General features: G+C 42.6%; 6 protein-coding genes across 10 annotated transcripts in view; 3 read left to right on the top strand and 3 right to left on the bottom strand.

The window, feature by feature from the left end:
• Positions 1–28,146: 28,146 nt before the first annotated feature.
• gsg1l2b (gsg1-like 2b) lies at positions 28,147–37,573 on the top strand. The gene is made up of 5 exons (XM_076298774.1): positions 28,147–28,447; positions 28,859–28,906; positions 30,501–30,653; positions 33,640–33,751; positions 37,240–37,573. Exons 1-5 carry the CDS (start codon positions 28,147–28,149, stop codon positions 37,571–37,573), a joined length of 948 nt encoding a protein of 315 aa, XP_076154889.1.
• Positions 37,574–42,927: 5,354 nt separating this feature from the next.
• Positions 42,928–52,141, bottom strand: hs3st3l (heparan sulfate (glucosamine) 3-O-sulfotransferase 3-like). The gene is made up of 2 exons (XM_076298966.1): positions 51,690–52,141; positions 42,928–43,632 (listed from the first exon to the last, which is right to left on the bottom strand). Exons 1-2 carry the CDS (start codon positions 52,139–52,141, stop codon positions 42,996–42,998), a joined length of 1,089 nt encoding a protein of 362 aa, XP_076155081.1. The 3' UTR covers positions 42,928–42,995.
• Positions 52,142–71,734: 19,593 nt separating this feature from the next.
• dhrs7cb (dehydrogenase/reductase (SDR family) member 7Cb) lies at positions 71,735–78,240 on the bottom strand. Its single transcript, XM_076298218.1, has 7 exons — positions 77,993–78,240; positions 76,824–76,980; positions 75,660–75,772; positions 74,382–74,592; positions 73,940–74,032; positions 73,263–73,469; positions 71,735–72,515 (listed from the first exon to the last, which is right to left on the bottom strand). The coding sequence occupies exons 2-7, from the start codon at positions 76,975–76,977 to the stop codon at positions 72,304–72,306; spliced, it is 990 nt and encodes a 329-aa protein (XP_076154333.1). The 5' UTR covers positions 76,978–76,980; positions 77,993–78,240; the 3' UTR covers positions 71,735–72,303.
• Positions 78,241–78,655: 415 nt separating this feature from the next.
• On the top strand, positions 78,656–121,420 carry LOC143137885 (myosin phosphatase Rho interacting protein). Of its 4 annotated transcripts, XM_076298215.1 has the most exons (25): positions 78,656–79,581; positions 84,863–84,940; positions 85,277–85,342; positions 92,183–92,334; positions 92,890–92,974; positions 93,554–93,722; positions 95,610–96,099; positions 99,206–99,335; positions 101,508–101,594; positions 103,726–103,782; positions 104,538–104,606; positions 104,749–104,838; positions 105,315–105,424; positions 106,260–106,848; positions 107,216–107,353; positions 109,662–112,301; positions 114,855–115,002; positions 115,410–115,527; positions 116,308–116,467; positions 116,800–116,910; positions 117,025–117,111; positions 117,311–117,473; positions 117,865–117,950; positions 118,607–118,674; positions 120,352–121,420. In XM_076298215.1, exons 1-24 carry the CDS (start codon positions 79,459–79,461, stop codon positions 118,637–118,639), a joined length of 5,979 nt encoding a protein of 1,992 aa, XP_076154330.1. In that variant the 5' UTR covers positions 78,656–79,458; the 3' UTR covers positions 118,640–118,674; positions 120,352–121,420. The 4 variants fall into 4 exon arrangements, with proteins under 4 accessions (XP_076154330.1, XP_076154329.1, XP_076154331.1 ...); XM_076298214.1 differs by lacking the exon at positions 118,607–118,674 and having other exon boundaries at positions 78,657–79,581; XM_076298216.1 differs by lacking the exon at positions 118,607–118,674 and having other exon boundaries at positions 78,662–79,581; positions 109,662–109,721.
• A 3,128-nt stretch (positions 121,421–124,548) lies between these two features.
• On the top strand, positions 124,549–133,831 carry LOC143137888 (uncharacterized). 2 transcript variants are annotated; one of them, XM_076298220.1, is made up of 6 exons: positions 124,549–124,655; positions 125,864–128,533; positions 128,852–128,945; positions 129,770–129,819; positions 129,996–130,069; positions 130,665–133,831. In XM_076298220.1, exons 2-5 carry the CDS (start codon positions 125,870–125,872, stop codon positions 130,038–130,040), a joined length of 2,853 nt encoding a protein of 950 aa, XP_076154335.1. In that variant the 5' UTR covers positions 124,549–124,655; positions 125,864–125,869; the 3' UTR covers positions 130,041–130,069; positions 130,665–133,831. The 2 variants fall into 2 exon arrangements, with proteins under 2 accessions (XP_076154335.1, XP_076154334.1); XM_076298219.1 differs by lacking the exon at positions 124,549–124,655 and adding an exon at positions 124,785–125,721.
• Positions 133,832–134,559: 728 nt separating this feature from the next.
• The window catches only part of bsk146 (brain specific kinase 146), an 11,680-nt gene continuing 3,128 nt past the window's right edge, over positions 134,560–143,111 (bottom strand). Inside the window, exons 2-4 of the mRNA XM_076298221.1 lie at positions 139,605–139,855; positions 139,131–139,333; positions 134,560–138,638 (exon numbers count right to left, since the gene is read on the bottom strand). Of these exons, the coding sequence (XP_076154336.1) occupies positions 137,772–138,638; positions 139,131–139,333; positions 139,605–139,776 (1,242 nt within the window). The 5' untranslated portion in view covers positions 139,777–139,855 and the 3' untranslated portion in view covers positions 134,560–137,771. The remainder of the gene's footprint in view (positions 138,639–139,130; positions 139,334–139,604; positions 139,856–143,111) is intronic.

Raw genomic sequence — 143,111 nt, forward strand, 5'->3', positions numbered from 1 at the left:
ATAGTCATATATTTCATTTCCATTCATTACAGAGTTCCCAAAATCACATATAAGGTGTGTTAGAGCAGTGTTTTTCAACCACTGTGCCGGGGCACACTAGTGTGCCGTGAGAGATCATCAGGTGTGCCGCAGAAAATTACCCAAATGTCACTCACTGGTCCAGAAAAGCAACTGTTGCATCAAATAATTTATAACCACATGCCCTCATTGATTGTATGATTGCACTATTTGTGGTATGCAGGCATTGTACAATGGGGGCCCCCATATCCAGTATTCACAGAATCATCACATATCCAGTTCATAACAACAATTAAATTAGATATAGTCACCTACAAATGAATCAGAGGGCGCTTGTTTTATTGAGTAGGTCTTGCATAGAAGCCATAATAAGGCCATATCTATGTATTATTTGAAATGTTAGGCTATGGTATGTTTATTTTTTTCTTCACACAGGATGTTAGTGTGCCGTGGGACATTTTAAGTGTCAAAAGTGTGCCGTGGCACAAAAAATGTTGTAAAACACTGTGTTAGAGTGTCTAGTTTCGTAATTTTAAAAAAAAAGCTAAAAACGTAATATAGATAGATAGATACTTTTATTGATCCCCAGGGGAAATTCAAGAATATTACGTTTAATAAAGATAAAATAAAGATATTACGTTTTTGGCACTCAATGAGTTAATAACAGAAGCGTTATGTCATAAACGTTTATGACACGTTCATGACAGTGTCATGTCATTCTTATGTCAATACTGTCAAGTAAAGTATAACCGATATTTTTTAATTGCTTGATATTGGCTATTGAGAAAGTGGTGGTAGGCTGCTAACATAGCCTAACTGTTGAGACAAAATGAACGGGAACAAGCAAAAACTTTAAGCTTCCATTTTTATTTTCCATCACATGATTATACTTCAGGACAGGTCAGCTGCAGTCATTGCTGGACAAAGGGAGATGCCAGGAGGGCTCAATCCTTCCTCCTCGCATCTTTGCCAGTAGGGCAGTACATAGCTGTAACAGTAAAACAACTAATTTGAACGAGTTTGACATAAAATGCAAACCTTTATGGCAGAGCTCAGGTGGATTGTTGATCTCAGGACGGGTGGAGGCTGCTGGATGACTGACAACCTCCTCCTCATCCACAAAGGTCTTAGTCTGAGTCCCAGCTTCACCCTAGAGGAGAGCAGAACTGGATGTGCTTAGGACCACCATCCCATGGACTGGGCCCAAGTGGTCCTCCACAGGTTCCGGCTTCGGACCTTGTTGGGTGCTTGCAGCGATGCCTCCGGATTCCAGGGATCTATCCTGCCTCCTGAGCCTTGTAAGCCAGGAAAGCTCAGTCCTTCCTCCTCACATCTTTGCCAGTAGGGCAGTACATAGCGGTAACAACAACTAGTTTGAACAACTGCAAAAAGTTGAACACCAAATTAAGTTTGGTCATCTCCTGAAATATAATGGCCTTTCATTGAGGCGCCCGTTCTGATCCTAAATATTTGTAAGAGGAACAGATTTAAAAGACTTGTCTTACCTTCAGGAGACAGGTCAGCAATTGTCTACTGGACAATGGAGATGCCAGGAAAGCTCTACCAATGGCCACTGCATATCTGAAGGCCTCCCTATAATGTCCAGCTGCTTTACTGTATGCAACAGTTTGAACACCTGAAAGACTCAAAAGAGACAGCGTTGCACATTTCTGACATGAAATGCCTTGTACAATTGATCATCTTATGGTTGGAATATCAACTTTGGGTCAAAGACAGGTTCATATGACTGACAAAGTGGACATCCTGGCATCGGAAATCATCCCTCATCTTGAGTGGATGCTCTGACCACCTCCAGCTCTCTGTCATGAGCTGTGCACAGGTTGTCTTTGAGTAGGACCCCATGTGCCTGATTGTGCTGAGTCAGGCTGTCCAGTGAGATCTGTGGTACTGTCAGAAGTGGTCTAATTATTGGCTGCATTTGTGTAACGATTTGACACTAAATGAATATTTATTGCCTGGCATGCCTTTCCTGTTGGCTCTGACAGTACCACAGGCACCAGTTTAATGCCGTAAAAAATGAGTGAAAATGGCAGGGCTGGTATACCAGTTATCCATGTTTAGAACATACACCCTTATCCAGGAAAGGCTCAAGCAGTGTGAGAACGATGGCATGTATTTCTTTTTAGGATAGCCGCCCTTTCCACTTCATCATCGGCTCGTCAATATATACAGTTAAGAACAAAATTATTCATACCCCTGGCAAATATTGATTTAACATTGATTTTCTCTTTATCAATACATTTGTTCTAACTGAAAATGACACTCCCACATGCCAAAAGGTTGCAAGACAATGTGGAAACATGGAATCAGGAAAAAAAGTGTTCATCTTTTTAAAACCTTTTTTATGAAAAATGGTGTGTCCAAAATTATTCATACCATTTTAAAATAAAAAATCAATGGAAACATCTTTATTTGCCATCACAGCTCTTACAATGGTTCTTACAATGGTTCTTACAATACCTACCAAGCCTCTCAATGTCTTCACAATGATTCTAGACTGGATCATTTTAGCAGCAATGCAGGTTTTTAGGCAAGAACGATTATTTGCCATTATTCTGGCCTTGTGCTCACTTTTTTGACGGATTGAGGTCTGGACTCTGGCTGGGCCACTCTAAAATGTTGATCTTGTTCTCTGTTAACCATTTATTGCCTTATTTGGCTGTATGTTTTGGATCATTGTGTGGTTTAATTGTCTAATCCCACCTATTGGGGCAGGTCTTTTGGCAGGCTGCCTGATCTTTTCCTCCAAAAATCTTAATGTAGCCCATTGTTTTAGTGTTACCATTTACTTTGGGAAGGTCACCAGGTTATCTAGACGCACCATCGTGTGTAGAGCGACGGTGAATTTCCACGTGAATTTCCTGCTACTTGAAAACAAAGAAGATGGATGTTGCTGCTGGCGAACAGCGGTCTTTGAATCGCGACTAGACTTAAGCTTTTTTTAAATTAGCAAAAGTTTGATCAACTAGCCAACTGCTCCGCTGGTGGGAAAATGCATGGGACTCATGAGATGTAGCCGGTTGTAGTGCTATCCTATTGCGTGCCGAGGAAATTTGAAAGACAGTGCCTATGGTAAGTTCCCAGACCCTACATCTTGATGTGGGTCTGGCTCGTCAGGCTATCACCAGGTCCCATTGTCTGAAAAATATTGAGAGAATGTGCGCTCATTTACTAAATTAAAGTCTCATTTTGTAAATTGTGTGTTAATTTTAGTAAATTGTGCTTTTTTGTAAAACGAGTGTATGATTTAGTAAAACGAGTGTAAATCTTACAATGACACCTCCTGTGCTCCGTAGAATACCATGCTAGGTCAGAGAAAACTAGGGTTAATTCGGGTAATCTGGGACTATTTTTAAAATTTTGACTTGTGCTTTCTTCTAAAGACAAAAAATAGATATCATACATTACACACCTTTTAGTGTTCCTTGCTAGCCTGGGTATTCCCATGCTGCCTTGCACGCACGATTTAATTCACGCTGCTAGGCAGCCTGGATACCATGGAGCAAATTTTCGCCTCAGTTAGGGGACCAATCACAGAACGGAGGGAGGGCAGTAAGACGATGACGACACACCCATACAAAAATGTGATATATGGCAATATATGTAAAGTACATATACAGTATTATGTATATGTCAATGTATGTCTCACACATATAAGTCACATATATACACATACATGTCATATATTTCAAAATATAGCAAAATTGGCCGTTTTTATATATGTCACATATATTTTCCCAGATATACAAATATATTACAAATGGATGTCAGTTGCATATGTTAATATATGATAACTTATGTATTTGTACGCATACTAGGGATACCAATATATTGCAAATATATGTCTGGACATATATTTGCACTCATATTAGGTAAATATATTGCAAAATATATGTAATGTTCTGCTATGTCACAGTTATAGAAATATGTCACAATATATGTATATTTCAGAAATATAACATTGTTGATGTTCCAAAAAAAACACACAAAATATTTGTTTAACCTTTTATTAAAGTTTAGTTTTTCCACACAAACAGTGAGTAGGCTACACTCTCCAGGTAGAAACTTTTTTCCCTGTATGGAAGTGGCACACATTGATTTGGCATGCAGAATGCACTCAGTGTTCTCAGGGCAGCAGTCCTCACAAATCACCACCTGCAAACAGGGAACAGAGAAGATTAATATGCTGTAAAACACACAGAACATGAAAAGACCATCACTGAAGCACTACTACCTTCACATGCATCTTTAATAAACACACGCCTTGGCACAAGTAAGCTTAAATAAGGGCTATGAGATGAACATGTAGCCTAATGATCCATACATCAGAATACTTTGACAAGATTTGGGAAAGATTCTTGAAAGATTGGAGTCTTTTAACTCAGTGTTTCCCAAACTTTTTTTCTGGCGACCCACTTTTTAAAAATGACAGACCATCGCGACCCATTTCACTTCAAATCTACCCTGCAACCACCAAAATTGTTTTAGGCCACAGGTTCTCCAACTTTTCTATGCCTCCCCAACCATACATTGCTATAGGATCCCTGCTTTGAACACGGTTGTGTTGCATTTTGAGCACCATCAGCGTGAAAAGTTGGAAATGACTACTGAAAAGATACGTTTTAATGCGCATCCGAGAGTATGGGAAATTCTTGCATGTTGCGCAGTCGTCATTCGTCAGCATAGTAAGCTGTTCCTGTATTTCTAAAAAAAAATGTTGTAGGCTACATTGCGTTGCAGACAAATGGGTCCATAACACTGTGGACGTCAATTCCAATGTAAACAGCAAATAACTTAATTCATATTGTATTGTTGTATTATATTATATTGTATAGTCGTTATATCTGAACAAGAGGCGTTTGCGCAATAGCCGGAAGAATGCGCCTTTACTTTGGAGTTAGCGAGGTAGAAAACGAGAGGAATAGTGTTTGAAATGCCCATTTAAATTGTAGACTATAATGCACTGTTGTGCATTTTAAATCAGAAATAAGAATGTGAGGAGGTTGCTATTAACTTTAAAGATTGCATCTGCAATCGAAACTGTATGCAAATTACATGGCCTTATGTCCGGTCTATGGATGTCTGCTTTAGTTGACAGCACGGTCACTAGATTTTAATCGGTAAAGTTGAGGAGCTGGTATTAATGTTCGTGCAAATAGGCGGATTCATGTCCCTTGCAGTTTGCAAATGCGAGGTACATGGCAGGCGCCCCACAGAACGGTTTCATTTTGAGAGGTAGATATCCATGCTGGCACCCCCTCTGCGATGCGTTCGTTAATGCGCCAGTTTCATGAGCTTTTATGACAAAACCGTGACTGTGGTAGTTAACAATCTACATCCTAATAGAAAACTGTTAGCTTTCCTGGTATCAAATGACAAATGGTATCAGTTAGGCCTATAACACAACATAAATTGTGCTGGCGACCCAAATAAAATCTCCTGCGACCCACCCGTGGGTCGCGACCCAGACTTTGGGAAACACTGTTTTAACTAATGCCCCCATTCAAGCTTTACTCAAAAGACTATTGTTGTGTTCTACTGTACATTCGCCAGTAGGTGGCGAGAACGTATTACGAGTTATTGATATGTACGTGTTCTGAATGATAAGAGAGAAGAAGAATACATGGAGAATGAATGAAACGTTACTGCTGTACTGCGTACTTATTATGACCGCCGCGCAGCGAAGCGGCGGTCATATAGGTTTAGTCAGATTTTTTTTTTTTTTTTTTTTCTTTTTCGCATGCCCAAATTTCTGTCAATGATTCCCGGGACACTGAAAGACCGGGGTACACGAAACTTGGTGGGCATGTAACCCCACATGGATAGCATGGAACCATCGTTTTTCGTTTTGATCTGTAGCCCCCCCGCTGGACTGGACCCCCCGAAAGGAGGGTAGGGCAGACACAGTTTTCTGTGAATATCTCGAAAACCGTAGGGTTTAGGAGGACCATTTTTTTTTTTGTATGTTGATCTCAAGGGGCCATGTCAACCCATTCCATAACTACTCATTTCATGTATAGCGCCACCTAGTTAAACACAAAAAAGTAAAAATGAGGTGTTGTAATTGAAGGTATCTGTGACCTAACAAAGTCAAAACTGTACAAAATTGGAAGTGTAGGATCATTATGACACCCTCTGTATGCACGCCAAGTTTCGTGGAATTCCGTTCATGGGGGGCCACACAATAAATTCATTTATGTTACTATACACCAACTGGCCTGTAGGTGGCCGGAGACAGTTTTCTGTGAATATCTCGATAACCGTAGGGCCTAGGAGGTCCACCTTTTTTATGTATGTTGGTCTTAAGGGGGCATGTCAACCCATCCCATTACCACTTATTTTATGTATAGCGCCACCTAGTTAAAAATGAAAAAGCAAAAAATTAGGTGTTTTCATCACAATATCTCTGGCTGACAAGGTCAAAACTGCACGAAATTAAAAGTGTAGGATCATTATGACACCCTCCGAATGCATGCCAAGTTTTGTGTACTTTCGTTCATGGGGGGCCTTACAATAAAATAATTTATGTGTACATTTAGTGACGTACACCAACAAGGATTCCCGGGACACTGAAAGACCGGGGTACACAAAACTTGGTGGGCATGTACCCCCACATGGATAGCATGGAACCGTCATTTTTCGTTTTGATCTGTAGCCCCCCCGCTGGACTGGACCCCCCGAAAGGAGGGTAGGGCAGACACAGTTCTCTGTGAATATCTTGAGAACTGTAGGGCCTAGGATGACCATTTTTTTCTGTATGTTTGCCTCCAGGGGTCATGTTAACCCATTTCATGTGCACAGATACACACACACACACACATACATTCACAGTAATCATACGTATGACACATACTCACACAGTAGACATATGTACGCTTGCATGCACAGGCACATACGCAGGCACAAACACACACTCACACACACACACACACATAACATAAACATAACACAAACAATCAAGAATTTCTCAGAATTATAAACAGGCAAGATGGAGGTGGGGTTGTATAAAATGAATTTTACATGTGAAATCTATGAACTAATCATGTTTTGGTACTTGTTGTCTAGCAGATACCAGTGAGAATTGAGTGTGGATAATGCAATTTAGTGAGACAGTTAGAATCATATAGGCCTTTCAGCGTGATTTCTTTTTGTGGAAAAAATGTGCTGGACTGGGCGGCGGTCATATTTTGTACCGCTCTGCGGTACATCTAGTTTACTTACAAATTACTTACAGTTACTTTGCATACCTACTACCTTACAGATCTTATTACTACTTTACAACCTAACCACTATCTTTCAAGAATCTTTCCCAGATCTTGTCAAAATCTTCTGTTGTAAGGATGGCTTAACACTACCCTTCACAAACTAAAGATCCATTTAGGCCTACTAATGTTCACGTTAGCCTGCATGGTTATTAGCAGCCACTTTAAATGTAAGTTATAGCTAGGTTAGCTGCTAGCTAACTTACGTACCTGATATTTCATTCAAACTAAAACTTATATTCATAACGACATCTCAGACAGGCTTTTTGTTGGATATGATGTTAACTACCATTCTAGATATTTCACATAATGGTAAAGTTAGTTAATGGAAAAGTTAACATTAACAGCTAACATCGCTAACGTTAGCAATATTAGCTCGCTAACGTTATCGATAGCTAATTGATAACATTAACGTTAGCTAATTCTAACATGATGGTTATACTGTTAACAAACGGATTTGGTTAACATTACATTATAAAAACAATATTTTTCTAACTAATTCCTGTTTACTAAAGGCCTTCTTACCTTGGATATGATGACAGCAGAGTTTGTACAGCTTACACAGTCAGATGCATGACAGGACAGAAAAGTGACGGTTGAAGTCACCATGGGTTGGATTTCAAAAGTCAGTCAAGGGTGGGGGATGGGTATTGCTGTGTGCGCATGCGCATATCAAGATGAGATAAGCATCCGTTATATTTAAAGTAGCTGTGGCCTCACACATTTTTTGTATGCATATAGTGCAACCCAAAGTGCTCCACACAAAACATTGACACATAAGGCAAAAGATGCTGAGCAGCATAGTCGACATCATACCTGTGACGCCAAGACATAAACAAATTCACACTGTTCTCCATTTAATAAGTAATGGAATCAAGTGTATGGATATGTATGCCACCATATATGAAGACTACAAATATGTCTGCCACATATTCACACATAAAGTTCTCCATATATTTAGAAAATAAGTAGTGGAATCTAGTGTATGGATATGTAAGCCACCATATATAGAGACTACATATAAGTCTGTCACATATTCACACATAAACTTCTCCATATATTTGGAAAACAAATAATTGGATCTAGTTTATGAAGATATAGCATCTTATATGGGAAATTAAAATATTTTGTATGCATGTATGGACATATAGCTTTGAATATATGTTTGACATAAATAATTGAATCACATATATGTCCATATAAGTAAAAGTCCCTGTTATTTGACATATATGTTCATATATTGCCATATATCACATTTTTGTATGGGGTAGCCGTTATGAGCCACGTACAGACGCATTTGATAGACATTCGTAGCGCCCAATAAACGGCTCTAAGCATTCGTAAACCAAATTTCAAATACGAGAAAATGAATGCCTAGTTCCCAGACCCTGTCTCATTTGAGATGAGGGTATGACGTTAGCAAGGCTAGTTACTTGCACCAAAAAAAACAAAAATGGCAAGAATTTGATAATTTGGGACAGGTAGTTTGCTAATCTGGGACATTTAAATCCAATGGAATATATTTTGTTTATGATGCTAATTTATAATAGGAAAAGCTAGCTAGCTAGCACTAACCAGACTTTTAGTATAAAGACAGTAACAGACTGTTAGACAATGTCTGATAGCTGCAATCCATAAATTACATGCTTTAGTTTATACTACTGCAACTTCATGACGTCCCCTAATTTAAACACTTTAATTGATTGTCCCACTCCCAGATTACCCAAAACATGCTGTCCCACATTATCAAACACATTTGATAAAGTGGGACAGCCAAAAAAATTTCTTTAAACAATAAATTAAAACTGATTTTCAACACACTGGTGCATATATATTGTCTCTTGAACATATCACCAACAAACATAAATCAATAACAATAAGAACCTTGTTTTATTTTATGACAGATTTACATCCTTAACATTAATCTAGTAAAAATCGTAGGCTATGTCTTTGACCTTGCCGTACCATTCCATGGGGGAGCTTCTGAAAGACACTACCCTGCACATTTCTGTGACCTCATAAAGTCATGCCATTTCAGTCACATGACTTACAGTAAGAGTTTTGATGACTGACTACATTTTGTTAGAACAGGAATTAAACACGCCGAAGCTTAAGTGTCCCACTACATTACCCAATGTCCCTGATTACCCGAATTCACCCTATGCTAAGTGCACCCCTTTCAAGACCCGAACATTTCCAAGACACTATCTTTGCCAAACAAAACAAACAAAAGGGTTACAAAGCTAGCCAACTTACCTGCTACGTTGAATGTCTAGGGATTCTGAAATTAACCGCTAGTTAGGACCTGGATTATAATGTTAAACTTGCCCTGCGGTGTATGTGCAAAACGTGAACTTGAAAGCTAGGTCAGTGTTTATGAACTGAGGGTTGCGACTAATAAGAAGGCCAGGAGCGTTATATTTTACAGGGATAACCCAATCCTTACGGTGGTGATCCACTAGTACTACACAACATTTTGTCATGTCGCATTCCACTCTATTCCTATGGGTGACGTCAATCGACTTTAACGCACCCGCAAAGCATTCTGGAAAGGCAGCGCTGCATTGGAAAAAATGTTGCGTGTCAAAAAGCTGGCCGATACCCATCTTTATGCAAATGAATCCGTTGAACGCGACGCAACTATCCAATGAAAGCACGAGGTTGTAGGTCCTTTGTTCTACCACAACGGTGTCTGTGAAACTTTGGTTCCGCTTACAAGACAAGTTAATGTTTTAACGATCTCTTCCACGACCACCTAGAAGTCCATAAAAAAAACAAAGGATTTGGAGAAATACATTGACTGTTGGTGTTTCTGGTGAGGATTTGAGATTGCATTGAGTAGTTTAAATAAAACAAGATTTCGAAATGGCTTGCATAGTTTGTATAGGCTATTAATGTGTTGTATACTGTTAAGTACATGCCTAAATTGGTGGTCCATTGGTGGTCCAACACTTAAGTCAAGTTAAAACGAACTGACTGAGCTGCAAACTGACATTTTAAACGAAACGCCCACACACGGGGAGGTAGCGCTACACCACACGTATGTGGTGTAGTGCTAGTGGATCAGCACCGTTACGGCTTCCACACACAGTTGCGTTCCGTCAACACATGCCAGTGGATGTTCCCGACGTTAGCTATGCAAATGACTTAAGGTATAACCGTAATTTGATTGGCTGGTGCCATCTGTTGTTGTCCGTCGGAGCAGCAAAAGTTGAACTTCTCAACACGAGCGACGGGAGCAACGCGACGCAACGGACCCACAATTCAGTTCGGCAACGGATGGCGTAAGCCCATGTAAAGTGAACGGGATGCGTCTCCAGCACTGCAACGCACGCAACTGTGTGTGGGAGCCGTTACTCCAGGTGAGTGGCCAGCACAAGCTCCAGGTATTCTTCACCTCAAGTTTGTCTTACAAACTCACATGGGAAAACGTGCCTCTCTCAATCAATCACCTGTTTCCCATTTTCAAACCCTGGCGCGTCAACGCCCACTAATCAACTGACGCTTCCACAGCCTTCTCAGATCAGTGTGCAGTTTTTCCTGACTGTAATACTATGCAATTGCTTTGTAGTGGTCATGCATGCAAAATATATGGAAAGTATTAAAGATGACATATGATTAAAAACCATGCAACCGTGAATTGGAAACATGGTGGTTTCCTCCTTCAGATGCAATTGGAAAACATGGTGGTTTCCTCCTTCAAATGCAAAACTCAGACTTTGAAATGACCACTAAAAAACAAGTGAATATGAACAAAAACAGATCAATGTGTGTGAGCCGAATACAGACTGTACCCCCACCCCCACCCCACACTTTCCATTTTTAATTAATATGAACAAAAACAGATCAATGTGTGTGAGACTAATACAGACTGTACCCCCCACACACACACACACACACTTTGTGTTTGCACCACTTCAAGTTAGAAATTCAGGTAAACGTTGCTGGAACCTATTGTGAACGGTCTGGCTGCAAGTCATCCAGTCAGCGTATAGCTCACTCAATTATTCATGTGGGTGCCAGATAAGCATGAGGGGGCCATTTTATTCCCCAGCCTAATTTTAGGGTTGTAAATGGGCTTGTGAAATAGTATCTGAGCATGTTTTTGACAGACCAAAATTGTATACCTTCTATGCATTATCAGAAAACAAAGCAAAATACTCTGTTAATCGATTCTGTCATCTTTAAAAGACTGAGATGCACAGATGAGGACACCCTTGCCAATCCATGTGTGCAGTGCAATTATCCAACACTTATAAAACTTTAATTTTCATTAACTAAAGAAGTCCAAATAGTAAACAAACACCCACCTCCCATAAAACCCCTTTCATTCCCTCAACCCTAAAAAAAAACAAATGAAAAGCTGTTTTAAAAGACTACTTTTTAATGAGCCCCTAACTTAGAAAAACCATTTGCTCTGTTTATCACTTTCCATTTTTAATTAACAATGCGGGACATATTGCAGAGAAACAAAATGTGAGCAGTTCAGCGGAACGGATTCTTCCGGAATGATGAATGAGCTGTCATCTCCAATTGTTCCGGAGCCCTTCTCTTCTTGACATCTGGCTACATCTCCAGAGTGTGGTGGCACATGGTCTGAGGTCAAAGGTCATCTGGGGAGGCCCCTCTGATTCAAGTAAAATTGCTACACTACAAGAAGCACTTACATGAATAGTTGTTTTTTCTTTCAATGTCTCCTTTTTACGGGGGAAGGGGTTTGTTTGGATATTTTTCTTTTTTTACTTCAATGTTCCTCTCTCAGAGTGATAATCTGTTTACACCCGCAGGGCTTTAGTGACTTCCCGAGTTAATGTACTTAAAAAAATTCACAGCTCGGGTCAGTGTGTCGTCTCAGCCCGAGACCTGCATCAGCACAGGAGAATTCAGTGGGCTTTTATGTAGATGAGCATTTGTGGATAAATGTAAGTGTTAGCACAATACATTCTACTCCACTATGTCAGTACTGCCTGAATGAAGGAAATCACATTACACAATAATCCTGTTTTGCAGAATTTCATTGTATCTCTTTTAAGGTCAGGTGCTTACTCAACAACTGAGGAAAGGTGTATAGCATCAAAGCCCACAAACAATGTCATATTGCCACTTTATACAAGCAGTGCTGTTTGGTCGGAAACTAATTACAACACATCAAATTGATTTGTACCAAACAAACTTAATTTGGCTGCATGTATTTGCACCCCTGAATGAGGTCCACCCAATCCAATCTCCCTGTGTATATTTACAGAGCCGCCTAATTCCATTACAGATAAATTGCTTTTTTTCTGGGTAAATGATGGCACAGGCTGTGGCTGGCGAAATTCATCAGGCAAGCAGAACATGTTCACTCTCACAGAACCTGCAGAGGTTGGATATGGATCACTCTTTGCTGTTTGTTGTTGAACTCCACTGGATGGGCCTCTCACCCAAATGAACGCTTCGCAGAGGGCTTCGCGTTCCCTGTTAGGTAGAGGCGGAACAGCCACAGGGGATACGCTCAAGCACTTTGCAGGATCTCAGCGGGCAGCCATTTCTATCCCGGACTTTCGATAGATAGATAGATAGATACTTTATTAATCCCCAGGGGAAATTCAAGGTCTCAGCAGCATACAGACAACACAAACACATTCTTTAACAGCAGAAAGAGTAATTAAAGTATATGATATAAAAACACAACTGAGCAATAAGGACAGTAGAAGATAAAGAATATGCTAAATATACTAAAATAACAATTATACTAACTAACACTTCATCTAAATCAATTCAATTAAAATCAAACAGTATCCACATAGTGGTGATTAATCAATCAGAGGCGCTTGCAATGACTGAGGCAGGGACTGAGCCTGTGATTCTCTGTGCATAGTAAGGTATGGTAAGGTGCTCTGTGTGAATGAGTGTCATGGTGGTAGTGCAATGGTGATAGTGGTCATGGTGATAGTGCAAATGAGTAAGTCCAACAGTGCAACAATGCAGAAATAAAGTAAAGTCTATATCTATATATTTAACTATTTAAAGAAAATGTATAAGTGTGGCCACAGTTCGGCTGTGGCATGGAGGGGGGAGTTATGCATATGTGCTAATATAGCACGCAAACAGTGAGGCATAAAGACAGTGGTAAAAGTGGCTAGTGGACAGACAGTATCCAAACATGGAGGGGGTGAAGAGGCAGACAGACTATGCAGAGAAGTCTATCTCTCCTCTTCCCTTAAGTGAGGCATTGAACAGTTCAATGGCCCTGGGGACAAATGACTTTCTCAGTCTGTCAGTTGTGCAAGGCAGTGAGCAAAGTCTCCAGCTGATCAGGCTCTTCTGCTTAACAATAGTGCTGTGGAGTGGGTGACACTCATTGTCCAAGATGTTGATCAGTTTGTTCAGGGTCCTTTTATCAGATAGTGAAGTGACTCAGCTCCCACTACAGAGCCAGCTTTCCTTACCAGCCTGTCAATTCGCCCCGCATCCTTATTCCTTGTGCTTCCTCCCCAGCATACTACTGCATAGAAGAGGACGCTGGCAACAACAGACTGGTAGAACATCCTGAGGAGCTTACTGCACACATTGAAGGACTGCAGCCTCCTCAGGAAGTACAGCCTGCTCTGCCCTTTCTTGTAGAGTGCATCAGTGTTGGCTGACCAGTCCAGTTTATTGTCCAGGTGGAGACCCAGACACTTGTAGGTGCTAACCACCTCCACATTGACCCCATCAATGTGGACTGGTAGCAGAGTGGGCTTAGACCTGCGGAAATCCACCACCATCTCCTTGGTCTTTGAAGTGTTAAGTTGAAGATGATTGAGTTTGCACCATTGCACAAAGTCCTCCACCAGGCTCCTGTACTCCTCCTCCTGCCCGTTCCTGATACACCCCACAATTGCAGTATCATCAGAAAACTTCTGCATGTGGCATGACTCGGTGTTGTAGCAGAAGTCAGATGTGTACAGGGTGAACAGGACTGGAGAGAGCACAGTTCCCTGTGGCGCTCCGGTGCTGCAGATCACAGTGTCAGAGAGACAGTTCTTCAGTCTGACGAACTGTGGTCGCTCGGTCAGGTAATCTGTAATCCAGGTTACCAGGTGAGCATCCACACCCATCTGCAAGAGCTTGTCTCCCAATCTGAGGGGCTGGATGGTGTTAAAAGCACTTGAGAAATCAAAGAACATGATTCTCACAGCACTTTTCCCCTTGTCTAGGTGGGAATGTGTCCTTTGTATAAGATAAGTGATGGCATTGTCCATGCCCACTTTCTCCTGGTATGCAAACTGTAACGGGTCTAGTGCATGGCGTACCTGGGGTCTGAGCATACCTAAGACCATTCACCATACCTTTCAGCTGGGCAGAGAATGAAATGGACCTCCAGTCAGCCAGAAAACGGAATTGAATATCAGACGATACCACGCTGTTTTTTATGGTTAAAAGAGTTTGATAAAAACACTGCCGTGTACAGTGGGACCGTGTTAATGTAAACATACTGATGTAAACTACAGTAATCTGACAAATTTAAGCTTTTACTTCTAATTAACCAAATGTACAGCATAGAGTACAATACCTTCAAGATGAAATGTAAAGGCCTTTCCTTCACCATGATGACTGTATCCTGGGGGATTCCCTTGTATTACGGGAACAGAGGCAGGCCCCATTATGTAGTGTACAATAGGAAAAGCAATTAAACCAAGTACAGCCATGGGCATTGAACATTCTCTACCAGCACAACCCTAAAGATTCAGTTCCTGATGTATGTATGTGTGCATGCGGTGTCAAGGAGAAATGCTATGTTCATTAATAAAAATGAATAATGACGGAAACCAGATTACATGTATTATTCTCTGTGGATGGCGGTTTAAAACCCTACCCCTAGGCTATACACTATTCCTCCAGGAAATTCTCCATTCTACACAACTACAAACAAAACGCTGTGTGGGGGGCATGCATACATATGTGAGCACACTTAAAAAGTCCACATAGAGATTTCTCATTATGATGCATGACCGCATCATACAGGAAACATATGCAAACACTGATCTATAAAGAACACTTTATTCTTTATTTTTGTTCTTTATAAATCAGTGCATGCAAAGCGTTCCTATCGACGAGGTCTGCGTCCATTGAAGATGGATTGCACCAACATTCCGAGAGTTTTATAAGAAAAGGCTCCGGGGAGAAAGTCGAGGGCATCTTGGAGTGGTTTAAGAGTGGTGCTTACTTCGCCGGCAAGAAACACAGGGTGGGATGGTGCCACCCACGATGACAGGTCTCGGAAGAGGTTCATTGAAAGATGTTTTGGATTTTCAGTTTATATTTGGTTATTTGTTTATTTATTCACTGAGACCCTTAAGCCTCACAATTTGATTTGCATTGGTGTGTGTTTTGGAGATAAGGACAGATAAACCCAACAGGTCCTAAGACTCGTGATTCATCTTCACAATCCTCTCTTTGCATTCTTGAAAGCTTTCGATCCAAACCTGAATTTTCACCTTTTTTGTGCATAAATTCAAAGGGTTTAGCCTACCCCAATTCAATATTAATCACTTTCACAAGAGGAATAAGTTCTTGGGCTGTTTGAAATAGGCATGAAATGACTCCACATGCAACTATACCCAAGACATAGGTCATGGAGACAGTTGTTTGTGTCGAGGCAGAGATTTCATTAGAATGCAGATTATGTTTCCATGAAACACGTGCAATGGATTTCTATAAGACCAAATCAGACGGTTGTGACGTGTTTTGTGGAAGTTGGATTTGTTCTTTACATTGTTAATTGTCTCACGTTTGTCATCTTTTGTTTGCCATTTTTCCAGCCAACTGACACTTAAATTAAGGTTGAGATACATTATGTTCTAGCCGTTTGCTCTAAGTGCTTGAGTTTGACATCTGGTAGATTAACACAGATATGGTGCTCTTCAATATCTTTTGTCTTCAGCCCCTGACACACTACATATTCATCTCACATCTTGGCGAAGACCACTGCAAGTCAAGTTTGACCCATTTTCCTTCTGAAAGGAAGGCAGCAGCTCCCAAAGACGCGGTGAACCTATGTGTGTGTATGACTTTGTGTGTGTGTGTGTGTGACTTTGTGTGTGTGTGTGTGTAGATTAGTCTGCAGCTGCAAGCCTCTGGAAGGATTTATAATCACATAACAGGCCGGTTCTTGTGCCGACAAATTTCACCGGTCTAGTGCGGAATGATAATGAAGGCTCAAAGTCCTTCCGTTGAGAGCACTGTCTGAAGGAGAAACGGAGACATCAATGTTTTTTGCAGCTGTCCTAATCGAGACACGAAGCGCAGTGACAGGCACCTCACGTACATTGTAAGGCCCAGTATCCATCAAAAAAATATAAAGCTACCTCAGAATGGCCAAAAAAATCAAACTCTATGCTAATCTGGAGAAAATGTATTCTCTGAAACTTCCTCATGTATTTTTCAGATTTTAAATGATGAATGTACTCAGTATATACCTTGAGGTGGTCACCACCTCAGGAATATTTTCGATCACAGTTTCAGCCATCACCCCCCCCCCTCACCATTATAGATCTGTACTTTAATAAGTCTGCTAAACTCAGAAGGCGATCTTTGATCTTTAATTAGCTTTTCGCTAATCCCCTGTCCAAGTTTGACAGACATGCCATTCGTTATACCACAGGGAAAGAGAAAGAGAGGTGTGGTGAGGGGGAGGATGAGATAGCAAAGAGCGTGCGATGTTCGCTGCCAGGCTTGCGTGTGCCCCTGGCGTGAGCTCTAGCTGAAATTACACCGCCACCGGCGGTCTCCCCGGCGCCCCCTGTGGCATGGACCCCAGCCCCCGTGTGCCGATGAGCGGTAAATTAAAGGTCCCAGGCAATCACCTTGCCTCCACACATGACCGGCGCCATGGGATCCCATTCCATTCCGGTGATTGAGAGCGCGCACGGGCTGGTAGGGCCCCCTTCGCCCCTCTGCTCGCTGGTCAGGTGGCAGAATGGTGATGGACTACGTTCCGGGTGGCAGCATGATGAGAGGTGTCTGTGTGTTGGGGGGGGGTTCGGTCCCTTCTCTCCCGCCCAAGAGTTCAAGCAACTCTGTCCAATCCTCTTCAGGCGATGACACGATGACGGCTGACACTTGACCTCCACTAGGCATACTCTGATGTAAATTGCTTTCTCTCTTTTTTCTTGCTCCATTCATGTTGTGTTGATGTCCCTGGCATTATGACTCCATTTCAGTTCAATGTCTGGCCACAGTCCTCTGGCATTTGGTTTAGATCTTGACCCACATAAATCCTTGGCGTGAGACACTGCCATTTTATCTTGTTTCTTGCCAACTCATGCCAGGCTTGGCTGCATATGTGTTATAAAGGACAAAAGCGCTATCACTCACAGTATTATACAAATGTCATTCGCACACAAGGGCAGCGGTTCAGACACTAGCAGTCGAGCCAGACACGCTAAACTTTGGGCCTGCCAAGGTAATTTCTATCATTAATAAAGGCCAGCATGGCATGCATCCTACTGAGTCTGATGCCTAAAGTGTCTGAGGGAATATAATTCATCAATAAATGGACTCCCAGACTCCCATAAGTGGGCCAGCCAAGCCATTATAATTTTCCAGACATGATAGCAACTACACATGAGTGCTGCATTCACTGACGCCATGTAAACAAAATGTGTGCACGGTAGTTCTGTTTGTCATTTTTCCCACCGTGGTGGTTATGTAATAGTGTGTTCTACTAGGGATTTTGGACTTTACTGTTGAGTAAATTAATATTGGAATGTATTCTAAATTAAGTGTAAATTAAGTCAATTCTTATAATTTACTTATAGTTTTGTGAGAAAAGAGAAAGATTACTTGGGTGCTTCGAGTGTATCTATTTTTTTAAGCATTAACTAGAATTTTAAACTATAGCACTTACAAAACTCTCCACAACTTTATATCAGTATGCAGTCCACTGGCACTTGGTGTTTGCTCTCTCTTTTTTCTTTTTTGTTCCATCTTGCTGTCAGCCTCTACAGGCATCTCTTAAGCCCCACACTGACAGGTTATCTCTCCCGTCACAATTCAATCTTGACACATGCAGACAAAAATCAAATCTGTATTACCATCAGACTCCCCAGACAGACAAAACAAGAAACAAAAGTATTGGAAAGGAGAGGGGTGGGGGAAGATCAATTACACACACACCCCACTTTGCTTAAACATTTGGAGGGGTGGTGAGACAGGTGGAGGGCCTTAAACATGATTTGCTTTTGATAACTTAGCCTGTTTTATTCCACTCTCCCCTTATGCCCCACTGTTCCACACAGCTTACTCTGGTGCATGCTATGCTTATCTCGTCCCTGAGCGGTGTCAATCAATCTTCAGGTGGCTCTCACTCTCTTGTCGCTGAGCCGCTTCTATCCCCCATACCCTCTCCTCCTCTCCTCTCGGCGGGCGCACGATGCATTATTTATTCGCTTAGCCGCGGCTCTAATCCGAGGCGACTTGCATAGCATAGCTTACACGGCGCCCGTCTCAGGCAGTGGCTTTCTCCTTCAACCCCTAAGAATAGCCCAAAGTTGAGTAGAGTGACTCCCCAGTCAGCCTCTATGTGGGGATATGTTGTGTCAGCTTGAAACAAGGAGATCACTTGGGTTGGCGCTGATGTAACAAAACAGGTTGCATTTGAGCTGTAATAACCTGTGATAAATAGTGACGATGCTCTTGGAAACATTCCATTCCATTTTGCAGTCTCATTAGGTTTGAAGATGGTGGGTGTATATGGGCTCTTCTGAAATTAACTTGTCAGCTGCAACTAAATAATATGTTGTGCAGAGTTACCTGCTGTTGTTCTAGGTGCTCTAATGGTGTAATGTAGGCACTTGGTGCAACTTGCAAGTAGGCAGAAATGACAGGCACTGCTCTGGTGATACTGGGGGGACAAAAGGAATAGTAAAGATGTGAGGGAACTTCAGTTTCTTCTGCATTTCTCTTCCTATTTTTCTAGTATCACTGTTTCAGCTAATGTTTCATCTAGGCTCTCTAACTCATAATGTAGACCTATTTAAGTATGTCCTGCTACTGCATACATGGCAGTCAAAAAGACTATTCTTAGAGGCTGGTCAAGTGGCCAATACATCAGCATGATCATCATGCTTGTCATGAATCTTTAACAAACAGCATAATTACCTTAAAGTAGAGAAGAGGGTACTCAAGGTACGCTAGCCCATCAACTCCCTCCTCCTTCCCAATGTAATTATGTTAAAATTTTATGGTGGCATTGTGTTTTGCATTGATTAATCTAATGATTAGATGATTATAGAAGATGCAGGTACGTTTTTCATGTTTCATACCTGATAGAGGACGCCAAAAACGTAGGCCTAGAATCTTCAAGATACATAACACAAAAGGATGTAGCCGCAGGAGGACAACACTATGCTGGCGCAATAAAAAATTATATATTTTTAGTGTTAGTTCAGCTTAATAGCACATCAGAATAACACACTTTGACTGTATCTCTGAGATCTTTCAATTGAAATTGCATATGTTCGTTAACAACATAGTGAAAAGACTTCAAAATAAATAAAGGCCTTCTTAAGTAAGCTAAATAAACTTAATTTGCATTTTTTATCGAGCAGACATTTTCATTGAAATTCAGTCAAGAGAATGAAGGCAGACTTTGTTTAATCTCATTAAGTAAGTGAACATGTCAGGATTAATATAGCAGAACACAGACTCAATGCCTAACTGCAGAGTTCCACTTAATATTGTGGACTGTGACTAACTGCTTATTGAACCTTCAGCTCCAGCAATATTGGGCAGTTTCTCACTAACTGCACAGACAAAATGAAATTGGTTAGGTCTGTATACCCAACCAGATTAAATGCCGTTCCATTATCAATGGCCTTTGGGATGGAGGAATACTATTTATAATTTCCACAATACAAACATTACAAATGCCTTTTATCTTGATCCTCTAAGACACATCTAAGTGGACCATTTCAAGACAAACTATGATATTAGAGCATAACAAAATGTATGATTTCATGTGCAATATCTCATGTTCAGTGTTGGTCTATTGTGATAGGATGTCAGGAGCACAACCCATGCATGGAGGGGGCAACATGAGAGGATGAGTAATGTGATTGGAGACTGCTTGCTGTGAATTGGAAATGCAACCATTCAGATGTGTTTTCCATTGAAAAAGTCCAGTTTAGCTATTAGAGGGTGATAAACTGCTGACAGACTCGCTATTTAAAATGATATAGGCTAGTGTATTGTCCATACACACTAAGGGCTCTATCTTCCGTGCGGGCGCAATTGACTTTGTATACTCGCGCGTTTGTCTTTCCTATTTTGCAGTCAGCGCATATTGGAATTTTCCCTCCACAGGTACATGCCTGTAAATTAGGGAATTCGATTGCGCCCACGGGGGCGGTTCAGCGAAAAGACGGGGCGTGTTCCGGCGCAAACGTTCACTGTTGATATTTTGCAGTTTCAGAAAACAATTCCGCCACAGACCAGGAACTCCCTGGTCTAAAGTCTGTGGCGAAAATGCAGATGCTATTTTAAGGGCGCATGCATGACCACAGGCCTGCATGAATGAATGCGTTGCACACCAATCTACAGACACCTCCGTGCACAGACGGAAACATTCAAAGCCTTGATAATATTTGTCCATTTCCCGGTTTTGTTCGTGCATTGGTGACCTAAATATTTAGTAGCCTATATAGTACAACATCTAGCTACATGCAATATCTTTACAACAACGCCTAATTACGACCTATTAATCTGGACAACTTTATAGGCTACAGCCCTATAAAGGCTAAAGTTACTTTTAGTTTTATTCCAATTTACCGTTGTGTAAGGTTTTAAGCACCAAGCTTTGCTATGTTCCCTCCATCCTTTCGTTATTTTCAAAAAACGTTTTATAGCCTATCCATGATGGCCTTGAAGTCTTGAGTTAGTGAATTAGCTTAAATCAGCTTTTCATGTGCTGTTAACCAGCAACAGATAGTACAAGAAAGCAGCAAGTATGGTTACAATTTCTGTACAATTTCTGTAGTTGCTGCATCCATTCATTGTTATTCTCTCTCCTGCTCAAATAAATGTTGTGCGTGAATTAAGTTGATGATAACGTGTTTACAAACTCTGCTTTACAGAAAATATTGTAAATAGTCTACTGTCACGCAGTTAATGGGATACTGTGCAGAGTTGAAAGTTAGGTCAACTTAAACGAAGCCCGCTTGGCCGCCTGTGCTGCGCAACGCACACTTAGCTCCTCTCATCTATACAATGTAGTTCCCATTTCTGTAAACCATACATAATTTCAAAGAAAAATATTACCACTCGAGGGAAATCAGTGTGGTGTCCATGTGAAAAAATAGGCATAAATCTAGCGTACACATTTTCACGAATCACTGATGTGTTGATGACATAAATTAGGAAATGTTAGAGGACTTAAGGAGACGTGATGTTGAACTGCATGCCGATGCCATTTAACCCAAATGCCCCAGCGGCAGCACGGGAGAGAAGAGATTAACTGACAGAAGATATGCATTGTCTATAGAGAGGTAATGTTAGATTACATTGTACATTGCAAATATATCACCATGCATTCATAACCTCGTGATTCAGTGAGAATGATCCCAAAACATCGGAAAGTATGTCTTTGTGACAATTCTGTATTACATTTTGTCAAGAGGAAAAATCAATAGCTAACTGTTCCCAACTGAACAGTGATTATAGCGCTGTGAACGCTCCTGGCTGCGCCTAGCAAATACGCCACCATAATAGCAATCAGCTATGGAACAAGCGTGCCTGTTGTTAAAGGGAATGTGAGATGACGCTCTGATTGGTTTATTGCACGTTACGCCCAAACCACACCCATGATTAATGTAGCTACTTCAGACCACCCCATTTTAGATTTGCGTCGGGCGTAACAGTCAATATCCCGCTGGTAAAATAGCATCAGCGCCCAAGATCCGCCCACAAAGTCACTTGCGTTTTGCGCGAAGACACTTCCGTTTCAGACCATTAAAATAGGGCCCTAACAGTGTCTATGGGGTAAGTCGGAATAGAACTTGAATTTCCCCTGGGGATCAATAAAGTATCTATCTATCTATCTATCTATCTAGAACTCTGTTTGGCAAGATTTCAGAATTTGACTCATACAGTGATTGTATTCATGAGAGTTTTTAGCATGATGTCTATTCAGCACTAGGAAATATAAATTAAATAAGGAAAAAGTTATGCAGATGTTTATTCTGACTAGCAGTGTTTTTGTGTTTGATGTTTGTTCATGTGTTTTGTCATTTGTAGACTTTGTGTTTTTTCCCCCTGTAGTTTCCTCTCTCTTTTCAAAGTATAGATTGCATGCCAGTATAATGAGATGTGGATTTTGCTCTGCACACATTCTGAGGTGTTTCTCATCCCCATCTGTGCATCAACAGTGTGATTGGGAGGTCTGTTCAGCCACCTGCGGCCTGCTCACACCAGCCAAAAACAAAAGTTGCTTTAAACTAAGGGCTGTATTTTCGGTCACCAGCGCATGGCGTAAAGTTCGTTATTCACCGGCGCGAAGTTGAATTCGTTATTTTGCACCTTTATTTTTTAAGCATTGCGCCCAGGGGTGTGGCAATTAACAACCTAGGGAGGGACCTGGCGCATTGTCTAAAAATCGCTATCATACACCACCTAAACCTGGTCAGAAGTCAATGGCGAGTTGTTCATATGCTATTTTAAGAGCGCATGTCAACAGTCATATTGGCAGGTGCACGCACCATCCTTCTATCATTCATGAACGCACACCAGCGCACGTCCATGCAAAGCATTACAAATTGCACGATTACAATGGTAAAAATAATTAGAATAAAGATATTACGAAATACTGTACATCTCATGATGAGTAGTTATTCACCATCATTTGCAAATTGGTAATGACGGTTAAAAGTGATTAGGGGAGAGGCGAGAGACAAGTATGGAGCACAGCTGAAGACGCACTGTCACGAGATATAAGCAACTCCTCTGCAGGATAAATGTTGTTTTATTTAGTCATTTGAGCAACATTAGGGTAAGTGTTGCTTTTTCCAGCCTATGTTTTCTATGGTAACCCATTGTCAGTCAATAGTGAAAGTAACTGCATATAACTGTCTTGTCGTTGACTGACTCCTTGGTGAAGTTAGTTTCACTTTGCCAATGAGTTCAAATAATAGACGAGTGCAAATGCGTGAAGGCTATGCTAGGTTTTAGTAAAGCATGGTTTAAGAATGACTATTCCATACGGTCTTGCAAGCAGCCTCCTTCAAATGCGCCGTTGAATGCCAAAATACCGATGCATTTATTTGACATATCGCGCGTTGCGCCGTTAAAGGGAATGACAGATGTCATTCTCATTGGTTTAAAATGATGTTACGCCCCAAACACACCCATATGACTGATTAAAAGACCTAGGAACACCTTGTTACGCCATGCGCTCCACTTTTGAATAGACTTTTGACGAGTGACGATGCACTTTAGAATGTCATGATAGGGCCCTAAACCTGTGATTGGAAAACCTCACAGAGGCAATGGGGGAAAACTCTAAATTATTTACTCTATTACTATTCTACGTTAAATATAACACTCATAAAACCTGTTAATAAAAGTTGTGTTTTGAATTAAGTTCAGAATATCATTATGTTGTGAATATTATGTTGTGAATATCAAAGATGTGCTGGATTCCTGAAGTCAAAACAACCGGCAATGGTGGAAGCATGTATTATTTAAACAAACACAGCCATTGAAATCATTACCTACATGCAAATGCTTTTCTCATTATTCGCATCTTTTTTTCTGTGTGTGTGTGTGGGGGGGGGGGGGGGGTGCAATCGCAGTAAGTAACCTGCCTTGGGTGTGATGGATGGAAATGTTCACAGTAATGAGCTTCTGCAATAACAGGACCCGCAGAATGGAGTAATGAGTCCAGCTTTCCATGCCTGAGAAAAACCCTACGATTAGGCACAAAGCTAACGAGTAAATTATGTACTTTCTCCATCACGGGGCTCAGTTCATCAGACCCAAGAAAAGCCAGACACAAAGGTTGGCTAATTACACAGAGAGTGACATCAACCTGTGTGAGGCTTTGCACTCAGACAAAACAAATTCCAGCTTTCCGGAACTTTCCCTCCTCCTGGAGGTTGCTCGGTTTTGGAGTCTGATCTTACGGTATACCTCGGTGTGTGCTGTAATAGCATCTCAAGCCTGTCATAAGAGGTAAAAAGAGAACAAGCACAAATTGCCCTTGAGGTAAATTACAGGTCTCTATTGTGTGACTGCTGGTGTTAGTGTGTATCATTAGTGGAGTCAGTACTTATCTCACACAGCGGCGGTGCTGTGTGCTTCTGCTACACTGTGAGGAGGTGGCAGGGAGGAGGGGGGGGGGGGGCACTAAAACAAGCCCCAAGAGAGGAGAGGAGACAGAGCGCAGCCTTTCCCACGCAAAGGCCCGCCCACTTATTTGTCAAGTTGTTTGTTTGTTTGTGTGTGTGTGTGTGTGAGAGAGAGAGAGGAGAAAAAAATAAGTGTATGAGTACTAGATTATGTAGTGTATGCATGTGGACACATGCTGTGTCTGTTTACTGATATCAGTGTGTGTGTGTGTGTGTGTGTGTGTGTACAGATGTGTGAGGACGTGTGTGTAATAGGATGACGGGAAGGGATATGGACTCTCATAAACCTCATTAGTGAAGCCATGAACCATCTACTGATATATAAACATAGCCTCAGTCCACCAATCAGCAAAGTAACTCTGTCCCACTTATAAATATTGTTTACTACCCTGGCCATCCTCTGAGACTCTACCTGTTTCCTTCCACTGCCTTGCCTATAGTTAGCAGACAGTTTCAACTGTTAGAAGGCACTCTTTATCTTTAGAAATAAAAAATGACGTTAGTCTGCACACTGAGAACTCCGTTTTAAAAGATTTTAATCACCACATGTGACGTTTCGGGCTGAATGAAGAAGGGTATTCAGCCCGAAACGTCACATGTGGTGATTAAAATCTTTTAAAACGGAGTTCTCAGTGTGCGGACTAACGTCATTTTTTATTTCTGAAGTATTCTGGTCCAGCACCTGTTTGAATCTGGATGTGCGCGTTCTTCTTTTTTGTACTCTTTATCTTTAGCCACAACTAAAGGAGGATAATTCCTGTCAGAAAGATCAAATACATTCCTTTCCTTGAAGGGTCAGACCATGTAAGACGAGCCAAACATTAAACAGCTGAGAGCCAATACAGAATGCAGGTCAAAAGCAACAATTGCTAGAGTTGCATAGGTTCTCAAGCTCCCAAATTTTAGCCAAATACCTGTAGGGGATTTAAAATATGTACAAGTGTGCAGAGCACTTATAGTGTTGTTTAAGATTCAATCATGTTGCCTTGGTTACATTTATAACTCTCAACTTTGCCCATTGTATTGTGGATGACTTTTCTATAGCAGCCACAGATGAACTGAGAACTCAAAGAACATTGATACAATTAATCTCAGTCTGAAACACGTGTAGAGCTTGATGGTTGGTCTGATACTGTCTGGCAGGGCAAGAGGACCTTTTAGTAACGCCGGATGCTGTTGTGTGGACTAAGAGTAATTATGCAAATGCATCCAGAGAAAAAGGATCTGTCATCTCAAACATCTGCCATCCTCAAAGCATATTTCTCAAAGCCACTCAGCTTTTATCAGACACACACACACGCGCACTTGCACGCACACACACACAAATGCATGTACACACACACAGCAGAAACACACAGGAAACAGGGCAGAGAGCCTGGAGAACCTTGTCACCAAGCAACAACATTTGCATATCCTCTCTGCTTTCACAAGCACTCCCACTCTCAGATCTTCATCTGATAACATGGTCACGACTTAGGCCAGACAAATGACCTCTTCTGATTTCATGAAGTGCAAATGATATTTGGATGTAGAGTACAAATTTGTTGGGGAAAGAACAGCTGCTCTCTAAAATAGATATGATGATGATTAATGACTGTTATTCATTATTGATGTATTCGTATTCACTCTGCTGTTCATATCCAACACCCTGTTTCTCATATACCAACAATCATGTACCAACAACATGGGTTTTTCTGTTGCATTATGGGGGCTGCTGGTGGTGGTTGTGGGGGTAGTGTACAGGGAACATAATCTGGCAGAATTGTCCAGAAGATGGATTGTATGTTCATTATTACTAGTCATACAGCGCAATATACTTCCTGTCAAGCCAAACGACAAACCTAACTGTAAGCATCTGCCATGCCCCAAACCACGTCCTTGGACTGGGCTCAAGGTGATGGGTATGAGTAATTCTCCAAACTCAGCTATTATTTGCCATGATATTGAGCATGCCAGTCAAACTCTGCCGACCTTCCCAACCAACCCCTGGCCACCAGATATATTGAATTCAAGGAGAAATGCCTCTGAAAGGCTGCTTATTTCTAGAAGCTTACAGGGATATTGGTTGGAGGGCAACTCTTGCCACAGAAACCACAATATATTAGCAGCAAGGGGAGGGATTTAATCAATGAAGGGTACATACAGACAATATTTTAGCCTTAGCAATCATTGATTTTCTTCTCCCATTGTAGCCTATGTAAAAACTAGCCATATATACACAGCAGTGGATAGCCTACTTGGTTATCCGGGGGGGGGGGCCCACATGGAGCTTTTATAAACCATGACCCTGAATATCAAAGTGAGGCAGACACTGTCTTGCAATCATTAGGCCTACAGACATTAATTTTCTTAATGAAACCATTTTATGCAAGCTAGCGTATGAGTGGTCTCGTTGCCATTAGTAACACATCACTATTCTTCTAGAGCTTCATTTTCACCTTTGAGCGTTATTGTCTGAAGGTCCAGAGAAAAGGGGCTTCTGCTGCGGTAGCCTAGTGCTAACTTTAGCGTCAAGGGAATCCCTAACGCTGTGAGACAGGAGTTCGTCAGTCCCTTGTCATTGTAGGCCTATTGATTTGACCATCCGCACACATGATATAAATTCATAAATTACGGTGGGAGGGAGGTACAAGGCCGATTTGCTGATTTCTTCCTAGCGCTGTAACGGGAGGACCTCTTGCTGGGTCTTAGGCTACTGTAGGCTACATGTTGTATTGTTTCCATAAGGGTGGAAAACACAAAACAGCCATTACATTGTGAATAGTCCAGTATGCACTTTCGCACAGGGGAAGATTACAGAAGGGTTTTATATCTGACATAGCCTACACTCACAGGACAAAATCAAATGTTTCTCCAGTATCCATTATATTTTTAATCATTCGTACCAAGAATGTAATTAAAATTATCAGTCTTCGGAAGGCCCATTTAGAATAATGTCAGAGGGCCAGGATTTGCACCCTTAGGCAATGAGATTGACTTTCAATAAGAGGGTGCACTTGACAGTAGGCCCCTTACATGATTTAAATTCACAGTTCATAATATTATGCCATATCTTTATAATTACCCTGTAATGAATTGCATTCATTCGATACATGAGCACTTGCATGATTGCAATCCTTTTTCTCTCTTTCAACACATTCATCCTGTTTTAAACGTCCTTTATCCATAGACAGCTCTGGGTGATGCACATTTTGCGCGGGGGGTGGAGAGGTGAATACTACGGGGTTGTATGTGCGCTTCGGTGAATGACGGAGCTATCACCGGGAGTGAGTGCAGGCGAGTGGGGCGAGGGACAAAAAATTAGAGTAGTGTATCTGTGGAGGCAGGGAAGCAGCATATCTCCGCGCTGAGCATGAAAAACCAAGACGCACCATAACAAAACAGGATTTTAACGACGAAACGCTGGATTATGGAGGTTTAAACGAGGTTTGACAACACACAATTTGGAATCTGATATTTTGTAGTTATTGTTCAACAATATGGGGATGGACAGACGGAGACGAGCGTCTCTTGCACTCACCTTGAACTTCATTGCGCTTCTGTTCGCTGTTTCCGCACTTACTACCAGTTATTGGTGCGAAGGAACCCGGAAAGTTGTAAAGCCGTTTTGTACGGGGCCAGTTACTTCGAAACAGTCGTACTGCATTAGGTTTAACAGCTCAAACCTAAACGATACCCGCCTGGTACAGTATATTTGGGAAACTGGAGAGGATAAGTTTGTCATGAGGAAATTTCATTCCGGAATCTGGTTTTCCTGTGAGCAAAATGTCAACATGATCGGTAAGAACGTAATTTCGTGTTTGTTGTTGCCAACCTACACGTCAATACTTGCGCACCCAAAATATAGAATACGATCAACATTGCACTAACCAATGTAATCATCCACTCAGGGCATGTTTTTTATGCTTTACCTGTATTATTTGGGTAACTGGATAAACATGTTAACCTTATTTTTTTTTATCAAGGTTATTTTACTGACAGATAAAAAAAATCTCATTCACAACTAACTGTAATGCAACATCAGGTATTTGTCATTAGGATTTTTAATAATAGCCTAATTTTTAATGATAGCCTAATTTGATTTGAAAGTTAACACATTGTCACAATTTAATGCCAGAGGCTACAGTGAAGGAAATACTCATGTGCTGTATGATGCTATTGGATGATAATGAGTTTTTGTATTATTTCCAGGTGAAAAATGCAGAAGTTTTCTGAACATTGCGCCACCCCATGAAAGAGGTAGGTTTTTTATTATGTTGTTACTGTAAAAGCTTAGGTTATATTGATGCTTTAAATCTCTCCTTCCATTACTCACATAGGCATTTATCACCTCACAAAATTTTATTGTTTTGTTTTTGTAGGTTATTCACAAGGATACCATCACACCCAGGGACATTAAAGGCAGACACAGTGAATGCATAGAGGGTGTATTAAATATGGGTCATGCGGTCAGATATCCCTCTGTTGAGGATAGCTCAAAAGGATTGGCGAAGGATGATACTGTATTGCTCCCCCTACCAATACACATGATGATCCTGAAAATGAACTTGTGAAGCATAGCATCACAAATAACACAGCATACAAATATGAATATTTTGTTTGCAATGCAATTTGATTCGATTGATTTCATTGAGTGCTGTCAGTGTGAATATAATTTTGTGGCAAAACTGCCTTTGTTGTCATCTTCTACGTTGCCATGTAATGGTGCTAGAAACTGATCATTATCGGTCTCTTGTCACAGTCCACCCTCAGAATAATGAATGGTCACTGAATGAAAACTCATTCTCAATTCATAACATGTTGCCAGAGATGACTGGGGCTCATTTTAACCTGACACGGCTGCATTCAGCTGAAATGGCATTACACAGTGAGATGAACCTCATTGACCCTCTGGGGGTGCTAAAATGGCCCCATGAAGTCTGCCTTCAAGATGAGGTACAGTTTTACTACTGGGCCTCAATGCAGTAGGTTAATTAGAATTCACTTGCAGTGAGCAGAAAGATGCCCTTGTAGCTCCGAACTCAACACCTGTTCAAATGGGCTGACAGACAGTGTTCCTAATGGCCTGGCCGTTTGAATCCCTCCTTTTAATCCACTTTAAATCCACTCAAATTCCTCGCTGCGTCTCGCCTCTCCTGGTCGAGCTCTTCCCTCATCACCCCCCTGTCATTCTCTGTTCCATACACTCTTTTATTATCATAACATTTACTCTTTCAGTAATTTGGGACTGAAAAACCCTGTCTGAATTACACTGAACAACCGTTTTGGTCATGAAATCAATTGAAGCATTGTGTGCTGCCATCTATTTTAGGCTGCTCACCTGACCAGTACATTTACGATTGCCAGATGCATTACTCGGGTTGTGCATTGAGTAGATGGGGCACTATAGGTGATTGATCTGCCTTGAGCGTACATAGCACAACACTAAGAGTGGCATTATGCTTTCTATCATATATGGGAGATTGGAATGTGGGACTTGGAGAGGACCTGTCCAGAATCTCTAAGTGTGGCCACTAACCTGTGATGCATTGAACTGAATGGTCAGGAGAGCTGACGATGGCCCTTGTTTGGCCTTGTCCCGATTTGATCCATCGGTTGGTTTGTCCTCTGTCACACTCACCACACCCAGGAGGACCATTAAGGTGGCAGAGATGTGAGCAGTGTGCTAATGGACTTGAATAAGGTTATCAGACCCTTGATCAGAATGGCCATAACTTTTGAGCATCTCTTGATAAACCTCCAAGACTTCTAACACCAAAAAGAAAGAGAAAAACATGGCGGATCGATATCCATTCTCTCACCCTTTGATCTCTCCATCTCCGTCTCTCTGCAGGTGTCCTGTGGCTGTGCATCGTGGCCGAGTGCCTATACATCCTGCTGCTATCCACAGGAGGCATTCTCATGTCCATAGAGGTGTGCCATTTTGGCAGCGTCATTGATGGCCTCAAGCTGAACGCCTTCGCTGCCATATTCACCGTCCTATCAGGTAACATCATCGTTCCCGTGCTTTTTTGGTGCCATTGATAAACTTTGAAATGTTTGTGCTAGTAACTTTGACACTGTAGTGTGAGTAAAGAATATGATGTACATAAGAGCATGGACAATGTGAAACATTTACTTTGTCTGACATGAAACAGTATTTTTACCAACAATGACCCCTCTTGAGTTCTCTAGTTTATATTTTTTTGTGGATTTATATTTCATTGTGATGTACCAGAACAAAGGCACAGAGCCAGCATCAGACACACAAGTAGATCAGGTTCTGTTTGTAGAGATAGTGGTGTTTGGGGCGTCAGGGGAAAACTATCTGCAGCTATCTCAGTAGCTGCAGGCTTGACTTTGCCATTCCATTTATTCCATTTTTTTGAGCCATGGTGGCATCAATATAACATCACACGATTTAATACTCTGAGGATGATATCCCTTAAGAAACAAAAAGCAATGATCTCTGCTCCTTTTACATTATATAGGTCATCGTCATAAGTAACTGCCTGCAGGTCAAGCAGAAGAACAACAGGGAGACTTGGCTGGAACAAACACCATAGCTCTCGCACATTGCCTTTGCTCTTCATAAGTTCATACAGTAATATTTGTTATGTTTGAATTCATACAGTGCACACAGTTATTCTGTAATGTTGTAGCATTGCTGATATCACTGGATGTTAAAGGTGCTCGAAGCGATGTTGGGTAACGTCACTTCTGTTGACGTTCAAACAAAACAGAGAGCTATCTCGCCCCTCCCTCCCGTACAACTGAAACTCTCCTGAATACGCATCTCATCGGTGATTGGCTGGAACAGTTTGTTATGTTTCATGGTCCAGACTGGACCAGGCTGTTTTTGTTGCCATTTTTGGAGCCTGGTCTGTCCACAGAGACTGCGTTTTTTACAGTGTATAGGGACAGGCAGCTAGCGGATTGTGAGGAGATGTTTGCTGTATAATGTGACAAAAAATGTTTTAGCTTAGAAACCACACAACATCGCTTAGAGCCCCTTAACACAGTTGACAGTACAATATTATAACCAGTGCAAAAATGACTGTAATACCAACTAACACTAAAAGATCCTCAAGTTTGAAAACTCACTATTGTACTAGTGCACTATTGTATGTAAATACAGTATGCTAAATAATGTATAGTTTGACAATTCCAAATTTAAAGCCATTTTATTTGTCAATATCTCCACTGTTCAATTGCTGTGATTGGAATATATACAGTGCTTTTTATACAGTATTCATTTTCTAATACCATATTATAATAGCTTAGAAAAGCCAACCAATCCATCTTCTGTGAACTTTCCATCCACTGGGCAGCACGTTAGGGCAGTGGCCTCTCAGCTTTATTAGACCAATGTTCCTGCTGCCTGAGCAATGGCTTCTGTCATTTCACATCACAACACATTGATTGGAATTGGATTTGATGTTGTACGTAGATGGCCAGGCAGATGGATCTGGTTGTTCTTGAGTATGGTTTAGCGGAATTTAGTTAATTGATGTCACTTGATGTGATTGTGTCACTTGATGTGACTATATTTAGAAAACAATTGATTGTTATACATTGTCAACAACGGGGCAGACTAAGGCGGAATCCATAGTTTATTTGCTCTGTCTGGACGGTGCTCGTGCAATACAGGGATTTTGGCGGTTTATGAAGTAATCGGATTGTCATGGAGATCGCTCTCAGTCTCTCTCTCACCCTCCCTCTCTCTCTCTCTCTATCTCCCTCTCTCTCTCTCTCTCTCTCTCTCTCCCTCTGACTCATTCTCACTATCATTCATGATTTATTTTGTGATGAATCCTGCTGAAATGAGATTCCCTCTCAGCCCGGATGCAGATCAGTCTACAAAAAAAAAAACTAAAGGTAACTTTTTTTCTCCCCCGTCTCCAGCACAGCCTCTGCTTGCAGATAGTCCTCCCTCTAGGCTCCTTCCCCTCCAGCATTTGAAGGCATCCATTTACAAAATATGGGTCATATTTTTCAGCCCCGCCAATATTCCACAGCAGCTCAGGCTGTGCTGGTGTTTAATGAAGTGAGACAGCACTTTGCCGTCGTCAGACACTGTGACTCAGACACGGCGAGAAGTGTTTGACACATTGACTGGGACGGGTTGTAAATAACAGATCTTTAATCTGTCCTGAATTTCCTCAACTCCTTTCTTTCCTTCAACTTTTTTTTTTCTACTTCCTGCTTTTTTTTTTTTTTTTTTTCCTTTTTCGATCCACTGTGGTGTGACATTGCTTCTCCTCCCTCAAGGTCTCGCTGGTTGATGCAGTGTGGTGTGATGAGAATAAGTTTGCCATCTGGACGGAAGGCAGAGACACTCACTCATTCACTCTCTTATCCTCTCCCTCTCTCTCGAGTGCTCTCTTATTCTCTTATCCTCTCTCTTTCTCTCTCTTTCTCTCTCTCTGAAACACACACACACACACACACATACACACACACACACACACACACACACACACACATACACACTTACACACATAAAATCACACTGACACAGCACAGTGACCCTGACACATATACTCCCACAGTGTGTGTATACCCTGCGGTCCTGACTGATATTAATTACTTCCACTCCTGGGATCTGTGCAAGCATGAGCTAATGGGGTTCACCTTGGCTTATTTTACACTGGTTTACCGCTGTGAAGAGTCAGTGAAGTATTACATACTGCAAGCTAAACTTGTGATATTGTGGCTGTGTCTCCTTTGTTTAGTATTTCAGTATTTATAGGCAAGTCTCAGCCTCTGTGTCGCTTCCTGGTGTAGTTTGCCCCCTTGTGGTGACAACTGAGAAACACAGATTTTAGATATTTTATATTGTACACAGCCTAACATAAACAGGGAAACTCTTTTCAAACTTAATTTATTTTATTAACATATATGTAATGTATCTGTTCACAATGACCTTGTAAGGAGGATTTATAAGTGTATTTTCCCTCTATATCTTTCACTCTTGGGTGACCTTTCTCTAGGCCTCCTTGGGATGGTAGCCCACATGATGTACACAACAGCATTCCAGTTAACCGTCAGTTTGGGCCCAGAAGACTGGAAACCACAGACCTGGGACTACAGCTGGTCATACATGTAAGATTGCCATCGTTTTTCAATGTCTCATTTATATGAAGAGTGAGAGTGGGGTTTGTAAAGGATATCGCCGATCATGTCCTATCAGAAATCAATAAATTATGGGACTCTAAGTATTATATTATGTCTGTAAACTTTAAAGCCAAAGCTATTATTTTCAACGATTTTGCTGCCAGTCTGGCTACTGTTATATTCCAACCCCAAAACATTGTGTAAAATGTGACTAAAAACAGAATGTCTCTTAAACTCATATTTAGTTGCAAAAAGGACATCGACAACATATCAAATGTTGAAAATGACAAATTTGACTATTTCATGGAAATTGTATGTTAATTTTGAATGTGATACCAGCAACATGTTTCAAAAAAAGTTGGGACAGGGGTAACAAAATGCTGGAAAAGTTGTGTAATGATAAAGAAAACAAAAGGAGGAATATTTCACAACTAATTAGGGTAACTGGCAACATGATTGGGTATGAAAAAGAGCATCCCAGAGAGGCAGGGTCTCTTAGAAATAAAGATGTACTGTTGGGTTATTCATCACTCTGTGTAAACCTGTGTGCACAAATGATGAAACAATGTAATTTTAATGCTTCTCAATATGAAATTGTGAGGTATTTGGGGAGTTCACCATCTACAGGATATAATATTATTAAAACATTCAGAGAATCCAGAGAAATCTTTGCAAACAAGGGAAAGAGCTGAAAAATAAATTGGATGGCCGTGGTCTTTTGGACCTCAGATGGCACTGCATCAACACCAAACCTGTTTCCAGACCTTTCATTGTATGGGCTTAGAAAAACCTCTGATAACCATTGTCTATGTGCACAGTTTGATACTCAATTAAAAAACTGCAGCCGAAATTGTAACAGCCAAAATTTTATTGAGACATGATACAGAAAATACCACCGTCTTATCTGGGCCTAAGCTTGTTTAAAATGGACTGAGGTAACATGGAAAAAGGTCCTGTGGTTAGACCAATCAAAGTTTGCCATTCCTTTTGGAAATCATGGACTCATCTGCGCTAAAGAGGAGAGGGCCTATCCAAGTATCCAACCTATCCAACTTGTTTTAGTGCTCAGTTCAAAACCCAACATCTATGACGGTGTGGAGGAGCATTAGTGCCTAAAGCAGTGTTTCTTACTGTAACTGGTGGGTCGGGACCCAAAAGTGGGTCGCGGAACTGTTCTGGGTGGGTCGCGGAGCTTGTGGTTCAAAAAAAATAATATTTAAAATGTTACCTTATCAGATCTAATATCAGACCTTTCAGATCAGACAAAATGAGACAGAAACCCCAGAGTGTGGCATGCAGTGAATTGCTGGCATATGAGAACATGAAACCATCAAAACTAAAATGCCACATAGGGACAAAGCGTCCTTGTCAAAAACAAACCTGCTGAGTGTTTTAAGGTGAGATCAGGAGTTGAAGGCTTCACAAATGTAATGCCAAACATCACCACGGCCATGGGCGTAGCCAGAAATTATCATTAAGGTGTGCCTCGTGGCTATGCCACTGCTACAGGCATTTTGCGTGTCTTACAATGTAGCTCACCATTATCTGTTGGCTTAAATGCTAAAAAAATATATGGGTCGCGACTTCATGAACATGGGAAATAGTGGGTCCCAAAGCCAGACCAGTTAAGAACCACTGCCTAAAGCATGGGGATGGGCTTGCACATTTGGCAAAGCACAATCAATTCTGAATGATGTATACAGGTTTTGAGCAACATATACTGCCATCCAGGCAATGTCATTTCCAGGGAAGACCGTGAATATTTCAGAAAAACAATGTCAAAATGAATTATGCACATATAAAGAGTATTTCTCCATAGATTAAGAGTCCAGGTGCTAAAATGGCCTGTCTGCAGTCTAGATTTGTCAAATTAGGTGCATAATGGAATGAAAAACATGACTAAGAATACCCCATACTGTTCTTGAAATTCTATAATGGGACAATATTTCATTCTCAAAACTTTAACAACTGGTCTCCTCAGTTCCTTAAACATTTACAGAATTTTGTTAAATGAAGAGGTGAAACAGCACAGTGGTAAACATGCTGCCGTCCCAACTTTTTTTGAAACATGTTGCTTGCATCAAATTCAAAATTAACATATTTTTTATATGTTGTCTATGTCCTTTTTCCTGCTAAATATGGGTTAAGAGACTTGTATATTATCACATTCTGTTTTTATTTGCATATCTAATACATACATGTAAGAATGTTATCCTTTAGCCTGACGTAGCCAGACTCAATTCTATTCAGAATTTGAGTCTGGTAGGCTACCGCTCCATTGGGACGTGATTATGGGACTCTGCACACAATTGGATAAGCCTATCCAATCAGAGCAACGAAATATGTAAATATAGGGAAGAAAAACATCTGTCTTCTCGACAAATGCCCCAATTGCTGTTTTCTGTTTGTTTTTTAAAGTTATTGCACACTCAATATCTTGTTTATTTTATTGTATTTATCCTTTTTTTACCGGTTCCAGAGTCCCAATGAGAAATTGCATCTCTTTTTCAAGGGAGCCATTGGTTCACAAAACTAAAAAAGTACACTAAGAACAAGAACAGAAAGGTATACAACAATGACCAGACAGGACAACAGAATACAATAATGACAGGTCCAGACACAACAAACAATAGGTTAAATAACAAAAAGAGCTACATTTAACAACAGACAAATACATAATTATATACATGTAGACAAAAACAAAGGGAGAAAAAAAGAGGAGAGGGTTATTGGAAACGATGCAGTGCATCTGACTTAAGTGTCTTAAGTAAATGGAGAGTTTGGTTTATTATTGAAGGAGGTTCCAATACCAGGGGGCAGAGTAGCTAAAAGCCATCTTTCCAAGTTCTGAAGCAATGCGTGTTATGATATGGAGCAAGGTGTTATTGGTTTTTGTATTTACTGTGATTCCAGATTAACTTGTAGACTACAACAGACGTGATAGTGAAATCTAAACATGTAGCTTCTCTTGGGACAGGCTTTTTCCAACAATATCAACTCAAGCGCACTCAGGTGACATGAATGACCAGGCACCCTTGCTCATCTGTCCATCATTGTACACTGTATTGAACCGCTCTGGTGCGGGCTTAGAGGTTTCTTAAAGCTGCAGTTGGCAAGTCTGACAGATTGAGGGGACTGGACCAGACTGCACCAGACTGTGATTGACAGTCAGATCTCACACAGCCCTGCTCTGATTGGACCAGAAGAACTGGGAGCTGTGGATTTTTGCAAAACAAATAACTAGGTGGAGGTAGAAGTGCAGGTTTTTTTCTAAAACAGGCTGATTTATGTTGTTCTGTCGGAGCATAGTGTCGGTTTCAGTAAATATCATCTAAAAAATCTTGCCAACTGCAGCTTTAATAGAGTGAGGCGAGACTGAATTTCCGGACCTCAAATTTTGTGGGTGAGGCAAATTTGGGCTGACTTCCAGGCAGATATCCTTACTAATCACGCACTCTCTTGTTTCTGTTCGACAGACTAGCATGGAGCTCCTTCACTGCCTGCATGGCCTCTTCCGTGACTACCATCAACCGCTATACAAAGACTATTCTGGAATTCAAGCACAAACGCAAGAACATCGAGAAGAACCTGAAGATCAAGCAGAAGCTGCTGGACCTGGAGTCTCCAGACCAGGTGTGGGACATGTACATCAGCTCCGTCCCCAGCTCCACCGCCGAGGAGCTCCTGGACCTGTCCAGCTCGGGACGCAAGCTCTCCAACAACTCCGTCTTCCTGGACCTCAACGATCTGCCCGACCACCACCACCACCACCACCATCACCAGCAGCAGCAGGTGGAGGAGTATTGCTGAGGTTTCGCCCCTCAAACAGAAGAGGCCTGCACTGGGTGTCTAGTGCTGCCATTCCTCCCTCCCTCGTCCGCCGCACCAACCTCCACTCTCCTCATCCAACTACTGCAGCCTGCCAGCAGAGGCCTGAGTGTCCTGTTCTCTCACAGTAAACAAATCTGATCTCGATCTCTCTCTCTTTTCTCTTGAAAATGGGCTATGTTGTGACCAAAAAAGACTGTGTTGTCAGTGAGTTTCTGTCATCTCTGTCTGTTTGTTTGTTTGTTTTGATCATGCACATACATGCACAGTGTAAAGATGGGAGTAGTTGACCTTATTGGACATTTATGTATTTATTTGTTTTCCTTATCGCATCAATTCAAATGCATTGATACTGTGAAAATACAGAATATGGTGAATAATATCTTCACAATTTACTTTCCATATCAATAGATATGATCCTGTATTAAGTGTAGAGGGTCAGCTTGCTGCTCAGTCATTAGCTAACTGCTGATTCACGCTTCCCTCTAAACCAGACATTCCGACATGAAAGCCATTGTTATTCCTGTCCTATTCAAATTCAAATAATAAAGGCATGGTTTTCCATCATAAGTAATCCTACAGCGCCCTCAGCTTCAGTCTGCAAGAGTCCTGCTGTGTGTAAAATGTATTTAGTTACAGTCACCATGCTGAGTGCCTTTGCTTGTTATATTGATCTACTTTTCAGAGTCGTTTCAAACTGCATGATGAATATCATTGATAGCTTTAGTCTCTGAGCATGTTTTGTAATATGCAAATGTAACTAATTCTAATTCCTCTAAGTCCTCTTTTGAATTTGTCTAATTTTAAATCAGAGAACATTTTTTATCTCGGGTTCAACTGCCAAAAGACAAGCTAATCCTTTCTTGATACTGTGCGGTTTTGTTTTTTCTTGTGTTACCTAATTGTGTGATTTATGATGTTTGTGACAGATTGGTCAGTGCAATTGCTTTTAGAGCTAAACACACAAATGTGTACCCTAAGAGGGCATATTAAGGCGTATATTGAAATACTTGCAAATAAGGTGGTTAGAATTCACTTCATGAGCTTTCAATGTTTCATGTATGTGATTTTTTCTTTTTGTAATTTCAAGCCCTTTTGTTCTTTGTTACTATTTTTGTCACTTATTTTGGTAAAAAGTAGACCACAATAGGAATACATGTTGTTTTTCTCATTGTACAGATCACTCATTTCTTTTGAATACTAGATGTTATGAGGCTATTGATGTTGTTATGGAGAGCAGAGTTGCATGGATCTTAAGCCTTTTGAGCATGTTCATTTGATATATTTGGGGACCATTTTGCTGATAATTAGACTTAAGCTTTACCCTAATATATAATATATAACCTCTCAATAAGGCACATCATTGACAGATAAACATATGTTCATGTTACCCATAATACTTACTGATTGAGTGGGCCCTGCTTGTCCAGTGTGCAGAAACTCAGTTACAGGGGTTGGGCAAAGTAATGGAAACATGATTTGCCATTGAGATTTGCCATTTTTAGACACAGTTCATCTCGAAACGTTTATCTACTCGGCAGTTTGTTAACAAGGCCCCAGCCATCAGCGCTCCAACAATGTTTTTTGTCTTTAGAAGTCTGAAAGGTCATAGGCTACAGTTTTACATTTACTGATGCACAGATTAAAAAAGCAAACACACAGGAAGGATGTCTGCTGTACATATACCGGTACATAAGATTTATTTTCCAATTGGGACTAAAAATGTAATTTTCCAATTTCCTTTTTTTTGTCCAATCCCTGTTTATATCTGCATTTAGTCTATCTCTATCTGCATTTAGTCTATTTCTATCGGATCCCATATTCTGCTTTAGTGAGTTGTTAGGTTCTCTAGTTCCCCCTAGTGCCCACTATTGAAAATGACAACCAACAAAAACATAATTCAGGTTCTAAATTGTGCTAAAGTGCTAAATTAAGTGCTAAATTGAGGACCTTGACATACTTTACTACAAACAAGATTTTTTTGGTCTTTTTCACAGTCAAACATATATGATTAAACTAGTTTGTATTAGTGGTTAATATGATAGTGGTGTGTCCATTTATTTTATTTGGGGTTGGGGCTTATTTACGTATTGCATATCAATGCAATGCGATTGCATATCAAAAGTTTGCCTTTGGCTGAGAAGAGGTCTGGAACCGAAAAGCTATTGTGAGCTTGCAGGCCTACATTTTTTTACCACAGCTTTCTTTTTTTATTTTAAAAGCCTATCAAGATTTATCTGAAGCCTAATTTGAACAGTTGTCCGTTGCTGAATTCCAACGATTGTAGCATTGCCCAGGCTAACATTGCGTCAGGTTTATTTTTTTGTGTGTCTCCAAGTTCAACCTATCCACATGGGTGAGATATGGACCCCAGAGTGTTGGGTGGAGATTAAAGATATACATTTTGATATCTACTGTATGATTCTGTTAGAGAATCGGATCCCTTTCTTGTCAGCACTGACATGACAACATATTTCAACCTCCATAAGGCTGAATCATGGGGATGAGTACAGTTTTTCCTGAATAAATTCATAAATCATTTTATGAAGAATTACTGAGGAGTTATTTTTGCCAAACAAACTGTTTACAGGGAGTTGTCGTGCTAGATAAGGTAATATAATTTAAGATGTAGGAAATGTATAATGTTAAAAGTATGATAATGATTATTTATTTGTAAACACTGTTCTGTAAAGCAGATAATAAACCTGCTGTTGCTTCAAGTGTGTGTTTGCTTCTTGATCACTGGAAGAGTACATTCTAAAAAATGGGAGCGGATTAAATGAAATATGGTTTTCATTGTCAGTGCAAAATGTGGTCTGATGACTCAAACTCACAAGCATGTTGCATCTTCCTTCCTCAAACCCATGGAAACTTGAATATCATGCTTAGCACAGGATTTTTACTCTTTCAAACCCCTGGACATATTTTGTCTGTTTGTTGCAACATTAGGTAACGGTTCCTCATGGTGAAAATCACATATTTAAAATGTCCTCATGGTGGCACATCTGTCACATTTGGGACACTCAAACTTCCCATGTGTGATAAATTGGAGTGAGATTCCTGTCAGGGATAATCAGCTCTACAGCTAAAAATATATTTTGGGTCCATGAAACAAAAATGAGTCTTATAAGAACAGTAACAGCATGTCCTCTAGATGTCTCCAAAGTGCCATATTTACCCAAGTACTGAAACTGCCTCTACCGCTATTTCTCTCTCCTGCCACAGTGATTCGGTACAGGCTCCAGATCAAAGACTACATGGAAACATAAACACTACCAAAAGTTTGGGGTTACTTAGACATTTCCATTCCACACAATTATAGACAGAATACCAGCTGAGATCAGTTGCATTGTTTTTTTGATCAGGGCAGCAGTGTTCAGATTACATTATGTGCTTAAGTAATTGCAAAAGGGTTCTCGACTGAAGGAAATGGCTGATCTTTAATGCAATATCTACATTGCCCATTATCAGCAACCATTCATCCAATGTTCCAAAGGCACATTATGTTTACTAATCTGATCATTTTAAAAGGCTAACTGAGAAAACATTGAAGAACCCTTTTGCTATTATGTAAGCACATGTAATCTGAAAACTGCTGTCCTGATTAAAAAACAAAATGCAACCGATCTCAGCTGCTATTCTGTTTATAATAGAGTGGAATGGAAATTTCTAAATGACCCCATCTTTTGACTGGTAGTGTATTTGTATTGATGCTATTACTGTATCATCTTTCTGCTGTATTTTCTTTTCAATCTGGTTTCATTTAATATTATGTGTTTTCAGCCTTCTTTTGCCATGGTTTATTACCTCAGGTCAGGTAATGTTTTTGTCATCTTATACTTAAAGTTGTATCTTTAATCATTATCTTCATCAAAGCATGCGTTTTGTTCAATTTATTGCTGTAGCCTAATGATAAATACCAGCATCCAATGGTTTAATAGTGCGCATCCAACTCTTCTGCATGTCAACATACCAGATCTCCACTGGTTTTATTTATTTACAAATTGCATCTTTATACACTTTGTCAAGCCACCTTAGCAATTGAAAAAAAAAATGTGATTACCAGATTTTTCCAGAGGGTGGCGCACTTACACAAACTCCCCATCAGTGAGCCCACATACACACACAGCATCACACTCCCATAGCACAGGCAACACACACAAGCAGCTACAAACACAACTGATTGTTTCAAAATAATTTAATTGCTTCCTTGGAGGCTATGTCTCAAAGCTAGTGCAAATATCATGCAGGCAAATGGCTCTAGAGCTTGTCAGGTTTATTTGTAGATCTATAGATGTTAACAGTATACTGGGCTGTAATTGCACCATCCATAAAAGAGGGTTTGAATTGTTCTCCCTTGTAGCTGTACAGTATATGCAGGCCCTATTGTTTTCCATTGTCATATTTTGATTGATTTGGTTCATTGTTCTCATTCCAGACAATAAACAGGCTAAAAAAGTCAAAATAGGACAAAACCAAATTTTGAAGCGCGGGTACTGTGTGCATTTGGTGTTCTGCTTCCAGGGCTGCTGAGTGGGTGGTTGTTTTCAGAGACAAATGCATGATTTAAACACATAACCTTATGATGTCTTGGTGCATCATCGTAAGCATAGCGCATGTGCTGCTGATTGGTTTCTATTCCATGTTTATGCCACTGTACATATGTAGTCCTAAAAACATATCTTAATCTGAACCTAAAAACATATCTTAATCTGAACCTAAAAACATATCTTAATCCGAACCCACTATGGCTGATAGGGTGAAACACTAAAGACAGAGTTTGAATAAAAAAAAATGAATGTGTGAATATGAAGGTTTCACTCCCATTGCAGAACAGAAGGCTTCCGGCACATAATACTCTCAGTGGTTTTGCAAAAAACACCACAATGAAATTATGACATAGCATAGCAGATCCTGGTCATCTTTTCCATTTTCTGTTTCTTCTCTTTTTTTGTTCATATTTTTTTTCTTTTTCATTTGCAATCGTTTAGCTTGTGCCAAACGGCAGGAAGTGGAGTGAGAATGCCATCCATCAGCGAACGAAAGCACCGCTGATTAGTTTCTGTTAGTGACAGCTTTGGTGCCAGCACCGCGGGTCTCTGGTGAAAAATAAAATGATAATCTTTCAGCCAACAGCTATTTGTCACTGCTCGGAAACAATGTGCTGTCTCAGGATATTACACTTGACTCACTTTAGCCCGGCATCCAAAACATATTAAAAATCATAAAATTCAGTTTCCATCTCGAGGCCAGCACTCAAGTGGCATTGAATTATCCATTATCCTCCCGTCTAATAACAGTTTATAGTCACACAGTCGCTGCAGCCGGGAGCCACAAATGCAGCCGAGAAATTAGATGAATATTTTGGAGAAGCGGGTTCCATTCCAGGATATTAAAGAATCAGTCACTGCCAGCCAAAGTCCTGCCCCGCCATTTGGTAGAACCGCAGGTTGTGGGGCTGATAGAACTCCCGCAGCTTCTGGATGACTGTCGGGTCGATCCGGGGGTGGATCCGTCCCTTGGTCTTGCCCAAGCAGTGAGGTTTGCTGCTCCCCTCGGGTTTCTTGAGGCAAGGGAAACCCTTGGTCTTGTTGAAGTAAAAGTGCTTGTCGGTAACGATGCGCTGAAGGCCCAGGAAGTCCTGCACGCGGCCCAGCTCGCCGGCCGGGTCGCTGATGAGCCGCTCCCCGTGGACGAAGTGGATCTGCGAGAGCGGGAAGTAGGCGAGCCAACGCTCCAGGTGCTTGGCGTACAGGCCGATCCACAGCGGGCTCCACAGGGCGTCGATCTGGCCCGTTGTCCCCGCCGACGCCGACGACCCGTTCTTGAAGGTGAGCGTCTCGAAGCTGGGCACGTCCGGCGTCTTGGAGATGATCTGCGTGTAGTCAGAGATCGCCCGCGTGATGGGGTCCCGCACCACCACGATCAGCTTGATGTCGTGGGACATTGCATAGATGCGGGCCGGCGTCTCCTCGGTGACGAAGTAACGGGGAGTCTTCTCCATGACGATTTGCCCGTCCAGGGCCTTCGGCATCATACTCCTACAACAAAGAACAAAAGCCCACATGAGACACCCACATCGTTACCATGATAGAACATCTAATATGATCACCAGACTTCCAAAGTGAAGCCATAATTCATCCCATTAATGGCTAGGTCTCAAATAAAGAACCACTGGCCACAGCTACCCCCTTGAGTGAGCCCAAATCACAGCCCCACACCCTCCGGCATCCATAGTGGGGGAGGGATGATAACAGATAGTCTCAGAACTGCAAGCGATGGACAGGTCAGATGGCCTGCAGGCCAACAGCATGCCACATTTCCTGTGGCGCTATGTCACTTATTGGCCGGCCAAATGAGGCCAGGGCTTGGTCCTCCTGAGCTCACTCTAAGTGCGCATCTAAATGTGCATGCGTAATGGAGACGGCCGTGCAGATGCGTGGAGCACATCAATCACAGCAGGTGACTGACACCCACAACCAAGGCTCAAACAGATGGAAACGTACGTATCTCTCTCCTCTCTCTTTGTCTTTTGTTCTCTGTCTCTCTATCTCTCTCTTCTCTCTCTGTCTCTCTATCTCTCTCTTCTCTCTCTGTCTCTCACTCTCGTCCACTCCTACACACGCAGGACACCAGATGGGACTCATTTATCTCCGTGGTTAGTCTGCGGGGTCCAGTCTTCCTAATGGCCCACCTGCACCCCACCTGCCTGACTAGCTGGCCACACACACACACACACACACACACACACACAGCAGACACACATGTGCTGTTGTCCTCTGGCTGCCGTGAACAACGTGCTTAGAACAAAGTTGTAGGTAGGTAGGGGTACCACATGAAGTCCTGGTGCCCATCACACAAACCAGAAACAAGAAACAGCTCAATATTCACGCAGACCCAAAACTCACCCAGATAATACAGTGAGATAATAAAGTGAAGCATCAGTAATGTAGATGAGATATTGGACAGGTGATAGTGTTGTTTAGTAGAAGTAGCACTGCTATCCCCAATCACGACTCAAAATGTCTTTTAAATGTTCTTTATGTAAGGTGATAGTTGAAAACGGTCCCTGTAAAATATAACATTTCTACCTGACCATGACCAGAGAGCGGAACAACATTATGTATTTGACCAGCCCATCCTTGGGAAGCTGGAAACACAAAACAGACCATCATTGTCATTCCAGTGCTGTGGTGGTGAGAAATGCTGACTAGAGATTGTCTTATTACAGGCTGGAGTTGTAAGGTTGAACCCTGGCCAGGGTGGAGATTTTAGCTGTCGCATCCATTAAAATTCATGTTGAGTTTTAGCAAGCAAAGACATCTTTCAGGGGTGGGAGGTCCGGGTTGTAGTGCTGTTTTAATCTTTTTTAGGTTTAGAGGGGGTGATAGCATAGCCGCAAACCTCAGGATTTTCACATTAGGCTATATGAACACAAACTCCACATCCCTGCCACACCATTACACCGCCAATGGAGATGTCTCTCTACCTGTGAAATAGGTTCCTGCTTTTTGAGAAATAGTGCCTACCACAACCATTGTAGTGCAAAGGCATTACAGTGAATTGATAGCTAGTTGGGTACATCTGTTAAGACTTGCATTACGTAAATATTCCCGTCTACAGCTGATTAAATACACTGATATAAATCACTTCCCTGCAGCAACTGGTTATTGGTGAAACATTAAAAGCATTATTTTTACCACCATCTGGAGCGGCAGCCACTGCAATATAAGTAAGGAATAATATAAGATGCACAAAAAACGAATATCTTCAGAGCTGGACCCAAGTGGACCCAAGACTGACCAAACAGGTCAGGGAAACTAGTGCTGAAATGATAAGCTGAGACTTTGGGACCTCTAATAAGTCTTCTAAATGTTGCAGCATGCTCATCCTCCATCTTGACATTTTACACGTTATCATAACGATGTTGCACACCCCACTTGAAAGGTTATGAAAAGTAAAAGTTATCAGATCAGATTTAATAAGAAGACATTTAGAAGGCATGCTCAACCAATTGTTTTCAAAGTCAATTTACAGTGTGCAGCTAAACAACACGAAAAGGCAATCTAATATTGTTGATGTCCTCTATGTAGACGAATCGTTGATGTTAAGGACATCACAGTGTCAAATTTCAACTTTATTTTGAAGCATTCAATATAACTTCAGCTCTGATTCTGATTTATGCAATATTTCAAATGATTCCGTTCAGCTTGACCATTCAGTGTTAAGAAATCATCAATCAATTATTGCATAACATGACAAATCTGTAATGAATTTATAACCAACACACCTTATAGTACATTGTTACACTTAAGTTACAATTCTTTGAGACAGGTATTTCTGTAACAATCAGATAGATATGGTTCCTGTATGCCTGAAATAACCTTTTGTCTTTGTAACATAAATGTCCGCACATGCAGCAAACAGAAACTTGAAAAATAGAAAAGTATTGGATTCAGGATTTTTTTTGGTCAAAAAAAGAACACCAATGTAAGTCAAGCTAGAAGGACGAACCTTAACGATAATCATTTCTGAAATGATATACTGCCCGACCTAAGTCCAGTAAGCAGTTAGACAGAACGGACTGAAAGGTCGGGGACAACAGAGGATAGACAAGAGGCTCTTTGTGACCCCTATCTGGCAAAGATCTCCATTTCCAACACCGGCCCTGTAAACCTCACGTCGATAGTGCCGTGGAGAGGCTACGTCAATTCCCCGACCACTACTGCATTATCCATGACTTCATCTGAGAAAAGTACTTAGCCTAAAGACTTCCCAGTTTACCTATGTCCATAATGGGGCCAGCCAGTCTATTAGAAAAAAGGCCATTAATTATTCACATTCAGCCATTTCTAAAGCAGTGTAACCTGTGTGTGTGTGTGTGTGTGTGTGTGTGTGTGTGTGTGTGTGTGTGTGTGTGTGTGTGTGTGTATGTGCACATGTGTGTGTGTGTGTGTGTGTGTGTGTGTGTGTGTGTGTATGTGTGTGTATATGTTTGTGTGTGTGTGCGTGAGTGTGTGTGTGTGTGTGTGTGTGTGTGCCTGTGTGTGTGTGTGTTTGTGTGTGTTTGTGTGTGTTTGTGCGTGTGTGTGTGTGTGTGTGTGCGTGTGGGTTCTGAACAGCATCTGACCTAATGCACTGTACTGCACTAACTCTTCAGGTCACTCTCGATTTGGGTAATCTCTAAAGGCTCACATTCATCAGACCCAAATAGGTGGAAAAGATAAAAGCCTGGAATGAAAGGAGAGGAGGACAAGGCCGAGAATGGTGATCAAAAGAAAAGTCCATTAGCGATCTTCCCTCAGATTAACTCTCGAGACAGACTCGTTTAGGCCACGTCCATCAGGACACTCATCTAGCCACTAACAAATATGGCAGTGCTAACGCTAATACAACGACCCTCGGAGGCTGTAGCCATATTAGGCAGCACTCCTCCCATTCTATGATGTCCAGTTAAATCAGGTCTACAATTAAACTCTTTATGCTCAGATACTTCAGTAAGCAGTACCTCCAAAGGTCCTACATTTCAACTGATGATGTACTGTACTTTATGTTGGACAAAATCAACAAACTTTTAATGGAATAAACATTTAAGCACACAAAAGTTGAATAAGCTGGAGGACATAAACATCACCACAAAATGTGCTTATTCCACTCAAGGTTCTCCCTAAACAGTTCTTCTACTGTAGATGACATCACTCTCATTAGATGTGCAAACATTTCACTGGAGAGCATTCGTAATTTACGCCTCTGCCGGAAAAACACGCTTCCATTCGTGTCCCCGCGCAACCTCCACTGTCTGCCTGCCCCTGTTTCATGTTGGATCCACTTAGCTTCCCTTCAGAGGATGTAGCCTCGCAAGTTAGCCTCTAATTGAGCCCCCCTTTTTTTTTGGACAGGGCCCCTCTGAGGTAGCATGAGCAAACCAAATGGTGCCCAGGGTATTGATTATGATGGGGGTATGGTAATGTGGAAGCCTCAGCTGGTCTGGGTGGGGTGGAGGGGTGGGGGTGGGGTAGTGGCAGGTGGAGGTTTTAGATGGGCCGCACTGGAGTCTCATCAGTGGCTTGCTGTGCACAAACAGATGTGAGGCAATTACCCTGTCTCCTGCTTGGGCCAGCCAACACTGCAGACTGATGAGATTTTCACAGGGAAAGAGGAATATATATATATATATATATATATATATATATATATATTTAATTTATATAAAGTCTATTTCTATGTATAAATGTATGACTTTGCATTGCTATGGGAGGCAAGCCCTGAATGTTTTTTTTTTTTTTCTTGCAGGAAAATCCATATGTCTTTCTAGTGGCCTGAGTTTTAACTGAATAGATCTTTTAAATAAGGAAGAGAAACGTACAGCAAAAGGCAATCATTTTTACAAAGGTGAAATAGTAGAATTAAATGTGAAAGTAAAATTTAATAAAGAAAAATTTAATAATTTTTCCGTTGAAAATATTTGCCTGTTAAAAAATGTAATTTGAGACACATGAAGAAAAGTGAATTTGAAATGATACTTTAGAATGATGCTCTATATGGCACTCTAAAGTAATACTCTACATGATTACTCTAAAATAATGGCAAAAGATATCAATACAGCAAAGTATCTCATGTTACAAATTTAAGCAATAACATACAGTTAAACAATAGTTGATAGCCAAGCACATCACTGTGTGCACACACATGTATGTGTCCTGCATGTGTGTGTGTGTGTGTGTGAGAGAGAGAGGGGGGGGATTTAACCCAGTCATCCATTTCTGGGCATGCCTGTCATTAATGGCTTAGTCAATTGTAACTGTGCCCTGTTCACTTCCAGGACACATCCATCACAGAGCTGCCCCAAAGACACCACCCAACCCACCCCACCCTCCCCCGCCTCCCCAGGGCCTCTTAATGAGGACTGAATTACAAACAAACCGTCTAGGCCTTATGGTGATTTCATACAATACAGTGCAGACAGCGCCATCACCATTGCACCACACACCTGGTCTGCATGGGCAAAGCCATCTTTATAAACATCCTACAGCAAAATGCTGGGTGTTGTGGCCATGACCGTAAGATAAGATAAGGGAAATAAGTTGTTGGACAACTTCCACTTATGTCAGCCACTTATGTTTCACTCAGCCAGCTCAAATAATTAAAAACAAATATTTTTTAATCAAGACATATGTACTGATTTGTTTACATGTGAAGGTGTATTTCTTGACTTGAATAAGCCCATAGAGTTTGTACAAGTGTGTATTACTAAGAAAACAGAAACTTCTGTATGGTAATAGCTATGCACAATTCTTCAAAACAGTATTAGTAAACCATTCCATTAGAAATCTACACTAAAATGTTTTAATCAGTCCTAATAAAATTCTAAAAAAACTGTCTACTTGATCTGCCAGCTGTGTTCCATCACAGTAGTTTAGTGACAAAAACAATTCCCATTAGAGATACTCAACTACTGAGTTCCTCTGCATTCATCTATAGGTGAAGGGCATGCGGATTTTACAACCACATCTAATTCATTTGCATGCTAATTATAACACTGTGTTTATACATATACGCACACCATGTTAAATGTCAATCCCCTAACCCCCTCAGCCCTAGAAAGGAAGAACAGCTTCAATGAGCATGAATTTAAACACCAGCTTTTCCCTTTTTTCCAAGACGTCCTCATGAATTGCAAATGCTGTGCTTGCCGTGTTTTGACATCCGATGCAACATCGACTGACCACATTGCAGCTTCCTTCAAGTGACCTTGAAGTATTTATAGGAAAGACGGCTAGTAGCAGAAGGAGAAAAAAACACTAAGGTACACTATCACATCACAAGGCGAAGGCTCAAAAGAAACCTGAATCTCCTCTCCTTTTTCCTCTGTTAGTCTCCTCAGCACAACCGGTAGCTCTGGATCAATATATTGAAGCATTTTATTTGCCACACCAATGGTAGAAAAAACACACCTTAGGCAAGGGGACACAATTTAGTGATTATACCTCCCAGTCTGGGTGCAGGAAATAATGGTTAAAGGAAAAATGAGGTGTCCTGTTATTTCTGTCCTGTTTTTAAGTTTTTGTCCTCAGTGTTCCTATACAGCCCCCTCTACTCTCCATGTCGCCAGCATAGCTGCCACGTCCCAGTGGGATATTGATGGAAAGGCACAATATCATGCTCCACTAAGGGAGGATTTATGCCGAACGGACGCCTCTCGAGAAAGTGACAGTAGTCAGAGCAGAAACATGACCTCGAAGCCTCGACGCGGATTATGCCACGGCAGGATAAAGCCTCTTGCTAATTGTAATGTAATCTGCACTGACCTAAGATAACTGGTTTAATGCTTGCATCAACTCAAGGTCAAGCTTGGGGCCAATCAATTGAAGAAACACTATCTGGATAAAACTTTCCATTTACACACACACACACACACACACCCCTACCTAACGCACACACACACACATACCAAACACATACTTGTGCACACTCAAACACTATCAAACACATACCACCCCCAACATTGAATTTGCTGTGTAAAATCCCCTCTAAGCTTCTCTTCAAAGTTTGACACACTGAAAACAGCATGGGGAGGAACACATATTTGTCTTCAGAGGACCACAACATCACAAACACTGGCCTCAGCCTCCGCGGCTCACGAGACCACACGGTCCACGACAGGCAGGCCTGGACCTCCATGTGCTTAGCATCTGGGGCCACTCCCTGGGACGCTCCCAAAATGAAGTCCCCGCGACACATCATTATGTGGCGAGGAAGAGGAGGCCTGGGTTAAAGATCAATTGACAGGTCTCACAGTCATGTCAACAGCCCTGGCTGTCGTGCTGTGTTGTCCATCTGGCCCTGGAGTGTGGACAGTCTGCTCACACCCAACACACCGGGCTCCATTGAGTGGGACACCAGGGAGGGTTGTGCTGGCTTGACATTACAAGACTAACATACGAGGGGGGGGGGGGGGGGGGGTGCAAAGACACGCATTAAATGCAATACAGGATTCTATCAGGAGGAAAATGACATTAGTGGCTGCATGATTTGCTGTTTGGGTAGGGGAAAAAATTTACTGCACATTAAACAAGTGTGTGTGTGTGTGTGTGTGTGTGTGTGTGTGTGTGTGTGTGTGTGTGTGTGTGTGTGTGTGCTTGTGTCTGTGTGCATGCATGTGCTGTGATATTTAGGATGTCCCTCTTTCATCTGGTTGGAATATAACTAAGTGTGAATTGACCAAACAATCAATCAAGCTTAAAAGGTAAATAATTGGATTCCGCCTAGCCCCAGGACCGTTCTCTAGGCGATGATGGCAAATGAGGCATAAAATCTATTGAAATGGCTTTATTTGAACAGCTGATGTCTTTCTAGAGAGCTTTGTGATTTATCTTGCCAATGAAAATATTAAAAATCCTTAAGAGATGAGAATCATTCCTACTGACAGACAGCACACTGTGTAAACAGCTAGGGGGGTCTAAGCAGTATTGATAGTGCCATACCAATTCAGCAAATAGAGGACCTAATGAGAGATACATTGTTCAGTCAGGATGACACAATTGTTTATATTTTGCCTGCAGTTGTGGTTTGTTGCCTTCATATGATGGAAATGCATTCATCTAACTTCCAGTCTCATGTTGCCAATCCACCCCCTTCTCTTTTAAGCTTGGGGAGAGCATTGCCATACAGTGGCAATGGAGGTAAAGATACAGTGTAAAGACGAACAGTCTCTCTGTCAATAAATTACAGTCCAAGCTCAACTAGCACTGGATGTCAAGAGTGTTGGCTGTCCCCTGCAGTTGTCAAACATCTGGCAGCAGCTCCAAAGATGATTAACATTGAGAACTTATCCAGGCCTTCCACAGATTGTGGGGGCCAGATGGCTATCTCGCCTACAATGAAACGTACTTGGAGTGTGCTTAAGACTATACAGTAGCTACAGAAACGCATTTGGAATATTGATGTTTTGATTGACACACATTCACCCTAAGCCCCCTCTAATAATAATGTAGATGACACACAGTAGACTATATGTTGTATACATTTCCGTATGATGATTATCAGTTTGAATGACTTCTAGGTGACCTCGCGTGTAGTATACAACTGTGATTATTACCTGTACCAGTCTAATCCGCGCGCGTAATGTCTGTCGAAGAAATGTGGCTCCGATCCAAGAGCGCGAATGTCCGGGTGCAGCCTCAAAAATTCCAAGAGAGCCCTTGTGCCTCCCTTCTTGACTCCTATGATGAGTGCATGTGGAAGTCTCCGAGTCGCTGTCCAGTCCTTTGCAGTGCTGTTAGTTTCCAGCACCGGTGAGCCTCTGGTGTCTTCCAACGTCCCATAAGAGGAGGTTGTTACTTGAGGAAATGTTCTATTTCTCTCGTCGTACCATCCTGTCAGAAGCAGTTTGTTCACACTGTTCAAATCTGGATTTTCTACCAAGTCCGAATTACAGCAGCCGTTAAGAAAGTAGAAGAGATAGACGCACACTACAGCGAAAGAGAACATGACTACGAGTTTGTGTACAAGTCTCCGAATGTCTTGTTTGTGGTTATGAAAAGTTGCCATTCCTTCGATTGCTCGCCCGAGCTGCCCATACTCTTCAGGGCAAACATCGCAGTGTATAATGTAGCAGATGACCAACCGATTCTGAGAGGGGTCCGTGCAGCAGAGGTGATGCCAACTCTGCAGAAGTCGCCGGTGAGCGGTTTCCCCTCTCCGTGCGCATCATTACGAGTTTCTGAGGTCCGCCAGGCGCTCGGCAGTCTCATTCCATGGTCAGAAAATCAGTTTCCATCTGCGCGCTATACACCCACACACTTGCCCTCCCACATCCCACAGATACCGGGTTTTTAATATCCCTTTGCATCCGCGAAGTGATGTTTCTCTCCGCGATTACCCGCTGTCGCCATATGGGTCCCGGGAGAGTTCCTGTCCTGGAACCGCTCCTGCTCATTCATGAAAGAGCGCTCAGCATCCATGCCTTCCAAACTGCCTATGATTGGAGGGTCATGGCCGAAGGCGGGTTTAATTTCACTGTACTTATTGGGATAGGAGATGGATTTGGTTTGGTACACTGTGCACACTGCACACTCAAGCACTTTTCTGCATGACTTGGACTAAGACAGACACGACTTCAGAGTGTGTGTGTGTGTATATACAGTGTAATTAAATCAGTTTATTGAGTGCCATCCAGTATTACCAGGTTTGTGGAGAGATACATAGCCTACCCTGTCAGATGCACTAACAGATCTGGAATTTTAAAAGGGTCTTTAAACGCATAGCACTCATGGTTCGAAAGGTTATTCTATCTAAAATATGTGTTCATGGTTGACCTTGAATGTATAACTTGTTAATTCACTAATGAGTTATATTAGCAGTAATAGAACATAGTATTCAAAAGTATAGACAGAGACAGAGACAGAGTATTCAAAAGATAAAATCCAGTTATATGGTCAACAGAGCATACCTGCAATGTAAAACATTTTCTCTATCTCAGAGTAGTTACCTGGACAGCACCATGAAACTTAGTCTTCCTTGACTCCAACCAATGAGATTAAGGCAAACGCCTCCTTATCACATAATTGGTTTATAGTGATGAATTAGCCCACATACCCTACTTTTGTCTAGAAAGCAGCCATCACCACCTTGTACATCGCAGGGAGTGACTTTTACTTACCTAGGCCTAGAAACCTGATTTTTTACATATACAGTAGGACACTATATATATGGAATGCATAATTGTACCCTGTTCTCATAGCACTCAGCCATTGCATACAGGAAAATTAGCAATGGATTTCAATTTTATTCTACAAGTACATGTACATGTGCTGCAAACTGATGACAAATTGGAGAAAGTATATAAGAAAATAGAATGACGAAGGTGTTTGAACTCAACGTCAATGTGCCCATAAAAAGCAAAATAGGTAAAGTGTATACAGTTGGGTTGGAGTCTATTTTATTGATGGGGGCACTTCATGGTTTATGGGTACAGCAGAGAATCAGTTGTGATGATCTGTGCTGGCATTATGTTTTGCTAGATTTATCCCTGCTGTTCTGCTGGACCAGATGTGACCAGTGTCAAAAGGTCAGATATGCCTTCGCCTCCGTAATAAGAATGACATTAACGGTGAGCAGCAGCCCCCTCAAACATCTCGACAGCAGTTCATCAATAGAAAAGGTTGAGGGTTGTGTCTGTGGCATTTCGGTTGAAATTGAATTGAAGAAATCATATTGATATTCTGTGGGAACTCTGATCTGCCAATAGCACGTATCCCTTCCATTTTAATTGTTTCTTTTTTTTCATCCTTTTGAGATAGTTACTCAGCAGAGACCCTCTTCCACTTCTCCATTTATGACACTAGTTGAAGAAGCACAAAGTACATCTCATCCATTTTTACTTTTATCCATTATCCTCAGATTCACTGAATCTTCCCTGGGTGATTTCTCTGGTTATTTAATGGAACTGGCCTGCACATATTTAATAGAGTGATGTGACCGAATTATTACCAGCTTTTATGTAACCACATTCAGGCTCCATTTCAATAAAGTGTAATGAGTAATCAGACTGCAGTTAATACCTGAACCGCACAATCCATGACATTAGAATATTACGTATTCATCTGAAGGCGAAGAGAAGGCCCTACTATTGAGCTGATTTCAAGATGCATCCCATAATTTCTGGCCAAGCCGGGCTACTGTGATTAACAATGTTGTGCTTTGTTTCTGCATTGCTCAGGTTTATCCATTTAATGTGGGAATAAAGAGGGGGGGGGCTGTTTATTTAATCAATTGCACTTGATTCCAGGGATCAGTGGAAAGGTCAGGCGAATTGTCCCGAGTTATTGCATGCCTTTTGTGAGCAGCCTAAGAGCAGATTGTTTGATGATGAAGTAGCCGCCTATAAAAATGTGACCCAGAGGTCAGGGACGACGAGAAGCACAAATGATTTATTATCCAATGGGGGCCAAAACAATGTTTTCATGAAACCGTAATGAGACCTAAGGTAAAATTAAGTGCTCACAAGCAATCCTGCACTGTCAGACCTAGGAAATAGCTATAAACACATTTTGTTGCCAGAGTGGCTTTGTCTTAACAACTATTTATTTTAGCATGGACAACCAGTTTGTTTCTCCTCTTGTTAATGCAAATATGGTCAACAATCATTTGCATGAGTGACTGAGTAGAAATTAGCAGTATACTGAAGGTTTAGCTGTATTGAAATCTTCTGATGAATCTTGGAACATAATATTTGTGATCCATTTATAATTACAAGGCCTTCATGTCATGTCATGAAATTCATACATTAATTTTAAAAACACTATGACAGTAATAGATTGTCTATCAATCTTGAAGATCTAATCAGCAACCAGTGCAGATTAATTTCTTTGACTTCTGTTTTATACAGATATCAGAACATGCAGAGAAAAGCCTAGGATAATTGCAATCAAACCTAAAGAAATAATTACATAAATCAAAGTGGTGCAGTATCAGATTGCTCAGATCAGATTGCTCCTTGCAACAATAATCAGGTTTGCGTTAAACTCTCTCTCTCTTTCTCTCTCTCCCTTTTTGGGGAGAGAGAGAAAGAGTCACACACACACACACACACACACACACACACACACACACACACACACACACACACACACACACACAAATGCACACACAACCTCTTATGTGATGCCATAATGAGGTAGCTGAATAATGGGGGTTGCGGTTGGATCTAAATCACAGCAATCAGTCAGGCCCTGCCATCTAATCAGGAAGAATACAAAATGAGCAGGTCCAGGTATGCTAATCTATAAAAAAAGTATTATAGAGCTAATATAAAGCACAAAAATAGTTTAACATTCCTTTGCCCTGACTGAAATTTATAATATAAAGGGTTCATCATCATCAAGCATTATTGTGACTTTGAATGCCAGACAGAGAAAGAGTAGCCTTGTGAAATATCCTTTTGGGGTATGCAGTAAAGTACCAGATCAATAAAAGAGCACATTAGCGTATCCAATCTATCCCTAAGCGGGGATCAAATCCAGAGTCAGACACCTTAACAATTAATCTCAATGGTCTGGAAGCCTACCTGACTGCCAGTTTGATTTTTTAGCGGTGAAATTTACTGTGGAACTGCTCTGAAGCACTGAAAGTCTTGCTTTAACTGCAATGCCGCCGTTATCTTTATGTGGTCTCCAATAAAGTCATAATGTCCATTAGAGTTTAAATAAAGTTACGTGCAAAATTAGAGGGGGATATATTTTTCTATCTTCATACATATGCAAACTACTAATCAAAGTTTACTATGCATGGAGCAAGGTCCTGAACATCTAATCAGTAATTACAGGGGCCATTGAAAGCAACAGAAGAGGTCATTCTCCAAGTTCCAAGCCTATCATTCCTCACTCTTTGTGCTCAGATGCTCTCTCACACACATGCACAAACACATACACACACACACACACACACACACATACACACACACACACACACACACACACACAAATGCACAAACACACATATGCATAAACCTAGACACACGCACACACATAAACACAGACACAGACACACACACACACACACACACACACACACACACACACACACACACACACACACACACACACATACACACCCTGCCCCGGCACCTTGCTGGGCTGTAATTGTAATTGAGTACCCATGTGGATGGAGCTGGTTGGGGTTAGTTGTGGGCAGACGGCTCACCAGATGACCCCAGTTTGAGGCGGTGTTGGAGGTGAGAGCCTGATCAGAGCAGGCACTCAGAGGGATAAGCCCTGCTTGCTCTACATGTGGCCTGCGTGGATCTGAGTGACAACACTCACGCTGAGACCTCCGAAGAACGAGACACACCCATCCACTAACCAATGTTTACTGTAACTTTGCTGCCTCTTTTCTGTGGTTTTATTTTCTTTGGTATTATTTCTAAGGGGTTTCTTAAGCTGTGTCAGAAGTGCTTATATTCACTTCATCAGAAAATAACAGAACTGTGGTGCATGTGGAACTAGGAGAACATATGTTATTGGAGCTTCTGCGGACCATGAGCCAAGCTCCACATCCTCTCTACATTCTGCAGCATTTCTCTGCTTCTGACCTGACAAGGATTTGTTACGAAATTATTTCTCAAGCCTTTTAAAGCCCTTTGTCGCAAGAGAGAACATAAACAGAACATTTATTTGAAAAAGTTGATACTTTAAAGGGGAGTTACGCCACATGTCTTAAACCAAAGTCCTAAAGTTTGTAGAAACATTTGCTCCCAGAAAGCATGCCTCTCGAGCTCTCTTCTCCTCTCGTAAGCTTCTTTGGGTTGACATAAATACCTTGTGACATCCTAGTCTCGGCTTTTGACTCCAGCCAGGCTGGAAGACAGACTGTGCGCTAATTGCTAATGCAGACTCTGATCACCCCTAATGCTGCTGTGGCATTAAGCTAGCGTGGCATGCTAGCGGGAAGCGTAATCAACCCCGCTTATCCACGGTTCTGTGAAGTGCGATAACACCACAGGTTAAAAAGGCCAGATTCGGTGAGGGGAGGTCAATGGCTAATTAAGCCGAGTGTACGTTACATGTTAGGTGGATCCCTGCTCTCACTCTCACACCACCCTGTAAGGTCTAGTTGTCAAACAGACAGCAAGGCTGGTTAGCTGGAGCACTGCTTGGATGTTGACATGTCTTGGATGTTGGGGGCAGCCATGGCCTACTGTTTAGGGCTTCGGCTTGAAACCGAAGGGTTGCCGGTGCGATCCCCGACCAGTAGGAAAAATGTAGGCGGGGGAAGTGGTTGAGCACTTCTCTCCCATGCCCACATCCACGGCTGAAATGGCCTTGAGCAAGGCACCTAACACCTCAATGCTCCCCGAGCGCCACTGTAGCAGGCAGCTCACTTGATACAGATTAATGTGTGCTTCACCTCACTGTGTGTTCACTGTGTGCTCTGAGTGTTTCACTAATTCACAGATGCAGAAACCAAATTTCCCTCACGGGACCAAAAGAGTATCTATACTTATATACTATACATCCAGCTCCTGTCACCTACCTGTCCTCTCATCAGCCATGCGTTAACATGAGTCTGATATCAGCACCAATTTCCTCCATGCTTCACAAAACATCTCAGCCTGGATGATTGGGAGTTGTTGAAGGACTTGGAGGACTAATCCTTCATTTGGACACAGGATCTCGATTATAATTGTAACAGAAATGATTAATGATCCCCCACATCTCCCAACCAAGCAATTTGAGGGGATCAAAGTCAGACTCTAGGTGCCCTTCTCTTCATCACGGTGAACTAGCTCATTGTGGCTGTTCTTTTCGGAGCAGTTTGCCGTGCTTCCAGCATCATTGACTCAATGATGAGGACCCGTGTTGCAACCTGCCCGGTATCTGGCACCTAGTCACCTGAAAAAGCTCTAGATTTCGACCCAGACTCTATTCATGCGTGACTCCACGAGGATGGAGCCCTTTCTCAGCTTGGTTTCTCTCTCCTGGGCCCCTGACCTTTCTGAAATGCCTTCACAGTCTGCACTTTTGCACAGGAGTGAATATTTCAGCATGAATCCCCTCGGTAGTTTCTCCTTCACCGTGCTTCTTTTTGATTCTGCCTTTGGCTCGAGTTCAAGGTCTGTCTTCCACCATCACTTACATATTAGAAACTTTTCTTTCTTTGTGTTGTTTATAAACTTGTTTGGAGAAATTGGAATTCTTTTTCAGTACAATTGCTGGACCTTTTTACGATCAGTATGCCTGGATTGCATTCTGCCTACCTTGATGTGTAAGACAGGCAGCATTTGCCACAGCCTCAAATTAACTCTCCTGCAAGTACAAATATGATGCGTGACTGTCTACTGAGGAATTTCCGTTCATACAAGTTTTAAACAGTGAGTTATGTCGTGAGAGTCCAAGGCAGAGACAGATGGCTGTACTTGTCAATAATTTCGTGGCACTAAGTATAGACATGGTCGCCACCACTGTGGCGTGATGGCAAAACTGCTTTGTCCTTGATTTATTGCGTAAGGGTGGATCACGAGACGAGTGGCCGGCCTTGCATGATGGGTAACCTGAGAATCGCACAGGCTGCGCACACCGACAGCATCCCCCTCCTCCTCCTTGTCCATCTGAATAGGCTGTGTCAGCCCCTGTAATGGAAAGCCACAAAAAACAGGTTCAGGCGCTTGGCTCAGAGGGGGATTACTACCTGCTGAATGGCTGACCTGATTTCCTCTGAGCCCCAACACATCTGGTATCACGCTTTAATAAGACTGTTGTAAATAGCGAGGATTACAGATCCTCACTTTAGGAGGGGTGGGTGGACGGGTGGGTAGGTGGCTGGTTGGGATGGTGTGGGGTGGGGTGGGGCAGCGATGACAACGTATCTGTTATCCCAGGGTAAATCCCATAGTTGTTTGTCGAAAAAAAAAAAATGTTCCCTGTATGGGATTAATGATTGAGATATGGGTGCGCGCGGGGTGGTGCGGTGCGCGCGATGCGGAAACGCTCTCGGATTCACCCTCCCTGGTGTCTCAGCATTATGTGACCCCTCTTCCGCTCGTAAGCACTTCCCCTCTCCCACTGTCTGAATGAGCCCTCTGTGCTGTGGCACTTAGAGCTCTAAGTGCAGCCATGTTAGGTCTCCATCTGCAACATGTATGACGCTTTACTTATTCATCCCCTGGTGCCATTAGTCGTTTATATATATAGAGCTTTGCGGTAAAAAGTTGTTGTATACCTATGCATTCGGTTTGCCACCAATGGCTTGCTTATAGTAAGGTGATATTTTAGGACAGTGCTCCTCCCCGCAGAAAGATCGTTTAATAAGGGGCTGTACACTGAGAAAGACATGGTAGCACAGGAAAAAAGTGCTGTTATAAAATGTATTACAAGGACAGCTCTCTCTCTCGATACTGCAGTCAGTAGAAAATGCCCCAGAACAGTTAGCTAAGCCAAACCAAAATTGACAGTTGTTTTTCTGTGTTTATGAGCTTTTTCTTTTTTCAAATTATAATTGAAAAAATGAATTCTAGAGTACACTAATATGTAAATGAGAAAAGTTTATCTAATACTTTGCCATAAAAAACTGTATTTCTACCTGTGTTAGGCTATAGCTAGCTAAGGTTAGCAGAATGCTTATTATAGCAATTAGATTGAAGTTCATTTTACATTTGTGTCACTTTGATATGATGTGTTTTTGTTCTATTTTGTTAATTCAAAAGATCCAAAATTAAACCAGACAGTGAATTATTTAGCCATGTCTTTTTAGTCACAGCCAGAAAACCTTGCATTAATCATTACGGAATGACAAAATGCATTACACCATTAGATTTTAAGTCTAGCCAGGATTGTAGGGGGGTCATTAATCTGTCAATGCATTGTATGAGAGGAAAATAGGGATTAAGTCTGCAGCTTCCTCATGCATACCTCTGGATTAACACACCCCTTGCCCTTTCCCGTGGTTTAAAATGGATGTGAACTAATTTGGGGTAATATATTTTTTTATGCGTTCATCTGTTCCCTGTGCCTTTTTACTGAGGGGGGGGGGGGGGGCAGATCTACTGTGGACCGTTTTAACCCCCAGGTGCAGCCACTCAAATAGGAAGTCTGAATACTGGTTTATGGTCTCATGTCAGGTTTTAGTGTGAATAGTTATACTAGTACGAACAATTTGTTTACATATATTGTCTATGGATATGTGTCTATGTTTTGTAAGTCACTCTATTCTAAAGCCATTGTACTCACTGATCAAGAAGCTGATAATCAGTATTTAGTTGGATTACATTGTGAACGTCAGAGTAACAAAAACATTTTTTTAAGATTGGTTACACCATAATGACCTCCTCCAATCAATGATGGAAATTTAGCCTCATCATTAAAAAAATTCAAACTTCAATCTAAAGTAATAACTAATAACATTTCAACAACTTGTTTTTGTGTGTTAGTTCATTCATATAGAGTTCCATGATGACAGATAAATAACTTGATCAGCTTTTGCACCATTAGGGCAGCAGAGCACATTCTTCTTGTGCAGCTCTCCATTCTATTTTAGTGAAGAGAAACTGAGGAGGCCTACTAGTCATAATGTGAAAAGAAAACAATGCCTAGATTACGTTGCAAGTTTTAGTGAAGCCAGGGCTTGTGCCCAAGTAGGTCAGGCATAATCATTGCAATGTTTTAATTGTTGTCCCCATCATACACACAGACAGACAGACAGACACACACACACACACACACACACACACACACACACACACACACACACACACACACACACTGTAGTACACACTGTAGTACACTGACAACAGTAAGTAGCTGAAGACTGATGACCCTTTTCATTGGTGTTCTCCCAGGGGCATCCGGGTCATTGTTCTAAAGAGGATCTGATCAAAATGGGGTCACTCAGCTGCAGACACCCACGACTCACTCGCCATACACTCTTCTCAAAAATAGTGATGGTGGGAAACAAAAGTATACCACCATCACCAAATAATATGTTTTTCAAATCACTGTCCACTGCTTGGACTAATGAGACAGCATTGTTATTATACGCGATGGACATTTAACTTTAAACTCATGTGAGTGAGTATTATTCAGATATACATTATGATATTTGTTCTGTCAGTATGCTTTGAGGTGGGTTATTACAGTGCATTAACATTAACAAAGATAACATTTAATGTTTGATGTCTGACACTGATGTCTGTGAGCTGGGTTTTACTGAGACCTTATTCTAAGCTAATGTATCTTGTGTATCCATGATGTAATCAGTTACATTTTCTTTTTCCAACATTTTATAATATTTCAGGAAAAGGTGTTAAATTCCTTGTGGTAGCAGATATCCCACAGTGGCCAGTCAACAACCAACAACCACGGACATGACGTGGGATATATAACAACAATGCACAAATGTCTGATGGCAGTCACAAACACGCTACATGTTGTATCCGGAATCCATAAAAGCCCTCTGTGGTACAACCACGTTTGCATTTTTTTCACTAGCCATTAACATTTATCACTCTTTTTACCAACTGTGGGATGATTGTTTCATTCTTACTCATATCACATAACTAGACAATGAAAAGTCTGTGAAAAGATAATGCAATGCTTGATAACTGGGCTAGCTCAGCTCCTGTAAAAAAAATGTGTTGTGCCCACATGCTCAAACAAATTGACCTCAACTGCATCCAATTCTGCTGAGGAGTTTACTTCAAGTGTAGCATTTGGCACCTCATGTATACCTCCTCTCCTCCCTTGTTGAGAGTGGGCATTAAAAATGGACCAAAAGCCCCACCACGTTCATCCCCAGTGCAACCAAGCATCTCCCAATGGAGACCAGATGCAGATAGTATATCCCCTCTGAGACCATTGCACCATCTGACTGAACTAAGGCATATGCTCCCCAGCCCTAATGGCCAAAAGACTGCCGGCCATTACCCCGGTATTGATAAACCGGGGTGGTTATTTGATCCTCCCACTGTGTTTCGTGTTTTATTTCCCTTTGATAAACACTGTTTATCCACTAATCTGTTAGGTTATTCCCAGATGTGATGGATAGATCACAACAGGTCTTTGTAATCAAATGGATAGAGATGGACACAGGAATAGAGGGAGTGAGAGAAAAACAGAAAGAGAAAGGAAGATGAAATGACAGAGCAAGGAATCATCACACTAACTTTAATCACTTGTTACCAGAGCCTCAACAAGGCCCACATCTCCACATCAACTCTTCTGGTAAATAGAAGACCCAGCAGGGACTCCATAGTACAGTATAAATTTTTAGAGGATTTGGAACCTAGAAGTTTTGACCCAAACATTTGCTCCCATTTTTTAACCACATTTGAGCCCCCCACCAACCCACCACAATCCCCATTAACCCCCATATGCCTCTTTTAACCCCTCTGTATTCAGCACTGTCTAGAGCCATTCCACACAGAGCTAGTGAGAGATGACAGCTTGTGTACTCAAGCCTGTGGGGAAGCAGCACTGGCAATGGGTAGGCAGCTTTTTGTTCTCGCGCGCCATGCCCAAAATCTGGTTCTTTATGCAACCACTAACAGGTTGCGGATCAGTGATCCTGAAAAGGGCGCCGAGCAACTGCCATGTTTCTACTGTCAAACAGCGGTATTTGATATGCCGACGTGTACGCCCCTGCATATAGTAAGATTTATTCTTTTTTTTTCATCCTCGTTCGAATGAAAAGACCTTTTTTTTGCTTTGTTTTGTTTTGCTTTGCTTTTTTCTTTCTCAAAGAGGTAAATGGGAGCCATTGCCCAAAGGTAAGCTTTCAGGAGACATTCACGAGCATATGGCCTTTAGAAAAGCTCACTTTTACAAAGCAGCATGCCACGGAAGCAGATTTATGCTAACCACAGATTTGAAATCTCTCTCCATGCCCTTTGGGTGGCTGGCTGTTGTGTTTTCATTGGACATCCACCTGCCAGCTTCCGAGCAGAGAGACAAAGCAAGCCGCATGTCGTCCAACCAACATACATACAGAGAACAAATCACCTAATATCCTGTGCCACAAAAACTTCAACTGAATACAGCGTGCTGAGATACACATTCTCCTGTGGTGTGTCATTGTGTATGTGTTTGTGTATGTGTGTGTGTGTGTGTGTGTGTTTGTTCATGTTTGTGTGTTCCAGAGAGAGAGAGAGAGAGAGAGAGAGAGAGAGAGAGAGACAGAAAGAGAGAGAAGGATCTTGCTTTAAAGAAATAACCAGTTATAGGAAATTGAGTCTTCTAGCTTCTTCTCATGCAACTTTGGAATAAGCCTTATGAGGCTTAGGTTGCTAAGCTGTGGGACACCATGTATTGTTTCCATTCTATTTTACTAGTGTCCTCTTTTGTCAGATAATTTTATATACTATTGACACGAGACCTGATTATGGATTAATTGTTTTTCTATAGAATCCCAGAATGTCTTTGAGATTGTGTGCATAAATTCTATCATCCGTACCATATGTACATATCAACAACTCATGATTAAACCTCACATTGTCTTTATTGTTCTACATCATTCATTGTCATTTTAAGTTTATATAGTGTATCAAACACTATCCATGTTTGGTTGTAAAGATAATCCCATGTGCCCTAATTTTCAAATATCACAGATTAGATTAGTGCCAAATACTGTATAATTAAGAATAATGCATTCACTTGTAAGTGAACTCCTTATTCCCCCATACCGTGCCGTCTATCCATACACAGTATGTAGAAGCATAATCATAAGCAATGCTTGTGATCCATATGGCGAACTCCTAATCCCCACGTGCTGTATCTCTCTACTACTGTGCCTGTGGTCTGAGCTCCAGCCTAGGCGGCAGCTGCAGCATCAGAAGAGTTTGCTCTGGGCCATCAATAGGTTAACAGTGTTGATGAACACACGGAGCGAATGAAGACAACACTACGGCCCAGGGTGGAAGGTTCAGGGTCTCGCGGCAGGGATAGCTTATCAAACGCCCTCACAGGGGGAGCAGGGGGAGGGAGGGGAGGGGAGAGGAGAGAAGGGGGGATTGGATCAATGAGGACCGCAGAGAAAGACCAGAGGCCAGGGGTGACACGGGGTCTTCATCTGACCGGCGTTCTGCCTTCTGATACGGGAGAAAAAGCTGGGGCTTTGTGGTGCTGTGAGCAGAAGCGAGACATGGCTTTACTAAAGGCTTTTTCCTTAGGTTGTTCATTGTTGGGGAAGAGTGTGAAAATGCTTCTCTGGAAAGGCTTTCAGAAATGAATCTAGACTTTAGAGAAATAAAGTGTGCAAACGTTTCATCATAGCATCAATGAAATATAATATAATTATCACCAGAACTCATCCAAATACCTTATCACCATTGCCTCAAATCAGATTTTGTTCAGTTAGTGAAAACAGGCGTATTGTGTAAATACTATTCATTAGCAAACAGCATAACAACTTAATTATGGACTCAGTGACAGATTCTGTATGTACACTGGAGAATAGGCCTTCTCATTTATTGTTACCAAGGAGATCCTGCTTGCTTTTGTTTTTCCCTTTTTTCCACCCCAGGTTTTAATTTGCTCTGTAATTACCTACCATATGGGACAAGGGGCCCCTCTCATATCCAATGGCGGCCATTTTTTTTGTGCATTCCAGCAGGCTGGTTATGATAGCGACTGTGAACATGGCCATCTGCCCCTAGTGCTTACAGTGAGTGAAAGTCATCTTAGAGATGGGATTTTCTCTAATGTCCCCTCTAATTGAATTGGGTTTATGTGACATTAAAGCTGTCGTCAAAGTCCAGCAAAATTCAGAGGGTGCTGACTTGACATGAAACAAAAGTTGACATCTCTGCAAAAGCATTTGCATCGTCATCATTATGGAATACTTTGATCTTTACTGGAGTGACTGTCATTTATCCCGAAGGCCTGTCCATATCCAGCTATTTAATTCCATTTAATAACTTGTACTTCAATTTACCGTAGAAACTAACCACTCAAGGAAATCTTCAACACTACCAGGGCTATATTAAGGGATTCTGTCATGCATTCAATAAATAATAAAACATCTTATTTGTAGTGAATGTATATTTAAGGAATGTATCATTAGCCCTAGATCTGACTTAGAATCATTAGGCCTACTTAAACAGTTTAAGCATAGCAACATTCTATACATATCAATAATGACATAAAATGGTGACAGAAATACATATTGTTCAAACAAATAGTCAGGCCCTTATACGTCTGGTCTTAGCCTATGAGTGCTCAGTCAAAAATCCTCTTTCAAATTTCAATCTAGTTTAAAACTGAGCTCGGTCTGGGACCTCCAGAGGAGCAGAGTCTTATAGAGCTGAGAAAATATGTTCGTCCATCACCGATCATGAGAGGAGATAACAGGGTCAGCTAAGGGTCACCGAAATAATCACTCCTCGCAGAGTCAATAGCCCCCTCTCCAACCAGACAGTGCACATATTTCAGCCATCTATTGGGGAGAGACCACTCTGGGGGGAGAAGAGAGAGAGAGAGAAAGAGAGAGAGAAAGAAAACATAATTTGTGTGGCCTTTGGTTGATGAAATTCAGATCTTTTGCAACCAGTGTGATCAGATCAGGAGCTCTTTCTTGCTTACACACACACACACACACACACACACACACACACACATGCACAGCACAGAATCTCATACAGATTTAGATTTCTGAAGAGACTGACTGTGAGGGGGAAAAAGGTGAAGGTGTAGGTGTGTGTGTGTGTGTGTGTGTGTGTGTGTGTGTGTGTGTGTGTGTGTGTGTGTGTGTGTGTGTGTGTGTGTCTGTGTGTGTGTGTGTGTGTGTGTGTGTGTGTGTGTAAGGGTGTGTGTATAAGGGTGTGTGTATAAGGGGGTGTATGTGTGTGTGGGGGGGGTGGCTGTCGTGGCATCAGCAGAGAATAATTGCTGCCCAGGACCTCTGTGTCCCGGCAGCACCATCGCTCGATCCCCCTGCCTGTAGCCTGCCCCTTCTGTTTCATTAGCACAGCCTCCCATTCCACATAACCATTCCCAGTTTAATTTGAGCACCACACACAACGATCTGCCAGCAAGGCAACATTCCAGGAAAGAAAATCACAGTTTTTTTCCCCCAGCTCTGTTTTTACGACCTTAAATAGCCGCAGACTTAATAACCACCCAACCGAACCCCCCACCCCACCCCACCCTGCCCCACCTTTTCCTAGTAATTACAGAGAGTCAATATTGTTGCATTCTAATCCTTCGGCAATCACAAGATACACTGGGCCATTTTTCTCAAGGACCTGACACATGCCCGGGACCAGGGTGGCTTGTGTGCTTTGATGCACGGCTGTTAGGAGGCCCTACTAGAGGCCCTACAGAGGCCCTACAGCTTTTGTAGGGCCTCTAATGACAATTTCCTCATAAACTTCAATGTTCAACCTATAACGTGCATAACTGAGTGTTTTTTTTCCAATCTGTTTCCTCGGTCTCAGCTGATACAGCTGCTACTTTGCTGCCACCACAACTGGCGCTAGAAGGCACTTTAGACAAATAGTGTGGTTGTGGAGGCTCTCAATTTAATATTTTATCAGCCCTGCTGCCAGAGTTCTCATGTTTCTGTTGGCACCGGTACCCTCGTAGCGAGTTTTCATAACCAATAAAAAGAGCCTCCAAAAGGAAATCCACACAAAAAAGCCAAATGTGGGTTGCAAATCAATATTACGAAGAACTTTTTTGTGAAGTGAAGCTGGAAAGGCCCCACTGAATTTGTTGTGCCATTGCATTTTGGGTAACACAAACACAGTGAAGACTTCCAGACTGGCACTAGAGCCATCAGCCATTCTCTCCCAATCTGTGTGACCTTCTGGCTTGATACTGAGGAGTATCACACATCGGATGACACAGAGACCCATGCTGCCATCCAATACATTGATTGATAATGAGTAGGCTAATCAATGAGCAGAGACACAAACTTTATTACCATCCCCAATTAGACAGGGAAGATCAATACACTTCGCGACACTGACAGGCAGGATCATCCTCCTCAATGTCAGACTGTCAAACACTGGCGCGCCGTTAGCCAAAGTCTTCTAACACACATAGACACGGAACATGAAGCATGTTTATGAGCGAATAAAAGCAAACATCCTTGGCAGAAACCAAGTATTTGCCATGTCATTCTGAAAATCATTCTGGAAATGGGTGGACAATTTGGAGAGGATGCAGCATCATCAGATAAATGTGTCCTGAGTCAGTAAGATGAGAATGGGAAGTGGTCATGTTTTGCGTTCACGTGTACACATCCATACACCACCATATCTCATATGGATGGGCTCAGTGAATCTGCACACATATGTCAACTGTACTCCATGACTCGCAGGTCACAACTGCAAAATATTTTCGCTTGATCCCCCCTCCCATGTTAGCTTAACGACTGGTCGGTTGCCAGGGCAGGTTTTGATCCATGGTGGCATTCATGCCAGGCAAAGATAAACATCTAAAACACATATCCCTCCAATTTTGTTATCCTCCTCTGACCTGTCATAATAACAATCGGATATACCGCTGTACTGGATTATTGGACTGTAACACAGAGACTAATCTTCTTTTCCGTGCTCTCATCGGATTTGCAAAGGATCCCCTGAAGTAGGGGCGAATGTGCTGAAATGTAGATGTCACGATGGCAACCACCTGCTCTGTGCAGGTTACAATGTAGCTGTATGGCTAACTAAAGATTACTCCGAAAATGAAACACTATGAGCTATGCCTCACTGAATAGATTCATTGTATCCATCAAATCAAAAGAGCTGTTTATTTTGTTCCATGTGTGACTGTTTTGGGAGGGTTATGACAGTTGTGTTGACAGTGGCATCATTCTTCTGAATAATGCATTAAAGGTTGCCTAACCGTTGTCATAATTTACTTACAACTGATCAAACATAAATCATTGCCAGGCTTCATTTGAAAGGTTTGTATCTCAGTTACAAAATACATGATATACCTTCTCTCTGATGATTGCCCAAGAAGCAGGCAATCAGTAAATAGCAATGGAAGAGATGACGCATGGCATGTGGTAGCTCATGGGTATTATTTATAGTAAAAAAAAAACATTCCCTCTCAGATAAGGGTTTCATCAAAGCCATTTACAAGCATTAATCTGAACATTCTCCATTCTAACCTCTCGTCTGTATGACTGTGTGCACCGCTCTCACTGGTCTTCAATTGGCTATGATGGAATGTGAGCAGATGGCCTGAGCTCTGAGGGCCGAGCATGGAGTGGAGGTAAGGCGATCTGGCTGGGTAGCTACACAAACAAGGATGGTTTGCTCCTCCATGGCCAAGAACATAGGATAGGAAAAGCTGCTGATAGCTGTGTTGTTTTTCAGTAGCTACTGTACTGTACAGCAGGCCTTGTTGGCCCCAGTGCCAAACCCTAAATCCAAGATCCTGGAGCATCATGGCAGCAGGATTTTAATCTGAGTCCTCTGAAAGTAATGGCCTTGTTTGGATGTACCTGTGATTCCCTTGAGAGTCTTTAAAATATGACCGCCAGAAATTCCTGCAATAAAAAGAATTCCCTCTCTGTGCAGTAAGCCAAAACAAAGATTAATGGCCACAGATCGTTTTTTATACTGGGTGTGTAACCTATGTCTGGTGTGCCTAATGGAAATTTGCAGGGGGATAAAAAGAACAAGAAGTGACAGCATTTTATGTGCTGATAACTTTGAAAGAGGAAGCAGTCAGAGTTTTGCAAGCAAAGTGCTTTGACCAATCTCTCATCGCCAGTCAATTCCCATGGTATAGTGAATAGCTTTATGTTGCCCAATACTGCAGAAATCCCTAACACCTTAATATTCAGACTACAAAACGAAATGTGTACTGTAAATCATCTTGTCTGCACGGGGGGGGAAACTAGAAAATAGGAATTTGAGGGACCATATTAGGCACCAGCAATAGCAGGTTTTGATGAATGCATCAACAATCTTAGCAACATTCACTAGCTTTTTTACTTCAACAATCAGTCACTAATTCCTCAATTCCCTGCTTCTGTTTATGCATAATTGAATAGTTATTTGTTACTTGGAGAACTGAACAGGCTGCACATTTTTTCAACACTTTCATACTAACATTTAGGTTTTGGGTTGGTTGTACTTGCGTCCATGACACAGATGGCCATATTAACAAAACATGTGACATGTTAATTTAACATCAAGGTTTGACTTTAAACTGACTTAATTCAAAGACAGAGGTTCTGAAATTAAGAAATCTGTCATTAATCATGCATAAAAGATGCTGTTTAATGCACCTTTTAATTGTGCTCATTTCTTTCACATGTGCTGTTGTCATTTATGATAATTAATTCCTCTAATTAAAGGCATTATCATTAATGTTAGTCACTAATGAGTATGACAATGTAACATCTGTTCCGTAAATCACATATAGCACAGAGCACATCCACTCAGCCATGACCATATGACAAATAATGCATGGCTCTCTCATGTGAATAGCAGCTCACATGTTACAGAGCATGAAAACATACAAATCCAAGGCCCAACACATTGTGTTAGGGATTTTTAAATAGACAGTAGCACAGGGATTAGAGAGAAAAGAAGTGTCTTCTCTTTCGGGTGGTTGCAAGCACTTAACTCTTCCTTTGGAGCGAGAATGAAAAACCTTGAAAGCCCTTGTCATTCCACTGAGGATCCTTGTAAGGAGGGGTCGCTCGCAAGTAGTGAGGTTTAATCAAAGATTACTGCACTCTCAGATCTCCAGATTAAAATCTAATCTGGAAAAAGAAAAGCAATCCTTTAAAATAGGACGATGGCTACGTTTTCATATCTTGCATCACTTTGTCATGTCACGCATTGTTCATGGTAATATAAAATTTGAGGCAATGCCTAAACATTTGACTAGTTTTCCCTTTACTGTTGTATAAACACTACAATTATAAATGTGTCTACATTTGATTGACTTGTTTAAAAAAATGTATTTAAGGAAAGTATGACTGTTCTAGGCATTCTGTTAGGCATTTCTAAACAAATCACAAGTTACTTGAAGCATTGAATAACAATTGTACAGTAAAATGACAATAAAACCCCCTCATCTTTTTGAAAAGCTGGTGCTGGAAATAAAGCAGTCCTTTGGGTGAAAAGCCTGAACAAGGGTCTGCAACCCCTCCCATGAAACATGGACAAAGTGAGGCAGGTGTCAGAGCTTTTTGCAGGCTGCGCTCTATGTAGGGGCAATCATTGCCATGGCACCCACCATAACCCCCGTAAATCACAGCTCCATCAATAAGACTGCCTTTTAAATATTAATAAGAGTCGCTCACCCCCCTCACTTTCAGGCCCATTTGTGGCGGAAAATATCCCACACAGGTACTCTTTGTACTCACAGGATTTGTCATCTCGTCACTTAGCTTTCAGACAATCATATAGTCTTAGAGGGGGAAAAGGTTCTTGAACTTTGTCGATATACTGGAACCATTTGGGCTTCAGTTATGAGCCAAATGGCTCTGCAAAGAACTTCTCCATTCATCTGACAAATTGAGGCTGCTTGAACCATGCTTTTATGTAGCTCACTAGATTTGTTCTTACCTGATTGGACCTCACTCCATGAGTTCTTAGGGAGCTAGGGGTATCAAAGGATGTGAGAATGTCAAAGGATACAACAAATTAAAACCTGCAGAGATACAGCCACTATTTCTGAATCATTTTCAGAAAGCAATGGAGCGTGCAAAAGTGTGGAGTTGATTGATAGCCTATTCAACTCAAAATTCAGTGAATGTTTATGTAAGTCCTAAAAATAGTCTAATATCAAACTGAAATACTGAGGTAGGAAGAAATAAGGCAAGGAACACGCCTTCTTGAAATAGTTGAGTCAAATGTAAATTTCTGTTCCCAGATATCGGTAAATTGGCTTTATTTATGCGGCTGTCAGAATCCGAGCACATTTTCGTACAAAGGAGAAAAAAGAAAAGGGTCAAATCCCACAGGGGTAAATGACCTGCCAAATAAAGACCCTCGAAGGCCAGCTGGACTTCAACTTGAGGCTGCCGAACCATCTCAGCGCGGAATTTACATAAGAGCGCAGCAGTCTGTGTTCATTAGGATCACACTGCGCGATGAGTGACGGGCTTCAAGATGTTACACCACAGAAACGACATGAGCGGTGAGAATGAGCCACTGCTCACCACAGTCGGGCTATTTAAAATACGTGCGGTGGGTTTTCTGATACCCTAGGAATATCAATGAAGTGATTTGGGACAAGGTTTGTAAGGATCGGCAGCTTATGCGTTCTGTGGCTAGTAGGCCTATGCTTTTCTTTTCAGTGTAATTTGATCATTCTTTCAAAATAATCCAATACCACCAAAATTATACTCCAACTGTTTGTGTGGATCAAATAAGCATTTCTGTATCTACCTTTATTGTCCTGAAAGGGATTTTGCGGTTTTCCTGTTCACGCGAGAGGCCTCTCCTATTAAGACATCTAAATAATTAAGATCAATTGATTTTGTCCCATTTCTATACCCCTCTCACACAGCCTGTAGAGTGTGTGTGTGTGTGCGCGTAGTCGAATGCGTGTAGCCTACTACAGAATCATGGTAAAAAAAAACAGAAAAAAAAAACATTTAAATCATATTGCTGTTAGGACAGCTTAGCACACTAGATTTTATTCATAAATAAAAGGCAAGATGCATGTATTGATGGCCACTTAAGAAATACGTTTATTTTCACTAAGAACCAAACAGCTCAGTATCAATTAACTTTGAAAAACATTTTGATTACAGACAGATTGATGAGAGCCTTACTAAACTGTTTAAATCTCTCTTGAACTGTGAACAGTGATTCAGCAGGTTTACCGTCATCTATAACAAAGAAACTGGCGCCATCTACAGGACATAGATACAAATCAACTATACAGCAGAGTCCTCAAACAGACCACCCCATAGGCTACAAGTTCAGCATTAACATAAACTTTGGTATAAAACCACATGAATTTCATTATGCTTTTCAGTTTTCAGTCTACAAGTGGTCTAGTCCAGCTCAGTGTCTGTTAAAATAAGTAATGCACGTCTTAGGTTGTGTAAGGTACCCTGTAGGCCTAGATCTTTTAGAAGAATGTAAAGATTTAAGATTTGTCCACAACACTTACATGTCTTTTTTTTGCATATGTCCCTCAACTGATCTACACACCAAAGCCCTTGTGCTTCAAAACTCAATACTCTGCAAACATGACTTTAGTTACTTGCTTGCTTCTTGCCTTTCTTCCTAACCCGTTCCATCACTTCATCAGCTGCTCGGCCATGGGTCCATCCTTGACTCCGGCGGCGACCACGGAGAAGAATGCGCTGGGGAGGAGGCAGCGGAGGCAGAGGGCCAGCTGGGGGATGGGGTGGGCCAGCAGCACCTCCCTCCGCTTCCAGTCCACTGTCCGCACGATCTCATTGGCCAGGTCCTGCGGGGTCACACCGTGATTCAGCTGTCTGTAAAGGTCTGGTAACAACATGCAGCAATTAAAATGGGAGAATCGCGTGATTAGGTCTACTTTAATTAATCTGATATGATCACAGTGCTTTTATTAAAATCATGCACATTGGGAAGGGAGTTATGGTATTCAAAACTTGTTTCTATCAAAAATTTATTTTTCTTTAAAGAAATGCTATTCTTTTCATAATATTATCAATATATCTATATGATACTGTTCAATTAACTGTGTTGGTTGTTTCGGTGTGAAATGTAAATCAGATACTTAACACTGTAATATTTTCCAGTTTCAGTTTCATTTCTAGTATGAATTCAGCACTGAACAACCGCAGTCTGTGCACGCAGACAGAGGGAGAACGAGGCGAGACTTGAATCAATAAGTAGCTTATTACCAACTGGCATGCATCGCCACGCCAAAAAAGGCTCTGGCACCGCCCTTGTGAGTGTTATCTCATCTTAACACCACAACTAATCATTTCTTCTCTTGCTGAGCCACACAGGTGGCCAAACTAATTATTCCCTCGAAAAAAAAAAAACACAGAGTAAACACTGTTGCTCAACACCTTGTTTTGTTTCATCTCATGTCTTGTAGTGTTTTACATGCTGTCCGTGCCGGACTGGTATTGTTTTCAGTACAGCAAGCGCGTGGGGAGGGTGACCTCCGTGAAAACAGGCTGCATAAATAAAACGGCTGAACTGATGATGTGCCCGACAGACAGCCACGGGCAGGCTCCGAAGGGGAGGGAGATTACTCACAGGCCAGCAGGGAATTGGAAATCTTGGAAGGAATGGAGGAGGAGGAGGAGGGTGGAGAGGGCGAGGAAGAGGAGGAGGAGGGTTCAGTCCCGTTCTGTGAGGCGTTGATGTAGGTGTGACTGATGGTGCTGACGGAAATGCCGTACTCCTCCACCTCCGCCCGCAGGCAGTCGAAGAAGGCCTGGACGGCATGCTTGGAGGCAGCATCTTGAATGCAAAATGCATCAGGGTGTCAGGCAGTAACATATGTTTGAGTCAGCCGTCCATATATCAAAAGCTGACAGCACAGGGCGTGGAGATTAGTAATAGTAGGGTGGAAAAATATTTAATAGGACAAATGTCAACTTAGGTGAGCATATGTAAAAATATGTCATTTATCCCCCAAGGAACTAAAATACTGCACTGTCAATCTTATACTGTAAGTGAACTATAATTCAGCTTACAACTTGGGTTACATTTGAGCTAGAATAATTCACATTCTGAAATACCATTTCTGAAATACCATTATACCACCATTATCAAGAATGAGAACAAATTGGATTGTTCTCTTTTATACAGTAAATGCAATACCTCAGAAGGTTATGCATACGTAAGTAAATACACACTTTTTCCAGTGTTGTGGTTTCTAGTCTTTAGCCTCAAATCGATTTTTTTTTTTCAGGATCCAACAAACTTACAGGAGGTGCGGAAAGGGACAGACAGTCTGCCCTGAATGCTGTTCACCAGGAGGAAGTGGCCTGTCCTTCTAGAGATCATCGATGGCAGCACACCTGTAATGAGTGAGGCCATACCACATTTCAAAGGCGAGCCACATTCTTCCGCTGTCTGGAACACCTACTTAGACATACCTGCATGTTACTCAAGCCTTTATGTTTAGAATGCAACAGATGCATGTGTCCTTTTAGAGCACATAGGAAAAGTAGCTCCATTAATCTATTACAACTCTTTTAAAGTTAATGATATGCATGCAGTATATTTGTAAGATGATGTGTTGATGTTTCAAATATTTAGTTGTTTCAAAATGTTTACTGTATTTTTATTTTTCTCATTAAAATAACTATTATCATTTCTGCACTAACACTAAGGGAATTCTGAAACCATTTTCATATTTGTGTTCACCTTTTACCAGAGTGATCGGCCCAAAGTAATTCATGTCCATGACGTTTCTGTCCATCTCCAGGGACAGATTCTGGACGGGGGCTTTGATCTTCATGCTGCTGTTACAGATCATGATGTCCACACAGCCATAGCACTCCACCACATCGGCAGCCGAGTCCTGCATGCCGGCCGTATCACTGAAGTCCAGCAGCACCAGCTTGGGCGTGAAGGTCTGCGGCAGGAAACACAAGATAGCGCACATCACGGGGATGGAAACCAGATGTGGTCTTATCACAGATGGAAATGGAGGGGGGATCACTGTGTAAGCCAATGTGAGCATGTAGTGCATGTCATGGTATGTTTTTCACACAAAAATAATAACAATATGAATCACAATATGTTTTATAAAGCTGTTGTTGCGGCAAATGCTATCAATGTGTTCCCAGATCAATAATATCATGTACATCATACATTGGGCGGTCGTAGTGTAGCGGTTAAGGAGCTGGGCTAGTGTGCAGTAGCCTGAAAGTTGTCGGTTCAATTCCCGGCTTCCACCGTTGTGCCCTTGAGCAAGGCACTTAACCCCAAGTTGCTCCGGGGACAATGTAATCCCTTGTAATATAGTTGACATATGTAAGTCGCTTTGGCAAAAAATGCGTCAGCCTAATGTAATACATTGCTTTTAATGCTTATTAGTTCACAGTTTGGACCCTAAACCGATATGTCCTGGAATGTCCATATATTGTTTTGTTAACTCTCCCTGCATCCTCAACATGCACATTCCTTCAAATGTGCAACACATTATCTTCGATTCATGATCACTGGTGGTTCCCTGTGCATCTGAGAGTTAGCAGTGGACAGAGAGTTGTCAGAGAGGATATCCTGCCATTGTTGACCAGGGAGGAGGAAGCTTTAACAGTGACAGACATGACAGAGAGAGGAGCTTTGAGATCGCAAGAGACGAGAAACAAAATGAATGGAGAGGATCACTGGGGTCGGGATGAACCCTCGGATGGTCCAGACATAGTGGCTGAGTGTCGCATGCAGAGGATATCCCGTCTGATGGTGTGCAGGACAAGTGTGGCGTCTGTCTCAGGTGAAGTGCTTTGAGGTTATCTAAACCACACTGTTAAAATACACTTCTGACTTGTGTTTTTGACCAAACTGTGGAAGTACAGCCAGGATAATTCACATGTTTTGTCTCTCAAAAGAAGAAGTCCTACTTTAAATACATGCAGCCACCGTTTTTCCACAATTCCCCTCATTTCCCATTGTTCCAAAATGCGAAAGGTCTCTTACCTGAGTGGGGTCTGAACCACAGCACAGGGAGTCGTACAGAGACTCCAGCTTATCCCAACTTGGTCCACATAGGACCAGCCTTGCGCCACCTTTATGGAGGAGTCTGGCACATTCTGAAAAATAAAGGAGAAAAAAATTGGAATTAAATAAGTAGTAGTGTGGTAATTCATACTACAAACATTTACAATGGAAAGCTACTGGCTGCATATCATTCAGGGATTAAAGTGAAAAAAAATTGTTTGACTGAACTTTTTTCAGGCCATGTGTAGCTACAACATAAACAAAGCGAAACTCATGGCTGACGTAGGCTATCTTCTTGAGCGGTCACTGATTGAGACACAGAAAGTTCTCAAGAACACTATTAGGTCTTTAAACATTTACCATCACACACATTAATTCATCGGACCTAATATTTGTAGTTGCCTTAAAAAAGGAAAAGCAAAAGTGATAGTCCCCCCCCCTACTATTTTTTTTCTCACCGGATCTGCATCGATCTCAAATATGACATTTCTAAAATCAAATTGACGGAAATCCGTCCTACGACGGAGAACTTTAATCCTTGATCATTGCTCTATACAAAGCAGCAAAATGTAGCAGGTATTGTGGCAGATATGGTACTAATTCTGAATTAATTCTGTCTGGATCACTGTGAAAATCAATACAATCTCACAAAATAATTTTGAAGGACAAAAATCATTGTCATTGAGCAATCCTAAGTGCTGGTTCACTGGTTATGTGACTGAATTATCTTTTCCTTTCATGTCTGTAGTGTTGCAACCATAATAAACAATAAAATGATTGACAGGAATGCCACTCGGCAGTGTGGAGCCCCCAGGGCGTCACCATATACAAAGGCATCTGCATTGTTTTCATGTTTGCAGTGCACTACAGAAGGTAATGGTTTTCCTGGTGAATGTGTTACAATTGAATCTTTGTGCCAAGGTTAGGTTTCGCTTTCTAAAAGCAGAGCACATTTTTGCACAGTCTGAGTTCACAATTTAAATGCTATCAGCACAAGTTGTGGATGCAGTGAATTGCATGGCAGTATCTATCAATCAATTCCATTTATAAAAAATCATGATGTATGAGCTTTATGAAATGGACAATATCGATATGTCAATATAGCACAGAACTGGTTGAAAATTGAATGTGTAAGAGTATTACCACTTCCCATTCCTGACACAGCATCTGTTATCACCACGACTTTGTTCCGCACCACAGACTTGGACATGAACCGGATAACCTCATTGTACACATAATAGATGCCAGCCATCACCACCACGAACATGGGTAGCACCATCACCGATGGAACAGCCATTCTCTGAAAGACAAGTTTTAACAGGAGAGGGAGGGGGAAATTGCCTTTACATAAACACACACACACACAAAGAAAGAAAAAACAAACTCTGTCTTTGTGGGTGATATGCTGTTAACAGCTAAGGAAAGGCAATTCAACCTCTTGTATGGTTGACATGCTGTGGAGTGCACATGGTATTGTGATTAGTGACTGCCCAAATAACAGGAAAACTGGGGAAGTTCCCCAAAAACTATACACCAAAAGGATGATGACATGAATACAAACAAGAAGTGGGTCGTGTTTCACGCTTTGTGTAAACAGCTGTTTGGCATTTTGGGGGTGGCTGTGAAATAAATGAGTATGTATCTATTACAAACAGATCTCTCCGACATACTTGAAAAAGCACATCATGCTTTCAGGAGCTCTGTTGTTACCATTTACAACAATGTGCATTTAATTTTTTTGGCTAATGGAATTCGCCTAATCTTTTCTAAATATTTGAATAACTTCTGCACAAAATCACAGTGTACATAAAAGTTGAGCTTACAATGAAGTTAGATAAACAGTATTGAAATATGTTCCTTAGTACTCTTTAGGTTTCTCCCTGTATATATAGAGCAACATTTGTTCTTGCTGGTAGCAACTGTTTTACTGTGACCATGTACAGTGTGTCTGAGGACAGAGTCTAAATATATGTTGGCCTAGACTAAGCCATAACTTCAAATGCCGTGCAGTGTGTCACCTCTAGGATAGCCTAGGCTACTGTCACTGGATAGTCAAGGAGAGCAAACAAGGATAGAGACAGACAAGTTTACTTCTACTTCTTCATAAAAAACAGGAAGGGAAAATAACTGTAGGCCTAAGTGATACTTGCTAAGAAAAGAAACAGTCTCCTTTCTTAAAAGATTGAAATTCCTGTTTGTTAAGCACATTCCAGGCAAACCAAGAGTAGCAAAGAAGGCTAAAACGTGATTAAAGACTATTGCACAGCCACAACATCTTCACCTGTTACCTGGATTATACTCAGTTCACTTACAGCCTACGTAAGTAGTAATCCTCCACTGGGAAAGGCTGTTTTCCTGCCTTCGATTAGGTAACCAGCTTGATGCCTGCTTCCTCGTCCATTCACAAACCCCTCAGTGTGGGACAGTCACACCAGTTTATTGCAGCCCTAGTTCTTTTAATAGACTGTAGCTGACTCAGTTAATTTCTGGGCAGACAGACATGTCATCAACTGACCATAGAGACATGTCAGGAATTCACAATCCTGATATGTCCATGATTTTGCACCAAATAAACAAATATGAAATAATATGATTTGGTGAAAAATAACATGTTATTATTTGAAAATAGCATAAAATAAAATCACATAATATGGAAATAAATTTAATATAATGGCTGTTATTTGATCCTGGATTGCTCCTGCAGGTCTAACATTCTGGAAGAAAACAATAGCCTTTACATAGCTACCCCCACCCCCCATACAGCATACATGTCGACCTATAACCGCCTGACACAGACGTAATAGTTTAAAAGAAACAAAAATCAAATAAATTGACAGTATGATCTATTAGACTTATGAATCAGTCCAAGCTTAGAAATAACTCCCCCCTCCCTCCCGTGACCCATGTCATTATGTGCAAGATGGCGTTCGTGAGTAGTCTCGCGAGATACAATGAAATTTCAGCCGCAAATCGGTGTGCTCGCGACCTCCCTCCATTGGGAAAGAGCTAGCCCGAAAAAAGGGGAGAAAATACGGGATAACATGGAGCGTAGCTAGTTAGCTGTAGAAAAAAAAAGCATGATAAATACCTTTCTGATAGACTCTTTCTATTGGACTGCCCGAAGTGTATTCAGTTTTTTGCGACGGAAAGTAAAATGAAACGAGGAGCGGAATTTGGGAGCTGCACAACCTTGCGAAACAACCAGGAGTGATTTCTTTAGCGAGCTAACGTTAACTTGCTAGCTCATGAAGTAGCGGTGGTAAACTTCGTAATGAGCAATTGCTACCATTGGAATTGTCGGAACCCCACCTCAATTGTCTTTTTAGAAATGGGATTCTTTTATTTTCTCTGTGGACACTGAAATTTCAACGCTTGGTGTTACACGTTAGGGAATTGTGAAATTGCTTTGTTTACTGCTTGCTTGGTAACAGTATTGATTACAAACTAGCTATTTAATCGCTCCCTACTGGCTTTGTGGGGACAGGCCATGGACTAACTAAGGAACACATAACAGACAAGGTAGCTAGCTTGCAGGCTAGCTATCGATTACTGGCAAATATAACCATACCATTAATACATTCCGAAGTGGAGTCTTGCAGCAATTCCGTTTTAAAGAAGCAGAAGATCACAGTAACCCCGTGGTTTGGATCATGCATGGGATCAGAGAGCCCTTCCTACGAATGGGATAAATAGCCTAGTTACAAGATATTAACGGAGTGATTCAATCTAGGCTATCTGAACAGTGAAATATCGTCATCGGACAAAAAGGAAAACTACGATGTCCACCGCTAAAGAGAACCCCTGTAGGAAATTCCAAGCAAACATTTTCAATAAAAGCAAATGTCAAAACTGCTTCAAACCCCGGGAACTACATCTATTGACCGACCAAGATCTGAACCAGGTAAATCATTTGTAATCAAAGTCTACTTATTCCACGTATTCCTTAGATTGGCGACATTGTATCAGCAAGAGCATTGTCGTCTCCCTGCTTTGCGAAATGTAACCATTATCGACTGACAGATGCTACTTTGACTTCCTATGTATTTTAAGTCAGTGATGCAACGCTTCTGACAATCTCTTTTCTCTGTACTGGTGTTGGTATTTTATCTACAGCATTGCACCGTAGTAAACCACTTCCACGTTTTTGACAGCTAGACATCTAAGTGATCACATTGTTGTAATATGATTGGTTGCTATTATCTGTTTTGCCGTGATATTATTATATTAATAGTAGGTGATATACAGCTAACATTGTTTTTCTCTTGGTTTGTGTGTTTGATAATGACTGTCAGTCAATATATAAAATCTGACATTGTTTAGTGCCCATAACTAGAACAAGGAGTAGCCCAATGACTGAGTTGGATTAAGTTCTGATAAATCTATGTGCAAGAGTACTGAGACAAGCTGGAAGGCCTAATAGTTGGATTTAAACACAAACACACACACACACACACACACACACACACACACATACACACATACAGAATGACACATGCAGTCTTTGTGAAATTATTGTTGCCATCATGTTCCTAAAGTTATTTATCTTTAGTGACAGTTTGAAAGTGTCAGGTAATGTCTACGGCTTGCAATCTGGCTCTATTCTCTCTTGGCCAAGAATACCACCACTCTTTGTGAGAAAGTGATTAGAATGTTTCTACAGATAGGGGACTTCAGAAACCAACAGTAGTCTCCACTCAGCATTTTCCCTCTTTTTGTGTGTCCACATTATCAGTTGACAGCCCGTGGTATTACTTACCCAGAGACTAGAGCACTGAGAGTGACATTTACACTCCCTTCCTTAAACACCAAGTGCAGATGTTTCTGTGAGGAGAACTTGTTTGTAAGGGAGCCGTTGTGCTATAATTCCACCTGAAGCTATTACAGAAGGTTCCCAGCAGCCCTTTGGCTGTTTGTCTTGACTTTAATTATTCACTAGTTGGCGGCTCTTGCCCCGTTCCACTATAGCAGGATAATTGTCTCGAGTCGACTCATCCATACAAGTTTCCAATCATGGACTGTTTGGAAGACCGTTTGGAAGTTAGAAGTCAGATTGATTCGTCCAACCCTATACAGTTAGATTTAATTGTGCAATGCATCCAGTTGTAGCTTCAGATTGCAGACTACAGACAATGTGTGTGCGTGTGTGAACAAATCATTTAGTTTAGAAGCAGCTTGATTTGATTTGAAACTTGATTGATAACACCAGTAGCACCAAAAAACATTGATTAAATCAGAATGAAAATATCTAACTGTTTAATCAGTCAGATGATTAATTGGAAAATTGCCATAATGATCTGTCTCAATTTAAGATGCAGTCACCCCTGACCCATTTGGCTAAATCTGCCTTTTGGATTAGAGTATGTAAATAAGGTCGTTTCCTGTTTTCCTAGTTTATAAATTAAGTTTTGTAAGTTAAGTTGTGCTCAATCATGATGTTGGCCTATTGCTCTCAAGTAACACATTGATTCCTCAGATGAGTTTCAGATTGTTGTTAAAGCCTACAATTAGACTTCTGTTGTTCAGATACTCAGATACTTATTTCTTTTTCATGTTTCCATTCAAGAAAGCTAGTTAATGGAACACTCAGTGAAGTACTGAGCTGCCAGTGGTTTTGCTTATTTCACTTGTTTTAAAATGCCTTGGTCTAGATGATGTTATCCTTAGTTGATATCCTAATGGCCTGTCTAACACTACATGGACTAAGCGCACTGTGATAATTGTGTCTGGATCCTCTAAGGACCTTAATTCTTTTCCTTTGCTTTTGGCCAAAGCTCTTCAGTAGTGCAACAAATCTGGGATATTCTCCAGACATCACTTCAAAGTAGTCTGAAGTGCACTACCACTACCTGTTGCGATGAGTCACACTATGGGCAACTTCATAAAAGGCGTTGGTTGTATCGCTAAACAGATGAGAAGGGAGGAGTGCACTGAGGACGTTCCACTTTCTGGACCTATGCATCTGCCATCATCGTGTTCTCTAATTATCTATACATAATCCCACGCTGTACGTCTGCCATGAAGAAGCACTTTCAGAGTTCCACGGCACGCCTTGGAAAACTTCATATGAAGTATCAGCCCTCGCAGGGGGTCGATTTTAATAACCACAATGACAAACATTAACCCCGTTCTCTCTCCAAAACACATAAAAGTTGTGAGCCGGGCGGGGGGGGGGGGTGGTTTCCTAGGCCAAGCGAACTCTTTCGTTTCTTAATTGCTCCCATGCTATTGGAGCAGATGGCTCTTTTGAACATGGCTTAAGGTCTGAACAGCAATGTCAGCATCCTCCCATACACTTGCGTGGGTTGGTGTGCTGTGTGTGATTAGCACCAGTTAACCCTTTCCCTGTGCTACCTCATGAGTCACCTAATGGATTGCATCACCAGATAATCCCACTAGGACAAAGTAAAAGTTCACTTTAAGGCTTGGAAACATTGACTGCAGAGCACAAGATGCGTTTGGTGGTTTGCATTATGGTCTTTGCATTAGGGTCTTAACTTCAGTTTCCACAATGAGGACTTCAGAAGTGCACTGATGGAAATTGATCGATTGAAAATTGTATACAGTTATACACTAATGCACCAATCAGTGCTACAAATACCCAGTGGAGGAACACTTGGGATGATTTCATGTCCTGAGACAAGCTGGAAGGCCTAATAGTTGGATTTAAACACACACACACACACATGGCCATTAGGAAAACTGTAGTACTCAGTAACATTATGGTGGATGGAATCATTTTAGTTTTTACTCTAGTTAATGCGTGTAAGCAGTCTAATATGCTGAATTAGGGAAAACAAACCTTCCAGTTGACCTACATGATTGGCAGCAAGTCCAAAGGCTGGAAATCTGCAAGCTGCTGATGAGATCACATCCTGGGCTTATACTGACTCCTTTTTCACAACAGTGAGAATTTACTGGATGAGTGGCACATGCTCCATGCTCTGCCTAAGCTTATTCAGTAGGAAGATATTGATCTTTGATTCAAGATTGGATCAATGAATAATGGGTTGATGCCCATTGGCCATCAGATACACATGCAGGTACTTGCATAATACTCTGTGATGAAGGAATGCACAATTAAATCAAATGGGAATGGGTGGCAATCAATCACTGTCCCATAGAAATTATGCTCTAATTATATCTGATTAGTGCTACCAGTTTGCCCTGGTGTTTTGGAAAGTCCTGTAGTTTGGTTATTAATACAGGCAGACTACCTCTTTAGGTAGAAGATCCCACAGCAAAATGCTGAAATGGATCTGGGCTTTGACTCATGTTTAAAGAAGTCACCCTGCCTTACTTCTACATTATAGGCTGGAATTGTTGCAGAGCAACTTTGAGCAACTCCTATTTTGTTGTTCTTTTCAGTAGGTAAGAGACTCCATGAGTTGTAAGCTGCCTCTCGCTTATTTCTCCTAAAAATCCAGAGACCCTGTCATTCAACTTCTGTAACTACTTTGTCTCTCTTAGGTTTGAAGCAGGGGGAGTCAGCTGTGCGTGTGCGTGTGTAAAGGGGGGTGGGGGGTCTTGTGAAAGGAAGTTTGGGTTGGGAAACCGAAGCAAGAGTTTCTCAGAGGTCACTCCCACTTCTGAAGCGTCTGCTCTGACTTTGGCAGGGACAGGGAGGGGTCAGGACGCGGGACATGGGACATTTGGGGAAAAGGGGGAAGGGCTGTGTGGATGGGTGTGTGTGTTTGTGTGTGTGTGTTTGTGTGTGTGTGTGTGTTTGTGTGTGTGTGTGTGTGTGTGTGTGTGCGTACACGCTAACCGGAGGCCTTGTGAGTTGAGTGCATCCAGAGGTGAGGTGGATTCTGGGTTAAAGCGGGACCAGCGGGACCGGCCTGCGCCCCTTTTCTTTCAGTCCTCCACCGCCAACCTCCTCACCCCCCACCCCCATCCCATGAGCCTCGGCCCGGGAGGAAATTGGAAGTTAAACCCGATGCCGACTGGAGGGCCACGGGGTTACCGGAGTTCTGTCAGAGAGGAAGCCGGCCCTCAATGTGTGGAGGAAGAGCAGGGCGTGGCGGACCTCTCCTGGCTCCACTGCTCCGCAGCACCACATGCTATGGGACCAGCTGTGTTTTTGTTTTGTTTTTCTGTAGCTATTTTTTTTTTCTTCTTCTTTACTCCATCCGACCTTCCATCCCCCCCCCCCCCCTGCTTTATTTTTAGAGAATGAAGCCTGGAGAAAATTAGTTCATCGGCCAAAATCTGTGAGGGGTTTTGAATCGTAAAGCTTTTCAGGTGTGCGCACGGTCATAAACTGGAGGGTGATCACTGGTGTTATCCATGGATTTGATGTTTTCCACTTGCTGATGAGCAATAAGAAGCCTCTTTATTGCTTACACGTTGAGTTCCTCGTTGCCGTTGCAGTCACCAGTTGAATGACTAACACTGACATTTTTGCAAGATGAACCATTGAACCACTGTGCAATAATGCGTTGTTAAGGTTAATATTTTGCAGGCCAGGCTGCTCTGTTCTCATGCAAGGTTTTCCCTTACTCCCACATTTCTTTGCCGGTTTAGTTTTTTTTTATGCTGTAGAGAGAAGTAAATCAATTCTTGATGGACTAGCGGCAGCAGGAGGAAAATGAAGGTGTCCTTGACTGTCACTTAGTTGGCGGCCCTGTGGTTGTAAATTACCTGTCGTGAAGGCAGGTGAGACGCTTCCTCAGAACCCCTTGGGCGAAATAGTCTTACAGGTTCAGTGACTGCTGCAAGCCAGAGACATACATTTAGGTCATCGTGAGCTTTTATGAAGTGCAAACAGTGGGAGGGAAACCTGCCTTGATCTTCTCAAGTCTCACTATGAGCCTTTTCATCTTTCCTGACAACAAAAGAAAAAACCTCAACAACAGCTTTGGCCATGTCATTTTCATGGGCTTGTCATCGTGAGCGAATGCCACTTCAATCAAACTGTGACTGTGTTTCTGTTGGAATGAAACAGTGTTGACTCCAGCCACTCTCCTCACCAAATAAAGTCTGTTTTATCAGTATACACAGAGAGCAAAGTAGACCAAATATTACAGAGGAAACTAAACTGAACACCCTCCCTTATTAAAACCTTATGGGGAGAGAAATGCGTTCGACATCTGGTTGCCAAAGTGTGTCTCTCAAAGCTGGTGCACAGTTTTAATCATTGCCTAATTTACTGTCTTTCTCTCTCTCACTCTCTTCTTTTTCAGGCCAAACCTATTTATGGAGGCTGGCTGTGTTTGGCTCCAGAGGGAACAGACTTTGACAATCCTATGCAAAGATCACGGGTAAGATGGGGGTGGGGGTTCAGGATCTAGTACAGTAAGAAATGGGGGAAGGAGCATTGCACGTTTTTTCATGCACTTGATGCATTGTGCAGTCTGTACATGTGATTCATGAGCAAAATGCACAGTGATGCATTGCCTACGCTATTAAAAGTGTAACAAAGGGATTTTGGGAAAATGTCTCGTATAATGAACTGCAAAGTAGTTAACTGTAACACCCAAACCCTATAGTGGTTTTTGCTTGCAACAGATAACGATTATCTGGAATAAGGGGTCAACCACATGAGGAATGTTGTAGTCTGATTTAATTATGCTTGAACTCTTCTCATTTGATTGCAGAAATGGCAACGGCGGTTCTTTGTACTCTACGAACATGGCTGCCTACGCTTTGCATTGGACGAATCGGTAAGAGCTGTTTCCATGGTCTGTGGGTGTTTAAAACTGGGTTAATTGTTTTTTTTATCAAATGTCCTTAGCTATAATATTTTTTATACTCTCTTTGGAGAACATTTGTATATTTCCTCAACTGAGAAAGAGTTGGACTCAAACTGCGTCATTTGTGTTTACATAACAAGGCAAAAACTGGCCATGAACCCGGACTGGCCACTTCAAAATGCCACTTGAACAGAAAAAAAAGATCCACACATGACATTCAAGTCGCTCTGCCTCAGTAGTAAGCAGACACTTCAAAGCCACAAACAAGTTCAGAGAGACGTAATGGGGGGGAAGGGAAGGCAGGCGAGCAACTGAGCGAGATGGCAACGTGTAGGCGGCGAGCAGAACGTCACCAAAGCACTGGAGTTAATGGGCTCTTGGCCTGGACTGTCCGTCTCGCTGGAATGCGACACGGGCGACCAAATTAGCCGCTTGATCGGCCTGGAGATTAGGCCGTTTGTATGTAAACAGTGAGGCCCACACGCTGACTGCCCGTCAGGAAGACGAAGAGCTTTCTCGAGAGGGCCCCCGCGGCTGCAGAAGCGTCCAGATAAATATGCCCTTCTCTCTCCCTCCCGTTCACTCCCATCACCTTATTAGTGTCTTAATGTGAACTTCAGCTCGGCTAGTCCGCACCATGTCAAAAGCGCGCACATTGCACATGCAAGATGCCAGAGAGATTCCATCAGGTTTGCAGAGTAGAGTTTGCCTTTTTTTGTTGGTATTGTTTTTTTATATCATATCTCCGGGAAGGTAGAGTGAAGGCCACGTGCAGATTGAGGTGCTTTCCAGCGTGTGGCAGGAGCTGGCTTTTAGCCGTCACCACTTCAGAGCAATACGGCTTTTCCTCCCATTGTTGGGCCATGAGAATGCTGTCAGACCTCATTGTCTTTCTCGGCCTCTTTTCATCTGCTGAAAGGAAGTCTCAGGGAGGCCTGGAAATGAGGTCACGGAAAAGAGAGAACGAGAGAAAAAAAAAAAGAAAAACACGTTGTCTCTCGGAGCACCTCCATAGTCTGAAGAGCTGACATTAACCCTTAAAGGTGTAGGTTTTTGAACATTCTAAGTTCCGCAACAATTGAAGGTTCTAAAATTCTATGTTGAATTCAATGAACCCAGATATTCTTTAGAACGTTCATTTTTCTCAACATTCCCATCACACCGGTGTGACGGTACTCCTTTAAGGGTTAAAACATCGTTTGCAGGTTGCGGCGGGGCTCCCCTGAGAGCCGGCTGAATTGGGATCGCTGTGAAAGATGACAGAATGACCTGGAGTCGGAGAGACGCTGTGAGACGGCTTTCTTATTTAGTTGATGGGTTTGTGGGGGGATAAGTTATGCTCCTGAGGTGGAGCACTAATGCATTGGAGGAAGTTGTGTGTGTCTGAGGTTTGAGAAACTCCCAAACTCCTCGCACGCTGTTGTTTGCAACAGTAATAGAGGTGGCACTGTTCTCCTTTTACGAGATTAGTGGGCGATTGTTTCAACCATTGCCAACAGGAGAATTGAATAGACAGCAACACGCATGACTCCCAGCAAAAACAGGTATCAAAGCAGCTAAATGGATTTGCCTTACTTTCTGAATTGATTTGCTTTACCCTGATTTGGCAGAAGGAATCGTTTGATTTCTAGAGAGAGAGAGAGAGAGAGGGGGGGAAAAAAATCACTTGGCATCAACGAGCAGTGCTTGGCCTGAAAGAAGTCGCATAGCTGCTCAATTGAGAGATCGTTGGGTTTCCATTCTGACCAAATCTAAACACTTAAGCATGAATTATGTTGGAATTATAATTTCATAGGAAATAAAATAAACTCCAACAGAAGGAGGAAAAAATGTTAATTCATACATGTGAAAACAAAACTTCCCATCGGATTCTTCTAACAGCCCCCGAAACATAACAACAACCAAAAAAAGCCTCCGGCTGAAATTGAGCCGATTACCCAGGGCTTGTTGGAACTCTTAATGCGTGAGATGCGCGTCGCCTCTGAGGCCCATGCCGCGCTGTTTCCGCCGTCCGAAGGAGATGCTCCGAGTACGGAGTCCGAGAGTGGAGCAGCATTCCTTCAATATGCCCATATTTGGTGAAACTTCAGCAGCCGCCGTCAGTGAGGGCGCTATAGCCAGAGAGGATAAGCCCCCCCAGAAACCACATGAAAATGTCAAATATGTCCAAAAGGTTTACATTCCACCCCCCCCCCCCCCCCCACTTACCACAATACCTATTTCTGTAACCAGACCTGGGATAGAACAAGGGGAATAAAAAGAACACCAAAGGATAACAAATAATCAAACTTAGTGGAAGAAGGAACGGCAGCCAGGGCTTCTGCACCGCCATGAAAGAAAAAGAGCTTCTGCTCATGATCGCATGGGAGACAGTTAGGCAGTCTTGGGAGCGAAGCTGAGGCGGCTTCCAGAAGCCTCCCTGAGGTTGGTGAAGTTGCCAGGTGTTGAATCAAATTATGGAGCTTGTTTTTTTTTTTTTATTGCCCTGAAATTGTTTGGGACTGCCAACGTGGGAGGGGAGATGCTGGAGAAACCAGTCCTTCTCCCCCCCTGCATATTTTTGATTGAGGCCACTGCATGTTCAGGCACATGTATGGCCTACAATATGTATCGGGTGATGTGGCGTCTGACTCGTCTTGCTACTGGCTTTTTTTTTTGGAAAGTCAGTCTTAAAGTAAGATGCCTTCTCATAACACGGTTTTCAGTTCAATATGCCCTCTCTAGTTCCTGTTTGATTGGTTTAGCGTCATGTCCATGACGCCTTTATTCTTTGTCACAGCTCTGAAGAATATCACCACTACTTTCTGCACATTGCAACTAGAGAAACTCATACTGGCGTCATGTGTTGTAATGTATATGGGGAATTAAAGGCAGAGCTTGCTGTTCAGTTTTGGCTTGGTTGGTGTTATTTGAGCTCAACAGCCAATCAAAATCTTCTGTGCTCTTGAAGAGCTGTGTTGTTGATTGGCTGGGATTGTTTATGGGTTGGGCCGAGCCACTATGTTTCCCCTCGTACGGAACCATGACTGTGTACAAACATAGAGTGAGCGGACAGCTAGTTTTTGATAGCCTAGAAAAATTACATTTGCTGCCAGGGCTAGTCTAGCAACTCTCCGTTGGCTTGTGAGCTCCAGATATCGAAACTTCTCCGGGCCAATGAAATCGTGTATAGAGTCGTTAGGTGGGCTTAACATAATGATTGATGGCAGAGTTGCAACGGTTTGGCTTGAATTCCCTGCTACTTGAAAACAAATAAGATGGATGTTGCTGTTGGCGAACAGTGTGACACGAGTTAAGCTTTTATTAAGTTGGCAAACGTTTGAACTAGCCAACTAGCTCCGCTGGTGGGAAACGCATGGGACATAGCGCTGCCGCTGTCCTATTGCGTGCAGAGGGAATTTGAAAGACAACTGATTATCCCGCCCCTCGGACTGAGCACTGCGAACGGTGAGTGTCCAGACCCTACATGTTAATGTGGGTCTGGCTCGCCAGGCTAAGTTTTTGAGTAATTTGCTGAATTTTATGAAAGCCAATGGGAGGAAAATCACAATCGCTTTTCCCCATTTTATCGTTAACAGGTCAAGTCAAGTCAAGTTTATTTATATAGCGCATTTCATACACAGAGGTCATTCAATGTGCTTTACATAAACAAAACCAAACAATAATAACAAATAAAAGCATAAAAGGGCAATATAGTCAAAGAAGAGTCTAGATTTAAAACTGGCTACAGTTGGGGCCTTTTTGATGTCATGCTGATGTACTGCTGAAGCATGTCTGACAAGTATTTAGGTCCTGTTCCATTTACTGATTTATAAACAAGCAATAGTGCTTTAAAGTCAATTCTGTGACTTACTGGAAGCCAGTGCAAGGACTTAAGAATTGGAGTAATGTGGTCAGTTCTTTTAGTTTTTGTTAGAATCCTGTTGCATTTTGTATCCCCTGAAGCTGTAGTAGTTAAATAGTTATCACATTGTATCTGTTAGAGAAATAATTATTTAACTCTGAAACAGTCATGAACTAACCTGCTGCTACATTAAGCTGTTCTACTGTGGTAACATTTAATATCTCCCAACAGTGTAAAAATAGAACAAAACTCTAAAAAGAGACTTCGTTTTCAGGCAGTGCAGGGGTATAAGATTCGATCCCATGTTGGGAAATGAGATCCATGATAATCTGAAACGTATGAATGACAGACTTGGCAGAAGGGATCCTTTGTGTGACTGCCAGTGCACGTTCTGTGCACCCAGACTTCTCTCTCCCTCCTCCTTCTCTCCCTCTTTCTCTTTCCACCTCTCTCTCTCTCTCTTACTCTCTCTCTCTTTCCCTCTGACTCTCATATCTGTCGCTCTGGCTCCAGTTCTGTGGGAAAAAAAAAAAATTACCTCATACAATACCCTGGTAGTGACTGTGGAGGTGGGTGTCCTATAGTGCTAGTAAACAGTAAGCTTATCCATTTTTGTCCCTCCTCACACAGTAATAGATTAGTGGACACCCATATGTACATGTGCATATCTGTAGGCCTTATCTGTGAGCCCTTGAATTGACTCCCCCCCCCCCCCCCCCTTTAGAAAGTCCAAAGAGCTCTGTAAATTGGAGCAGAACTTTGGTATGTGGCCTACTGCATGTCCATATGTGGTCTGTGAGATTGTTACGAGGGACTGATTCACTGGTGTTATCTGCTCACTCTCGCTCAGAAGTAAGACCAGGCAAAGTGCCGTTTACACACCATTTACTGTACACACACACACACACACACACACACACACACACACACTTGCAATGTTATGATATGTGAGGCCCATTAGACAGAGTGGAGCTAAGCATTGAACGCCTGATGCTATTCTGGCAAGGGGAACATGTCTCCCTTCCTCAGGCTGGTTTCATGTCGGGGCTCTCAATACAGAGTGATGTGAAACTCTTTGTCCACTGCACTGTACTAACCCCCCCCCCCACACACACACACACACACCAATCCCCCGGTGTCTGATTACCCATCCAGCCTTCCTCTCCCCTCTTCCCAGCAGCCTCCTCTCTCTTTCTCGTGCAACGCAACAGAAACTGCTGGAGTTTATAACTGTGACACACTGTAATTGCCATATTTGGCCGTCCCTTGGGTTTACTGGGAGCTTTTCATAAAGCAGGATCACTTAAAAAGGCCATAAAAGGAATCGGGGTGGGGGGGGTGGTGGTGATGGTGGTAGGGAAGTGGGCAGCAGCACCTGTTTTACATCTGCAGCCATCAGAAGTCTGATAACAGACAAGAAAAAGAGAAAGCAAAGGAGAGAAAGAGAAACACTGCAGGGTCCTGTCGGGCACACTGGGGCCTTTCTGGTGTGTTGGCGAGAATACGAGATGTGGCCGTGGTCATGAATAATACTCCCTCCCAATAGCACGGATGATGGACATCGGCATTGACTAATGGCCGTGTTGTTTGCTTGGCTTTGATTCATGAGCTTTATGAGTGAGGAAAAAGTCAAGAAAGTGGAACTTTCAGTGGGACGGCTCGCTGGGTTTTTCTGATCTGGTTCACGGGTCGTGGGAGCCTGATGGTCGGGAGTCGGATGCCCCCGAGCGGGATTTGTTATTTTACATGTGCCGTTCCGAGAGGGGTTTTTTTCTTTTTTCTTTTTTTGTCTGCTTCTTTGTGGCCGAAGGAATGTGGAAAGCTCTCTCTCCCTCTCTCTCCTCTATCTGTCTCTGTCTCTCTCTCTGTCTCTCACACTCACACACACATTCAGGCGCTCCCTTTGCGTTAGAGCGCAAAGGCACAGCCACGTCGGCCCAGCCCCTAAACCCACCCCCACATATGCACACTCACACACACACACACACTCACACTCACACTCACACTCACACACACTCACACTCACACTCACACTCACACACACACACACTCACACTCACACACACACACACACTCACACACACTCACACACACACACACACACACACACACACACTCACACACACACTCTCCCTTTCCCCTCACACACACACAGTGTGCCCCCCCTGCTTGCCTACACTCACAAAAGAGGCTTAGTCCTGGCTTTCTATGCTGTCACCTCCTCCATTCAGCTGGCGAGCCCTGGAACCGAAAGGATTTCGCCTGTTGCCATGGTGAATTTTTGATAACCGCAGAGTGACCTTACAGTAGGGGCAGATAAGATTGCTTCACAAGGACACTTGTGAAACACACACACACACACACACACACACACACATGCTCTCTCTCTCAAACACACACACATCCATCCATATGCACGCATTAAAGACATGAACATCACAGAGCTTTCTTTAATTTAATAGGAAATAATGGCCTTTAGTTTTATTTGTGTTTGTTTGTGTGAGTTTCCCCCATTAGAAGTCTGCTCTTTGCTTGGATGCCACAGTGTTTGTTTGTTTGTTTGCTTTCTTAGTACACACTTTCTTTTTCCTGACATGACCTTTTCAAAGGGCAACAGGTTTATAGAGCACCAGTTCTGGACATGTCAAAACAGAGCTTTATGACTGCCCTGCTCTAAACACTGTGGTCAGCCCTTGTGCATTGTCTGTTTTTCTGAGAGTAACCTTTCTGTCAGTGAGCGTCGAGAAATCAGACAACTGTCCTCTCACTGTGCTGGTCAATTTCTTTAATTAGCCAGTTAACTTCCAACGAGGCGGCCAAAACCCAGTCACGCCCCAAAACATTTCCAAAACATAGCATTGTCAAACTACAGCTTAGGCAGGCAATATCATGTCTCCATTGCTAATGGGCCTCTATGAGTCCAGTGGCTGACTAATAGCTTTGTTTTGCTACTGACCTTTTTGCAGCCCAGCACACTGCCTCAAGGCACGGTCAACATGAACCTCTGCACTGACGTAATCGATGCCGAGCCCAAGACTGGCCAGAAGAATGCCCTGTGCATCATCACGCCGGAGCAGGAGTACTTCATCCGCGGAGACAACAAGGAGATTATCAATGGGTATGGACGTTAGCGCAAACCTGCAGTCCTTAGAACAGGAAGCCTGTAGCTCACCTTAGTTTCTGAAACGTAGACGTCTGAGAAAAAAATAAGGGCAATGTCTGTGTACTTACATGTTGTACGCAACCCTATATTCAAATGAGAAGTAGCTATCCCACATGCTGCCCTATTTGTAACCTGAGCAGGGATATTAGCGTTGATTGTGCATCTGCTAATCTAATATAAAACTGCAAGACCAGACATTCTCCATCCTGTTGAAATCAGTTTTGTGTATTAGAAAGGCCAGCCTGCGTATTATTCAGTACTTCAGGGGCTGATTAGAAATAAAACCCTTTGATATTGTTATCGCCATAATTGATCACCTGATCTACTTGAGTAGTATTGGGCTTCTTGGTGAGCTGACTGTGTGAAACAATGACACAATGGAAAAGCAACAGCAGTCACTCAAGTCAAAAGTAATGTCCAGAGTAGAGTCCTGCTGCAGACCGACAGGCGGGCGGGCAGGCGTGGGGTTAGGATTCATCTCTGTGTGCCCCCTCTGCCATGTTTTAACAGATGGAGCGAGCAGCTGGTGGTCTACCCAAGAACCAACAAGCAAAACCAGAAGAAGAAGCGCAAGGTGGAGCCGGCCACGTCCCAGGTTGGAGCCAGGGCCGCAGCTGCCATTCCAGCTGCACACACACACACATACACACACACACACACACACACACACACACACACACACACACACACACACACACACACACACACACACACACACACACACACACACACACACTCTGGTGTTGCAATCAAACTCAAGCTGTGTCTGCTGAGGGCTGTTCCCTGTTGGTTCGCAGGGTTGAGAATACCTCAAATAGTTTGTGTTGGCGATAAGAGTTTGATATTCAAGCTACTACGTAATACCCACATCTGGTGTGCCAGCTAATGAATGCTTGCTCTCTGGTCTTTCTCACTCATGATTGTTTATTGGTTGCACAGCTGTTTTCATGCTATATATCGTTTTTTTTTTTTTTTAAACGGTCTTGTCAAATTTGATGGTATCAGTAAAAATGTTTTTTCAAATCAAGTTTGTCTGGAATGTTTGACATTATAGTAAAGGGAAACAGTGTTTGTGGATACAATTTACTGCCACTGCTACCCTCATCATTTCCCAACATCTGAATGACCTTTAGCCCAAATGTAAACAAATGTTTGTCCTTGTGGTTGTCCTCAGGAACCCGGTCCGGCCAAAGTGGCCGTGACTGGCTCTGGGATCCCCGAGGCGGAGAAGGTTCCGGACTCCAGCTCCATAATCTGGCAGGAGGAGCTGCAGAGCCGCGAGGCCGACGTGGGCCAGGTGTGGTCGTCCCCCGACATGGCGCCCCTGGGGTCACCCTCGGCAGGTAAGGGCTCTTAAGAAGAACAGGTATATGCTGGTAGGGCTGGGCAATATTGACCAAAACTAATATCCTGATATTTTGGGGCTGATTGGCGATATACGATATCGATACGATATTGATATTTCAAACAGAAAGAGCGAAGTGCTTCATATATTCACTCAACACAACAATTATGACAACCGGTTTTAATTATATTCATTTCAGACTGATCTAACAGAGCTGTGCAAAAAAGTGTAAACAATAACATATACCAATAGGCATACAGTTGCTCTGAGGGCTGTGCAAATAACAATATTCGGTCGACCCTGATTGGCAACACAGGCCTACAGCTTTACAACAAGAAAACAGTAAAGGTAACACAAAACATAGGCTACCGTTAAAAGCAAATATAATAAACCAATTGGCATACTGTGCAAATAAGAAAAAAGTAGGCTACACAGCACATACCTGTTTGTAAATATTTAACTGCACAAGGAGTAGGGCTGGGCGATATGGACCAAATCTGATATCCCAATATATTTTGAAGCTGATTGGCGATATACGATATATATCGATATTTTAAACAGAAAGAGCTAAGTGTTTCGTATTCACTCAACCAGCTTTAATTAGAATGATTTCAGACTGCTCTAACACAGCTAAACAATCGACAGTAAAATCGTATGTAAACAATAACATAGGCCTACAATAGGCATAGGCTACAGTTGCTCTGATAAAGCTGTGCAAATAACAAAAGACCAAAAGTTGACCCTGACTGACAACGCAGGCCTACATTGTACTGCACAATGCAATATTTTGGGCACAAAAATATTGAAAAAACCTGCAGTTTTGTCACACAATGCAGTTTTTTCAAGCAAATGTTGCTATCAACAACAAAAATAGTTTCAAACAATTAGGCTACTTAAACAACGTAACTGAGTCACTCATCAAGAGTGTGATAGACGCTACCGTCGTTTTGTATACGTTCATTTTTGCATGTTCCGGTTCTTAAGAAAAATCCCTATAAAAAATAATGCCCCTAACTGCTCGCGAGTCCCCGCGTGCATATCCTTTTAATAAAATCAGCGTGTAGGTTGTCTCCCTGAGGACTTTAGATCTGCTACTGTATATCGCTAAACGCAAGCATTCATCAGTGTATTTAAATGAGCTAGGCTATGTACCAAAAATGACATTTTACTGTGAGTCGAAGAGCTGTAAACAGTGTTGTAACTTAAATCTGCGTGTACAAAACCGCTTGGAGGTCCAGTGGAATTTTGATTTCACAACGAGAATTCTCGGTCTAGCCGTTGATGTGCCGACGGAATAGGCATCAGCACCCTCTGATCAAGGTAAACAAAATCTGACTCCATGTCTGTCATGTTTGAAAGTTTGTAGTGCTGCGAGGGAGAACGTGCACACGCAAGGGGCGCAGTTGAGCAGAGCTGCGGCTATCTGAATGGTCTGAACACAGAAGAGCAAGTGGCTTTGATAAAATGGCCCATTATTTAACATAATACCGGTATTACGATATTGTCTCAACTACATATCGTTTTCAAAAATATATCGGTCGTAGTCGTAATACCGATATATCGCCCAGCCCTATATGCTGGTTGGTATAGGTGTGTGAGACCTGACATGTATAGGCAAGACAGGCTGGCCTGCCCTTATTCTTGGAAACTAGTTCTTGGTAGTGAGCCATGTGCAGTTTAAGGCGTATGTAAAAGCTCCTATTAGTAGATGGATTGATGGATGGCTAAAGTACTTTATTGATGATTTACTTTACTGATATAAGTGGGAGGTTACGACTACAGTAATGTCAAAGTGAAACATGTCAGATTATTGACAGTAAATCAGATTTTCTCCTTATTGTGTTCTAAGTTGTTGAGGGATTGATGGTAATGTGTCCTTCCACAGGCGAGGGGTTATCGGTCAGTCGCAGTTCAGACCAGGGCTCCGTGAATGGTGACGAAATGGACCGGAGTCCGTTCCCCCCGGCGGCGGTACCCTCCCACGAGCTCCTGTCGCCCACGGGCAGCTCGTCCAGCCGTCACAGCTTCGGCGGCGAGGCCGGCAGCGTCAGCGGGGGCATCCCGCGCTGCCTCTCCCCGGCGCCCAGCGACCCCTTCCCGTCGGGCAGCAGCCTGCTGTCCAACGGCTCGCACATCAGCGGCTCCATGAGCTCGCTGGACTCGGACGCCAGCGGCAGCACGGTGGCCAGCAGCGACAGCCACCCGGCCGCCGGCGAGCCCGGGGCCGGCCGCGGCCTCCACCACCATCACCACCACCGCGGGCTGCACGACACGCCGCGCTCACGCCGCCTTGAGGCGGAGGCGCGCAAGGCGGAGAAGAGGAGCAGGGCGCATAGCCCAGAGGGTCAGGAGACGCCCCTCAGCCCGGAGAGGAGGTGTGTGGATGGGGGGGGGGGGGGGGCCTCAAAATCACTCTCTGTTATTTGTCTATCATCACCCGGAAAGAACCAATACTCTTTTCTGATTCGCTGGTGGGGTGGCTATTTATTCTGAATAACGCAACACCTATGATGTAGATCTGGTAAAAAAAAAATGCTTATGATTGGTAACCAAACCTACCATAGTAAGACGACGGTTAAGCCAGGAAGCAGGCTAAGCAACAAGCTAACTGTCCATGCTATCTCTGTTATAGAGACAAACAATTCGGCTTCTTTTTAAATGGAACCGCTTGTTTCCTTTGCGTGCTATAAAGGCGTGACTATTGCCTATAGTGGCAACCGGGTGATAAGCGGGATAACGTCCTTTGAGGTGTCCTGCTATACGGAATTAATGGACTCTGGTGGAGGCAACTCCGCTTCGCATCGGGGAATTCTTTGCCTCTCGCCCTCATCCATTAATTCCGTATAACAGGACACCTCGGCGGCTATTATCCCTTACTTCACACCTTCATTGTGTCTTCACTTCCCCCTCTTTACATCTCTCTTCCACTCTCACTCTATGTTCCTCAGCTCAGAACACAGGGACAGTTTTCTGAACATCTCTTTCCCCCTGTCCATCAGCGCTTCACTTCTCTAGTGCTCTCTCTCACTCTATTTTTGTTTTCCTGCTCTTTTTCACTATTTTTGTTTTCCTGCTCTCTCTTATCTCTCTCTATTGCTCTCATCTCTTACTATCCATCTCTCTCTCTCCCCATCTCCCTACCCATCTTTCTATACATCACTCCATCTATCCATCGCTCTTCTTTTCTCTAGCTCCCTCTCTCCCTTTCTCAGTTCATCTCTCCCTCTCTCTCTCTTTCTCTCTCTCTGTTCATCCTAGTGTTTGTTCACATATCAGTCCCTCTGTTCCTAAGCCCAGGGAGGTCAGAGGGTCTATCCTGCTTTCGCCGTTCCCAGCTTGGCTCTGTGTGTCTCTTTCCATCCCTGCTCCCTCCACCCATATCCCTCTGTGTTTTTTCCCCTCTGCATATTTCTCTCTTCCTCCATCATCCCCACACGCTCTTTATCTATCTATCTTTCAACATATCCAGTCTCTTTTTCTCTCTATTCACCCCCCCTCTTCTCTTAAGCCATCCCTACTTGTCAGTCTTGCCACTCATCCTTTCTCTCTCCCTTTATTCGCTCTTTCTTTCTTTCTTTCTTTCTTTCTTTCTCTCTTTTCTCTCTCTCTCTCTCTTTCTCTTTCTCTCTCTCTCTCTCCCCACTTCTCCTTTTAAAGGCATGCGGTGAGGCGAGTGGCGCTCAACCAGGGCCTTTCTAGGAATGATTAGACAGCGCCAATGAGGCTCACAGAGGATAGTACCCACTAGAGAGGCTACACCGATCCTGCCTTATTAGGCCAGCACCAAGTGCAAAACTATGTCTCTCGCACAGCGGCGAGAAAGGCCCCTTCTCTCATGCTTTGCTAATGCACCAAGAGATCCGTCTCTTGATCGCGGCTTGGCTTTTTTTGTCCCCCCCCCCCCCCCCCCCCGTCTTTTATTCGTTTAGTCATGGGCTCACGTTGAAGATAAATATGCGTCTCCGTAAACACTCTTTGTAGTCAGTGATTGACCTGGAGTGCCCAGGGTTCCCGTCGAAAGTCACGTCGAAGGTCAGAAGCCAACAGAGTGGGGCATTTCAAACAAAGAGGGCGACGGTCTCCCTTTTTTCTCAGACACTAAGATATGGCATACCCTAATCCTCCTCCTCCTTCTCCCCTCCTCTTCCCCAAAACACTCCTAAAGCCATCCCCCGTCCAACATCCCAAACTCCTTTGCGGGTTTGCCGACCTCCTGAGAGACTGCCTATCACATAAGGAGAGGGAGAAAAAGAGGGGAGAACTTAAATTTGGTCTAATTTGGGTTTATGGGAGCTGTGCCACTCAAGGGACGGCAGCCAATAAGATGAGGAGAGGTCACGTGGCCCAAATACCTCACTGGTTTTCTCTCTCATTGCCTTTTAAGGAGGACCGGCAGTCTTGTCAGCCCCCCCCCAACCCACCACCACCACCCAAATAAGGTCAATGTTTAAAAAAAGAGGGGGGTAATTTAATATTTCCAACTGGCTCTCGGTAAACTGAATTCCGTATGCTTTTCTTTAAAGAGAAAAGAAAAGAGGGCATTGTCTGAAAATGCGTCAAACTGGCAATGTTCTTGAACACCCCCTTTGCTTTTATTTTATGGGATGGCTGGAATGCCTCAGCTATTACAACTTGACAGTCCAGCACAAAGCAGACCATGCACATGAGCAGACGCCGTGTGTGTGTGATGTAAAAACAGAGGCTTAATCACTGCAAAACAATTACGATGCCATTCAAGACCTTGCATAATCCAATGTTGCCTCACCAAAGAGGTATATACTAAGAATGATTTTTATCTGTTGTGGTTGCAACCATAACGGGGTGAATCAGGTTCCTGCACTCAGAGCATGTAGAGCACATGGCTGTTTGCTTCGGGGATAGTGTGGGTACATGTTAGAGCCTGCCTATTAGCGTCGTTGGTTTGGGAATGTATTAGAAGCAAACACTGGTTGTCACCTGCGTCTGCTTATGGAATCAAGAGTGCAGCAGGTGAAGGCCACGACTGCATTTCCAGAAGTTGAATTGAGTTGCCAGCCAATCATAACACAGATCTTGTCTTTAAACTTTTTTTTTTTTCAAAGATAAATGATCGGCCTTCCAGGCTGATCTTGACTCATCTATCTGTATGTTCTATTACTTTTTCCAGGACTGCAAATTCCTAAATGACTTTGAGTGAATGTAATTTAAATTTCTATGTCTCCAAACATGTATTCATGTGTGCAAGCATGTTATATGAATAGATCCCCAGATGTACCATTGCCTGTTAATGCTATCTATGTCTATCAAAATCAAAAATCAGAATCAAAAAGCTTTACAGTTAAACAATCCTTATAACATACTTAACATTTGAACATTTCTGGACGGTGTAGCCCACCATCCTGCTGTCAGCATCTCTGCAGCAGTGATACAGCAGTGCAGCAATGCATGCTGGGAATGTGCTGCACTAGGATCTGAACTTGGGCTGTCTCCTCTTATGTGCAGTGGGCGCTCAAACGTGATCGAGAAGCTGGAGGCGTTGGAGCTGGAGAACACTGAGCGCATGGAGGTGGACGAGTCGGACCGCAACGCTGCCCGACAGGGTCGTAGCGAGATAAGACGCTTCCACCGAGAGGTACGGAGCCCGCATACACCTGCCCATTACCTGCACGTACCTGTCTCTAAACGTACACACACACACACACACACACACACACACACCTGACTTTACATGTAGATAGCTTCAGATACCCACACCTGCCTCTACCTGCCTATGTGCTCATATACTCCTGTCCTTTCTATACCTGCATGGTAGACCATGATGAAACCATGTTGAATATCTGTCACTTTGAGTCACCTCTCTGAAGCCCAGTCAATACCGTTTCCTAGTTGAGGTCAAGGCAAAACTCTTTAGACCGAACAATTTCATTTCAGACCTCCCTGACTTTCCAACATGCCAAAAAAATTGTTTATGTATTATCAATCACCTGAGCCTAACTGAGTTAGGGCTGGGCTGGAGTCCTCAGTCAGCCCTGCCAAGACTAATACCAGTCTTGGGGGACAAGCGGCATTAATCTCCCCGTCTCTCCTGCACCAGACCACTGGTGCTTCCTGTCTATTCGCTGGTCTCTACGCTTTATACATTTCTCACCATGGAATGCCGTGGGCGATAATGAAGACATAGCATTAGAACCCATTGTTTTACTTCAGAACTAGCATCATATGTCATTTTGAAACTAGATGAAAAGTCAATGGTTATGGAATTTAGGTATTGTGTTTTAGTTCTACATTGTTTTGGTGATTTGAGTTTTGTTTATTAGAAACACTCACTCTTTCTTTCTTTCTCTCTCTCTCTCTCTCTCTCACACACACACACACACACACACACACACACACACACACACACACACACACACACACACACACACACAAAGTGCTGATGATTTAGCTTTCTTTTAATTGTGGCTCTTCCTTCCTTTTGTCTACTGTGACCTATTTAGTCAAGGTTATGTATTTCAGGGGTCAGAGTGACTCCCTTCCATTTGGAGCAGAGTAACAATTTCTGCAGTAAGTTAAGCCGTGGCCCATTTTAAGCTGTTGCTTTAGGCGGCATATTTAATGTAGGGATCGCTGTGGGACAAGTCCTGCTCTCTCTACTTGGTGTTTTTTTTTTTTTTTAAACATAGATCAGCAACTTGCACTGAACTAAGTTTTATTTAGCCTTACGCACAGGCACCCCCCCACCCCCACCCCCACCCGCTCCTTCCCCCTCTTGTAATCGTAATTCTCTCCTCTGCTTTGCTCTTATCGGAGAGGATTCCCCTTTCATCAACAACACCCTCTAAATATTTCAGCACAGTTAAATGCTAAATTTGTCTCTGGAAATGATGTGTGTCGATTAAGCAGGATTGCCGTCAGTCTGGCTTAGCACGTTTGTTTAGTTATTTTTAAACAAACTTTGTGTACCTGGCGTAGTTTGTCATCTTCCACCTCCCGCCCTCGTCTCTTCATTTCACACACACACGCTCACAGGCACACACACACACACACACACACACACTCACTCACAGGCACACACGTACACACAACCTACCATCATACGAATGTGAAAAAGGGCTGTGCCTGTATTATCTCTGTTTTCAATTTATTGTGGTTCAGTTTGGGGTTGCTCACTGCTCAGCACAATGCGAGCGATGAGGATCTTGTTTCCACTGACATTCTGTTGTGATATTATCTATTATCTGAAGCGCGCATGAAACCCTTTCCTGACAAAGGAAAATGCCCTTTCTGACTTCCCTCCCCCGGGCCAGGATGTATGTTGTGGTCGAGGCAGAAGCCACATGTTTAAAATGATTGGCCATCACTAGGAGTTATTTTAGATGGTTTAATTTTGCGCTTCAGTTTGGTTTTGGAGGCCATGTCTGTACATGCTAGATGCTCATTCAAAAACAGTACCATAGTAATACCACAAACCGCCAATAGCATTGTGGTTTTCTGACCAAACCTTGGATACACAATGACCCCTTCTTGGTCCAGACCTCGACGTGTCACCTTGTCTGAAAGTTGGGATCGTTATGACCACACAAGGTTAAAAGGTTGAGTGAACTGCACTGTCCTGTCTCATGTCTTTCCCATCCATGTTTGTGTGATCAACTCATAGAAATGACCACATTTAGTGGAAAAGATGCCATGTATACTAATAACAAATAATGCATTGCTTTTCAGTTGTTGCTTGTTATCAGTATGTATGAGGTTTCCAATGCGAACCAAAGTAATTGAAAGGTGTGTGTGTGTGTTTGTGTATTAGGAACAGAAGAATTACCAGCACACAGCCTTACCTCCACTGAGGCGTGCCAAGTCACTGGACCGCCGGACCACCGAGTCTGTCATGACAGTAAGTCTTACATCTGTCAGTCAATCTTTCCTTCTTCTATCTTTTCTCATTTCTCTCTCTCTCTCTCTCTCTTACTCTCTTTCTCTGTTCCTCTCTCTCTTTCTCTCTTCCACGTTCTACTTCCATATCATACGTGTGTATCTATATCATCCACCTAGTCTGTGTTCTCACAGCCACTTTCAAAACATCGAGATAATAGACAGAACCATAGAGGGCGTTTTGTCTGGCTTCAATTAGTTATTATCTTTCCCTCTCTCTCTCTTTCTCTCTCCTCTGGAGAAGGGAGCATTGTAATCAGCTGGTGGAATATTGTTTGTCAAGGGTGTAAGGGGGGGGAACGGAGCGATGGAAGCCAGCAGCTCTCAATGCTTCCCTTGTTCTCCCGCGTCCGAAGGTCAAACGACCGCTGCAGGCCCTTGAGCCTGGCCATCCAGTTCGGAGAGGGGGCCGACCGCCGTTTACAGTTACACTGTGTGTGTATGTGGGTGTGTGTGCGTGGGTGTTTTGGGTAAATAATCACAGAGAAAGAATGGGTTTACATCAAGTCTGTAGATGCACTTATCTCATGTAGATCAGATAATGCTTCATTCTTATCCATTAACAGTATCTTCATCATCATCATCGTCATCATCATCATCATGACAAATAGTCTGTTGTCCTTTTTGAGTCCTTGCCTTATACTTACTGTGCATGTAACCACAACTCTAATTTCTGACTAAAGGGGCTCTCTGTATTTGTGGAAACTACATGTCTACATGATCATCCCATTGGATCCTCCCTGATAACTAATGCTGGTTGCCATCTTGTCTCTCTGTGGCTTTGTGTTGTTGTGTTGTTTTTGTTGTTGTGTTGTTTTTGTGAGAACGCGGACGTCCTAATCCTCCTGCGAGGGGCGCCGCTGGGCTTAGCGTTCTCCCCTCTCCTCCTCCTCCTCCTCCTCCTGCCCAGGTCATCTCCACATCCTCCCTGTGTGGTCACACATTGGCTTCCATCCGCCTACATACTCAACTTGACTTAATCATGCTAGTGTGTGGATATGTGGCTGCCCCATGTTTTCTTGATTTGCCTCCATGAATGAGGATATGAGCATAAGTGTGTGAAAAACATTAGTTGTGTTTGAGTGGTTGGAGGTTTGTGTATGTGTGAGCATAATTGATTTTGCTGTTTATGGTGTGTGTGTGTGTGTGTGTGTGTGTGTGTGTGTGTGTGTGTGTGTGTGTGTGTGTGTGTGTGTGTGTGTGTGTGTGTGTGTGTGTGTGTGTGTGTGTGTGTGTGTGTGTGTGTGTGTGTGTGTGTGTGTGTGTGTGTGTGTGTGTGTGTGTGTGTGTGTGTGTGTGTGGTGTGTTGCGTTCACTCTCAACTGCTTCCCCTGAGCACCGTGCACAAATGCCTGTCGTGAGCGTGTGTCCCCCACGGCGTGAAGCACAGCAGAGAAGCTTCTCACCAGCATCTCCTCTGCGGGCTGCCAGATTAGCCCCGACAGCCAGCAGATGACGTGTTTCAGTGTGATTCTGCTCTTTCTTTACCTTTTTATTTATGTATTTATTTATTTATTATTTTTACATTCAGGGCAATTATTACGATGATTTCAAATTGTCATCTAAACCATCTCCACCAAACAAATTCTGAAATTCAAGATGTTTGAGATGTTTGAGAACTTCAAAGGTCTACAAACATTTTGCCCACAAAAAGAGCCAAAGTTTGTGTTGGTTGAAATCCTTGCGTGTGATGCACTGAAGCCTCTATGGTGACCACACCTGTCAGTTACTGTCTCTTGTTGTTTTCAAGTTCTGGACACTGTTCACTAGTCAGTTCTGCAGATAGTGTGGACCATAGACCTGGACTGGCCATAGCCACACATGGATCACTGTCGGTCAGCTTCAACAGTCAGCTTCCTCTGCATGACGTTTTAACTGTGTGGTTTCACTAAATTGCATTGACTTTGCCCAGTGGTTGCATTAGTTTGGTAATGGTAAATCTTAGGGAAGGGGTGCTGATTCTGGTTACGATTTTGCCTTTTTGCTCATAAGAGAGTTCCAGGTTAGCACTCCTCCCTAGAAGCTTTGAGAATACCAATCCTGATGTCCTTGCTGTCTGTGTAACCTTTGGAATGTTGCTTTCTCTTTAACAGCCTGACCTGCTGAACTTCAAGAAAGGTTGGATGGTGAAGCTTGATGAACAGGGACAGGTGGGTCCTGCTTGTTCCTGCTTTGTTCTTACAAATTACTCCTGTTTACTTATAATCCACTGCATTGAGTTAAAAAGTGACAGGAAATATATGAGCCCCTTTGAATAGGATATGTTTGTGTTTCTCAACCTCAGTTACCAGCCGAAAGGCGCCAAATATAGAAAGGGCTTGATTTCCACAATCAATAGCCTTCCAGCGCAGATTCTGCTCTCGGCTCTGTGTCTGCTCAGAGCTATTGATCAAGGTCACCATGACGATAAGGACACATATCCCTGTTGGAGTTGTTTCTCTGCAGGCCTCGGCTCTCCTTCCACAAGCTGACTTTCCACCCCCCACCCCCAGCCTCACAGTCACATCTTTTAGCCATGATAAATTCATCAAAGCCAAGTTATCTGGTCAAACAGTCACCCCCACCACCCCCCGCCCCCTGGTACACCCAAGGCACTGGGCAGCGGCCTTCAAAGGGCAGTCTTCCACTTTGATAGCAAGGGTTCAATGGGTAAAACTTAAAAGGATAAGGGCTCTTGACTTTTCTCCCCTTTACATTTTTATTTATGATTTTTTTTTTTTTTTTTTTTTTTTTTTTTTAAATCTCTCCACTCTTTTAAAGAGGCGCATAAATCTCCCACACCTCAGAAGCTTAGCTCTTACAGACTGGACCACTCCACTCAGTAGACAGCAGTCACTCAGGGTACACTTGGAATTGCACAGTCATTTAATCCCTGTGTTGTGTTGTGTTGTTTTCACCTTTGCAGTGGAAGAAGTATTGGTTTGTGCTGACCGACCATAGTCTACGATACTACAAGGATTCAATTGCAGAAGAGGTGAGTTCTTGAAAATGCACCGCGTTTCTTCTCTTTTGTTTTTTTGTTTAAAAATTCCGTTTTTCCAACACTTTTTTCAAAGACCGATTCTGCTGACAGGACATTTGTCTCTCTAATCCTCATTTATCCTCTTCCCTTACAGGCCTCAGACTTAGATGGAGAAATAGACCTCAGTACTTGTTACAATGTCACAGAACACCAAGCTCAACGGAACTATGGCTTCCAAATCCATGTAAGTCAACTTTAATGCTTAGACAAACTACCCATGGTCTCCTTGGAATCCAGTGGCTACCTCTCTGGCCAGGACGGAGGGTCATTAAGTCATTTTGTGCTCACATATCCCTTGCTGAGTGAATGCATAGCATATGTTCCCATTGAAGTTGTGCTTGTTAGACTTGGACGTGAGAATGGAATTTCAGCTTGACTGTATACTTTTGTTCTGTGATATGTGCAGATACATAGTATATGTTTTTAAGGAATGATTGTCATTTTTAATTGTCAATATCTGTGCATGTTCTGTTTGTGCAGATCCGTGCAAGTCTTCACTTTTGTATTAAAGTGGTTGGTAAATGTTGAAGAATATAAGCACCATTCAAATAACCATTGATTTCAATATAATTGATTTCAGCTGATTGTTCTGTCGCTCCTCATAATTTCCTGTGTGAAAATTGGAGTGAAAATGAAATGTTGCTGGTGGTTGTTTTTCAGACGCAGGAGGGAGTCCACACTCTTTCGGCCATGACGGCAGGGATCCGGCGCAACTGGATCCAGGCGGTGATGAGGAACGTGCGGCCCTCTACCGCGCCAGACGTGGCCAGGTCAGAAAACTCCTCTTTGTATAGTTTACTGCAACCTTACCGCAACTCCATCTCCAATTTATTGATGCACCCCCTACTCAGTGAGCTTGTATTTTAACAAGAATGTCATGTCTGTCTGGAAATGTTTTCAATACCTTTTCTACCCATTTCACTGTTATTCAATCCATTTTCTTGTAGTAAGATGTTTAAGGGAAGACTTGAATAAATTGTCTGAAAAATGTACATTTACTGTCATGTAAATGTATTTTGTCTTGTTATGTTGTCATGTAAATTTATATTTTCAGTATTCAACCCATAAGTTTGTAGCACTTATGTTGGTAATATCAGAGGAACATATACAGGGTTCCCACGGGTCATGGAATTTCTAGAATATTATGGAATTTTGGAAGGTTTATTCCAGACAATGAAAGTCAGGGAATCATTTTTGGGAGAAGTTATGAAATATCAGGGAATGTTATTGTAGCAGTTTAAAATGAACTTGCCAAAATACATGAATACAAATAGCATATAGACACACAGTGCATATCTGGTTATTAGCTTTACTGCTTTCTTGAATAATTGTAGTTAGCCCGACTTTGTTTATTCAATGCCCATTCATTAATCTCCTGTTCTAAGAAAGTAAAATATTCTTCAACGCTACATGGCTGCTCTGAAATCTTTGGTCGGTATATTGTACCATTCATTACATAATAGCTCATGGAAATTCAGTTTTTTTTGTCAGGGAAAGTCATGGAATTTTACACTTGAATTAGAGTGGGAACCCTGCATATAAACCCTGAAGAAGTTAATGTTGGTATGGCAGTGATGATAATGACTATGTGGATATGGTTTGCAGCCTCACTGATGACCATAACTCCTGCACGCCTCTGGAGAGCCTGTCTAGGCCCGACGTCACCCAGGACTCCGCCTCGGAGGCCTCGTCAGTGGAGCGCGAGCCGGGCCCTAAGAAGAGCCGGGCGCGGGAGCGGCGGCGTGAGGGCCGCTCCAAGACCTTCGACTGGGCCGAGTTCCGGCCCACCGCCCAGGCGCTGGCGCAGCAGCGGGCCAGCGAGGCCGAAGCCCTGCAGGCCGAGCTCAGCGACTCGGAGCGCAGCCGCCGACGGGAGGAGCGCCGCCGGCGCTACGGCTCGGTGGCCGGTAGCTCGCCAACCGACTCCCTCGGCGGCATGGACTTTGAGAGTGCAGGAGGAGGAGGAGGAGGAGGAGGTGGTGGCCGGCTGGGCGAGGGGGGCTCCACGCCGCCGCACCAGCCGCAGCCGGTGTCCCTGGAGAGGCAGCGGAAAGTGGAGGACGAGATCGAGCAGCACTGGCAGCAGGTGGAGAAGACGCCCATCCGCGAGGAGAGGAGGGTGCCGCTGGCCTCAGCGCTGCAGACGAGGGAGACGGCCGAGCTGGAGAAGCTGCTGGAGAGCTACAAGAAAGGGGTGGGTACTGAACAAAACACACTTCATATAGACCCTTTCAAGAGAGTTCCATTATCAGCATCATAGTTGGCCCCACAATACTTCCTTTTTAACATTCCATATGTTATCTTAATGCAGAGGAAGTAGATTGGGGCCCAAATAGAACCTTCAAGCATTGTTTTTGTTTTTATTGTTGAAAGGGTCTATATATATCTCAGTGAAAATTACTTTCCATACTAGTAATATAAGGGGTGTGTGCTGAAAGAACTTGTCAGCATGTTCGGTATGGTGCCTGATAGGGATTTGTAAGTCAGTTCACTTGCATTAAATGAAGCTCAGTCCTAGTTAATGTTTTTGAGCCCTAGCTGGTTGTGTGTCCCTTTTTCAGGTAGAAGACCTGAAGCAGCAGCTAGAGACATGTCACGAGCAGCTGGCTGAGTCCAACTTGAACAAGTACGAGCTGGAGGAGCAACTGCGCACAGCACTGGAGCGAGAGCAACACATCCGCATTGGATACATCTCACCGGTGAGCATGCTAACTGCAACCCTAGCCCATCATTATAGTCCCATGCTAGGAAGTTATGCTGTGTTTTCTATATATACATATATACTGTATATGCTAGAGCAGGATTCTATCTAATAGTCTTTGCATGTTTTTGAATAAGGTAACATGAAACAGAAACCCATTCCAAACAACAACAAGCTGACATCTCATCATCTAAGCTGTGAAACAGCCCGAAATGCACCTTGCATGAGTGCGTTTGCATGTTGAAAGAAAAGATTTTGACTCTTCTCTCTTTTTTTTTTTTGGCTTCTACTCGTTTCCTCAACTCTTGCCATGTTTTAGAAATATGAACCTGTGTCATGACTTCATTGCAAGCTAAAATGCCTATGATTACATTCAATTAACACTGGAACGGTGCGTTTATTAGTTGCAGATTGTTGTGCAGAAACAGTTTGTACTGTACAATGTGTATGGTAGCCTTAAGGTATACTCTCATACCCTTGATGAATCTTTAGGAAAGGTGAAAAATGCTTTATCCCATCTAACTACACAGTCACAATGCCACAATGTTTAAAAAAGCAATAGAGCTATAGAGGTACACAAGAGGAATAAATGGTCACTATTGCATAGTCAGAGTATTGACTGAGTGTTGACAGTGTTGAGTATACTTATGCAATGGCTTATTTCATTATTATCATGATTATTATCATGTCTTTATATATGAGTGAATATGGCCATGTGCTTTTTTCAGAGCTTTGAAGTCCACTGTTAGCGTTGTTTATCTGAATGGTCATGGTGCTTGGTGTTTGCATGAGCTCAGCCTCACCCACGGGCCGTGACATGCACTGTTTACAAAAAGCTGACGCTATAGTTTCCTGAAGTTACAGCCCTGGTAAGAGTCATGGGTTGTTTGTTGCATCTTGAAAATAGCCTTGTGATTCTGTATGAAGAAGAAGTTGTCTTTGTCAGGGTTTCAGTTCATAGGGGTGGATTTTTTGGGACTCTGTGTGTTCCCTTTTAAGTATCCGTTAGATGTGGTTAGTGGCTTGCTGATTAACATAAAGTTACATAATGATGCAACATCTGCAGTACTGATAATAAGCGTTTCCTTTGCAAGCCCATTCTCAATGTCATAAGGCACCAAATAGGTTATACCAAGAGTGGTATCAAGGGTATTGTGTATATCTAAAGGGTAAGCTACGTAGTGTCCTCAAAAATATATTGACAAATTTGTAATTCATTTATTTAAATGATATGTAGGTGTGCTATGGTTTGCATGCATGCCATTTTATTCATGTTTAACCTCTGCCTTCATTTTTCTTTTAACCTGGTTTAGCATACCATACTGAACATGTTGTGTGGATGGAATCCAGTTTGTCATGGGTGTTTGTTGATTTCTGTGCCTTTTGTATGTATGTATGTTTGAGAGAAAGTTTGTTGTTTGTTTGTTTGTGTGTGCGTGAGAGTGGTTTGTGTTTCTATGGCTCTTTATTTTGGATGCCATATCATTTCCTTATGGCTTTATTGTTTCTAAACATTTGATGTCTTTTGGGCTAGTTGGATTGCATCACAGTTTGAAACTGAGGACTAGTATTCACAAACGAGAGGCAGTTGTAGTGTGTTCTGTGATACTGTCAGGGTATTGTGAATCTGGTAAGGACCTTACAATGAAGTTGATCGTGTTTACCTTGTACTGTAGTGTATACCAGTACATATCACGATGATTACACTGAATGTTGTTTTTTTATGAGTGCAATGCAGCATTTTGTGTAGTTTATTCAAAGCATACTTAGAAGTGAATATACTTTCACGCAAACTGTGCTCTAATGAACTTCCTGAGTGGGGATCAATTTTAAGAAAACATTGACCTACTGCAGACTGTGAATACTCGGCATATAAAACAACTTTTTTTCAAAAGCCTTGGAGAGATCAGACCACCATGTGTATGATGCGGTATGCCTACCATCTCAAAAATTAACTTAGCTAGCACTAATATTTGCATTACTTACACCATGAAATAACTCTTAACCATTTATTTGCATGCTTTGATGTGATATACTAACCTTGGCCATTAAATTTCCTTCTGTAGAGCTCTAGCTTTTGCATCATTTAATCCATGAATCTGGATGCATTCATTCTCTCTTTTTAACCTGTGTGGTATTCATACCACTTTAGGTTGAACCAGGTATCATAGTTAATTCATGTTAATTTGTCCTAAATCTAGTAATAAAATACTGGGAAATTAAAATTAAAATAGTGGTCTGTAGAGTAATTAGCTTGATTTCACCCCTGCTGAATGTTAACCAACTGTCTGGTCCCCTTTCCTAAGCTGGATTCCCCATTGGGTCTTGAGGGAGATCTTGATCCCCAGATGAAGAGGCCTGAACTGGTTAGTTCTCAAGCTCAGACATTAACGCGGAAGTATCAGGAAACCAAAGAGCTCCTGCAACTGCAAGAACTGAAAAAGCGCAACATGCAGGCACAGCTTGGCCTTTCTCTCTCACACCTGTCCATCCAGGAGCCTTGCACCCTTGAGCACCAAAAGCCCGCCACCTTGAAGAGTCCCCCCACTGATCCCATTCTAAAAACTGTCACATTTATGGTAGAGGATAGTGAGGCCAAGATTGAGGAGCTTGAAAAATGCATATCTGGCAAGCCTATCACTCTGAAAGGCTTACTGGTTTTGCTACACTCTCATAGCGAGTTTACTAACAAGAGTGTCTTGAGTAGTCAGGAAAGAAATGAACTGAGTTCTTCTGGAGACATTACTAGCTGTCACAAGCTCTTAGAAAACCTCAAGTATCAGCAAGAAGTGGAGAACGAGACTATGAGGAGAAGCCTGGCCGAGGCTGGGGACAGCATCCGCAACTACGAGGCACGACTGATCACCATGGAGGATATCTTGGGGAGGGTTCAGCAACAGAAATTGGAAAGTCTAAAGAGCCCCTATGGGCCGGCATGTCAAATTGAGGACTTAGCAGAAAGCACAAACAGAAGTCTGTCCCAGAGGGTTGAGTTGCTAACAACAGAGAACGAGGCACTCAATCAGCGGTACCAAGAGATTGTCAATCAGTTGAGAGAGGCAGACCGGGAAATTGAGAGGCTAAAGACAGAATTGAGAGTGCAGGGTAGGCAGGAGCAACTCGGTACTTTAAATCAAACCAAGGTTAAGCAAGTTATAGACAGTTCGGTTGACCGTGACTTTTATGAGAGGGAGTTGAATGCGAAGTCTCGGAAGTTGCAGGAAGCTCTTGTTAAGTTAGAAGAGCTCGGAAACAATCTGAAAGACACTGAAAAGCGGCTTCAGTTGAAGGAAGCCACTCTAAGAGGTTTGGGATTTCAGATGGGTGACCAAGAAAGTCCCAGTAGTGAAGTACAGCTGGAGAAGGAAGAGCTGAAACTTCAGCTGGCAGTTGCCCAGACGAGGCTCTCTGAAAGGGAGCAGAGGCTTTTCGCTGCTGAACAATCCTGGCAAGAACTTCAAGCCCAGAACCTGGAACTTCAGCAGAAAAACCAAGAAATTGAAAGATTACTTAGCAAACAGAAAGTAGCTGATACAATTGCAGAAACAAATGTAGAAATGACAGGTGATGAGATGGCGTCAGATTGGATTGAGAAGAAGCTGGATTTATGCCAGAGGATGGAGCAAGCAAGTGAAGAGGTTACCATGGAAAAGATAGGAGCTGAGAAAGTGATTGAGGAATTCAAAATGAGGTCACAAGCCATTAGTGTATTAGTTGAGATGTTGGGAGAGGCAGATGCAGAGAAAATGGAAGGTGATTTAAGGAGTACATTAAAAGTCATGTGTGGACTTTGTCCTTTAGATGAGCATGTGGAAGTTAGTCAGACAGGTAAGCTGTTACTGCAGGAGGGAGAATTTTGTAGTAAACTTTTAAGTGGTATGATGGTTAGTCAAGTGAATCAAGATGGTGAAAATGCATGTAGGACTGTAAGAACTGTATCAGAAAAGATGTTACTAGAGAAAATGTTGTTGCTGGTTATGAATCAACTGAACACCAAACCAAATGTGAACATGGAAAATCAAACTCAAAGTATGGATGCAGACATTGGAGACACGAGGCAGATAATTAAAGACTTTACGGGCCGAAAGTCTTGCACATCGATCATCAATGATCTCATATATACTCTACAAGAGAAATTGTTGTGTATGAATCAAATTGTTTCAACCTTGAAGACCTCTCCAAATGAACAGCTCCAGACCTTGTTTGCATTGTTATCCAAGTATACAGGTCCAAAACGGCAGTGGTCACAATATGTTCAAGAGGCAGTCTTGGAAGCACATTGCTCTTATTTGGAATGTAAGCAGAAGTGCTATCAGGACATGGTGTTGCAAGAATTGCAGTCAGATATCACCAGAGATGGCTGCGCAAATTGTGTGAAACTAATAGGACAGAACAAGGACATCTCATCCAAGTTGGAATACTTGCAAAGACAGTTGTTGGTTCCCTCAACAGAGGACACGAGCCCAGTCACACACATACAGATTGAAGGGGAGCCCATTGACTCCCTTGATAAGGCAATCCAATTGCAGGACATGGTAGCTAAGCATAGGAAAGAACTCCGGGAGCTAAAAGAATCTTATGAACAGGAGATGTGCAAGCTGAGGCAGGACGTGGCCAAGATGGGAGAAACTCTCCAGCTTAGATCTGAGGAGAATGTGAAGGAGATTGACTCCTTGACCATCTGCATGGAGAACCTGAAGAGAAAGCATGAGGAGGAACGAAGCTCCCTGGTGGAGCAGTTCAATCAAGAGATGGAGGATCTGAAGAGTGCTGTAGCTCCACAGGGCTTCAAGAGAGGCCAGGGCCCATCGGGCTCCCTCAAGGAGCGAATCCAAGAGTTGGTCGCCCAGGTGGCAACCATGTCCGAGGAGATGAAGGCCCGTGACCGCGACGGAGAGTCCGCATCACTGCGCCTGAAATTTGAGCGAGACCTGGAAAACCTGAAGGTCAAGGTGTTCCTTGTCCTCTACTGTCCTCCGTCCGTGATGCCTTGTATCTCCTTGTGGCAATCCTCTAGTCGACCCCCATCCCACTGCTTTCCCCTACTAACATTTCTTTCTGCATTTCCTCAAATTAATTTAATTTTGGTATTGCATGTTTGTTTACCTCGAAAGTGCATGTGAACATTGTTTTTTATATCAACAAAGAGGAACCCATTTTGATAACCGAAATTGTACATTTGCTATAATATAAATAAGGGAATCATTTTCCTTAACTTAAAGAAGACAATGGTCATTATTCATAATCTATGGAAATGTGTTCCTCAACATTTAGCACTCCATGGCTAAACTCCAAGCCTTTACAGTGAAATGCAGTGACTCCGTTAGTCAGCTGAACCGATACCTCCAAGCCGTAACTATCTTCCCAAACATCATTTCAGTTGATTTAACTTGCGTAAGCTGTAATATCTTCATCAACTGGACAGTTTTCCTTTAAGATCTCATGTTCTTGCAGACCTGCAGTTGCAAGTGTGCCCGGTTCATCTGAATGATTATGGTGTCAGTGCATTGATCTCTACTATCCAAACACAACATAACCTTTCCCCCTTTGACTAACTGATTAACAATCGATTGTCAGCTCCTCAACAAAGCTGCTTATTTTAATGCTTTGCAAAATGCTTGTTGCAGAAGGTAAATCAGTCACATTGAAACTGTTCAAGTTGTGCAATGCAAAGGAGAAATGTCCTTTGTTCAGTAGCCTAATTACTTCATTCTCATGCATGTTACTATACGTTTCCTGTTTTATCCACTATACAATTTAGAGGAAAGGTAGACAAGAATGAATGATAATCTCTGTAAAGATGGTTAATTTAATGCTAGATTTATGGTGATTTTACACCCTGTTAAGTTACTAAGACTCTGCTCTCTACATATTTTGTGTCATTGTTTTAAGTAAGTCCATTTTGTATGTGACTTAATCTAAGTTATTGTTGTGCTATAGTTTTCATCAGTACTTTTTGTTCTATTGATAGACTTTCTTGGATGGTCCAAAACAGGATGTGATTCTAAGAAATACTTAGAGCATTCATTTCCATGGCTCAGTATGTTACTGTCAAAGCCTGGTTTTGATGGAGTAGGAACATGTTCCTTTTCTATTGTTACGGCCCTTTGTAATCGTTATTTTTTCCTGTTTGAGTGGCCGGCCACATGGTTTCTGGTTTATAGTCATTCCCTGGGTGTTTAGAGTAGTAGAGAATTTTACTCACTTACTTTTGTGCGACAGCAACCACACCCAAAAGGACAGAAAGCCTTGTTTACTTCATTCAAATTGGACTTAAGTTAGTTTGCCGTGGAATGTCCCCAAAACAAAGTTTAGAGTCAAAGAGCTCTGACGTGGACTGATTGTCTTTCGCACAATAAACTGAGCATACCCTTGCACACACATTCACATTGTCCTTGTGTAGTGCACCCTTGTAGACAACACTAGATAATAAATAGAAGTTACCATGTAGCCTGTGATGGCCACCACATCAGTGGCCTTGCCCCCCCCCCTATGAGGAGGAAATGGGATTTTCCGCAGTGTGCAGGTGCGGCTGTGGATGTGCACACAGGGGACAGGATGTAACCTCGTGGCCACAGCGCGAGCTGGCTTGCTGGGGGTTTTTTTTTTTCGGAGTTGGGAGGGTGTGGAGGGGTTGGTGTTGTGGCCTGAGAAGCGCACACTGAGACAACTGGCCCCCCTCCCTCCCTTACCATCGCCTACCCTGCCACCGGCTCTCTGGGAGCAGCTTTTTCAGTGCTGCACCCAAAGCGGGCCGAGAGCGAAAAAGGCCGGCTCCGCTGACCGCCCGGAGAGATTAGCGCTGCTGAATAGGAGGGAGGAAGTGGACCGGGGTCGGGCGCAGTGAGCAGGCCATTCAAACCCCCTCGTGTGGAAACATGCACTGTAATTGTGCTAGTGTCGGCCAGTGGCTCTTTCCAAAGTAGTTTTGATGGAGAACACACACACACCCACACAGACACAGACACACCAGCCCAGCCTTTCGGTGGGTCTTTGTTGTCGGTTATCTGTCTTGTTTGGAAGATTAAGCTTTTTTTTTGTTGTTTGGTAGGGCAAAGCTCTTTATTTCCAGCCCACAGATTAGATTTGCAGATAACAAAATGAGAAAAAGTTAAAGGAGGTAAAAAAAAAAAAAACTGTTATTCAACGGCAGTGTTTGAACCCTCGTACCACTGTCAGGGACAAATGCATAACAAGCACTGATGCACCTCCGACCGCCTATGTCTGTCCTCCCTTTCATGTTCAGTGTATCTCCGTTAGCGCTGTGTGGAGGCAACTCGCACACAATGCTAACCCTGTCCGTATGTGTTTTGTGTTTCTATGTGTGTGTGTGTGTGTGCGTGCGTGCGTGTGTGTGTTTGTGGTCAAAAGGACCGAAACCAGGGTGGACTCGTCAAGCTCCATGGCCTTGTGATTTAACAACTGCTCTCCTCCACTCACCAACCCCCCACCCCCCCCCTCCTCTCCCCAATGCTCCTCTTCCATCACTGTCCTCACAGGCTACGTGTGAGCGGGGCTTTGCCGCCATGGAGGAGTCCCACCAGAAGGTGATCGACGAACTGCAGAAGAAACACCAGCGGGAACTGGAGAAGCTGCAGGACGAGAAGGAGAGGCTCTTGGAAGAGGAGACGGCGGCCACCATCTCTGGTCAGTCAGTCGCCGGCCTGCCTGCCTGCCCGTCGTCCGTCCCTCCCTGACCCAGCACTGGGCAGGGATTTACACTCTGTGCCCGTCCTCTGCTGCCAAACCCACCACAGTCTGAATGGAATTTGTCAGCGAAATTGCCCCCTTTTGTGTTGGCACAGTAGCCAAAATGGAGAACACTGGTCAAATTTCAGTGCAGAGGAAAAGTTGAGAATGAGGCTGATGGAACAATTACTAATTCAGCTGTCTAGGCCTGGGTCTGCAGCTTGTCATTAATTTGAATGTCTAACGATATGATGCCTGAAATCATTTAGTTTAATGTGCTTTTTACTGGATTATGTCTTGAGACAGTCCGTTTAGACCCTTTTTTGGTAAATCAGTTCCTCCTGTTTTTTTTCCCCTGCACACAGCAATTGAAGCTATGAAGAACGCACACCGAAGTGAGCTGGAGAGAGAGCTGGATAAGGCCCGCAAGGCCAACAGCAACACTGAAAACGCTGACATCGAGGAGATCCGCCGACAGCACGAGTAAGCAAAGCCATCAGGGTCACAGTGAAATGCGAGAGCCGACCCAGCAGAGAGTGAAGATTAAGAACCACAAAGTCCCAGCTTCACTAATTTGCAACATAACACACCTTTCCCAGTGTTGCGTAATAACTGACCAAATCCACAGCCCTCGTCCTCCAAACTGCCAATAGTGTCTACGTGTCCTTATACAACCTCAGCACCGCTGCAGTGAACAGTGAGGTTTCTGATAACACCTGACAACACCTTCGTCCCTGCATGACCTCTGCTGCCGTACTTCTGTCCCAGTGTTATGATTGTATTAGCTCATATTATTTTTCTTAATGAGAGCCTGTTTGCGATGTTGGGCAATGGGGCTTCTCCACACTCACTAAAAGCACTGAATGGGCGATTTAAGACCAACTCTGGGCAAAGCTGGGTTGTGTGACCGCACTCCTGCTGCCAAAGTGTCCCCACAGTGACAAAAGAGCTAAGATGCCGGTGACCTTGCCAAACCTGGAATTACCGACTATTCAGGCTGGCTTTTGTTTTGCCTACGTGCTGGTAATCTGCCCCCGGAAAAAAATAAATAAACCACCATCTTGGCCACTGCTCTGTCTAGACACAGCCCTCCTCTGCATATTTGTAGCAGCATTGGGTACACAAAATCCTTTTGGAAGAAGGATCCGTTGTGTTCTCTTTCCTTTTTGGGGTGTACGCCTGACATTTCCGTCTTTCTCTCTGAACTCACCAACTCTTTTTTTTTTTTTTTTTTTTTTTTTTTTTCCCCCTCTTTTGTTTCAGAGAGGAGCTTTTGTCCTTCCAGCGGGAGATCGAGGTGCTGTCGGAACAGTACTCTCAGAAGTGCCTGGAGAACGCTCACCTGGCCCAGGCCTTGGAGGCCGAGCGGCAGGCCCTCCGGCAGTGCCAGAGGGAGAACCAGGAGCTCAATGCGCACAACCAGGTGCCTGGGCCCACACCGCGCCACACCACACCACACCACACCACACACGTGCCACACAGAAACAGAATTAGGGTCACTCTGGTTGTTTATAATTCTTTTCAGTAGAGTTAAGTCTGTCCACCCTGCTTTGAAATGAGCCCAACTTGGGGACCGCAGGTCAAAAGCGAATGACATGGTTAAATTTTCGGGGACAAGATGCTCAAGTGGATAGTCGCACTCATGGGAACCTAATAAGGCAGTACCGTGCCCTCATTTCCCCCTACATGCACACGGTATTGATTTCATATTCAATCTTAATCTGACAATACAATATCATTTTCCCTTTCCTCAAGGAACTGAATAATCGTCTTGCTGCCGAGATCACAAAAATGCGGTCCATGACAAGTGATGAGGGTGGAGAGACGTGCACAGTGATTCAGGGGAAGGAGCTGTACGAGTTAGAGGTAAGTGGAGGATTTTTATGTTATGTTTTGTTTATTCTCTGTGAGATGCTAGCTATTCATTTTCCTGTACTCATTACCTGTTACATCTTTCATTTCTTTGCTTGAAATCCACAGGTCATGTTGAGGGTCAAGGAGTCCGAGGTTCAGTACCTGAAGCAGGAAATTAATTCTCTAAAAGATGAGCTCCAGGCTGCCCAAAGAGTGAGTAGATCGACCAGATTAAGGATTCCACATGAGGGGATAATATATTTTTGGTTTATTTTTCCACAAGAGCACGAGTTTAGGTTAAGACTTGCGAGATAATGTGTAACTATTACAACAGGCATAGCATCATGGCCACAAGTAACAGTTGTGTCTGATAGTTGTGTGAACACCTAAAGAGATGTATGGTTGTTTTTAGGACAAGAAATACGCCACAGACAAGTACAAGGACATCTACACAGAGCTGAGCATCGTGCGGGCCAAGGCGGAGCGGGACCTGGGCCGCTTGCGGGAGCAGCTCCAGCTAGCCCACGAGGCCCTCGGCGAGCCTACGCTAGAGGATGTGGAACGCAGTGGCTACGGTATGACCTCCAGCTGACCTCCGCAGCTGGCGGCCGATTTAAATCGGACCTTGAACTGTCCATTTACTGTGTATATATAAGGGAACTGTCATGGTGATATCTTGTCCCAGTTTCGCATTTCACATTTTGAAGGTTTTGCTCCGTCAGATGTGATTATATAATGCACATTACCAGTCATAGATGGTGAGAGTTAGTTTCAGTCTGTGGCAAGGAAGCAAGCTTGCTCTTATTCAGGCTCTGACTTGCAGCTGGGCTTTGGTGTCGTAGCTGGTAATCTCTCTCTCAATACCTTTTATCTCTGCCTTAACTGTCTAGGATGAAGATGTTTAGCCATTGCATATAACAATATGTGTTTTTTTAATGTTATAATGATGTATATCTGTTTTCGCAGATATCATGAAGTCCAAAAGCAATCCTGACATCCTCAAAATGGCAGCGGCGGCAGCCAAACGCTCTGAGCGCACTATGAGGTCAAAGGTGAGTTGCAAGGTCACCACTAGGTCACCACTGGGTCAACCCCACGCTTCATGTCGCCCTGTCCTGATCAAAGCTGTCAGTTCATTAGATTGCTTGGCTGTTTGTTGTCATGTAATCGTGTGGGTGTTGAAGCGTTGAACAGACCGAGGTGGTGTTTCAGCAGGACAACACTGCCACCCTGAGGCCAGCATCTGTATGGCTCCTTTGGCATCATTTTGCATTTCATAGTGGAGGGATAGTAGTCTGTAATTTCAACATCTACCACCCTTATCTTCCTTCAGTACAAAGTTCTTGTTACATTTTTTATTACAGATTCACAACTGTGTTTTGAGCCTTGATGATTGACATGTATTCAGAGTTTAACAAAAACATAAGTTGAAGGGGAAAAAAATCAGATTCATTGCAGCAAATATCTATATTCTCTTCCTTGTAAGAGCTTGGTAAGTTATTGCAGTCTAGGCTATTTATGCCCCCACTTTCACCCCATTATAATGTACCATGTGGGGTGTTTTGTGTGCGTGTTTGTATGTATGTGTGTGTGTGTGTGTGTGAGTGAGTGAGTGTGTGTGGGTGTGTGTGGGTTTGTGTGTGTGTGTGTGTGTGTGGGCGTGTTTGCATTATTTCTCCATCTCTCCTTCCACTCCCTCTGTCCTCAGTCTGTGAGTCGTGACATGCCCTGGGACAGCTAAGGGCTGCCTGAGGACCTAGTGACTTCTTCCTTTAGGTAAATCCCTCGGGAACAGACCGTTGTTGTTAGCCACCACCACCCTATACACCCTCCTGTCTTCCACCTAGGGACGAAGTGTGATTTGATGGGGTGGTGGTGGGGGGGGGGGTCCTTGGCTGTTTGTTTTATTTTATGCATCCCATGGTACACTTCAAAGGATTAGTCATGGCCTTTTACTAATTGTTTCATAGTCCCATCATAATTCTCTGCTTGGCATGATGATAAAACATGAGGATCTTTTCCGGTCTGTCTTGCCAAACCCAACCCTACCCAACACACTTAAGCTTTCTTTGTCTGGATGAACAGAAGATGGCTGCACTCACTCTAGTCCATAAGTTAATCCTTTGAAATGACTGATTATTTAACCATCACTAATGTGTTGCAGATGTTTTAGCCAAGTTTTCCTATTACCTTTTTTAAATGTGATGAATTGCAATTTGAGATGAAATGAGAACTAGGAAATGAAAACTTCTTTTAGTACTTTGCTTTTTTAAAATGTGGTGTCATGTTTCATCTGTGGTGCTCTGGTTTGGGCAAAAAATTGCATTGGTGAACAACACTAAATGGAACTGTACATTTGGTCATTGGTGAACAACACTAAATTAAATATTTGGTCACATAGAATTTGTACTTGACATTCAAAAACCTGCAAATGTAATGTGGTAGCTGATTTGACCTACATCAACACCAGACAGAAAATAGATTTTAACCAAAGTTTTAATAATAATAATAACAATAATAATAACACATTTTATTTAAAGGCACCTTTCTTGGCACTCAAGGACACTGAAAAAGCTGATTCACTCTTTCGCATTCAGTATGCTCACTATTTTATTTCCACACATTTTATTCCCTTTTAAATAGTGCACTGTGACCTACATAGTGTCATTGCTTTCAGTTATATGTTGCACTGACATTTGGTTGTCTTTTTAAGTCTTGTGACCAGCATTTAGTGGTCTGAAAAACGTTATCGCTTTACGAAGTGTCAGTGCCCCCACTGGTTACTGACAAGTTAGTGAAGATGTCAAGTTAGTCAAGTCTATGTTGGTAGGCTACTGACTGGGCAGTGACCGGTGGTTCGCCAGTGCCTGGTGCAAGGTGTCAGAGGCACTGACTAAACATCCCCTGGAGCTGCCCCTGGTGGTACTAAGTAGTTTTTGATACAGTGGTCATCAGTGGTGTTTCTATGGTGTACACTGGTATACTTTAGCTACAACCACTCCTGTGACACCATAAAGTTTATATTATGTATATTAGTTCATATAAAATATGCACAAACATAGCTGTTGATTTATATTACTGACTAGACATAATTAGGTACACTGTCACTATATGGTTCTAGACTACTCCTGTCTCCTGCTGCTTTAAAGTGATTTATGTTATTAGTGCAGCTTGGTTTGGTTAGTAAAAAGAACTTTCACAAGAAGCGCCATCTGAGATCCAGGGCCTTTATGCATCTCCATTGCCTGCCTTAGCATCTTACATTCAAGCAACACCTCAAGATTTCTTCATTGCCGTCTTGCACGCTAACCTGAAAGAACAAACTCTGACAGTCATTACAGTAATTCATTTCTCTTTTTTTGCTCACTTTCCCTTATCTCTCTCTCTCTCTCTCTCTCTCTCTCTCTCTCTCTCTCTCTCTCTCTCGTTCTCTCCCTTCTCTTTCTATCCCAGAGTCTGAAGGAGGGACTGACTGCTGAGCAGAGGCTCCACTTGTTTGATAACAAGGACACCAAGGAGTTCTGACATTGACGCATCGACCCCTCCCATGCTGCATGATAAGACGCTGCCTCCCCAATACACTCCTTCACTCCCCACTCACTCACCCACTTTCCCACACACTATATTTTAGCCCAGTAATTAACCATTTAGAAGCACACTGGTCACAACGAGTCCTATATTATAACGTGGTATGATGTTTTGAATTTTATGTCTATAGAGTATGCATTTCATGCACTTCTGTTACTGTGACATTTTTTTTTTATCTCCATTGCCATGTCTTAATGTAAATACTGTTTTTTTTGTTTTTTTTTAATTAAGCATCTGTCACACATACACTAAATATGTTTGTGTAAGCTACTGTTTTAACCTCTTAGTTATGTGTGAATAGTCAAAGAATTGCGTAAATGTGTACTGGATCAACAACACCCCGCACGAATGAATGAATGAGTGAATGATGTGTATGTGGAACCAACATTAGAATACAATCATGTTGCCAGGTCTCTGTTCACACTATATCCTAGGTGCTGTCAGTATGCACATAATGAAGATGCCCTCAAAACCCCTCGTAATGTACAGAGTTGGCCATGCTGCGCTGCTCTAGAGGGGGGAGAAATGGCTGTATCATTTAAGAGAAAAGTTGAAACTTGCTTAGTAGCATAATACTCCATATTAATCTTTGTGAGCTATCTGACCACTCGAAAGGAACTATTGATGGTATCAACTAAATACACCTGTAAGGTTTAGGTTGGGGATGGATATATGTATATGCAATATATGTATGCCATTTTTATCTCTATAATGATGTTGGTCTACTCTGACTGGGAGTTATTTTTTAGTTTCCCCCTTCAAAGTTGATTATGTTTGCAGTGTTGTTCAGTGGCAGACCCTTTATATTTATTTAAATGTCAAAAAGAGTTTTTGTCTCACATTTCCATTCCTATGTCCTCTGTTATTGTAAATATACAGCAAATATTCACCAACTGACAACAGGTTTATTAGCAATAAATATTTTTGCACCCTGCCTTTTAATTCTGTGTTTTTCAAGGCATTAGACTTGTTACAATGAAATGGAAAGAATATGTGCAAATGTATTACCAATGTGTACATATATTGACCAATTATCATTATGTTAAGACAACTTTTTACCTCTTGAATGAAGAATGGCAGATGGAAGGATCAACCAATTAAGATTAGTCGGGCAATTTGATTTCCAAGCCAAGGCCAGCCTTCCACACACATTGATGACTAGGCTATACCTCTCCAGATGTGGTAAATAAGGGTAGGACAAAAGACATGTAATTGTAATGCTAATCAAAATTAGAGCGCAAATCCAGTTTTGAGCAGAACCGGTTCAATAGCTGGGAGGGAAGAAAATGAGTCGCTCAACTAGAAATATGAAATCTCCTTGGCAAGGGTGCAGGAGGTATGGGATATACGGGGGATTTTAACCCCCCACCCATATGCTAATGGACTATATGCTAATGAAACTTCTGATTATCAGCATACCATCACTACTAATCAGAGCCATGTAGAGAAATTGCACATTCTATCTCACACTCACTCTGTAACAGTTGGATATCTGAAATGTTTGATCAGTTTGCCTACTATAACAACCATCACAACCTAGACTAGGCCACTTGCTCCTTGTACACTCTCATCCCAACCTTAGCTATTAGGCTGTGTTTATTAACCAACTCAACTAGTAGCATAGGCTTACTGCTAATTATCAACTCCTTTTCACTGCATTTCAATAATGAAATACCAGATAAATAACTCTTACACACCTTTTAAGTTCTAAAACATTTATTTTAGATCTCATTTACAAGATACAAATCTATTTACTTCAGTTGCATTGCATAACTCCCTCAAAGAAAGAAAAATTCAAGGGGGTCCTAAAGAAGCTGGGAATTTAGCTGTTTTGTACCTGTCACTGGTAAGATGTGAATAGTTCTTTGTAGCTTGGCACAACAAGGAAAATGAATCCAACAAAAAAAACATTACCACATTTTTTTCGGAAGGCAAACAATGTAAAGTCACATCAATCTACATACATCCCCAGCCAATGTGCAATGCAGTTATCAAATTTCCCCCTGTGCCAGATAGCCATGGTCATATAGCCTATTTTTTAAATGGGGAAATGGTCTAGCCTTAATCAAAGAGACATTTTTGTATTGGCCTAATGTGATAAATGTAGCTTAGATATATATATGTTAAGCCTAAATATTTGACAGCTGTTGTAAATCATTTTAAATTGTAATTAATCCAATGTATTTAGATGTTGCTCAGTGATTTTTACATTTCCCTGACTAAGGATAAAATGTTCTCATGGGCGAATATTTTCAGCAATTTCTGATGATAATGAGGTAGATCCAAGTCAGGTTGAAAGACACAGAGAGGATCAGCTGGAAGGTACGGAGCCCCCCTGGGGACAGGGTGGGCAATATTTTTAGACCGCACTTTTGCGTTCCCACGCAATACTTTTTGCGTTCCCTCGCAATACTTTTGCGTTCCCTCACAATAGTTTTTGCGTTCCCTCGCAATACTTTTGCGTTCCCTCGCAACAACTTTTGCGTTTCCTCGCAATACCTTTTTGAGTTCCAAAGGATCATTTTTGTTCTGTTGCTTTGCAGTTTCAACTTGGGCTCCATACATTTCAGTCCCCATTCACGCAGCGCTGTCAGCACGTTAGTTCATGGTCAGTGTCATATCAGAGCGCACAGTGAGTGAGTGGGATCTAGTGGGGGGAGAGGGTAGGCTAACTCAATGCACACACACACACACACACAGCAGACGGCAACATGGATTCACGAGAGAACGGGATCCGTGAGAGGAGAAATAGTTGCTGCAACTTGCACAGCTGTGAGGCTCCTTATGAACTGGCATAACTATAGTTGCCAGCCTCACACAGTAACATTAAAGTGAGGATTTTAAAGTATCGTTTGTCCAATTCGACATGGGATGTGGCACGGCTCACTGAGGAAGCAGTAGCATAGAGTTATTGTGAGGAAACACAAATTATTGCGAGGGAACTCAAAAGTTATTGCGAGGGAATGCAAAAAGTATTGCGAGGGAACGCAAAAGTTATTGCGAGGGAACGCAAAAGTATTTCATGGGAACGCAAAACTATTGCGAAGGAACGCAATAGTGCGGTCTAAAAATATTTACCAACGTGACCTAAAAATATTTACCAATGTGACCCTTCCCGGGCTCCGTACCAATGTGACCCTCCCCGGGCTCCGTATAAAACAGAGCACTGTGCCATCAGAATGACCGCTACGCTTCAACCATGACTCCATCGTTTGAGTTTTGACAGTGATTGACAGGCGATGGCGGGTGGCATGTGACAGGTTGGGTCGAACCATCCTGGTATGGGGAGGGTTTTTAGGATAATGAAATTGAATAGCCTACTGAGGTATAAAATTCATTTTATGAAGTTATATTTTCCTGAAATATTTAAATAATTGTTTTTAAAGTATTTTGCATGGATTCTACTTTTTAATGTATATTTTAAAATCTCACGTACCCCCATTTGAGAACCACTACCCTAAGACAATTAGGCCTACTCAGAGCCTTATAGATAGATCTCTCTCTAGGGCTCTGGGCCTACTTAGCCTATATGAAGCGCCTTTACCAGAATTTGCATAGCCTACTGTCTTGTAGGCCTGGCACTAATCAAAATAAGGGTTACCAATTATTCAAGCAGTGGTTGACTATTTTCAGTATTGTTTACAAGGTATGAATAGTCTACAATTGACAATACATGTTCACAGAGATAGGCCTAGCAGCCTATGTAGCCTACATGAAATAGTTCAAATTGGCCGTGATATTTGTTTGTTAAGAACATGAATAAATAAACTGTCTGCAGTTGTTGAAAGGGAACAGTAAAAGGAAACATTTGACGGAAAAGTTGTGTAAATGACAACTGAATAACATGGTCTGACCATTTCCCTTTTTTTACTCACTTCTTGAAAATGTAATCTCCCTTAACAAAGTGGATATGGACATTAAAAACAGTCTGACATTTCCCATAATGCCTCAGTGACGCTACCAGCTGACAGAGCCGTTCTTAGAGCACGTTCGGATATCCGAAAAAAAAAGTGTGGAGAGACCTTTCATCTGTTTCTTTACGCAAACTTAAGGACATTGTTCCCTGTCCCCCTGTGTGTCTGGCGGGACATAAGATGGGGTCCCATACGGCGTGTTCAGACTGGTGTTATGAAATCAACTAATTGATCTTCATTCTAGATTCAATTTTGGTAAGTTACTAGCTAAGGCTAGCCATCTTTGGCAACGCACTGCTGTCTTTTGTTTAACCTACGCAGGGCCTAGCCAGAAATACATGAAACCTCACCAACCAAAATTATGATTGCTGATGTCATCCTCCTAACACAATTAAAGCTTCACCGCGCGTATTGTTATGACAGACTAACTTGATATTGAAGTGTCATTGTCATAGCAATGTGAAGCCTTTGCTTTTATGACCAACTGTAGCTGTCTAAGTCAGCAAATGTTAGCGATCCTAGTTGGCAAGAATGCTCACAACACTGTACAAGTTAGCGAGCTAATGTTAGCTGGCGTAGACCGTAACGTTAACGTTAGCCATCTATCGCTAGTTAGCTAACCCTAATGTTGTAGGACATGAGGAAAATAAAGTAACGCTTCCAACGTTTGTTGACATGACTATAATTGAGTCATTAGCACATAAGTTTAATGTAGAGTGAATAACTACTGGTGCCGAATACGAAACATAAACAAGTACTTTTAAATGTATTAGATGAGTCCATGCCTGTATGACTTTAACGGCATGTATTAGATAGATATCCTATCATATCTCAACAGATGTATGCTAACGCTCGTTAGCTAATGGCTACCGCTGGCTAGTCATATCGCTAGTCAGTGTTTGCTGACTTCATGGGATGAAAAGAAGACAGAAGTCAGCTTCTATGCTTAAATAGTTCATGTTAAGTTTACCACTTAATTTACTTGGCAAGTGACAGTAGCTTGGCTTGGTAACGTAGCATTAGTAGTTAGCCACTTTGGTCTGAAGCTAACTTCAGGTGGTAACGTTAAACTGTTATTTTGACAGTTCGGAAGTCTGTCAAGTAGAACTATTCCAACGCCAAGACAACGGAAATACCGAAGGTCTGAGATGAATAACGTTGCTCATTTGATGATTAGACTAACGTTAGTGAGCTTATTCGGACAAACTTTCAATGTGTCCCAGATGATAACTTGAGTTTGGTATGATTGTCCAGTTTAACATCAGCTGTCTGAATGAACGTAAGATGAACGTTTTTGGCACGCGCCACGGTGATTTTTATGGTGGGCACTGATGACTTTGCTATCTATCTTTGGTTAGTGCTGTAGACTGTAGAGATCGATGAATGTAGAGGCAAATTATTTTGGTGCTTTAGACACAAGCCAACTGCCGAATTCTAACTTTCTACTGCTTTCTGTTATGCAGGTGATAATGGACCAACCAGACAGCAGTGGGGATGGGCTACAACCTCAAGACCTCTCTTCCTCCTGCGCCTTGCCCATTGCCTTTGATTTGAGCAAAAAGGGTGAGGATTGCCTGGGAAAAGCTAGTGCAGTGGAGGCCCTGCATGTGGTTCAACCCCAAGGCTGGTATGTGGGGGCAGGGACTAGCGAAGCCGTAACGTTCCCAGAGAACACCTGTGACCTCTCTCCAGTGCCTGGTGAACAGATCCAACCCGACAATGCCTTCTCCAACACCACTGTCACCCTCTCGTACGTCAGCCGGTCCCACGTCTTCTCCTCCACCCCCCTCACAGCGCATTGCCCTCTCTACGACGTGTCGTCCCTCAGCAAGAAACTCTCCCAGCATGCATCGGGCTATGAGACCCTCCCGTTGATGTCTGAGGCAGATGGGGCCCCGCTCTGTGTGGAGATGGACCCCCACTGTCTTCAGCCGGTTGCCACACCAGTCGGGGTGGCACCGCACGAGTCCTTCGAATTCGTCCTGCCTGCTCAGGTGATGCAGAATGTCGCCACCGGAGTTTGTTTCCTCAAACATGCCGTGGACCTCAATGGCATACAAGACTCCGGGGACGCTGCCGCCGCTGTGGAAATCCTGACGCCGCTCCAACAAGGTGCCCCCATTGTTTGCAAGCTCTCGCAGGAAGAGAACAGCTGTTTGCAGAACGGGGACTGCGCCTTGTGGGACGCTGGAGCGTGTGGTGGTGAGAGCGCTTCGGGCGATCTTTTTACGACCCCAGCTGAAGTGCAGGGGAAGAGGGACTCTGAGGTGCTCTTTCTGATTTCCAGGACTGAACAGCCACTTGGAGTACATGACATGGGGACTACTAGACATTTTTGCAGCTCGCTCAATAGGGAATATATCAGTCCTCTAGAGGATCCAGTATCTCCCCCTGCCACGCCACAGGATGAGATAGAGGATGTTTTCGTGCTGCCGCAGACGGCAAGCTCTCCAACCGGGGAGAATTTTCCAGAAGACTTGGTTACGAAACACAGTGAAGTGGGTCTTTCTAGTCCTCTGCCTGCCGAATTGACTTGCACTGGCGAGACTGAATGTTTACTGGGTAATTCAAACACTGAAAACATATCGGAAATGAGCTGCCAACCACTGACAGATAACGGTCTAGACACAGAACAGGCACTGTCGGAGCAATGTCACGATTTACCCGAAGATAAAGCATCAGGTATGATGGACAAGGCTGAGTCGACAGCCAAGCAGCAATTAAATGGCAACACACCAGCAAAGAAAGGACAACCGGAGCGGAAAATACTTCCCCCCCGGTCTGGCAGGGGTATAAGGTTGGAGGCCATCGTTCAAAACATCAACCCATCCAGATTCAGAGTCAGTAGGACTCGCTCAACTAAGAAATCCAACTGCTTAAAAGTCGCGGTGGCTGAGAGTAAAGCCGTCAGCATTGATAGGGAGGTTGTAACTGCTAGTGACGACCCTGAGATGCGTGAGAATGTATGCACTTCCGAGCAAGAAACTAGCACTTCCGAGACGAGCACTTGCTTGTTGCAGACATCAGTCCAAAGGGAGGAGGGCGGAGATAGTAGCAGCTGTTTTAAAGAAGGATCTACCTCAGATTCTGAACACACACAGAGTCTTTCCAAATATCGTATCAAGGGCACATCTGATGAAATGACAAACAACACATCATTTACTCCAACCAAGAAATCGGGGAAAAGGCCGAGTGGCACTTCGAACTGTAAATCGTCCAACGATCGCCGTGCGATGAGTCCGTTGCCCCCACCCAGATCTCACAAGAAAAAAAGTCAACCAGCGGCCAGCCCGCAGAGCAAAAGCTCACCCACCGCCAAGAAAGCCCACACACCCAAAAAGAAACGCAAGAAAGTACACGTAGGCCAGTCCTCCATGTTCTCCCCCAAGGAGCCTGAGATCAAGCTGAAGTACGTCAACTACAAGGAGGAGAAAAGGGACTCGCGGGCGGACACCTTTTCCCCTTTTGTGCACGTGGAACGCAAGCGGTATGTCTCGTGCACAGTCGTCAACTACCCCGAAGAGGTGAAGCCGACGGTCAGGAAAGGACTGCAACAGCCGACCTCGGGCTTTGTGTCTGGCGTCGTCCCGTCCACACCTTTCCTGCAGTACGGCCGTGTGTCGAACGACGCCACGCGACGCGCTGCGCTGGTGTGCTGCCTGTGTGGCCGTGCGGCCAACACGCTGGACCTGGGTGACCTCCATGGGCCCTACTACGCAAACGGCTCCAAAGCGGAGACCAGGCCCACTGCTGGTGTCGCAGGCCTGAAAGCCGAGGAAGAGGAGGACCTCAGCGATTCGGACTCGTCTTTCGGCACCAAGGCCAGGAAGTGCGCCTCGGCTGTCCCCGGCAGCTGGGCTCGGCGTGCCCGCCAGCGTAGGCCTTTGGACACGGCCCTTGGTGGACCTTACCAGAGGTGGACCAGCGACAGTGAGCTCTCGCACAGCCCAGCGGCCAAGAAGTCCCGGTTGGATGGCGGGGCAGCCGAGAGCTGGTACATCCCGCCCGTGGTGCCGCTGGACTCCAACGAGTACTGGCTGCACGAGGACTGTGGCATTTGGTCAGCAGGTGTCTTCCTGGTGAAGGGGAGGCTGTATGGGTTAGAAAAAGCAGTCAAGATGGCCCAGGAGACGGTAAGAGTCAACAAAGGGTTTGTGTTTGCATTTATAGGCACTGTATCCATAGGAAACTTTGTGAAGTACAAAGAGTGACCCCCTTCATCTTTTAAATTAGCCACTGAAATGCAGCGACTCCCTTGTTAAAAAATGTTGTATGAATATGCTGAAGTAGGTGAAATGGAAGTGGGACAGGTAAACAACTAGTGCACAAAGTTATTTAAAAAAAAGACAGAAGGTGTGGGCCTACATTTTTGAGGAATGGTCTGAAAAGGATGCTTCTTCATCTCTCTTACTTATTCTTACATATTTCATTCCTCAATTTCTTTCGTACAGATGTGCTCTATGTGCCACAGCGTGGGCGCCACACTGGGATGCTTTTTCAGAGAATGCCCCAACAAATATCACTACATTTGTGCTGTGCAGTCTGGTGAGTTTCTCTGTCCGTCTACTTGGTTTAACAACTCTTTGTGTGTTTTTGGATTTGAATGTTTAGTATGGTGGGTGAATTGTGAAACCAATTCACTGTGATGAGGATGAAAGCGCTGAACTGTTGCTTTAAAATCTGTGCATGCTTCCTGTGGACAGATGGAGAAGCCAGTTAGCACAACAGAGCAAATGCCTACTGCCTTTGTTTTTTTAGACGCAAACATGTTCTTGCTTGAAGAAGCAGGAATGATCATTTAGAGTTCACTTAAACAAACAAGGCGTTGCTGTAATGGAACAAGAATGATTATGCTGCCATCCACCCCGATTCATAAAATATAGACTTTCTTAACAGCAAATTAGCACATTTGAATAGCTCTGTAAAAGCTAACATTCGCACTGTCAGAATCTAGGTTCATTAATTTAAGTTCTGCTTATTTTAATGTTACATGATTTAATCCAGAATAAAAACTATTTGTGAAGCTGGATTTCTCTGAGTGCATTGTTCTGTCCTGTTAAAATGATTACTATTTAAAGCTGCTTTTGAAACCTACTTCCTAAATCCAAATGAATACAGTACCTTAACAGGAGGATGTAATCTCACATAGGAATGCACAAAGCAGATGTACATCTCTGCAGGAGTGTTGACCACAACAGATGACCGCAACACCACCATATTTAAAAACTAACATGAGCATTTGAAGTTCAGTTTACTGCTTGAACAATAGTGGATATGACTGATGCAATATGATTCATATAAACTGTGTTTAATGTGGTTTGGTTTATGCATAATGCTTATGTTTGGTTTCCTCTTGTATACTGTTGCAGACTGTGTACTCAATGAGGAGAACTTCTCCATGAAATGCACCAAGCACAAGGTATTGAGTGAGTCATGCAAACATGCAATTGATTGTTGTCTAAGCTGAGATCCAATTATTATTTTATTTTTATATTTATATAAATATTGATATATCCATGTCTTGACTGGTTGGATATAATCATTTCATTTATTTAATGGTTCTTAATCCAGCTTGCTGTCTTTTGTCTTCATCAGAATAAATCAATCAAAGGCTCTACCAATAGAAAGAATGCCAGATGACAATACCCAAGAAGCAGCACCTGTTCAAGGTCTTTCTTTCTTTCTTGTCACTGATTCATGCCATGGCTATTGATTTGGGAACACGATTAAGGGCAATTTATAGTCTAGACGATAAGTGTTGCTTGACAGAAGAAAAAAAATGGTTCACAGGTGGTATAAGCTTTCATAGGCCTGTGCTAGCGACACAGAGTTGATTAGAACATCATCTAGTTTCTGTGACAACATGTATGACAACTTGTATATTGCTCTAGTCACATCCCGTTGTGAAATTAAAGTAACAACAGCGCGCTGACCACAGCAATACTCCAGAATAAGCTATTATTCCAGTCAGTTTATTTGAAACCGTCTGCACCCTTTCAATGTTTGTAATGTACAGGACAAGTGCTGCCACACTCTAGCAGATCTAGATATTGTGTCCTTTATGTAATTTTGTCGAGCGACACTTCAATGTTGCCTGGACTATTATCCTCTAATCTTCATATTTAAAGAACATGCTAAGTAAGATTAAGCGTTGTCTCACAGAACCAACCAGCTAAGGGCAGTTTTGTGTAATATTTACTGTTGCAATTCTTAAAATTGAAGTTTAGATTTCACCCTGACACGTATACTGTATGTTTGTTTCAGATAAACAACGTCTCTGCCACTCCACCTTGGTAGTCCAGTGTGTCGGCCGAGCTCAGTGAAACTGAAAGCACGTCTCCTAAACTGATGGCAAGAGGCCTCTGGAATGCAATCACCCTCTAACCTTAACGCAACATCTCAGTAGTGAAGTCACTCCTTACGTCAGTGCACACCAACAGGGAACTTCAAGGCTTTCATTAACGCCAATGCGTCTGTAGTGCTTACAGGTTTGGATCAAAAGTGGAGGGCATAACATACCAACTAAGGGGCCCAAAGGAGGAAAGAAGAATGAAATGGCACAGAGTAATGTTTTTAATATATATATACATTTGAGAAGAAATTCTCAGCAGTAAGTTGAATTATCCTAAGTGGATATTATTGTTATTATTATTATTATTATTATTATTGTAATTCTTTTTTGTACAGAATGACTAGTCTTATTTATATTTTATTTCAATATATGAATTATTTCAGTCATTGTTGAAGCAAAGTTGTTGGATGCATTGAGTGTTAATTTAATCAATGGCATGAACGCATCGCATCTGGAGACGCATGACTTTTGCTCCCAGGGAACGAGGCAAGTGTTGGCCCAAAGAAGTAGAGAGGAGCAGTTATCTGTGGGCAAAGGCAGGGTGTTTGTATCACTTTAAGATAATGCCCTCCCTCAGCATCTGTTTAATCATAAACCTGCCATCTAATTTCTGCTAACATTCTTATTGACCTGAACATTTTTCGCTTGGGGAAACTAGATAGCAATTGGCAAAAAAAAAAAAATATATATATATATAAAAACAATAAAATGTATTTTCTTTGTTCTCAGTCAGAACTGAGACCCCAGTTGCTTTTGGAAAGACTGTGGTACTTATTATCTGCATTAGTGCCAAGTCTACCTGCTGTCATCTGTCTGTTGTTCTCGGTGGCTCTAAGAGTAATACTGACTATCAAACCAGAACTGACCATCATAAGACTGCACTTGTAATTTTGTTCTCTTACTTCATAGCGATCCTTAAGGGAACTGTGCCTGTGTTTTTAAAGTCATTCATTGAATGTATCTTCTCTGGAGGTTTTCTTCAAGTTGAGAATTTTCAGTGTGCACTTGGCACTTAATTTATCCATGTGTTTTTTTTGTAATGTTTGGAACTTTTGTTTATTTTCTTTTGATTTTTTGGAGAATTTTTTTTTTTTTAAAAACAACAGTATTGTCCCCATAAAACGGAATGCCCCCAAATTAAATTTCCCACAAGCACTCCAATTCTATATGAAATAGATCTTTATAAAGATAAAAAATGTATCCCTGCAATGCAGTGTTGAAAGACAACTGACGGTCCTTACTATACAGTGAGATTGATATTTTGTCAGTAGAAATGTATTGCAGTAGAGGAGAATTTTCTGCATATCATCTACCTTAAATGAGTAGTTGGATGTCTACCCTCTTGGCCTTTAACAGTTGGTAGAACAAACGGAAGACTAACCATTAAAAGGGTCAAATACATTCTGTTAATTTTAGAAGCACAATACATATTGTGCTGACGAGATAATGTTATAACACCGAGTGAAGTGTACCATGTGACTGCCCAATGGGTCCTGGAACATTTGATCCATATTACTTTAGCTCACAATACCTTCCATAGCAACCACGAGCAGCTGTTCTGTTTACATTAATGTGGGGTCACTGGACCTGGCTTAGGCTGTCCGTCTCTCAATGCTGAAAAAATACGGACGCCCACAAATCCTTTCTAAGGGATTATGGGCGCCTCCTTTAAGTCTCTTAACATATTTGCCAATAGTTGATGCTTCAGAAGTTCTGGTACGAAGTACATAATATATAGATATATTTTGTAATTTGTCCTCTGTTGTTCTCACCTAGCTGTGTACTTGTCTTGTCCTCTTGTTGATCGAATACAGTATAGAGCAACTAAAAGAACTGATTGCACAGCTACACACTATGTTGTATGGGAAACACCAGCTTGTAATTTTCTGTCATTTTTGACAGGGCTATGAATGGCCTGTGTCTGCCTCTCTTAAATCGACAGTGCTGACGCTGTGTATTCTGTCTGTCACCACCTCAAATGGCTATTCAAATGGTCATACTATCCCTTTCACTGAATATATGCAGCTTTCAAACATGCCAACACAACAGACTTTTTGACATATTTAACAAGGAAAAAAATAGTTCTGCTAAATACTGGGAACTTGCCGCAGCTCTCTCTCTCTCTCTCTCTCTCTCTCTCTCTCTTTTTTTAACATGCAATGAACATCATATTTCTACCCTTCTTTTTGCCAGGCAACAACTCAGATGGTCAGTTTACCAGCCTTGTGGAAGACAAATCAGATGATGTACATAGCCTTTGTTTTCTTGGACAGGAGGCTTGCATGCACTTTTTGTAAGAGATTTGTCTGAATCAATGCAGGCATGAGACACTTGTCTGGTGGGGGTAAAGAAGAAGAAGGGTGGGGTTGAGTTTAGTTGGGTGGGGGTGGGGCCTAATGCATATAGGAAGTGCGTTGTAGTCCAATTGTGTCCGTTGCATAGCAGCACTAGACCGGTGTTTGTGTACCTAATGAACTTTGTGTTTGGTCTGTGGAATCGCAGCTGCAGTGAAATGTCCTGACATGTCGTGCCAGTGCCACAGTTTCTGTCCTGATCTGACGTATGTGGAAGCAGGTTTGGGAATGCACACACAAATTGGGTCCTTGCATTTGAATTCCACCCGAGATCTCTATTTTTTAGCCCTGCTTTGTGAAATGTGTACCTGACCGACCGCCTGCTCATCTTGCTGCCTACAAGCAGTGTGCCATATTGATGTTCTTTTTATTTTATTTTATTCTATTTTATACTTTCAGAAAATTTATTTGTTTTATTTCTGTAGCTTTTTTTCAAAGTGAGTTACATGACATTTTGATCATTTCTGAACCTCAGCCAAAGTCTGCCACATGCAACTTATCGAGATTTAACTGTCATTTTTGCCAGTGAAACTGAAATGTACCAAATGTTTTGTTTTGTCTGTTTTTTTAATGTTGTCTCCGTATCTTATTTTGTCCAAATCTAAAACTCAGGGTTGAACCTCAGTCTCTGGACTTTATATCCTAATTTTGTTCACCCCATACTGGACTGGAACAATACTACAGCTTAATCGGTCAAAACATACAAATAAATTGCATACTGCTCAGTCACTTTGTATATATGAAATCTTTGTTTCTTGTTTTCCCTCAAAATGCTCAATTGTCATTTAAATTTAAGTGAGGACTAAAATCACTTAAGTGAACTGTATAACATATGAATTGCAATTGTAACTGAAGAGGCAACCTGGATGCTCAGCAGCAAAAATGGAAATAGATTTAGCTTTAAATTTAATTCTATGTATATAAGTATCATGGGGCTAGATTTGACTTCAGATGACAGGAGTATGACATTGACAGTGCCTCAGGAGAATTGGTTAGAGCTGGTTAGAGCCTGACTCATCGTCAACATTGGCAGTACTATTTTGGTATTATAAGTGGGAGCCGACACAAGCCAGGCAGGTCACTTGAATCAAGGTTGTCCACAGGTTGACAAAAGCACCATGGCGGTCACCTCTGCCGTTTCCTGCTGCCTTGAGCTGTCATCATTAGCTGCTGAATTTGTTCAGTGTTTCAAATGAATGAAACATGCATGGTAATCATTCCCACACGATCAGCCACGGTATGCATGTCATGAGACAATACATAACAAAAAGTATCACAATAGTCTACTGATAATGCCTCATCTTTAGGACAAAATTGTTTTGATCCGTTATGAGAGCAAATTTAAAGGGACCTTTTAATGTGATTGTCATAGAAAGTGCCAGTACTCTGGTTAAAAGTATTTATTAGTTATGATGTACTTGTAACAAGTACGAAGAAGTCCAAAACACATGGGTCTTAAAGATTTCTGTTTATTTTTGCTTAAATCCGTTAACAGGAAGACAGTGTATTGCGAAGACAAGTCTGACAAGAGTTCTAGTGTTGTTTTTTCTACTGATTGAAACATCACTGTCCCACAGGGCATCTAAAGGCTGTCACGGAAGAGAAAGACAATGAAATCACACAACTTGCAGCACAATACACAATGACCAGTCCATGGAAATTTGAGTCCTCAAATCTTAGATATCAGTTGGCAGAACTGGAGAACTGGCATTAAAGCCAGAAAGTGACTTACAATTGCTTTGAAATTCCATTCTGTTTTGACTGGTCAACTTTTTTCCCCCAACCATTTCACCCAGTTACTTAGGACTAAGCCACAGTGTTGCATTCTGACCTCTCTCGAGTGAAAGGTAGATGCAAAACTACCTTTTTTATCTGCAGCTCGTAGCCGAGAAGCCATGTGTCTTTGTCCAGAGACACATGAAACACCCACAGCACTGTTTCCACACCAGGCTTTAGCATACGTCATGCAGCTGTGTCGGGTTAACAACATAAAATACTCGTTTCCTCCTCTACCGACCATCTCATTTTTTTGCTCAGAAGCACTCGTGTAGAAGTAGTAGTTGACTTCATCACACGTACTACAGTATTGCAAGACTCGAATATCATCTCCCTCAAGAAAAATCGCAGCTCCGATGATGTCCTTGGTATTGTTAAGACAATAACACAACAACAACAACAACAACAACATGATACATATACAACACACTCAAAAAAAACATCAAGTATTTTTTTCATCATCATATTTAGCCCTAGATTGTTTCAAGAAGTCATAAATATCACTCTGGAATATTCTGCAATTTTGTGCTACAGCAAAGTTTCACATCACAACAATTCTTGTGTATTTTGTGAAGACAGATTTTTTATATATATAAATGTATTTGTTGTATCTCTTCATGCAATTCAAAGACAAGATTGTATCCATCTTTAGTTATTTTCAGTTCAAATCAAAACAAAATAAAACATAAATAGGTTAGTTGTTCTGAATTCCCTACCTTCAAGGGAAAACCAATAAATAAGAATATGTAAAAAATACATTTTTGAATTTATTTTGTAGACGTGTCCACTTTTGCGATATAGAAAGTAAATTGAAGCTTTCATTCTACGTTATTTTTTTTCTTCCACTATTTAGTGATATAGGCTGACCTTTAATTGGGCAGTTTTGACACCTATTGAAGTACATTATCAGTGGCACTGACATACATGCATGTCTGACTAAAGACCAGCCTTGGTTTTATGGAAGAATCCAGTCAAGTACTTCAGCTTATAAATGACATTTGGACATAAAAATGACAGTGACATTTTCATACTAGAACACCAGGTAGAAATAGAATATCTCCAATGCCTCTAGTTTTGTACAGCTTTGTTTTAGTCATTCTGTAGTCATTCCATTTGCACAAGCTCAAGTCATACAAAAATGACTAAAACGTCTACAGTTTTGATGACGACAATAAACAACTGATCATCACATTACCAAATTACAACTTCAAAGCATTTGTCAAGTTATTTGTCAAAGTATCTTTAGCCCAGAGCTTCGTGCACAAGCTCTGGTCTTTGGAGCGGAATTTTCCATTCCATAGCCTCTCTTGTAACACTCTGAGCTGAGTAACCACATCCCACCCACAACTACAGCTGAGATGGGGTCACACATAAAGTAGTCATCCTCAGTTGCTCTGACATCATAGCATTTTAAAAAAAAATTGTGGTCAAGAACCCTCAACGGTGTGCTGCAGGAGAACATCATCTGCATATAAATCGGGAGGAATCAGAGGGGTCTCGCTTTGCTTCAGTATTGGGACAAGCTGGCTGGCAGTGACACAGCTGAAAGCTGTTTCCAGCAATAACCCCCAATATCCCTCATTCCTAATGATTTCCATGTCACTTCAGATGTTTCCATAGGGTTCCATGAGATGTTTTTTTCCTTCATTATGCTCTCTTTGGAATCTGACCCACAATGTAAAATGCTAAAAATATACAGTGGTCTGCTTTGCTTTTTTCTGTAATGGTAATAATGGTAGTAGCTTCATTTGGAGAAAGGAAAGAGGTGATGGTTTGACTGTGCACATAAGCAGCTCAATACTAAATACCACTAAATACCGATGCAAGTGCATCAACATCTGCATATGTAGTGCAGTAAATAAGAAAACACCTGGGCTAATTGCAAAATGGCTAATTAAAAAATATCATATTTCATACAGAGGTCAAATAAATTAAATAAATCAATAGAATTAAAAATGCTGAATCAAATATGTATACCGGTACATGTCCCAGTGCATTGTACAAAGGTAAATAGTCTCATTCATTACACATTTTAGTTGATGTTAAAGTGCCTATGACACACTTCCAGAATGTTCCAAATACCTATGATACACTTCCAAAAAGTTCCAAATGTTGAAATGTTGAATTTTTTAGACAATATAGATGGAAGGTAATTACTTCAAAATCTTAAAGATCAGAAAGAGCTTGAGATCTCATTGGTCATTCAATCAATAAAACCTTTTTGTGTAATGGTCAATCAATCAGTAAAACGTGTGTTTTTTATATTGTAACAGTAATGGGTAGTTAATACATTATTTGTAGGCTTGCTAGCATCTTATATTCTGGTTAAAAAAGTGGTTTCAGTGTTGAATTGAATTGAAATGATGCCATGATTTACTATTATCCCCGTTTGGGTCTTGTTCGCTTGATGTAGGTATATTGCTCTCAAGATATTGTTTTGCTCTAGGCCTCCATCTTTTGCATTTTCAGAATTTCAGCTTTAGTTTTCCTTTTTTTCATTAGAAGCACTCAGACTATTGGTATGTTTTGATTTATATAGTTGGAAAGGTGACAGCCTTCTATCAACATGTATTCTCTACAGAGATCCTGTAGAGAAACCGATGTCAGTATTAGGAATGTTTAACAAGAGAATGCCACTGATTGTGGTCACCATTATGCACCGGTCAAGTGTAACTCTCAGTCTCAGATCTAGAGAGGTTGACTCACAGAATCAGTCTGCAATGTTTGTGAGTGTCCACTGTTAGAGTCGCAATTGTCTATGGAATTGGTATATATGACATGTTCTGTCCTTCCATGTTCTTGTGTGTTTGCATGTGTGTGTAAGAGTGAAAAGGTAAGTGTTTTTGTGTACATTTGTGTACTTGTGTCTGTTCTGTACACTGTTTGTCTCTACACGCAAATCTCGATGGGCGTGGTCACTAGGATGCGGCTGCCGGACGTGTTGTCTCTGGACACGCGCTCGTACCCGCCGGGTGCCACCGCCGTGTAGCGGTGACCCTGCGGCGACCCCGTCTCCATGGCGCCCGCCACCTTGGAGCCCCCGCACACCACGGGCGAGAGCGTCTGCTGCTTCATGCGGTCCACCAGCAGGTCCTCGTCCTCCTCGTCTTCGTCGGAAGTGGAGCTCAGACCCCCCTGGTGGCTCCCGACGCCCCCGCCGACTGCCCCGCCGACTCCCCCGATCCCCACCTCGCTGTCCAGCATCCAGCGGCGGCCAAAGTGGCGGAACACCTCCTTGACCGAGCACCGGCGCTGCGGGTCCAGCGACAGGAGTTTGCGGAACATGCGCAGCGCCTCGTCGGTGAAGCGACGCCATTGCGAGGGCACGGGTCCGCTGGCGGCGCCAGTGCCGGTGCCTCCACGCCGGGCGCGCTGCCAGCGAGCAAACTCCTCGTAGAAGGCGTCGGTGGGCAGCGCTTTCTCCCAGGGGAAGTTGCCGGTCAGCATGCAGAAGAGGAGCACGCCGAACGCCCACACGTCCGTGGCCGGGTCCACGCAGAAGCCCTCGGACGGCTCGGCCGCGCCGCACAGCTCCGGCGCCGTGTACGGGATGGTGCCGCTCACGCGCTTGACCGGCGAGCCGCCCCGCCGCGTCATGCCAAAGTCGGACAGCTTGACCTTGCGGCACTCGCGATCAAAGATGAGCACGTTCTCGGGCTTGATGTCGCGGTGCACCAGCTTCTTGTAGTGCATGTAGTCCAAGGCGATACCCACCTGGTGGACACAGCGCTTTGCCACTGTCTCTGGAAGACCCACCTGGACGGTTCAATGAAAAACAAAATAGTGAGACCATAGCCCCACTATCGAGACATCTCATATGGAGATTGATTACAGATTACTGCCATGGTGCCCTAGTACTGTTCCCTGACCAGAAATATTCAAAGGGAAATAGAAAATCACTTGCCCAAGAATATGCATCCATGAGATTTATGGAAATACTGTATACAGATCATTACAGATTATAACCATTTCATGTACCCCAGTATTGAGCTATGCAGAGATTGATTAAAGATTAATGCCATGGTGCCACAATATTGAGCTATAGAGAGACTGACTACAGATTATTGCCATGCTTCCACAATATTGAGCTATAGAGATTGACTACAGATTAATGCCATGGAGCCACAATATTGAGCTATAGAGATTGACTACAGATTAATGCCATGGTGCCACTATTGTTCCCTGACCAGAAATATTCAAAGGTAAATAGAAAATGACTGCTGGACATGAATGCTTCTGTTCCCATACCTGAGGGGGAATGATGTCAAACAAGTCTCCCGCCACAGCGTACTCCTGCGCAAAGACGTAATAGTCGTCGGTCTCGAAGGCGATGCCGAACATGTTGATGATGAAGGGACAGGGGGAGAGGTAGAGCGAGATGCTGTACTCCCTCAGGAAACTCCGCAGCTTTGTAGTTTTCTTCTTAAGGAACTTCAAGGCCATCTTTGTGCCTAATTAAGCAGGGAGAAAAAGAACGAAACATACATATTAATGCAAACTGGAGATGGAAGAAGTTGTGTCTCTGTCAGTCCTTTGATGAAAGGGATTCAGAAGTTGTACATAACAGCATGTAACCTATTTTTACGTGACGTAACAGTGGGGGATTGCAAGTGTGTGTGTGTGTGTGTGTGTGTGTGTTTGTGTGTATGTGTGTGTGTGTGTGTATGTGTCTGCATGAATGTGTGTGTGTATGTGTGCAGCTATGGGGGTAGGTGTTCTCACCTCGGATTTTGTGAATGACCAGGTCCACCTTCCCATAGGTGCCCTTGCCGAGCTCCCTGATGACCTCATAATACTTGTTAACCTCCAGCTTCTCCAGGTTCTGGGCAGTGATGACCTGCAGCTCCTCCACGATGTTGATGGGAGGGCTGGACAGCACCGGCGAGGAGCTCATGCTTCCCAATGTAGGAGGAAGAGGAAGAGGAGCAGGAGGAGGTGCAGAGAGGAGTGGAGTGGGTAACTGGTGCCTCTCACTGAAACACACACAACCACCAGGTCAGGAACCGTGCACTCCACTGTGTGAAAGTAGTCAGTCACTTACTTACACAGTCCATTATGTGTGGCAGGGAAATATTTCTGGCATGTGTGGTACAACAAATATTGAGAAACGTAACATAACAAATAAGACATTTTTCAACATTATCCTTATGAGTTTGGACAGCCTGTGTTCAGTGATTGTGCAACAACAAAAACAGCAAGTCATTAGTGGCTGATATGTACTCGTTGAAAGCCTCATCATCATTTGTATATCAGCCTCATTTGTCAGCACCTCGTTGGATGAAAGACCCCTCAGACACCAGCTGAAATGACAGACGACTATAATTCCACTGCCTCAGCCAGACCACTGCACCAAAACAAGTCATTAGACTTTGGTGATTGCTTCTTATCGCTGAGCTACAAAGACACACACACACACACACACACACACACACACACTAACACACACACACACACACACACACACACACACACACACACACACACACACACACACACACACACACACACACACATCTGTGTGAGGCCAAACAATAGATAGAGCTATCCCTGCCATCCTTACGTCAAACACACTATCGTTGAAAGGTCGAATTAGTCATGATTCTCACATTCAGATCGCAATCATAGAGTATGAAACTGCCTGCCCCCCCCCCCCCCGCCTCTCTCTCTCTCTCTCTCTCTCTCTCTCTCTCTCTCTCTCTCTCTGTGTGTGTGTGTGTGTGTGCGGCTCTGCCGTCCCAAATTCACTTTGGTTCAGGGCTCACTGATTTGCCTAACAGACTATGCAATCTGCCTCGCTTCGTCAGCTCTTATGTAAGCGTCCCCTTCCTTAATAGAAATCAGAACGGCAGGAAACCGGATGTGCCGTGAATTAAATTCAAACAGCATCATGTCTCAATCTCAGAGTAGGACACACTGACATTGAGAACAGAACTTTGACCAAAAACACACACACACACACACACACACACACACACACACACACACACACACACACACACACACACACACACACACACACCAAAAACAAAGCACAGCCTAAAAGGAGGAGGACTGGAATTGGGTTGTTATGTCTTCCTTCTCTCCTCCCAGGGAGCAGGATCGTACAGATGAGCAGGACAAAGTCACATAGATAAAAAGAAGCTGGAAAAGTACGGGAACAGAGACCTTCCCAAAACACTGCAGTTGTTGTTGCAAGCGAGATATGAAGGTTTGGCTGTGTTTGCAGTTGGAGTGGGCGTGTGTATTGGGTGTGTGTGTGTGTGCGTGTGTGTGTGTCTGTGTGTGTGTGTGTGTGTGTGTCTGTGTGTGTGTGTGTGTGTGTGTGTGTGTCTATGTGTGTGTGTGTGTGTGTGTGTGTGTGTGTGTGTGTGTGTGTGTGTGTGTGTGTGTGTGTGTGTGTCTGTGTGTGTGTGTGTGTGTGTGTGTGTGTGTGTGTGTGTGTGTGTGTGTGTGTGTGTGTGTGTGTGCGCGAGCGTGCGTGTGACTGTATACTAAGTTTCTTCAGGAGACACACTTGAGCATGACCTCTACATTTCCATATTAGTTTTTTCATGTGCATCACATACATTTCACCACCAACGCACCCATCTAATAGAGGAGGTGCATTTGTTGAACAGGCGTCAAAAACCAAGTCAGCAGCTAGCATAAACACTTACACAACCCCCTGCAAAGTGTGGACAGACCCATGGCCATACACTGGCCGAGAAGACGAGAAGGACTCCTTGAGGGTCAGTGGCTCACATACCCTTTTAGCAAGATCCTTCTAGAACATTCCCAAACTCACTTTCAGTTTGATCTTTGTAGAGGTCTATTTTTATGAGGGCAGATGGTCAGTAAGCTGACTAAATGGACAGGGGGGCTTTTTACATGCAGTCATCACAGACCAATTTCATCTCAGCCTTTGTGTTACAAATTAAAGTAGAGCGTCAGAACCAATGGCTATTAAGAGCATCAGAAACACTGTCTACTGAGAGTGTCGGAAACAATAGCTATTAAGAGTATCAGAAACACTACTCTCTACTGAGAGTATCAGAAACAATGGCTACAAATTAACGAAGAATATGAGGAGAAAAACTATTCATTTAATTACTCAACAACCATCTTAAGTTCACGTCTGCTCAGTAATTTATGCATAATGATCGTTGTGATTGGATTTCTAGAGCTGTTATAGTGGCAGTGCTTTTGTTCACGGGGCCCATGTCTTTAATTAGTTTTGATGATAACAGCATTATCCACAAGCCAGCCATAACGATCTTTCTCAGTCTATCTTGACCTGCGGGTTTCACTGCAATTAATGTAGCTCAACTGCACAGTTTGTTCAGCAGAATGTAAAGAGATTAAACTCAGGAGACTACTGTATGTAAAATAAAATGCATTGATTAAAATGATCGTATCTTCACTGGATCAAATATCTGATGATTAAATTATTCATTCATTCATCTGTGGACATGTTTTCAAAACCAAATATGGATTTATGGTTACCTTGTTTAACACCTTATTTCTCATTACATCATGTACAACCTTTGTCTGATTGTTGTAGCCAGGGACACATATTAGTGTGGTTCTGTTACTTTGCTGTTGACACTATATATACTTTAGATTATGATCAAACTGCATCAGACCTTTGGACACCAATCATGTGATGGCATTGTCTGAGATTGATCAGTTCATCATCTCTGTTTATCTATTTAGACCAATCCCAATATGACTCTTGAAAAGAAAAGAAAAATCACTGGATGGAAAGGAAGAGCTGGTACGCAGCCAAGTCAGGAGAGAGAGAGATAGATAGAGAGAGAGAGAGAGAGAAAGAGAGAGAGAGAGCATGTTACGCAACAGTATAAAAACCCCACAGGTTCACACGAGGCACACAGTAACTGTTGAGTAACTCTCTCCAAATCATCCGCGCACAGATCAGCAAGGAGAACTAAAACAGACTCAGACGTCAGAAGCTCCCAATGTCCTCCATAGCCTTTCCCCTGCTCCTTACACATTCACTCATTCACTTGTTAATCATGAGAGTGATCATCATTACAAAAATGAAATGAAACCAGCACTATGAAAAAAAAGCTTTTCTGTCCACTGATGCCCCCTGGGTCTCTGTTATGTAAGTTCTTATTGAGCCTGTTGGAAAGGTACGACAGGTACTATTGGACACAGAAAGGTTGAGTGTGTTGATGTGGAATGGATGTAGGGGGGGGGGGCTGTCATTGTCATCTAATGATTTTCTGT

The sequence above is a fragment of the Alosa pseudoharengus genome, unplaced genomic scaffold (assembly GCF_046254945.1).
Source record: "Alosa pseudoharengus isolate Yale_2024_CS ecotype anadromous, Long Island Sound unplaced genomic scaffold, YU_APseudo_1.1 YU_APseudo_1.1_scf_21, whole genome shotgun sequence".
Classification (NCBI taxonomy): domain Eukaryota; kingdom Metazoa; phylum Chordata; class Actinopteri; order Clupeiformes; family Clupeidae; genus Alosa; species Alosa pseudoharengus.

Bases quoted from the DNA above. Each gene is read 5' to 3' on its own strand.
- dhrs7cb (XM_076298218.1), bottom strand. From the start codon at position 76,977: ATGGCTGTTCCATCGGTGATGGTGCTACCCATGTTCGTGGTGGTGATG. The intron at 74,593-75,659 runs GTAAGAGACCTT...TTCCTGCCGCAG, and splicing joins GTGGTTCAGACCCCACTCAG to ACCTTCACGCCCAAGCTGGT. The intron at 73,470-73,939 runs GTAAGTTTGTTG...TTTGCATTCAAG, and splicing joins TGTCCCTTTCCGCACCTCCT to ATGCTGCCTCCAAGCATGCC.
- gsg1l2b (XM_076298774.1), top strand. From the start codon at position 28,147: ATGGGGATGGACAGACGGAGACGAGCGTCTCTTGCACTCACCTTGAAC. The intron at 28,448-28,858 runs GTAAGAACGTAA...TATTATTTCCAG, and splicing joins GCAAAATGTCAACATGATCG to GTGAAAAATGCAGAAGTTTT. The intron at 33,752-37,239 runs GTAAGATTGCCA...TCTGTTCGACAG, and splicing joins GACTACAGCTGGTCATACAT to ACTAGCATGGAGCTCCTTCA.
- LOC143137888 (XM_076298219.1), top strand. The intron at 128,534-128,851 runs GTAAGAGTCAAC...TCTTTCGTACAG, and splicing joins TCAAGATGGCCCAGGAGACG to ATGTGCTCTATGTGCCACAG. The intron at 128,946-129,769 runs GTGAGTTTCTCT...ATACTGTTGCAG, and splicing joins CATTTGTGCTGTGCAGTCTG to ACTGTGTACTCAATGAGGAG.
- LOC143137885 (XM_076298214.1), top strand. From the start codon at position 79,459: ATGTCCACCGCTAAAGAGAACCCCTGTAGGAAATTCCAAGCAAACATT. The intron at 96,100-99,205 runs GTGTGTGGATGG...TCTTATGTGCAG, and splicing joins CCCCTCAGCCCGGAGAGGAG to TGGGCGCTCAAACGTGATCG. The intron at 116,911-117,024 runs GTAAGTGGAGGA...TGAAATCCACAG, and splicing joins AGGAGCTGTACGAGTTAGAG to GTCATGTTGAGGGTCAAGGA.
- hs3st3l (XM_076298966.1), bottom strand. From the start codon at position 52,141: ATGGCAACTTTTCATAACCACAAACAAGACATTCGGAGACTTGTACAC. The intron at 43,633-51,689 runs GTAATAATCACA...TCTTTGTTGTAG, and splicing joins CGCGGATTAGACTGGTACAG to GAGTATGATGCCGAAGGCCC.